Genomic DNA, 144179 nt, shown 5'->3' on the forward strand with positions numbered 1-144179 from the left:
CTGCAGCAGCTTTAGTGGACGCTACTGGAGCTGGAATTACGCGGCTGCTGGCATGAGACTTGCCCTTCAATAGATCCTTGTAAAAGGATTTAAAGTGTATTCATTCAAATTAGAGAGACTATTTAAATTAAAAAGCTTAGAGCTGCCTCCACCACAGGGGGGTTCGCTCGACCCACCAGCGGACAGGCACCAGTATTGGGAGAGGGGGGCTGGCCGTCAGTGTCCACCACGGCTCTGGCACAAACCCGGCGACACGGAGGTGGCACGGGCAGGAACGGACTGGCCGTGTCGGCTTCTCACTTTTTGGATTTTAGAAGGGCATGACATGCCTATATCTGTGTCTCCCCCTCCTTTTACTCCTCCACCTCTTTTCTTTTCGCATTACTATATGTACTTGTCACTTTTCCATGTGTTAGTTATGTCTTCTGAGCAGTTTGTCAGCTTTTGGACACCTTTGAAGGTGTTTTCTATGTGTTTCTATGTGTTTTTGTTTGCCTGCCATTGGTTTTAACGGTGTTCGAAGGTGTTCGACGAACAGTTCGACGAACAGTTCGGCGAACACAAGGGTGTTCGACGAACCGAACCGAACTCGAACACTACGGGGGTGGCTCAACACTAGTGGTGAGTTACCCTGTGTTAGTGAGAGGGGAGTTTCTCTCATAAATGGTACAATCCCGTGAGTTCTTGGATTGATGCAGTTGAGGGTTGCTGTACAGGCGCAAGAGAGGGTCGTTTTTTTCTGTTCTATCAGTTATTGACTGACCCGGATGGAGGCCAGCACTTTAGATTACCGTTGTTGTGCTGATATTGGATGATGGCACACGGGGTGCTTGAGGCTGTGCCGTGCACACGGCAGCTTGTAAAGCGGAGCGCGTACCTTGAAGTAGCGGTTGCTGGCTGGCAGTGCTCAGAGATAGTTCCGGAGGCTTGTAGTTTACTGACCTGCGGGTGAGAGCAAGCAGTGCTCTGTGGTGTGGGTGTCTCGCCGCACACGGAGTCCCGGCCGGAGGCTCCAGTGGAGGCGGGCGCCCAGCGGAAGCGGTACCTTTTGTCCGTGCGAGGACCTGTGTGACGTCAGGTCACGTGATGCCTCGCGATGAGCTAGGTACGGGTAGCACTGAGGACCTTTCGTACGCGTTTCGGATTGCACGGAATCGTTCGTAAGGTACCCGGGTCGGATGAGAGTCTCCTCTTTTCCAGACCCGGGTACCATCCGCGCATTGAACCGCATAACATCCGCATGCATACATGTATACATGCGGATGTTATGCAGTTCAATGGAAGTCAATGGCGGCGATTTCGCTGCGATTACGCACAACAAATGGTTGTGCTGCGGATTATTCCGCAATGATAATCCGCAGCGGAAATTTCCGCAGCATGTGCACGGCACATGCGGATTGTTATTGGGAAACATGGTAGACAACTTAACAAGCATTTTTAATGCGTTTTCGCGGCGGAAATGCAGCCATGGAAAAGCATTAAATCTGCATCGTGGGCCCATAGCCTTATAGGTGTTATGTCTGACAGAGAATCACGGTTTTAAATAGCAGGCCTGATATTTGTTAACACTATCCTTCACAGACACCTAGTGTGAATAGCTTGACCAACACACTGCAACGGAATGAAAATGGAAGAAAGGTCTGATTTTGGAACACTCTTATAGGTGTTATATCTGACAGAGAACCACGGTTTTAAATAGCAGGCCTGTATTTGCTAATACTATCCTTCACAGACATCTAGTGTGAATAGCTTGACCGACACACTGCAACAGAATGGAAAAGGAGGCCAATATTTTCCACATTCAGTTTAAATTTCTGGATTTTTATCGCTGAAATATGGAACAGCTCTGGCTTTATTCTGCAGTGAGAACAAGCAAATGGAGCAGAAAAACTGTGTACTCTGGATTGCTTTTTAAGCAAATAACCAGTATTAAGATAAAAAAATTTCCCTGGCCCCTGATATCTGGGGCCATGTCTACAAATATCTGTAAGAACAGCAGCAGCAGGAACGTTCAATGGACCCTCTTGCACTATATGCACTGCAGTCTGCCACATACACTACCTGCCTGCCTAATTCCTGCTATCACCACTGAATATATGCAGCTGGATTAGTCCTCAGAAGGACTGTCAGTTCAGATGGATATATACATATATATATATATATATATATATATATATATATATATATATATATACTGCTCAAAAAAATAAAGGGAACACTCAAATAACACATCCTAGATCTGAATGAATGAAATATTCTCATTGAATACTTTGTTCTGTACAAAGTTGAATGTGCTGACAACAAAATCACACAAAAATCATAAATGGAAATCAAATTTATTAACCAATGGAGGTCTGGATTTGGAGTCACCCCCAAAATTAAAGTGGAAAAACACACTACAGGCTGATCCAACTTTGATGTAATGTCCTTAAAACAAGTCAAAATGAGGCTCAGTATTGTGTGTGGCCTCCACATGCCCGTATGACCTCCCTACAACGCCTGGGCATGCTCCTGATGAGGTTGCGGATGGTCTACTGTGGGATCTCCTCCCAGACCTGGACTAAAGCATCCGCCAACTCCTGAACAGTCTGTGGTGCAACATGACGTTGGTGGATGAAGCGAGACATGATGTCCCAGATGTGCTCAATCGGATTCAGGTCTGGGGAATGGGTGGGCCAATCCATAGCTTCAATGCCTTCATCTTGCAGGAACTGCTGACACACTCTAGCCACATGAGGTCTGGCATTGTCCTGCATTAGGAGGAACCCAGGGCCAACCGCACCAGCATATGGTCTCACAAGGGGTCTGAGGATCTCATCTCGCTACCTAATGGTAATCAGGCTACCTCTGGCGAGCACATGGAGGGCTGTGCGGCCCTCCAAAGAAATGCCACCCCACACCATTACTGACCCACTGCCAAACCGATCATGCTGAAGGATGTTGCAGGAAGCAGATCGTTCTCCACGGCGTCTCCAGACTCTGTCACGTCTGTCACATGTGCTCAGTGTGAACCTGCTTTCATCTGTGAAGAGAACAGGGCGCCAGTGGCGACTTTGCCAATCCTGGTGTTCTGTGGTAAATGCCAAGCGTCCTGCAAGGTGTTGGGCTGTGAGCACAACCCCCATTTGTGGATGTCGGGCCCTCATACCACCCTCATGGAGTCGTTTCTAACCGTTTGTGCAGACACAGGCACATTTGTGGCCTGCTGGAGGTCATTTTGCAGGGCTCTGGCAGTGCTCCTCCTGTTCCTGCTTGCACAAAGGCGGAGGTAGCGGTCCTGATGCTGGGTTGTTGCCCTCCTACAGCCCCCTCCATGTCTCCTGGTGTACTGGCCTGTCTCCTGGTAGCGCCTCCCGCCTCTGGACACTGTGCTGACAGACACGGCAAACCTTCTTGCCACAGCTCGCATTGATGTGCCATCCTGGATGAGCTGCACTACCTGAGCAACTTCTGTGGGTTGTAGAGTCCGTCTCATGCTACCATGAGTGTGAAAGCACAACCAACATTCAAAAGTGACCAAAACATCAGCCAGAAAGCATTGGTACTGAGATGTGGTCTGTGGTCTCCACCTGCAGAACCACTCCTTTATTGAGTGTGTCTTGATAATTGCCAATAATTTCCACCTATTGTCTATTCCATTTGCACAACAGCATGTGAAATTGATTGTCAATCAGTGTTGCTTCCTAAGTGGACAGTTTGATTTCACAGAAGTTTGATTTACTTGGAGTTATATTCTGTTGTTTAAGTGTTCTCTTTTTTTTGAGCAGTGTATGTTGTGGAATACCTATAATAACTATGAAGAAGCAAATCTCTCCCTGACACAGCAGCAGCTCTCCCTACTCTGCCTGAATCCGGGGTAGACTATGATGAGCCCGGTCTTATATACACCTGATGATGCTGTGCGGCCAGTCAATCACTGTAATGGCCACAACAACCATGACTACAGCATTACAGTGCATGGCAGGCAGTGCATGTTCATGCTGTAACGGGTCTGGGAGGTGGAACCTCTGAGCAACTATACAAGGGGGCGGTCCTTGTAAGGAAGCGGGTGGTGACCAGGGCAGACGGGCAGGTAGTCACAGCAGGTGACCGGGACAGTCTCTGGGTAAATGGGCAGGAGGTCACGGCAAGTGACCGGGACAGTCTCTGGGTAAACGGGCAGGAGGTCACGGCAAGTGACCGGGACAGTCTCTGGGTAAACGGGCAGGTGGTCACAGCAAGTGACCGGGGCAGTCTCTGGGTAAACGGGCAGGAGGTCACAGCAAGTGACCGGGACAGTCTCTGGGTATAGGGTAGGTACGACCTGTGATGGCTGAGCCTCCAGGTAGGCTAGCAGGCGGATGGCAGATGAGTGCTCCCAGGTGAGCAAGCGAGAGTCTCTGGGTAAGCGGGTGGTCACAGCATGTGACGACGGAGCCTCCAGGTAGGCTAACGGGCGGATGCAGATGAGGGCTCCCAGGTGAGCAGGCGAGAGTCTCTGGGTAAGCGGGTGGTCACAGCATGTGACGGCGGAGCCTCCAGGTAGGCTAACAGGCGGATGCAGATGAGTGCTCCCAGGTGAGCAGGCGAGAGTCTCTGGATAAGCAGGTGGTCACAGCATGTGACGGCGGAGCCTCCAGGTAGGTTAACTGGCAGGTAGCAGATGAGCGCTCCCAGGTGAGCGGGCAAGCTGGTCCATAGACAGACTGACAGGTGTTGGAAGGCAGACCGTCGGACCTCAGGCTAGCAAGCGGATAACAGACAGCAATCAGGCAGCAACACTGGCAGGAAACTGGCAGGTAACTGGCAGGTAACTGGATACGGGACCTGAGGGCTGAAGCAGAGTAGTGAACAGTGCAACAACATTGCTCGGGCACCTCCATTTTGGAGGAGGTGCCTTATATATGGTGAAGTCCTCCGGCCATTGGCCGGGGACTCCTTAGGCCGGCGCGCGCGGCCCCTTTAAGAGGGAGGGAGCGCGCGCGCGCCCTAAGCGCCGTGGCCGGGAAGGAGCGCGCGCTGCCAGCAGAGCGGGAGGAGGACGCCGGACCCGGAGCGGAGAGGTGAGGGGAACAGCGTCCCTGCCTAGCAGAGGTCAGGGACGCCGACGCTACACATGCAGGGGGGGACCCGAGTTCCCGCCTCAGCAACCCGGAAATACTCGCCAAGCTCGTCGAGCACAGTGATGCTCGGGCGAGTACCGAGCAGTGGCGAGCACATTCGCTCATCACTAATGTCCATCCCTTCCGTTTATTTGAGGATCCAGACTACAGCCACCACGAAGCTGTTCTCGCTATCTAAATCGCCTGAGTGATCTTTTATTATTTTAAGTTATCTTTTATCTCTATTTTGCTTTCTAGTTAAATCATGTGCCCATTCACATATACTTTTTGTTCCTGTTTAACCAGCAAGTATTTATCCACTTTAATGAAAAAATCACACCACCTAAGATTTGACAAAGACAGCCCATTTTTCCTATAGGAGTAAGTAGTAACATTTTGACCTGAAGTGTACCTCTGTTAGACAATCAGATTGTTGGAGAAACCAGGTTGCATATTGAAGGAGGTATAAGCTGTGTGGAAAGCCATAAGTATCACTCTAGAGAGTCTTACATACAAGATCCTAAATAACTAAACACTTCCACCTGATCACAGAAACTCTGAGCAGTGGGTCACCCTGTGATCAGCCTTTCAGCACTTTTATTTTATTTTTTAAAAAATGCCCAAAACTGGAGAGCAATACAACATTTTTACCCAATTTGAGACATTGTCTCAACTCAATATCAACTGTGATGAAAAGTTCTAGTAATGTGTCTAATAATAAACTAGTGGATGCAGGAGGTCATTATATAAGTGGACCCGACTCCACTATAAATGTGCACCTCTGACAGGCTTATTGCTATAGAGAGAAGGGATAAGTATAAACGAGACACCTCTCTCCCAGAGACCAAATCCTTGTTTCCCTCTACAGCAGACACGGTGGGATAGTCAGAGTCTCCCGTTAGGCTATGTGCCCACGATGCAGAAATGCTCAGGATTTTTTCCTGAGCGTTTCTGCATCTCCCTGGCAGAAAAAATGCATGCGGATTGTACATGCGGATTGTACATGCGGATTGTACATGCGGTTTCCTGCCGGGGACATGGGGATGTGAAGCGTTCTTCACATGCATTTCCGTATGCGGGTTGACAAGCGCTTTCCAAGCGATTTTAGCATCACTTGGAAAGTGCTTGACAACTTGGTCACACTATATAAATCCATGCAATCAGCATGGATTTATATACTGTGACTGAAAGAATAGTAAAAAATAAAAAATAAACCTATACTTACCTTCCGATGGCCCCTGCAGTCTTGCTGCGCTCCTGTGCTGGCTGCCGGCAGATCCCGGTACGCTGTACTGAAGGACCTGCCGTCACATGACTGTGACGTCACCGCAGGTCCTTCAGTCCTGCGCGATCTGCAGGCAAGCACAGGGAAGGAGTCCGGGGGCCGTCGGAAGGTGAATATAATCTTTATTTTTTATTTTATTCTTTTTTTTACAGCTTTTTAATGGTACCTGGGTCCGGAGGAGAGTCTCCTGTCCTCCACACCCGGGTACCATCCGCACATTAGAACGCGCCAATTACGCAAGTACAGATGCAGTCTTGCAGAATTGGCGCGTTCTAATGCAAGTCAATGGCGGCGAAAACGCAGCACTTCCGCAAAATAATTGGTAGTGCTGCGTTTTTTTCCGCAATGATAATCCGCAGCGGAAATTTCCGCAGCATGTGTACAGCACATGCGGATTATCATTGGGGGACATGGCAGACCTTCTACCATGCGTTTTTTAAGAATTTCTGCAGCGTTTTTGCCGCTGCGGAAACGCTTAAAAAACGCATCGTGGGCACACAGCCTTAGGCTAGATAGTGAATGGCAGACGCTGACAATGTAAGGTACTATTACCTTTCTAAAAAAAATAATTGTGTATTCAGATTAAATCCTCATCAATATGTAAATCCAAAGCTGGATGGACCATCTCATATCTATGGGGTCTCCCGACTCTTAACCCAACAGATGACACATGCCTTATGTTTGGATGTGGGAACTTGGTGGTGGGATTGTTCCTATTACCTAGAAAAACTTCTTGAAAAGTTCAGGATAAAAACAAGTAAAATGTAAAAGTTCCTTCTGTCACTACTATTGAGGGCTCCCCTGATATAGATTTAATATTGTATTTAATAGCAACCTTAAGGTGCGCACACAGATTAGACTAAAGTTGACTAAAATGGATGAATTTGACCATTTTCTCTCAACTTCCCCATAAACTGGAAAGCTCAGGATGGCCAATCGCTCCTGTTTTCTCCATGAAAGAGCTGCTGCCAGACTCCCCTGGCTGAGGCTTATCTTCCTGTTGAACAAAAGAATCAGCTGTTGAAATTCTAATAACCGGAACCTTCTCTCCCCTGACATCATATGAGGAGAGTCAGGAGGCCCCCATACATATTAGATGGTCAGCCAATCCCACCAAAATTAGCGTGTTTGCCCAACTTTTATCTAATGTGTATGAGGGCTATAACACATAATGATGCTTGAAGACCATTGATATTAAATATCAATATTCAATACTCCTTCATCATCTCTGACTACCAGACATATAAAATTAGAGAGGGACTGTAACCTGCTGAAATTTCTCATTGTGTAATATACTTACTGTTAGGATTCCGTCGTATCACAGTCAGGGCACTCAACACGTGACCCTCACATGCTATTTGCATACTTGTGTAGGGTGTGCAGGGCGGTAGTCAACGGCAAGGGGCTGCTGTGTTCCCACACCCTGACACCCTACAAATAAAAAGTGTCCCAGTCCTTTAGTTTCATGCTGTGTGCAATGCGGTGTACTCACATTGAGGTCGGAGGCCTTTGCTGCATCCACATCCTTTGGTCCAGGAATAGCCTCACATAAATCAGGGGACATTTACTTCATATGAACCAGTCCACCTTTACTTAACAGTCTCAGTTCAGCAGATGGCATCATGCAGTATTGGGCACAACCTTCAATTCCGTTACTAAGGTTCCTGGCACAGTACACAATCACATTTTCCGTTATTTCAGCCTGTTCTATCCCTCTGCTTATTAGACCCTTCAGCCCCAGGGATTTTCTGCAAGGCTCCATAGTACTCACAGGATCTTTCATGTCCATCTCACGCGTTTCCGTCCATCTTTCACATTATGGAAGTAATGTCAGCGCTTTCTATAGCCACTGACTCGAGCCCGAGGCTCCGGACATTCCAGGAATATCCACAGGGAGTTATACAGGATCTCATACCACCCGAACGATAGGTACTTCTCGTGCATCAGTCCACTGGCCTTGAACTTCACTTTTCTTCTTGCTAACACTGAACTCTCTCACTAACTAACTTATCAGGAAGTGTTTAGCCTTTTTAACCAAGTCTTGATCCTCCAAAATTGGGGCCGCTCCCTAACACTTTAACTTTTCCTATCCTAAACCTGTCTACTTCCTGAAATTATTGTGCCCACCAGTGTACTATACCCAAATTTATCTTATAGCTAAATATTTATCTTATACCTATGTCCTAATTTCCTATCCTTATACTGTCCCTATAGTCAATATAATACCAGAACACATCATTATTAAGGATGAGCGAACGTGCTCGATGATATTCGGATATCACTCAAGTACCTGGGCGCTTGGATGTGCTCGTTATTTGTCGAGTATTAGCTGGTGCTTGATTTCAAACTTAAATCCTCACCCCGCATGTTTGGCACCTGTTACACAGCCAAAAGGCATGCGGGAATAGTGTTGAGCCACCCCCATAGTGTTCGAGTTCGGTTCGGTTCGTCGAACACCCGTGTGTTCGCCGAACTGTTCGTCGAACTGTTCGTCGAACACCTTCGAACACTGTTAAAACCAATGGCAGGCAAACAAAAACACATAGAAACACATAGAAAACACTTTCAAAGGTGTCCAAAAGCTGACAAACTGCTCAGAAGACACAACTAACACATGGAAAAGTGACAAGTACATATAGTCATGCGAAAAGAAAAGAGGTGGAGGAGTAAAAGGAGGGGGAGACACAGATATAGGCATGTCATGCCCTTCTAAAATCCAAAAAGTGAGAAGCCGACACGTTCAGTCCGCTCCTGCCCGTGCCACCTCCGTGTCGCCGGGTTTGTGCCAGAGCCGCGGTGAACCCTGACGGCCAGCCCCCCTCTCCCAATACTGGTGCCTGTCCGCTGGTGGGTCGAGCGAGCCACCCTGTGGTGGAGGCAGCTCTAAGCTTTTAAATTTAAATTGTCTCTCTAATTTGAATGAATACACTTTAAATCCATTTACAAGGATCTATTGGAGGGCAAGTCTCATGCCAGCAGCCGCGTAATTCCAGCTCCAGTAGCGTCCACTAAAGCTGCTGCAGTTAAAAAGCTTTTATAAGGATCGAGCTCGGCTGTCCACCGCAAGGCATCCTACTGCCAGTCCCAGCCCCTATGCCTTGGGGTGCCTCCTGATGCTCTTCACTGAGTATCCCGTGGTCCCGAAGCATTTCCTTTGAAAAAATTAAGTGTCCAAACTACAGGTGGTGTAGCTTGCTTAACAGCCGGGATAATCCGCTGACTAGCAGACACTGCTACTAGGCACAAAGTATTTCCTGGGCTAGATGCAGTTAAAAATTTGTAATTAGATACTCTCGTTGGATGCTGAGAAAGCATTCCATAGAGTCTCCTGGCACGCCATATATGATTCTCTTAAAAAGCTTGGGGTAGGGGTCTAGGGGACCCTTTTATAGCCAAAATCACGGCCCTGTATCACAATACGTCACCTAGGCTGAAGATAAATGGAACTGTAGCACCCTGAGGGCTCGGTTGCTACAGAGGTATTGCACCTCACCCAGAGGTGTGATATCTCACTCTCAGGTAAGGATGGAGTGTGGATCAGGACCCGACACCTGAATGCATTACACCACATTGCCGTGGGGCAGGGCGACCAATATGCCTCTGAGATGGGCACGACAGTCCCTGTCCCTGGCTGGAGTGGGGGGAGGGAACACTGAGGAAGGGGAACCCTGTAGTGCAGGAGCAGGGAGGAAGCAGTTCCTGGGTGCATTGAGAAGGGAGTATAACAGGTGGGCACCATCTTAGTTCAGTGCAGAGAAGTCTGAGCAGAAGTGGCAGGGAGCAGGGGCTCTGCATGAGCTCTGCTCCGGAGGCGGGCCTAGTAACAGAGGCCCAGTCCTGGAAGAGGGAGAAGGAAGGAAGAGGAGCGGAGAAGGCTCCAGGAACGAGGAATGAAGGGATCCCAGGGGTGCGGACGGGCGAGTCGCCACCGCACGCCCGAATCCACCTGCGTGGAGGGGTCAGGCCAAAGGGGGAGACCGGTCCCCGAAACTAGTGGAGGCAGGAAACGACCCTCAGCTAGAAAAGGGAGGCTGTGACATTTTATGTGGCGCAGCCCCTCGCTACACCCGCTAGGAAGGCACCACATAGGGTCAGGGAAACTGGCGCCAAGTTTACCAAGAGGAGGCCCGAGGCAGCCGGACAGAAGGGTTGGTAAGAAAGGCCAGACAAAGGACACACAAAGGGGGTCCTGTGAAGCGCTCCAAAGTTATCTGGGAGTTGTCTGAGCCCCTCACCTGGTGAGCACAGTACGACGTGGGCAGCCGTTACCTGCAGACGTGGTCTGGATAATAAGAACTGTGAGTAAAGGCCCTGGACTGCATCACTGACTCCGTGTCGTTACTGCTGCTGCCCTGCACCATCACCCCCATCCTCCGCATACACTGCCCTGAGGCTATACTCCTCCCGTGGGGAGTTATGCTACGCTCTGCTGCACCCACAACACCAGCCTCAGCGGTCTGCCCTGCAGCGGCGGTTCACTCTGACCGCAATCCACGGGTGGCGTAGTCGGACATTTAAACATCAAAACCACATAAATAGTTCCGCCACTGGTTTGACCACCCTGAGCCACTGAACCGGGTCGCCGCCACGAAGACTACAACCAACAGCATCCACCAAAAAGGGTCCGGCTCCGGATGTCCCAAGGCCCAGGGGGTGCATCAGAACATTTTCATCACCTTTCACAATCACCAATGGGACAAGGCAGGGATGTCCTCTGTCCCCTCTCTTATACATCCTGCTCTCATCAATTCACCATAACCCCAATATTAGGTGGATTGAGGTGGGAGGCACCGAGTACAAGTGCTCTCTATTTGCTGATGATGTCCTAGTATATATCACTCAATCACATATATCCATCCATGCTGTTATGGCTGAAATAGATCACTTTGTTACATGGTCAAATTTTAAAATCAATGCAGCGAAGTCTGAGGCCCTCGATGTCTCCCTCCCCAAATCCATATAGGATTCCATCCAGTCCAACTTTCCCTTTGCCTGGCCCTCACAGGGTATCAAATACTTAGGAATTCCTATTCATAGAGACCTCTCCCATCTATGTTATCTTAATTTTGGGCCCTTTATTGAACAACTCCATACAGACCACGGTTGGCAAGTTAGAACTGTAAGATTCACTACGTGAACCACTGGTGTTTTGTGGAAAAGCACATGTACACTGTGTTCCAAATTATTATGCAAAAAGTGTTTAGGAGTGATAAGGGAAGAATTTGTTTGTTTGTCAGTTAAACTCATTGATGGTGATGTGTGTCAGGGCTCTTTATATCACTGTAAGCAATTGCAGACACCTGTGCTAATTAGTTTGGCAGGTGTGTCCAATGAAAGGCAAGACTACTTAAGAAGGCTGTCTCACATTATTAAGCAGCCTACATTTTCTGCCAAAATGGGAAAGAAAAAGGATGTGTCGGCTGCTGAGAAGCAACAAATTGTGGAGTGTTTAGGTCAAGGCATGACTACAATCAACATTGTGCGATGATCAGGATGAAGTGTCTTGGCAATCAAGAAGTATGTAGCTGATTCACAGTACACACGTGTACGTGCTGATAAGGGCAAATTGAGGACTCTTTCCTACAGGCAATTACGTCAGGTTAAAAGAGCAGCGGCATAAAAGCCTTGTAATAGCAGCAGACAAGTTTTTGAAGCTGCTGGTGCCTCCAACGTCCCCAGAACAACAAGATGCAGGGTCCTTCAGAGGTTTGCAGCTGTGCATATGCCATCCTGTCGACCTCCTCTATCCACTTCACACAAGCAGAAACGGCTCCAGTGGGCCAAACATTACATGAAGACTGATTTCAAAACTGTTTTGTTCACGGATGAGTGCCGTGCAGCGCTCGATGGTCCAGATGGATGGAGTGGAGGATGGCTGGTTGATGGACACCCCATGCAAACACGGCTACAGCGCCAACAAGGAGGAGGTGGAGTAATGTTTTGGGCTGGAATCATGGGGAGAGAGATTGTCGGCCGCTTTAGGATCCCTGAAGGCGCTAAAGATGAACTCCATAATGTATGTGGATTTTCTCAAACAGCACTTCCTGCCATGGTTCAAGAAGAAGAACCGTGTATTTCACAGCAAGATCATTTTTTTGCATGATAATGCACCATCTCATGCTGCACATAAAACATCTGCATCTCTGGCTGATATGGGCATAAAAGGGGACAAACTTATGGTGTGACCCCCATGCTCCCCTGACCTCTACCCCATTCAGAACCTCTGGAGCATCATCAAAAGGAGTGTCTATGATGGCGGGAGGCAGTTCACATCTAAGCAACAGCTCTGGGAGGGTATTCTGTCCTCATGCAAAACAATTGAAGCAGAAACCATCCAAAACCTGACAAATTCAATGGACGAGAGAGTTCAGAAGCTCCTTTCGAACAAGGGGTCCTATGTGAAAATGTAACATCACCTAGAATAAAGTTTTGAGTTGAAAACTGTTTGATTTTAGTTTCTAATAACCTGCTAATGCTTATAATTTCAAAAATGACCATTTTTTTTGTCTTTATTAAAATGAAAAGGTTGATCGAAAAGTTTGGGGGATCTAAGAGTGTGGCAACCCAGTAGTCATGATTACTTCGAAATTCTGACAATATGAGGGTCATGTTGCAGGTAGTGCAGCAAGAAGGCACTTATGTGTCTTGCGCATCTCGGAGCCCCAAAATTATTTTCCGGGCTAGATGCAGCTAAAAATTATTATTAATTTTAAATCTGGTGGAGCTTAGTATAGATGGCCTAATAGGATCAGTGCTGCACACTGCTACAAAGCCCAAATTATTTTCCAGTCAAGATACAGATAAACATGATTAGTAATTTTAAATCTGGTGGAGCTTATTATAGATGGCCTAATAGAATCAGTGCTGCACACTGCTACAAAGCCCAAATTATTTTCCAGCCAAGATACAGATAAACATGATTAGTAATTTGAAAGCTTAAAATGGTTGGTAGGGTGATTTTAACCAATCATCAAGCTTTTACTCTCCCCAGGATGACACAGGGGTAGAAAAGTCGTTTCGGATCCATGATTTGTTCATCTTTATGAACGTGAGTCTGTCTACATTATCAGTGGAGAGCCGCGTGCGCTTATCTGTCAGCACACCACCAGCAGCGCTGAACACACGTTCAGACAGAACGCTGGCTGCGGGGCATGACAAGATCTCCAAGTCGTAAGTGGCTAGCTCCGGCCATTTATCCAGATTGGAAGCCCAAAAAGAGCAAGGGTCCAGTAACACAGTCATGGCTTCAATGTTTACTTGGAGATACTCCTGTACCATCGTCTCTAGGCGTTGACTATGTGTCAGACTTCTTGTCTCCTTTGGCCTTGCAAAGGATGGGCTAAAAAAGTGGTGAAATGATTCCGCAAAATTGATGTTACCAGCAGATACTGTGGTTCTGTTACGGTTTGAGTGCTGAACACTTGACGGTCCCACGGTTGGCAAGTTGGAACTGTGAGATTCACTACGTGCACCACTGGTGTTTTGTGGAAAAGCACATGTAAGATTCTGCAACAGTCTCTGCTGATACTCCTGCATGCGTGCATCCCTTTCTATGGCAGGAATAATTTCTGCAAATTTACTTTTGTACCGGGGATCTAACAGTGTGGCAACCCAGTAGTCAGGATTATTTCTAATTCTCACAATTCGAGGGTCATGTTGCAGGTAGTGCAGCAAGAAGGCACTCATGTGTGTTGCGCATCCAGGAGCACCAAGTCCCTGTTGTGTTGGTGGCGAGGTAACAATCATGCTTCCTTCCTCTGTCCTCTCCCCCCAACCTCGCACAACAGAAATGTGATCAAGGTCTCCCTCATCTGATGAGTCTTCCATCAGTTTGTCCTCCACTTCTTCCTGGGCTCCTGCACCTTCCTCACTAGTTTGGCTGCTACCATGCGCCCTGGTAAAACCATCTCCCCCACCCTCACATGCCTGCCGCCTTGGTGCTGCCGACCGTCTGGACCTTGCAGATGTTAGCCCTTCCGCATACAACTCCTCCTCTTCTACTTCCTCCAACTCCTCTTGTGCCACCACCTGACTCCGAATTCTGTTTAACATGTGCTCCAGCATGTAAATCACCGGAATAGTCATGCTGATAATGGCATCGTCAGCACTAAACATCTTCGTCGCCATTTCAAAACTGTGCAGAAGGGTGCATAGGTCCCTGATCTGAGACCACTCCTCCAGCGTGATTTGCCCCACCTCTGGATCTCGTTGGCCCAGGCTATACATCAGAACGTATTGCACCAGGGCTTGTCGGTGCTGCCACAGTCGCTGCAACATGTGCAGAGTTGAATTCCACCGGGTAGGCACATCGCATTTTAGCCGGTGAAGTGGCAGGCCCAATGACTTCTGTAGAGATGTAAGTCGCTGAGCTGCGGGATGCGAACGGCGGAAGTGAGCACACAGCGACCGTGCCCTCTGCAGAAGGCCATCTAGTCCGGGATAGTGGGCTAAAAATTGCTGGACAACCAGGTTCAACACGTGAGCCATACAAGGCACGTGTGTGACATTGCCCCGGCGAAGGGCCGCACCCAGGTTTGCAGCATTGTCGCACACGGCCCTCCCTGGTTTCAGGTCCAGTGGAGACAACCATTCATGAAATTGGTTCTCCAGAGCTGACCACAACTCCTCAGCTGTGTGACTCACATTTCCCAGACATTTCAAAGTAAAAACCGCCTGATGACGTTGAGCCCTACTGCCAGCATAGTAAGGAGGTGTGCAGGATCCCTTCTGCGCAGTTAGAAAGCATGTGGCATGACCAGACAGGCTTTGGGTGCAGGTGGAAGACCGAGAGGAGGTTGAGGAGGCAGAAGCAGTGGAGGAACTTTGACATAAAGAGGATTGACGCACAACTCGTGGGGACGGCAAGACTTGGACAGCAGCCCCTTGTCCTGCTGTCACCATAGTTACCCAGTGCCCAGTCAGCAACATGTAACGCCCCTATCCATGCCTACTCGTCCAAGTGTCTGTGGTGAAATGCACCCTGTCACACACAGTTTCTCAAAGAAGCGGTGATGTTGTGTGCGACATGCTGGTGGAGCGCAGGCACACCTTTCTTTGAGAAGTAGTGCCGACTGGGCATCTGGTACTGGGGCACTGCGACGGACATAAGGTCTCGAAAATCCTCTGTGTCCACCAGGCGGAAAGGCAGCATTTCTGTAGCCAAGAGCTTGCAGATGGTGAAATTCAACCTCTTAGCTTTCTCATGGCTAGGAGGAAATGGTCTTTTACTTGTCCACAGCTGAGGGACCGAGGGCTGGCTATTGTGCTTAGACGGGGTTGATAAGGGTGTCCCCGGCAAACTGCCAGTCTGTGAGGAAGATGCAGGCGGACATGTTAGGTTGCCTTGATCCAAAGGTGGTGCTATCGATGTCGGACAGCGCTCAACACCAGCTGGTGTTACCACCTCCAAAGAAAATGATGACCTGCCAATCACGCTGGCTGTTGCGGGTAAAGAGGTGGCAGGTCTGCGCCCCAAAACAGGTGTGACTGCTGTCCCCCCAGTCACAGAGGATGAAGAGGCCGCGGATGCACAAGATATGGCAGACGGTGGTTGGCCCGGCCGGCTAGGCCGCATTGTAGCACACTGAGCTTCCCACTGCAACTTATGCTTCATGTCCATGTGCCGGTTCACGCATGAAGTACTCAAACTATGTATTTTTTGGCCTCTACTTAGCTTTTGCTGACAAATGTTACAGATAACACGAGTTGGGTCATCTTTATCGATCTGAAAAAATGCCCAGGCTATGCAAGGCTTAGCACCCATGCGACCTGAAGACTCACCACGACTTGTGGTGAGAGGCAGAGTTGTGTTTGAGGATGCAGTTGTTGACGTGCTTCCAGTACTACGTCTCTGTCCAGGAAGGCGCAACCTGACCTCGTCGTCACTAGCATCTTCCTCCACCTCCTCTGCTGACCTCATCTCTTGGCTGACTGTGGGTTGACAGTAAGTGGGATCTCCAACCTCATCATCATCACCCTGTGCGTTATCACACCCGTCGTCCTCAGAGCCAACCTGTTCCTGCCCTGACAAAAAACTAAAGTTGTCGCTCCAATCAGGTATTTGAGTCTCATCATCGTCTTCCTCATTGTCTCCACCAACAGGAGTTACAGTTTGGGAATGAGGGTCTACATTATGGTCAGAACCTTCTGCGTCTGGTCCTGGATCCGACTCATAAAGATTCTGGGCATCAGTGCAGATCATTTCCTCGTCTGAATTCACAGAAGCGCTGGAGTCGACCTCTGATTCCCAGGCTATAGTATGAGTAAACAGCTCTGCAGACTCAACCATCTGTTCTACCTCATACTCAGACGGGCAGCTGGAGATTTGGGAGCTGTGAGGAAGCAAGTGCGATTGGGGTGACACCTTTGAGGACTGGAGTATTTGTGATGTTGAAGTTGATGTGGAGGAGAGCCCACTTAAAGGAGCACCTGATATCCGTTGAAGCACCTGCTGTTTTTGTGCCTCATCTGGAATTTGTAGCGATTGGCGTGGCCGTAAGAAAGGGATCTTATCACATTGTCCGCTAAAAGAAGTAGACATTTTAGTTTGGCTGGAAGATGGTCTTTCTTCTGCAGATGTTACTGTTGCTTTAACACCTACCCCACGGACACAACCTTTTTTCCCCTTCCCAACACGCCTATTCCCCTTTCCACCAGCAGCAGGCCTTTTTCCACTCATTTTGGTGGTTAACTAATTCACAACTCTGGAGTTGTTTGCACAAAAAAACAATGGATGGGAACCGAGCAGAGCTGAGTGGCCAAACTGTGGTATTAGGCCAAAACTATTGGCTGGGTTGGATGCAGAAAAAAATTATATTCAATTTGCAACCTGATGGAGGTCAGTATAGATGGACTAATAGAACAAGTCCCACACACAGCTAGAAGCCCAAATATTTTTTCAGAGGTAGATGCAGAAAAAATTTGTATTCAGTTTGCAACCTGATGGAGGTCAGTATAGATGGACTAATAGAACAAGTCCTACACACAGCTAGAAGCCCAAATAATTTTTCAGAGGTAGATGCAGAAAAAAAATATATTCAGTTTGCAACCTGATGGAGGTCAGTATAGATGGATTAATAGAGAAAGTCCCACACACTGCTAGAAGCCCAAATATTTTTTCAGAGCTAGATGCAGACAAAAAATTATTTTTAATTTGCAGCCTGATGGAGGTCAGTATAGATGGACTAATAGAGAAAGTCCAACACACTGCTAGAAGGCCAAATATTTTTTCAGAGCTAGATGCAGACAAAAAATTATTTTGAATTTGCAACCTGATGGAGGTCAGTATAGGTGGACTAATAGAACAAGTCCCACACACTGCTAGAAGGCCAAATATTTTTTCAGAGCTAGATGCAGAAAAAAATTATATTCAGTTTGCAACCTGATGGAGGTCAGTATAGATGGACTAATAGAACAAGTCCCACACACTGCTAGAAGGCCAAATATTTTTTCAGAGGTAGATGCAGAAAAAAATTATATTCAGTTTGCAACCTGATGGAGGTCTGTATAGATGGACTAATAGAACAAGTCCCACACACTGCTAGAAGGCCAAATATTTTTTCAGAGGTAGATGCAGAAAAAAATTATATTCAGTTTGCAACCTGATGGAGGTCTGTATAGATGGATTAATAGAACAAGTCCCACACACAGCTAGAAGCCCAATATTTTTTCAGAGGTAGATGCAGAAAAAAAAGATATTCAGTTTGCAACCTGATGGAGGTCAGTATAGATGGACTAATAGAGAAAGTCCCACACACTGCTAGAAGGCCAAATATTTTTTCAGAGCTAGATGCAGACAAAAAATTATTTTGAATTTGCAGCGTGATGGAGGTCAGTATAGATGGACTAATAGAACAAGTCCCACACACTGCTAGAAGGCCAAATATTTTTTCAGAGCTAGATGCAGAAAAAAATTATATTCAGTTTGCAACCTGATGGAGGTCAGTATAGAAGGACTAATAGAACAAGTCCCACACACTGCTAGAAGCCCAAATATTTTTTCAGAGCTAGATGCAGAAAAAAATTAGATTCAATTTGCAAACTGATGGAGGTCAGTATAGATGGACTAATAGAATGATGCTATGCCCAAAAGATTTTACTTCACTAGGTGCAGTAAAAAAATTGGTATTCTATTCACAGGTGGTATATCTTGCAACACAGATAGGCTACTCCACTGACTAACACACTCTACAATAGGCCAAAAAGGATTAGCTTTTCTAGATTCAGCCAAATGCTGTGAAAAAACTTGCACAGCACTGGCACAGACCTGCCTGGCAAAAACTGATAGGAACTGATGTAACCTAGTCCTGAAAAGGACTGCAATTACAATTAGTCTTTACTCCCACAATCTATCTATTTAAGAGCACAGACCTGCCTGATAAAAGTCGTAGGAAATGCTGTAACCTAGTCCTTAAAAGGACTGCAATCACAACTATTCCCTACTCCCAAGCTATCTGTAGATTTGTGCGAAAATTGGCTTGAAATTAACAAGGTATAGCGCACACAGCAACAGCGGTGCCGTCTAACACGCAGCTGCAGCAGTGAGAAAATGGTGGCGACGGGGAAAATGGCTTGGTCTTATAGGGCAAGGACATGTGACATACACTGCCAATGACACATGCCCTTGCTTGTGTGAAAAAAAGCACTTCGCTCCGTGTGTGCGCTGCTGATAGGCTGACAGATTGCACCTCCCCACTGTAAATGCGGGAAAGAGAAAAAAAAATGGAGATCTTCATTGTTCCTGCAGAGATCCATCCCCTGCCCCTCCCCCCACCCCGCTGTACACTCAAACTGCGTATTAACATTAATTTTCATCATTACTGAGAAAAAATCCAGTTATGATTTTGGTTCACGAACAGTTATCGAACATAACCTTGAACAGCCGAATTTTTCTCAAATCGTTCGTGTTCGCCGAACGGCTCGAACACCGCCCAAAACAGCTCGAATTTGAGATTGGCGAACAGTTCGAGTCGAACAACGCTCATCTCTATGCGGGAATTGCCTACGAGTCACTATACTGCCGTAACTATCTTACTAGTGGCATTACTGTGATTGGCTGGCCATATGACATCATCAGGGGTTATAAAAGGCAGGCACCGCCAGGCTCGGCATACTGACATCATTGCACAGCTCTGTGACAGTTGTTATTGGAGGGAGAGAGTGGTTGACCAGGCTTGTGTGTGCACAGTATAACGAATCCGAGTCCTCTATTGTTGATACTGGTGCTGATGCTAAACCATCAAATTAACAGTCCTTGTAAGGGCCAATCCTTTGCTTTGCTGTCAGTATCACATACATTCTGCATTAAGCCTAGAGAGGGAGAGAGAGTTCCAGGAGCAGGTAGAGTTGCTGAATATAGTCTGTAGGCAGGGATTAGGGCTTTGCAGTCCATTGGTAAATATAAAGCTGCGGCAGTTGATTTTTTTTGTGTGAAAATTTTTTATATATCCATAGATTATTAGGTGCTTTGTGGTATATTTTGGTGTTATAGAACACTCCAAAAAAGTGTTGAAAAAATGCTATGTATTAACTTACTCATGCATAGAGTATTTTGGGGATTAAATTACTCACCCATAGAGAATCCTGTCCTCTGGGGTACATTTCTGTGATATATAACACTCCAAAAAAGCATTAAAAAAATATCTGTATTCACTTACTCATCCATAGAGTATTCCATGCTCTAGGGTACATTTCTGTGCCATATAACACTCCAAAAAAAGCATTGAAATTTTTTTCTGAATTAAATTACTCACCCATAGAGTATTCTGTGCTCTGGGGTACATTTCTGTGGCATATATCACTCCAAAAAAAGCATTAAAAAATTTTGCTGGATTAAATTACTTACTCATAGACAAAATACAGCAATGGGGTTTCCAGGATAACCACACAATAGAGTAGGTATTAAAGCAAGTATAGTGGTGCTACAGAAAGTTAAAACTTAACATTTATTACAAATGAATAAAAAGTGTTACACAAGTCGCAAGGACCTAAAAACAAATATATGCCTGCCTGTGGTGGTGAATAACCATACTAATCAATAACTCATTATGTCCAGGAATACGAAGATATGTTATACAGACATAGTCTACCCGTAACATAACACAGATAAAGTGGCAAAAAATATTGGAGCTCTCAAGACAATGTCTCAGCATATAAGAACCTTAGTACATTTAAACTGGTTATGGTGAGCATTTAGACCTTATATATTCTAGTGGAACGACCTCACCAAATAAAATGTCGGTTCTTGCTCTCTGGCTTTAAGACAGCTCCATGTGGTGGGGCATCCAAACCTTTTCAGCCTCCAGCAACACACAGCACACCGCTCCCAACGCGTGTCATTGCCTCAGCTAATCATCAGGGGAGAAGAGGGTGTCACACAGTATAGAAGCTGGCATCAATCGCTCAGCCTATCCATTAGACAGCGCAAATAACAAACAAATGAGTCCTCCTTTTGTATATGCCCGCGCTGACACGCGAGCGCGTCACTTCCGGTTCCGGCGAACTCACGTCCGGTATGTGGAACGCAAGTGCCGGCCGTGACGCACAAACGTCACATCCGGGGCGCGCGTCCTGAAGAAAGCTGACGCGCTGACCAGGTGACGACGAGCAGGGGGAGTGAACGCAATGTGCCCACACGTAACACACTGCAGTGGGTGCTAACAAACTCCCACCCAAAATCACCCCAGCCAGGAGGAGTGTCCAAAAAGAAACAGTACAGGACACTGCTTCGGCTACATACCATATGCCGCGCAGTATACAGTAACCACGCGCAGCACACCCCAATGGTCAACAGACCGGAAAAACTTCACAGGTCAGGTCAAACCAGTGGTACTGGGGCAGAGGCAAAAAGAGCACACATAATACCCAAAAAGGAGCAAAAGTGCAAAAAATTAATCAAAGGCAAGAATTTGAAGGACAAAACTGGGGAGGAAACTGGGGAGGACCGCACCTCCAAAGAAGGGGGAAAGAAGAGGGGGAGGAGAATGGATGATAAGGCGTAGATTGCAGGAATTGATATTAATCATGAACATATATATTATAAATATATACAGGGGAGGAAAAATACACAGCGGGGGACTACAGAGCCCTATTAATGAACTAATTAGGACTATCCCTACCTGCCAGTGGAGGTTGGCACCCTAAAACCTGCGCAAGTGGCGCCCCCACTCCGCGGCGGCTGTCCCTACTCTCCTCACCCTATCTCACCCTGCACTCATAGAAAGGACCTATAAGACAGCTGTTCATTTAGGCCGTGAGGGGCCATTGTCTGCAACCTAAAAATCCACTTTGTCTCCCTTTGGAGAATCAAATTATCCCAATCACCCCCTCTTGGCGGGGCAATCACTTTATCGATTCCCATAAACCGTATCACATCCGTGCCATTAAGATGCACGCTGTTCACATGCCTCGCTAGGGGGGTGTCCTTTTTCAGGGCAATATCACGTTGATGTTCCCCCACTCTTCTTCTTAGTTCTCTTTTGGTTTTCCCCACATACTCCACACACATGTGGCCATATAGATTATCCCATTGGGGTGTGCTGCGCGTGGTTACTGTATACTGCGCGGCATATGGTATGTAGCCGGAGCAGTGTCCTGTACTGTTTCTTTTAGGACACTCCTCCTGGCTAGGGTGATTTTGGGTGGGAGTTTGTTACCACCCACTGCAGTGTGTTACGTGTGGGCACATTGCGTTCACTCCCCCTGCTCGTCGTCACCTGGTCAGCACGTCAGCTTTCTTCAGGACGCGCGCATCGGATGTGACGTTTGCGCGTCACGGCCGGCACTTGCGTTCCACATACCGGACGTGAGTTCGCCGGAACCGGAAGTGACGCACTTGTGTATCACTTTTTATGCATTTGTAATAAATGTTAAGTTTTAACTTTCTGTAGCACCACTATACTTGCTTTAATACCTACTTACTCATAGAGCATTCCGTGCAGTGAAACGTGCTTAGTGGGCGACAAGGTGACAAAGATGGCAAATTCCCACGAGACTCTCGAGCGAGCGACCGGAGGAATATTGGAGCCAGAGGAAGCTAGTGCGACAGCAGAGGTGGCGGGAGCTGTATTCAGTTAGTCATTCATACAGTGTAACGTGCTTAGTGGGCGACAAAGATGGCAGAATCACGCGAGACTCATGAGGAAGTTACCAGAGGAAGCTGGTGCAACAGCAGAAGTGGCAGGAGCCTGTGGTCCGGATCGGGCCGTTTTCCCGGAACCATCAAGGCCCGAACCCAGGCCACAGCCTTCACCGCTGGGGTTCTTGCGGACTGCGGATGGGAGAACCAGGATCCAGGAATTGGCATGTGGACTGCGGGGCCTAAGCTGGTTGTAGGATAGAAGGAGGCAAGCCAGGACCAGGGCTGGAGAAATGCTATCAGGCCCGCTAGCTGCAAAGTACTGACAGTTGGCATCCCGGGAAGTGGTCGTTACGTATGACCGTCAGTGGGAGTTTGGGTCCCGTCATCACATCTCATTCAACCATCGGGCAGTAGAGATGGAACACTTGCCTCGAAGGCTGCAAGAGCTGACGGCTGAAACGAGAGTCACGTTCCTCGAAATAAAGGGTAAACTTTGCTGGTATGTGGTGGGTGTGATCCTAAAAGGAAGGGAGCAGGATGAACCCTTCTTGAGGAGACTCGAGAGAGAGAGAGAGAGCAACTGGAGGAATACTGGAGCCAGACCAAGCTGGTGCAACAGCAGAAGTGGCAGTAGCCTGGGGTCTGAAACCGGCTATTTTCCCAGAACCACCAGTGCCTGAACCCAGGACGCAGCTATCACTGCTGGGGTTCTTGCGGACTGCAGATAGGAGAGCCAGCAACCACCAACTAGTGAGCGGATTGCAGGGACTAGGCTGGTCGGAAAAGAGAAGGAGGCGAGCCTGGATCAGGGCTGGAGAAATGCTAGAGGGCCCGCTAGCCGCAAGGTACCGATAGTTGACATCACGAGGGAAGGTCGTTACATAGGTCTGGCAACGGAGAAGGGGGTCCATCAAAGAGTTTGGGACCTGTCACCACATCTCGTTTAACCAGCGGGCAGTAGAGACGGAACACTTGCCTCGAAGCTGCAAGAGCTGACGGCTGGAACCAGAGTCACGCTCCTCAAAATAGAGGGTCAACTTTGCTGGTATGTGGTAGGTGTAATCCCAAAAGGAAAGGAAGAGGGAGCAGGATGAACCCTTCTTGAGGAATGAATGGGCCTGGGAGACGCTCCTTGAGGCAGCTCGAGACGGGGCTACTACCACCCCCGAGAAATCATACTGTCCTTGGGGTTCCACACTTCTTATGTGGGAGGAGGAGATGGTGCAGGTGACACAGGAAGATGTCGCCAATTTCTATATGTCGGGGGATTCGGCACTACCAGAAGCCGGGTTACTTACAGCCCAGTCGCCTGTGCATTGGGATCAAGGAAGCAGGTGGAGGCAGTCTACCCAGCCTTCCGAGGAAGAAGAAGAAAAATTGAACACCTGAAGAGGATTAATGTATTATCCTCGTTATAAATTTTTTCCTGGCTTTGCACTTTGTGTAAAGCCTCTATGAGTGTAGGAGTACAGCAAATACAGTTTAAAAATATATGAATGAGGCCGGCCAGTTGAATGTATGACCATTCTTATAATTTTTTCCTGGCTTAGCTTTTTGTGCAAAGCCGTTATCAGTGTAGGAGTACAGCAACTACACTATACAAATATTTGAATGAGGCCCACCAGTTGTTGCCTTTCAGTGGTATATGGATGACCCTCCTTCTAATTTTTTCCTTGCTTTGCTCTTTCTGCAAAGCCTTTATGAGTATTTACCACACAAAGCTCGGGCTCCATGGGCCCGGCTTAAAGGAAGATTAAGTACAAGTTCATTAAAATCAATTGTTTTTATTTCAAAAAAAGTTTTTTAAAAGAATTCCCTTAAGATTAAAAAACAGGTGCCTTCAGATTTCATCAATACAAACCTCAATGCTGGCTACAATTTCATGGCACAATACATAATACAGACAAGCCTACAAATCCATAGTGCCTATATTGCACTCCCCCCATGGCCATAAAGTGCTGTAAATAATTAGATACAATCCTACTCTAATCCAAACGTAAAGTGCAAGTGCATAAGAGAAACTTTTTTCCTCTATTTAAGCAAGCTAACTATACTTGTAAGTATGAATGCATTAATACAGTTACCCAGTAGTATGTGAGAGACACAAACAGCACCTAGTCAAATTATCAATGGAGAGCTATGTGTATCGAAACATGTTAGCCATAAGCATGAACTGAAAAATAGTACTTACGGTACATGTGGATTATTGATGACAAGATTTCTTCAAACACCTCCACTGTTTGTATCTTGTCATCAATAGAGTATTCCGTGTTTTGGGGTACATTTCCATGGTTTACAACCCTTAAAAAAAGTATAAAAATGTTTTGGTATTCTATTGCTCATCCATAGACTTTACATGTTCTAGGGTACATTTCAGTAGTATATAACCCTCAAAAAAAGCATTCAAAATTTTTTAGATATTATATTGCTTATCCATAGAGTATTATGTGTTCTGGGGTACATTTCAAAGATACACAACCCTAAAAAATGTGTTCAAAATTTTTTCAGTATTATGTTGTTCATCCATAGAGTATTACATGTTCTGGGCTACATTTCGATGATATATGACCCTCAATAAAAGCATTCAAAATTTTTTCGGTATTATATTGCTCATCCATAGAGTATTACGTGTTCTGGGGTAGTTTTCAGTGGCAGATAACCTTTAAAAAAAGTTCAAAATTTTTTTGGGATTCAATTACTCATTCATACAGTATTACGTACTTTCTGTTACATTTCGTTGCTATAAAAAAGTGTTCAAAAATTGCTCTGGATTCAAGTAGTCATCTATACACTATTACGTGCTCTGGTGTTAGATTACGGTGGTATGTAAACCTCCAAAAAAAGGGTTGAAAAAAATTTCTGGATTCATTTAGTCTTCCATATAGTACAGGTACATCTCACTAAATTAGAATATCATCAAAAAGTTGAATTATTTCAGTTCTTCAATACAAAAAGTGAAACTCCTATATTATATAGAGTCATTACAAAGTGATCTATTTCAAGTGTTTATTTCTGTAAATTGATGATTATGGCTTACAGCCAATGAAAACACAAAAGTCATTATCTCAGTAAATTAGAATACTTTATAACAATAGCTTATAAAATGTTTTTAAAATCCGAAATGTTGGCCTACTGAAATGTATGTTCAGTAAATGCACTCAATACTTGGTCGGGGCTCCTTTTGCATCAATTACTGCATCAATGTGGTGTGGCAGGGAGGCGATCAGCCTGTGGCACTACTGAGGTGTTATGGAAGCCCAGGTTGCTTTGATAGCAGCCTTCAGCTCGTCTGAATTGTTGGGTCTGGTGTCTCTCATCTTCCTCTTGACAATACCCCATAGATTCTCTATGGGGTTAAGGTCAGGCGAGTTTGTTGGTCAATCAAGCACACTGATACTGTTGTTTGTAAACCAGGTATTGATACTTTTGGCAGTGTGGACAGGTGCCAAGTCAGGCTGGAGAATGAAATTTCCATCTCCAAAAAGCTTATCGGCAGAGGGAAGCATGAAGTGCTCTAAAATGTCCTGGTAGACGGCTGCGCTGACTTTGGTCTTGATAAAACACAGTGGACCTACTCCTGCAGATGACAAGGCTCCCCAAACCATCACTGATTGTGGAAACTTCACATTAGACCTCAAGCAGCTTGGATTGTGGCCTCTCCACTCTTCCTTCAGACTCTGGGACCTTGATTTCCAAATGAAAATTGGAACTCTGGGACCTTGTGGAGTGTGTCAATGACTGCCTTCTGGACATCTGTCAAGTCAGCAGTCTTCCCCATGATTGTGGAGCCTACTGAAACAAACAAAGGGACCTTTTTAAAGGCTTAGGAAGCCTTTGCAGGTGTTTTTCGTTAATTATTTTAATTTACAATGATTTTCATTGGCTGTAAGCCATAATCATCAACATTATCAGAAATAAATACTTTAAATAGATCACTGTTTATAATGACTCTATATAATATATGAGTTTCACTTTTTGTATTGAAGAACTGAAATAAATTAACTTTTTGATGATATACTAAATCAGTGAGATGTACCTGTATTATGTGCTTTCTGATACATTTTGTTGGTATATAACACTCCATAAAGTCATCCATACCGTATTACGTGCTTTCTGTTACATTTCGCTGGTATATAACACTCCTAAAAAGCATTGAAAATGTTTTCTTTATTCAATTAATTATCCATAGATTATTCTGTTCTCTGGGGTATATTTCTTTGGCATATAATACTCCAAAAATATGTTTAAAAATGTTTCTGTATTCAATTAGTCATCTATATATTATTACGTGCTTTGAGGTACATTTCTGTGGTATATTCAATTAGTCATCTGTAGAGTATTAGGTGCCTTTTGTTACATTTCGGAGGTATATAACACTACAAAAACGTTGAAAATTTTTTTGTATTAAGTGCATCATCCATAGAGTATTAAGTCCTCTGTGGTACATTTCTGTGGTATCTATCACTCCAAAGAAGCATTCAAAAAATTATCTGGATTCAATTACTCATCCATAGAGTACTACGTGCTTTCTGTTATATTTCGTTGGTATATCACACTCCAAAAAAGCATTCAAAATGTTATTTTGTATTCCATTATTCATCCAGAGAGCATTACATGGTACATTTCGGTGGTATATAACACTCCAAAAATGCAATCAAAAAATTTTCTGGATTGAACTAGTTATCCATACAGTGTAACGTGCTTAGTGGGTGACAAGGCGACAAAGATGGCAGAATCCCGCAAGACTCTCGAGGAAGCAACTGGAGGAATATTGGAGCCAGACCAAGCTGGTGCAACAGCAAAGGTGTCAGTAGCCTGGAGTCCGAAACCGGCTATTTTTCCCAGAACCACCAATGCCTGAAGCCAGGCCGCAGCCTTCACTGCTGAGGTTCTTGCGGACTGCAGACAGGAGAGCCAGCAACCACCAACTAGTGAGCGGATTGCAGGGACTAGGCTGGTCAGAAAAGAGAAGGAGGCGAGCCTGGAACAGGGCGGGAGAAATGCTAGTGGGCCCGGTAGCCACAAGGTACTGACATTTGACATCGTGAGGGAAGGTCGTTACATAGGTCTGGCAATGGAGAAGGGGGTCTATCAAAGAGTTTGGGACCCGTCATCACATCTCGTTTAATCAGCGGGCAGTAGAGACAGAACACTTGTCCCTACCTCCTGAAAACCAGTCTGGGAGGACAACCTTGGGTTCAGGCTAGACAGGCCTACATGCAGAGACCCCCACATTGGCGACCTGTAGACGCTGATTCTGCTGCTGAACCTCACAGCGGAGGTCATTCACCTCCAGAGACAGACAGCGGAACTGCTGTGCGAGCTCTGCAACTGCACCCATACCAAGGAGAAAGGAAAAAAAGGTGCACGCCCAAAAACACACAGAGAAAAAAAAAACAAAGTGTCAGGTTTTGTTTGTTTTTTCCTTTTCAAAATGTGCACGGCCAGAGATAATGTCATGCAAGGTGTAGAAAAGACTTAGTGCAACACAAAGGGAAGAGGGAAAGGGAGCCCAGTCTCTAGGGAAAGGGGAGAGTAGAGACCCTCATAGGTAGATCTAGTGTCACCCTGTCTCGACTAACATCCCTATATTGGTTCTTCACCAATCGCTACACACATACCTCGCCCTGTCTTTCCCTGGCGTTAGGCTCAGGCTAGGGAAGGGAAGGGATTAGTCGATCCCCACTGAACACTAAAGACAACAAGGAGGAACAAACAAGGGAAAATCGTTTTTACTTTTAGTCGACTCCAGACAAATGCGCACACATCCTCTAGCACCAGAGAGCAAGAAGTACTGCTCTTGGTCAAGCCTTTACAAGTGGTAATGAATATTGCTGGCACCTCCCTCTGGCACACAGCAGGTATTTATACACCCAGGCCAGGGTGTTAATTAACCAGAGGAAGGTAGCCGCCAGGTCCTAGAGATACAGCTTCTAAGAAGTTGTCTGTAATGCCAAACGAAGAGATCTCCTGCAACCAACTGCAGGGTGACATCCCCCTACTCCGGAACTCTCTATCCCAACGCATCAAACTCTTGCCTACCATGGAATCTTCAAAAGGAACCTGAAGACCTACCTCTTCCAACAAGCCTACAACCTGCAGTAACCATCACTCCACCACACTGCTGCACGACCAGCTCTATCCTTACCTACTGTATCCTCACCCATTCCTTGTAGATCGTAAGAGGGCAGGGTCCTCTCTCCTCCTGTACGTTTTTGTCATTTATTGGCACTCATTAATATATACTATATCCATCTTCGCCAGTGTGATTCGTGTCGTGGTGAAACCCCTTCCTAAGTCCGCAGTCAGACGGCTGTTTAACACGGAAAAGGATCACATCACAATGCTCGGACTGACCGGTGGCTCTCCTGACCTGAGTGTGACAGCTGCATAGAAATACATACTGTGAAGCTCAGGTCAGGGGAGCCGCCGGCCAGTCTGAGCAGTGCGATGTGGTGCAATCGTCGCCCATGTTATACGGCCGGCTGACTGCACCCTGAAGTTAAGATCTATAACAAATCCCTATATTCGTACAGATAACCCCTCACTTATGCTGCTGGGGAACCACACAGAATTTTAAAGGAAAAAAACAATGGTGGAATTACTGTTTTTTAGATTAGTCTTTACCAGAATGTGGAAGAAGAGAAATCAATGCAAATAGATTTTTTGGTTTGCCATTTATTTTGAATTACACAGGTGGCTGCTCCTGTAGGTTTACGCAGGGATGTCAAACTCAAATACACAGAGGGCCAAAATTAAAAACTTGGACAAAGTCACGGGCCAACCTTGATATTTATTAAAATAAATAAAAAATCTTAATATTCAGCGGGGTCACATAAGACCATATCTCACAACTTTGCAGCCCTTACAGAGTAATTTTCCTCCCATTGAAGCCCCTATATTGCCCTTTCATTGCCCCCATAAAGTATGCCAACAAAAGTGCCCCCCAAAACACAGTAAGATACTATGTGTGGAAGAATTCATTGTGGGGTATGATGATCCTACTGCCCCTCCCCCTCAAGTCCCCTGACAAAGTATGGTGACCCCAACACATTATGATGCCCCAATTGTGACCCTCATACAGCTCTCCATGCAGTATATTGGACCTACATACAGTATAATGGCCCCACACGGCATAATGGCCCACACTAGCCCACCAAACAGTATAATGGCACTCATACTGCTCTCTACACAGTAAATTGGGCCCCCACATAGCCCTCCGCACAGAATAATGGGCCCCCACATAGCCCTCCGCACAGTATAATGGGCCCCCCACATAGCCCTCCGCACAGTATAATGGGCCCCCCACATAGCCCTAAGCACAGAATAATGGGCCCCCCACATAGCCCTCCGCACAGTATAATGGGCCCCCACATAGCCCTCCGCAGTGTAATGGGCCCCCACATAGTCCTCCGTACAGAATAATGGCCTCCACATAGTCCTCCGTACAGAATAATGGGTCCCACATAGTCCTCCGTACAGAATAATGGGTCCCACATAGTCCTCCATACAGTATAATGGCCCCACATAGTCCTCCATAAAGAATAATGGGTCCCACATAGTTCTCCATACAGAATAATGGGCTCCACATAGTCCTCCATACAGAATAATGGGTCCCACATAGTCCTCCGTACAGAATAATGGGCCCCACATAGTCCTCCATACAGAATAATGGCCCCACATAGTTCCTCCGTACAGAGTAATGGGCCCCACATAGTCCTCCATACAGAATGGCCCCACATAGTCCTCCATACAGAATAATGGCCCCACATAGTCCTCCGTACAGAGTAATGGGTCCCACATAGTCCTCCGTACAGGATAATGGGCGCCACATAGTCCTCCGTACAGAGTAATGGGCCCCCACATAGCCCTCCGCACAGAATAATGGGCCCCCCACAAAGCCCTCTGCACAGTATAATGGGCCCCCCACATAGCCCTCCGCACAGTATAATGGGCCCACACATAGCCCTAAGCACAGAATAATGGGCCCCCCACATAGCCCTCCGCACAGAATAAAGGGCCCCCCACATAGCCCTCCGCACAGAATAATGGGCCCCCCACATAGCCCTCCGTACAGAATAATGGGCCCCCCACATAGCCCTCCGCACAGAATAATGGGCCCCCCACATAGCCCTCCGCACAGAATAATGGGCCCCCCACATAGTCCTCCATACAGTATAATGGGTCCCACATAGTCCTCCATACAGAATCATGGGCCCCACATAGCCCTCCATACAGAATAATGGCCCCACATAGTCCTCCATACAGAATAATGGGTCCCACATAGTCCTCCATACAGAATAATGGCCCCACATAGTCCTTCATACAGAATAATAGGACCCACATAGACCTCCATACAGAATAATAGGTCCCACATAGTCCTCCGTACAGAGTAATGGGTCCAACATAGTCCTCCATACAGAATAATGGGCTCCACATAGCCCTCCATACAGAATAATGGGCCCCACATAGCCCTCCATACAGAATAATGGCCCCACATAGTCCTCCATATAGAATAATGGGCTCCACATAGTCCTCCATACAGAATAATGGGTCCCACATAGTCCTCCATACAGAATAATGGGCTCCACATAGCCCTCCGTACAGTATAAAGGGCCCCACATAGTCCTCCATACAGAATAATGGGCTCCACATACTCCTCCATACAGAATAATGGCCCCACATAATCCTCCATACAGAATAATGGGCTCCACATAGTCCTCCATACAGTATAATGAGCCCCATATAATGATCCATACAGAATAATGGCCCCACATAGTCCTCCATACAGAATAATGGGCTCCACATAGTCCTCCATATAGAATAATGGGCCCCACATAGCCCTCCATACAGAATAATGAGCTCCACATAGTGCTCCATACAGTATAATGGCCCCACATAGTCCTCCATACAGAATAATGGGCTCCACATACTCCTCCATACAGTATAATGGGCCCCACATAGTCCTCCATACAGTATAATGGGCCCCACATAGCCCTCTGTACAGAGTAATGGGTCCAACATAGTCCTCCATACAGAATAATGGGCTCCACATAGTCCTCCATACAGAATAATGCGCCCCACATAGCTTTCCATACAGTATAATGGGTCCCACATAGTCCTCCATACAGAATAATGGGTCCAACATAGTCCTCCATACAGAATAATGGGCTGGCTCCACATAGTCCTCCATACAGAATAATGCGCCCCACATAGCTTTCCATACAGTATAATGGGCCCCACATAGTCCTCCATACAGAATAATGGGCCCCACATAGTCCTCCATACAGAATAATGGGCCCCACATAGCCCTCCATACAGAATAATGGGCTCCACATAGCCCTCCATACAGAATAATGGGCTCCACATAGTCCTCCATACAGTATAATGGGCCCCACATAGCCCTCCATACAGAATAATGGGCTCCACATAGTCCTCCATACAGAATAATGGGCTCCACATAGTCCTCCATACGGTATAATGGGACCCACATAGTCCTCCATACAGAATAATGGCCCCACATAGTCCTCCATAGAGAATAATGGCCCCACATAGTCCTCCATAGAGAATAATGGGCTCCACATAGTCCTCCATACAGAATAATGGGCTCCACATAGTCCTCCATACAGAATAATGGGCTCCACATAGTCCTCCATACAGAATAATGGGCTCCACATAGTCCTCCATACGGTATAATGGGACCCACATAGTCCTCCATACAGAATAATGGCCCCACATAGTCCTCCATACAGAATAATGGACCCCACATAGTCCTCCATACAGAATAATGGACCCCACATAGTCCTCCATACAGTATAATGGGCGCCACATAGCCCTCCATACAGAATAATGGGCTCCACATAGCCCTCCATACAGAATAATGGGCTCCACATAGCCCTCCATACAGAATAATGGGCTCCACATAGTCCTCCATACGGTATAATGGGACCCACATAGTCCTCCATACAGAATAATGGCCCCACATAGCCCTCCATAGAGAATAATGGGCTCCACATAGTCCTCCATACAGAATAATGGGCTCCACATAGTCCTCCATACAGAATAATGGGCTCCACATAGTCCTCCATACGGTATAATGGGACCCACATAGTCCTCCATACAGAATAATGGCCCCACATAGTCCTCCATACAGAATAATGGACCCCACATAGTCCTCCATACAGAATAATGGACCCCACATAGTCCTCCATACAGTATAATGGGCCCCACATAGCCCTCCATACAGAATAATGGGCTCCACATAGCCCTCCATACAGAATAATGGGCTCCACATAGTCCTCCATACAGTATAATGGGCCCCACATAGCCCTCCATACAGAATAATGGTCTCCACATAGCCCTCCATACAGAATAATGGCTCCACATTGTCCTCCATACAGAATAATAGGCCCCACATAGTCCTCCATACAGTATAATGGGCCCCACATAGCCCTCCATACAGAATAATGGGCTCCACATAGTCCTCCATACAGAATAATGGCTCCACATAGTCCTCCATACGGTATAATGGGACCCACATAGTCCTCCATACAGTATAATGGGCCCCACATAGTCCTCCATACAGTATAATGGGCCCCACATAGTCCTCCATACAGTATAATGGGCCCCACATAGTCCTCCATACAGAATAATGGGACCCACATAGTCCTCCATACAGTATAATGGGCCCCACATAGTCCTCCATACAGAATAATGGGACCCACATAGTCCTCCATACAGTATAATGGACCCCACATAGTCCTCCATACAGTATAATGGACCCCACATAGTCCTCCATACAGTATAATGGACCCCACATAGCCCTCAATACAGTATAATGGGCCCACATAGTCCTCTATATGGCGTAGCCGCCCAGAGTGTGACATGTGAGGTTTAGAAGATACAACTAGCTCTCCACGGGCCACAATCAGATAACAGGCCATCACAGGCACAACCGCTTGTCAGAGCTGAGCCCCAACAAAGAACCACGTGGTGACAGGGAGCAGTCACACAATAAGGGTAAAAGTAACATAACCGCTAACGAATCCCAGCCGCTCACATACAGCGCATGAAACCGGCAGGAGAAGCCACCCAGGGATAGTAACAGTTGTCCAGCAAAGGAAACCTCGCCCGCATTCTGTTTCCAAGCTCTGATTGGTCACAGCAGTTACTGGGAGCACGTGGACACTGCTGCGTGGGAGCGTTCATCTAGTGCAGAGCGGCAGGACCAGGCAGCCGGACACTTGCGGGGACATCGGCTGCGTCACATGTAGGTGTCGTGTAGCGATAGGGGGCGCATGCGACTCGGTTGTTTCTGGTAACCACGTGTACTGTTAACCCTTTCTGCTCCCCGCAGATTGTTATGCAACTTTCCCAAGCTCCTGCATGGACGATTCCCAGAGTGGCGGCTGTAGAGCGCGTCACCCGACCATCAAGGTGTTTGCAGCAGAATTCTTGCGCAAAACTTGTTGGCGCAGCTCAGTCTGCGCTCACATTGTGCGACTTTTCGTGTTTCCGCCAGCTCGAGCTGTGACGGAATCTGACGCTGCACAGCGCTCCTGGGAAATGCAATAAACTTCTGCCTGCTCCAGAGTTGTCTCCACCGCTGCACCAGTGACAGCATGGCAACAGCGCTGCAGACAATCACTGAGCCGGTGACTGCTGCCGACGGCACAGGACGGTGAGACCAGCGCTGGACCTGGGGAGGGCATGTGCTGCGGATTCATTAGTTTTAAAGGGAACCTGTCATGTCCTGTCTACTATGTAAACTGCCCCCATAGCGTTGTTAGTGATGCAATGTGCATCACTAACAGTTTTTTCATTAAAATGGTGGTTATAATGAGTATATAACATTTTCTATACTTATATCCTAGCTGCTCATTTTAGTCATAGGGGTGTGATCCTCGTATTCAGTCAGTGCCGGTGCAGCCTACGCATTTGAAAGTTTGCTCCTGGTTAGCGCTGATGTAAAACTGCACAAGCACCCCACTCACATGGCCAGCCGCACCTCCCCGCACGTGCGTATTGGGGCTGTGTAGTTCCCAGCTTCACTGTGTGCACATTGCATCACTAACAACGCTATGGTGGCAGTTTACATAGTAGATAGGACATGATAGGTTCCCTTTAAGGCAGAGGGAGAAGTTTGGGCAAAGTTTAAAAGGGGAAAACCCTATAAAACATATAAAATACAGCTCCAATTACTTTGTGTCTTAGACCCTGCTGCGTGCGGAGGGACCATGTCACTGATTAACACAGAAACTATAATGTATCCAAGGGATAGACCATGAAATATTTCCTAAACTCCGGCTTTACCTCAGGCCCCTGTGATGGAGCGCCCACCTGCATGTCTGGCTCCCTGTTCACGTCCTCCTATTGTCACTCCTTTATAATTGAACATATTTTTTTTTTGTGGAACGTCTATTACGGGAAGTACGTGATCCATCTGTCCTGTTCACACCTTTTGCAAAGCCTGATGTATCACAAGTCCTAAATGAATGGTCTTCCTCTGTTACATAGTGTTCAGCGCTATTTCATAGTCGCTTATCTGAATAATGACCGCTTGATTCCTCCGCTATACCATAACCACCAATATTCCCTTCCGCCATAATTTCTGTTTTTATGCCCCGATTCTCTTTCAGAATGGCGGTGTTTGTAGACTTGAACATTACAAATTGTATGGAAGTAAAGAAGATGCAAAGCATTATAGAAATGGCGGCACATCGTAAGTACAATGGTTTATAGATCATTTCCAAGGGCTTTTTAATATGTCGTTTGAGTTTTTAATGGGGTATTTCTATATTAGACATTTAGGTCATAACCACAGGAGATGACTTAAATGTTTGATCGATGCGGTCCCACATTTGGGAACTGGATCTTTATTTGGCTCTGGGTCCCTCAGCCCCATCCCCTCCTGATAATGTGGAGAATGAATTACCTGGTGATTGCACATATAAATGGTTCCCTCTGTTCACTTCTATGCGCGTCACTGAAATACTCAGCCAACTCTCAAGGAAGTCCGTGAGCACCTCTCCATTTATTCTCTGCCTGAATGTGCTCCCAGCTGGGACATGAATTTATCCTGTTGATATGCCTTAGATTTTTTTTCAAATTAGTAAGACGTTTGAAAGATGTGACGACTTGAAGTTGCTTTCTGGCAAAGCCCCATCATAGTTTAGGCAGAGACAAGGGGCCTGGCTTGGCTAATGGACTTAGCCGGACAGGCATCCGACCCACCGCAGGAGGTCAGAACGTCACATTTTACAGAGAAGAAACCCTTCTGGGACATGTGGGGCAAGGGCTGATTTGGGGCCATTTGTACAATTTTCAGAATTATAGTACATATGTATATTTCATTAGAGGTGGCCCACTACATTGTTTACTGCCCTCATCAATTTACACCTTGTAAATAAGTCTTTTTTTTTGGAAATCCCTTCCTTTTGCTTTTCCTCTCTCCCTCTGCTTTCATGAGCCGCAAGCGCGCGCTGCATACTGGGCTGTGACGTGCAGAAAAACGCCTCCCACAGGCCAGTCACTCAGGGGTCACGCCTGGGGGAGTCCAAGAAATCTGGAAGTTGATGTGACCTCAGCGGATGTCAGTGCTGCTGCAGCCGGGGTCGCGTGATGCAGACTGAGCGAGCAGCGATGGCGCCGTTCACGTGCAGCAGTACGTACTTGCAAAAATACTTCTTTACAAGGTTTAAATCGATGGGCGCATTATACACTGTGTGCAGAATTATTAAGCAAGCTGTATTTTAGAGGATTATTTTTATTATTGATCAACAACTATGTTCTCAATCAACCCAAAAGACTCATAAATATCCAAGCTTAATATTTTTGGAAGTTGGATTGGTTTTTTTTTTAGATTTGGCTATCTTAGGAGGATATCTGTTTGTGCAGGTAACTATTACTGTGCAGAATTATTAAGCAACTTAATAAAAACCAAATATAATCCCATCTCACTTGTTTATTTTCACCGGGTAAACCAATATCAGTGCACAAAATTTAGAAATAAACATTTCTGACATGCAAAAACCAAAACCCAAAAAATTAGTGATCAGTATAGCCACCTTTCTTTATGATGACTCTCAGCTGCCTTCCATCCATAGATTGTCAGTTGCTTGATCTGTTTTCGATCAACATTGCGTGCAGCAGCCACCACAGCCTCCCAGACACTGTTCCGAGAGGTGTACTGTTTTCCCTCCCTGTAGATCTCACATTTTATGATGGACCACAGGTTCTCTATGGGGTTCAGATCAGGTGAACAAGGGGGCCATGTCATTATTTCTTCTTCTTTTAGACCTTTACTGGCCAGCCACGCTGTGGAGTAGTTGGATGCATGTGATGGAGCATTGTCCTGCATGAAAATCATGTTTTTCTTGAACGATACCGACTTTTTCCTGTAGCACTGCTTGAAGAAGTTGTCTTCCAGAAACTGGCAGTAGGTCTGGGAGTTGAGCTTCACTCCATCCTCAACCCGAAAAGGTTCCACAAGTTCATCTTTGATGATACCAGCCCATACCAGTACCCCACCTCCACCTTGCTGGCGTCTGAGTCGGAGTGGAGCTCTCTGCCCTTTACTGATCCAGCCTCTGGCCCATCCATCTGGCCCATCAAGAGTCACTCTCATTTCATCAGTCCATAAAACCTTTAAAAAATCAGTCTTAAGATATTTCTTGGCCCATTCTTGATGTTTTATCTTATGTTTCTTGTTCAAAGGTGGTTGTTTTTCAGCCTTCCTTACCTTGGCCATGTCCCTGAGTATCGCACACCTTGTGCTTTTTGATACTCCAGTAACATTGCAGCTCTGAAATATGGCAAAACTGGTGGCGAATGGCATCTTGGCATCTTCACGCTTGATTTTCCTCAATTCATGGGCAGTTATTTTGCATCTTTTTTGGCCAACACGCTTCTTGCGACCCTGTTGGCTATTTGCCATGAAAAGCTTGATTGTTCGGTGATCATACTTCAAAAGTTTGGACATTTTAAGACTGCTGCATCCCTCTGCAAGACATCTCACAAGTTTGGACTTTTCAGAGCCCGTCAAATCTTTCTTCTGACCCATTTTGCCAAAGGAAAGGAAGTTGCCTAATAATTAAGCACACCTTATATAGGGTGTTGATGTCATTAGTCAACACCCCTCCTCATTACAGAGATGCACATCACCAGATTTACTTAATTGGTAGTTCGCTCTCAAGCCTATGCAGCTTGGAGGAGGACAACATGTAGAAAAAGTATCATGTGATCAAAATATTAATTTTCCTAATAATTCTGCACATAGTGTACAATGTAGTGGACCACCTTCTTTAATTTACAATTTTAAACCACTGGAGGCCTGTTTGTGTTGTCAGACGACCCCTTTAAATTACGGTTCATTTTAATATTCAACAAAAAAAGAAAAAAAAATGCTTTGTAAAATGGAAACCGTCAACAAGCTGCTATTTACTGATCTGTGCCTTTTATTTAGTGTGCAGTGTACAAGTCCTGCTGTGATTTGTTTGTGGGTCTCATTTACTATCTTTTTGTATCTACGTGTGTAAAAGAACCTGTTGGCTTTGACTAGTCACAATGGCCATTATGAGAATATAAATCAAGACTGGACAAGATCCATCAACAGCTGATGGCCGGATTGTTGATGCGCTACAATTGGCAACAGCAAAACTCCAGTCTATACCGCAGTGCTCCCACCTAGTATCCCTTTAACCGCTTCCCAACCGCCCACAGTAGATAAACGTCGGCGCTGCCTGGGCTCTGTGCAGCGCGGACGTTTAAAAACAGTGGGTGGTCCTGCAAGTGCTGCGGGTGCGGTGCAGAGCGTTGGCTCTGGCAGGGAACATCATCGGGACCTGATTGGATCAGGTCCCAGTGATGTTAACCCTTTGCTGTCTTCTATATGCCATGATCTATAGTGATCGCGGCATATAGAAGACAGCAGGAGGAGAGGGGGTCGTCCACTTACCTCTCCGACGGCCCCCTTATACCTTCCAGGACCTGATGTTGCTATGGCAGCTGGAGGTCACATGACCGCCTCCAGATCTGCCATATATGGTGTCCTGCCAGGCTCAGCCTGCAGCTGAAGCCTGGCAGGAGACACTGACTGTGAAACAGTCAGCAAAGATCTCATGTAATGTAATACATCTCTATTACATTACATGAGATCAGTGATCAGAAAAATAAAAATTAATGTCCCATACAGGGACTAAGTAAAAATGTAAAAAAAATGTTTTGAAACTGTTAAAAAAAAAATTACAAAATAAATAAATATTAAACCGATAAATCCGTATATTTATGCAAAAATAAAAAAAGTACACATATTTGGCATCGCCGCGTCCGAAACAACCCGAGCTATAAAACTGTCACACTAATTAACTCCTTCTGTGCACACCGTAATAAAAATAAATAAAAAACCGAGCAAAAAACTATGCTTTTTCCTCATATCGCCAAACAAAAAGTGGAAAAAAATGCGAGCAAAAAGCAAAATGGAAATAAAAATGGTACTGCTGAAAACGTCATCTTGTTCCGCAAAAAACAAGCCGCCGTACAGCTCCATCAGCCGAAAAATAAAAAAGTTATACCTCTCGGAATAAAGCAATGCAAAAAAAATATTTTTTCTATAAAATTGTTTTATTGTGTAAAAGCTCCAAAACATAAAAAAATATACAGTAAGTGTAGTATCACTGTAAATGTACTAACCCGAAGAATAATGCTGCCTTATCACTTTTACCACACGCAGAACGGCATAAAAAAAAAACTCAAAAAAACAATTCCTGAATTGTTGGTTTTTGTTAATTTTACCTCCCAAAAAACGGAATAGAAAGCGATCAAAAAATATCACGTACCCAAAAATGGTACCAATAAAAATGTCAACTCGTCCCGCAAAAAACAAGCCGTCACATGACTGTCGGCCAAAATATGGAAAAATTATAGCTCTCAAAATATGGCGATGCAAAAACTAGGTTTTGCAAAAAAAAAAAAAAAAAAAAACGTCTTTTAGTGTGTGACAGCTGTCAATCATAAAAGCCCGATATAAATCTGGTATCTCTGTAATCGCACCGATCCGAAGAACAAAGTAATCTCATCACTTATACCGCACGAGGAACGGCGTAAAAAATAAATAAAACCAATTCTTCACCTGCTACTGATTTGTTTATTATGTCTCCCAATGTGCTCACCACACATCTAGATAAGTTCCCTAAGGGGTCTAGTTTCCAAAATGGTGTCACTTGTGGGGGGTTTCCACTGTTTAGGCATATCAGGGGCTCCCCAAATGCAACATGGCGTCTGTTAATTATTCAAGCAAATTTTACATTCAAAAAGTCAAACGGCGCTCCTTCCCTTCCGAGCCCTGCCGTGCGCCCAAGCAGTGGTTTTCCCTCACATATGGGGTATCGGCGTGTTTAGGAGAAATTGCACAAAAAATTTTGGGGTCCATTTTTTCCTGTTACCCCTGCGAAAATTAAAAAAAAATGGGTCTAAAGTAACATTTTTGTGAAAAAAGTTAAATGTTAATTTTTTTTCTTCCACATTCCAAAAATTCCTGTGAAGCACCCGAAGGGTTAATAAAGTTCTTGAATGTGGGTTTGAGCACCTTGAGGGCTGCAGTTTTTAGAATGGTGTCACTTTTGGGTATTTTCTGTCATAAAGACCCCTCAAAGTGACTTCAAATATGATGTGGTCCTTAAAAAAAAATGTTTTTGTAAATTTTGTTGTAAAAATGAGAAATCGCTGGTCAACTTTTAACCCTTATAGCTTCCTAACAAAAAAAAAATTTTGGTTCCAAAATTGTGCTGATGTAAAGTAGACATGTGGGAAATGTTATTTATTAACTATTTTGTGTGACATATCTCTCTGATTTAAGGGCATGAAAATTCAAAATTTGAAAATTGCAAAATTTTCAAAATTTTCGCCAAATTTCTGATTTTTTTCCCAAATAAACGCAAGTGATATTGAAGAAATTTTACCATTATCATGAAGTACAATATGTCACGAAAAAACAATCTCAGAATCAGGGGGATCCGTTGAAGCGTTCCAGAGTAATTACCTCATAAAGTGACAGTGGTCAGAATTGAAAAATTTGGCCCGCTCACGAAGGCAAAAACAGGCTCTGGTGCGAAGTGGTTAAGGCCACAGCCCCACTATAAGTATTCGGTCAGTATTTTTTCTCAGGCGTGGGTGATAGAAACACTTTACCAATTCTGCATTTATTATACCTTTTCTCTGATTGTTCCTCACCTGAGAAAAAATACTGACTGAATACTGATAGTGGGGCTGTGGCCTTAGACTGGCTTTACATATCCTTAATGTTGGCTTATGATACCATATATATTCTAGTCTAACATACAGACCCCATAGAGATCTATGGATTGTCTAGGTGAGTGCAGGCCCCAAGTTTTTTCAGACCAATCTTAATCCAGACTTTTTTTCTTAACGCTCTTTTTTTTTTTTTTTACTCCCTTGTAGTCGGTTACTCCGCTGTTGCCATCAACCATGTAGCAGAGTTTGAAAAGAAGAAAGTGGTAAGATTGATGTAGTGATAACTGTGCTTGGTGCTGTTATATTCTGAGAAAGGGTCAACTGTTCGTGCAGATGGCGACATAACGCAGGAAAAATAATTTCTTCCATGACAAAAATAGTCACAAAAAATAAGACTTGGCACTACCTTGGATCCCGTCAACTTCTCTAATGAAGATGATCTGTGATCTGGTTGCACTACTTTTTTTCCATGAGGATGATCCCAGCTGTTGAGAAAATATTCCAAACATTCATTTCGAGGGTGAAGAATTTCCAGAGGCGATCTCCATATATGATAAAAAGTCTTTATTACGTCATGTTAAAAGCGAAAGGTACAGAGGAAAATGCACCTCTTCATGGAATAAGGTAGCGCAACCTGATCACAGAGAGCATGATATTTATTAGATAATAGAAGTCAACGGGGTCAAAAGTAGTGGCAAGTCGTAATTTTTTTTTTTTTTTTTTTTTTTTTTGTGACTGTTTCCAGCTGATAATTCTTTGAGTACACCTTTACTATACCGTATCTTTAAGACTATAAGACGCACCCCAGGTTTAGACAGCGGAGAATAGGAAAAACATTTTTCCTATTAATTAAAACTTACTTAGTGATGTGGAGTGGAGAGGTCATTATTGCTAATTTTAATATACTAAGGTAGAATAGGGAAGTAATAAATCTATTGTTAGTGTTTCTCTGCAGTACGTGTATTACACGCACAGCTCTGCTGCGTGCACATAGAGACCCAGGCGCACAGCTTTGCTGCGTGCACATAGAGACCCAGGCGCACAGCTTTGCTGCGTGCACATAGAGACCCAGGCGCACAGCTTTGCTGCGTGCACATAGAGACCCAGGCGCACAGCTTTGCTGCGTGCACATAGAGACCCAGGCGCACAGCTTTGCTGCGTGCACATAGAGACCCAGGCGCACAGCTTTGCTGCGTGCACATAGAGACCCAGGCGCACAGCTTTGCTGCGTGCACATAGAGACCCAGGCGCACAGCTTTGCTGCATGCACATAGAGACCCAGGAGCACACTATACATTAGCACATCTTGAAGTTCCTTCTAGGCATTTGACTGATCACATGCCCTGAAAGGTTCTTGAGTTAATCAGGTGGCAAGTCCTTCAACTGTTCAGCTCATGCAGCCTCCATGTAGGTCCCGGCAGCTTCCTCTCCTGCTCTGTGCCAATCACATAGATCAGTGTGGGGCAGGAGGAGAGGACAGCTCTCTCTCTGATCAGGAAGGAACACTGTGTCTTCTCCATCACAAGAAGCTGCCTCCAGACCAGACCTGGGCAAACTGCGGCCCGCGGGCCACATCCGGCCCTTTGACCGCTTCTGTGTGGCCCGCTGACACAGTCAGCCAGACGCAGGAGAAAGCCTGAGCTATTATCTTACTCAGACTCAGCATTCTGATTGTAGCTCCGCCCCCCTGTGGATGCCATCTTCTCATTGGTGGATGTGGGGATGCTCAGTTCCTTGCTTGCAGAGCAGAGCTACTGTAATGTCTTCAGGTCAGGAGTGTTCAAGAAGAGGGAAACTTGGACTACTACACCCATCTGCTGCACATAGTGGGCAAGTGACATCTAAGTTGAGCCCCATGGTGTAAAATAACAGCTAGGAGCTGACATTGTGTCTACTGTGCTGATCAGTTCACAGCACAGCACTGCCTCCTTTCTCAGACCGCAGTTTACACTCAGTGAGAGCAGCTAATTATCTGCAGCTTACTGAGTCTTCCCCTGGCAGCTCAGACTGATCGGAGAGAACATTTGCATTCCTAGTGAATGACTCCAACAGTGAAGTGCCCATCCTCACCTGGGATATTCTATGTGCTCCCCAAACTGCACCCCACATACTCTGCTGCCTCTCCACCTTTGAGTGAGGGTTAACCCTTACCTCACCCTTTACACTGAGCTTTTGAGTTATTGCGCTGTGTTCTATGTCCTGTGCAGGTGAGGTAAGTGTTAAGCTCCTCACAATGCTCCCTGCTGTGATCTGTGACTTATCACAGCCATAGACTTTAATAAAGATCCCCCCCACCTGCCTGTTACCTCCTGCCCCACATGTGATGTGGATCTATGCATGTGGAACAGGGGTGGGCAAACAACTTTTTTTTTCCACATGCTCCCAATTTATGTATTGATCAATTGCCAATGCTTGCTATGATAAACTTTATTGTAGCAAGTATTATCAGGGTGTGTTCACACAACTGTATTTTCGGTCCTAGTGCTTTTCGTGAAAAAAATAAAATAAACCTGACTTCACACGGACAGGACTAGTAGCAATGCTTTGCAATTGAGCTATTCAGATTACAGTTTAAGGCCACGGCCCCACTATCAGTATTTGGCAGAATTTTTTTCTCAGGAGTGGGAGCCAAAACCAGGTGAGGAACAATCAGAGAATAATAGAAGATATAATAGAAACAAGTCACCAGTTCTGCATTTATCACCCACTCCTGAGAAAAAATACTGACTGAATACTGATAGTGGGGCCGTGGCCTAACACAGACCAAATATCCGTGTGAAAAAGATCACAGCACACACCAGTTTCTTCTGTGTATCGGATAACACTCACTTATTGAAGTCAGAGTTTGCAAAAAAAAAAATTGAATCACATATTAATCATCTGTATGGCATCTGATTTTTACAGATACATTTCGATTACAATCATACGAAACTGTATTTGTTTTTGTACATTTTATTCACTTCTGATATATAAAAATGGATCACAATACAGATGATAAAAATAGTCTGCCTTTCTGGATGACAATCATGACATCGCTCGTGTAAACGTAATCATATAATCACCTTCTTTTTATAAAGCGATAAAATTTAATATTGAGCAGAATTAAAGGGGCGGCCTAAAACAGAAGGTAAATTTCATACTAAATGTCTATTTAATTCAATCCAATCACTTATCTAGTACAGTTCAATTAAAAATTCCCTACCGTTTCCTCTCTACTCTAACTTCTTGTTTGTTTTTTCTCATCCAATGATGTTTTGTTGAGAATTCCAGTGCATTTTGGGATACTCACATGGGACGTCATCAAGGGGAAAAGGATGCGATCACTGACGCTGCTTTCCTCACATTTAAACGAAGCACCATCAGTGACCTCTGTTTCGGAGTCTGGGTTAGTCCCTGCTTGCTGCGTGGTGTCCTTACAATTTCCACTGACAGCGCACTCTCTTGCTGGCTCATCACTTCTCTTTAGAGCCAGCAAGGGAGTGCACTGTCACTGTTCATTCAAAGGAATATAGTGCCGGGAGCTCATACTGTCCATAGGTCATAATTTATAACCGATGCATTATCAGTAGAGCAGGGACTAGCCCAACCTCTGAAACAGACATAATTGATGCCACTTCATTTCATGGAGGGGGCAGAAGCTGCGGAAGTGACCACAGCTTCTACCACCTTATGACGTCCTGTGTGAGTATTCCAAACAAAATGCCATTGGAGGTTAAAAAAAAAAAGACTGGAAGTCAGACTGGAGAGGGTATATTAGGGAATTTTCAATTGAAGTATATAAAAAAAGGAGATTAGAAAATTACATTATTTAGATAAATGTTTAGTATGAAATTCACCTTTGGTTTCAGACCACCCCTTTAAGTTCAGCCGACTGGTTCAGCCCTCAAAAGCAGTGCCAGTTTCTCATGTGGCCCCTTGGGAAAATTAATTGCCCACCCCTGCTCCAGACTATAAGACGCACACACTTTTTAATAAGAAAATCTCTTGATAATAATTACGTCTTGGGGCTACATTACCACAGTGATCTTTTGGTGAGTTTTTGATGTTGCAGATTTTCTGCACCCTTTAAGTAAAATAGGTTACTTGCATTGCATTTAAAAAAAAAAAAAAAAAAAAAAAAAAAACAACAAGAAAAGCTCATTGGGGGAACGTAGCCTTATAGTCCCACACCAATATGAGGGCAGATATGGTAATGATTTTTACTGCACAAGGTACCAAAAGCACAGGCGTTCATGCAGGAAGGGAAAATGCAAACATGTTTTTTTACGGCATGTAACTTAAAAGAACATCAAATTATTAGTACTAAAGCCCTCAAATTCAAATTAACCACATTGATGGGAAAAAAGAGATATAATGAATTCACTGAAAGCGCCTGCACTTGTTTGCATTTTTTTTCCCCTTACCTGTACCCTCACTTTTAATATGACATAGTAAAGAAGAGTGTTATCTTATTTGGAGAGTGCCATTGGAAGTTCTTTACCCTCAACATGATAAAAAAATAAAATCCTTTTTTATAATGTTTTTCATTTTTATATCTGGTTTGTTTTAGGAGATTGTGAAACCTATATCAATTAAAGATTTGTTTCCATCACCGCCTACAGTACAGGTATTACATTGCAGCATAATACACCACTGGATTGTAACAAGATGGTACATACATAGTTAAAAAAAAAAAAAATTCAGTACTGCTGTGCATAGCGAAAATTACAATCTCTTATTAACGCTGGCCACTTGCCGGCGTTCACAGGAGGAACGTGATGATGGGCACGGGGGTCTTCAGCAGACCCCTGGCTGTCACATCAACCCATCAGAACCTCGCGATCACATGACAGGCACGCCGATGGTTAAGATCAGTGACGCGCTTCCTGTTTGCACATGGCAAATGCCGCTGTCAGTGATTGACAGTGGCATTTAATTTATAGCAGCCATAGGTGGATCTCCGATCCACCCGCAGCTGTTTAAAGGCACTTGTTGGCTGATTAAATCAGCCTTCAAGTCTGGGGAAAGATGCGGGCTCTGTGTGTGAGCCTGCATCAAAGACAGCGACACGTACGTCATGAAGTAGTTAATGTCAACCATAATCTGTACAAATCCATTGAGAAACAAATGGAGATTATTTTGAGGGGAAAGGTAAAAATAAAAAATCTAAAATAATGTGGTTGCATAAGGCTGAGTTCACACGATGCGTATTTCATGCGTTTCCGCGGCGTTTTTGCAGTTGCGTAAACGCCGCGGAAACGCATGAAAAACGCATGGTAGAAGGGAAGCAATGTTCCCCAATGGAAATCCGCATGTACTGTGCCCATGATGCGGATTTTTCCGCAGCGTGAACGCTGCGGTCAAAAATCCGCAGCATGTCAATTAATTTTGCGGAAACGCAGCGATTTCGCCGCCATTGACTTGCATTAGAACTCGTCAATTCCGCAAGACAGCATCTGTACTTGCGCTATTGGCGCGTTCTAATATGCGGATGGTACCCGAGTGTGGAGGAGAGGAGAGTCTCATCCACACCCAGGTACCATTAAAAAAGCTGTAAATAAAAGAATAAAATAAAAAATAAATGTATTCTTACCTTCTGTCGGCCCGCGCAGCGCTCCCGCTTGGTTCCCGGCACTTGCAGTGAGTTGTAGGACCTGCGCTGACGTCGGTCATGTGACGGGTCACGTGACGCTGACGTCGGCAGGTCTTTCAATTCAAAGTTGCCGGCAGCCGGGAACTTTGTAAAGCAGGACAGCGCGGGCCATCGGAGGTAAGTATATACACTCTCTCGGGTCACACTATATAAATCCATGCTGTTTGCATGGATTTATATAGTGTGACCTAGTTGTCAAGCACTTTCCAGGTGATGCTAAAATCGCCTGGAAAGCGCTTGTCAATCTGCATGCGGAAACGCATGTGGATCCGCATGTATTCTGCAGGAAAAACGCATGCACAATCTGCATGCGTTTTTTCTGCCAGGGAGATGCAGAAATGATGCAGAAATTTTCTGCATCGTGTGCACATACCCTAAGTGTGAATACTCTCTTGTAATTAGGGATGTGATTGTGTTCAGAATTGGCCAATCACAGTTTAACCCATGTTAAATAGTAGTTGATGCACAGTTGCCATAATTTGCAGTGATTGTATTAACCCCATATACAGTTAACCTCTTCCAGTAGGGTTTTCCTAACGTTTCCTTAGTTGTATTTTACAGCAAAAGCCATGGTCTATAAACAGCTTACAACACAGCAAAGGGATCTCATTGTTGAAAGATATCAGTCAGGAGAAGGGTACAATATAATTTCAAAAGCATTAGATTATACCATAGAACACTGTAAAGATTGCCATCAAAAAGTGGCTTAAATTTGGTACAACAGGGACATTATCTAGAACTGGATGTGCTTCAAAAATTGATGAAAAAACAAGAAGAAAATGGATCAGAGAGGCTTCCAAGAGGTCTACAGTAACACTTAAGGAAGCTTAAGAAATTTCTAGCATGTACAGGTTGTGTACTGCATGAGACAACAATCTCCCTATGAGGTAGGGTGGCGAGACTGAGGCCTTTTCTCATAAAGAAAAACATCCAAGCTTGGCTATGTATTGCCAAAACTTACATCAAGTCTGACAAAAGTACATGGGAAAATGTGTTATGGTCTCATGTGATTAAGGTTGAACTTTTTGTCTATAATTCCAAAAGAGCCTGTTGGTGCAAAGCCAACACTACACATCAAGAAAAGACCACCATGCCCAGAGTGAAGCATGGTGGAGGCAACATTATTCTTTGAGGCTTCCTTTTGGGGAGGAAATTATGAATAGTTCCAAATATCCGTTAATTTTGCAACAAAACCTGCTGAAGATGAGGAGGAATTTCACCTTTCAGCATGACAACGAACCTAAGCTTATCTCCAAATCAACAAAATCTTCGCCAGAAGATGATCAAAGTTTTGGAATGGCCCACCCAGAGCCCAGACCTGAATCCAATTGAAAATCTGTGGATGACCGGAAGAGGGCGCTGTACCCAGGAGATGCAGTAGCAATCTGACAGATCTGGAGCGCTATTGCAAGAAAGTGTGTGCAAAGATTGCCAATTCTAGATGTGCCATGCTGATGTACCTAAAAAGACCGAGTGCTGTCATAAATTCAAAGGGTACGTCAACAAAGTATTATTTTAAGGATGTGCATATTTATGCAGCCACATTATTTTAGATCTTATTCTTTTTCCACCTGAATAGTTTAATGTAATCTATCATTTGTACACATCCATTGCAAAATAAAGGTGGAGAAAAAAAATAAAATTCTGAAATTAGTTTTGGATATATTTTTTTACATTACAAAAACCTGTCAATTTATGTGTGATGGCACAATGAGTGCTTTTTCTGATTGTAAAAGGGTTGTTTAATACTAAGACATTGAAGACAAAATAGGATAGGAAATCGATATGAGATTGGTGGGGGTCTGCCCCCCTCCATCAATTAGCCAGATCTGCAGTAGCCTCCAGCTACCTCTGGCCACTGGCCGCTATGCAATTTGGGGGGGTGGATAAAATATAATAATTGGTGGAGGTGTTGGGTGATGGACCACTACTTGTTTAGGTTATCAATATCAGTTGTAGACAATTTGTCAATACACTGTGGCCAACGTTCATAGCAGATGATCATTTCTGCTGCACATAGCCGACCTGAAGCCCTGCTATATGTAGCACAAGCGATCAGATGATCGCAGCTTCAAGTCTCCTAAGGACAAGTATAAAAAAAATTCAAATCACCCCATGCAAGATAAAACAATTATAAAATTCACATATTTGGTGTTGCCGCGTTCAGAAACGCCCGATCTATCAAAATATAAAAAGAATTAATGTAATCAGTAAACGGCGTAATGAGAAAAAAATCAAAACGCCAGAATAAATTTTTTTGGTCTCCACAATATTGCAATCAAAACATTGTATCTACCCCAAAATGTTATCAATAAAAACGTCAGCTCAGCACTCAAAAAATTAAGCTCTCACCCAGGCCCAGATCCCAAAAAATGGAGACGCTATGAGTCTTGGAAAATGGCAACTTTTTTTGCAATTTCACCGCACTTGAAATATCTTTTTCCAGTACATTACTTGACAAAATCAATTGTCATTCACAAGTACAACTCGTCCTGCAAAAAACAAACCCTCACATGGCCATATTGCCGAAAAAATTATGACTCTGGGAAGAAAGGGAGAAAAAACGAAAGCGTTAAAATGGTCTAGGGGAGAAGGGGTTAAATTTGTCAGCTGATCCAGTCTAAGGCTGCGTGCCCACTATGCGTTTTTGCCGCGGAATTTCTGCAGCGAAAACGCTTGGTGCGGGTTACTGCTGAAAAATCCGCAGCATGTCCATTAATTTTGCGGACACGCAGCTTAATTGCCACCATTGACAATTTAATATCCGCATGACTACATGTGCACATGCGGATATTAAGCGATTCAATGTGCGGATGGTACCCGGGTCTGGAGAAGAGGAGACTCCTCCAGACCCGGGTACCATAGAACCTGTAAAAAAAAAGAAAGAATTTAAAATAAAAAATATACATACCTTCCGATGTCCCCCGGTCTCCTGGACGACTAAATGACGTCATGCAAGGTCCTTTTACACCACCGCGAGCTGCCGGGGAGCCAGGACGCATCGTACAGACTGGGGGACATTGGAAGGTGAGTATAATGTTTTTGTTTTTTTAAACTATTTACTTGGCCGATTGCATGGATTTATATAGTGTGACCAAGTTGTCAAGCACTTTTCCAAGTGATGCTAAAATCGCTTGTAAAAGCACTTGTCACCCGCATGCAGAAATGCATGTGAAGAACTCTTGACAAACGCTTCTACCTGGCAGGAAAAACGCATGTACAATCCGCATGTACAATCCGCATGCTTTTTTCCTTCCAGGGAGAAGCAGAAAAAATCTGCAGCATTTCTGCATCATGGGCACTTAGCTTTACTTGAATGTGGACCTTTCGACCATCGTTCATCCAAACATGTTGGAGGAGGGGGATGAGTATATTCATCTGTGTTGTATTCTATCATGCCACATTCTGCCATGATGTAGTGGATAGAAGTCTGGTCGACACTTCTCTTGTGTATAGTCGCTTTTCCATTTACATGGACCATATTATGATAATTGTTTTTTTTCCTCGTTTTGTTTAACCTGCAGGGTAAATCAACACCAATAAATATTCTTTCAAGGCTAACGATTAAAGCATCTGATCCATCCCATTACAATGTACTGGTATGTAGTTTTTGTTTTTTGTTCCCCATGTCTAATGTGTTTGAGGAAATAATAGAACATTTGAAGAATTTTGCTGGTTAGAGCATCTGTCAGCTCTTCTGATATACTGTTGTAGTAAAAAAACATATATCTTACAAAAAACAATGTTATAACTGTAGATTATAGCCTTCCTCTGTTATTCCGTCTAGAATATTCGAAGTAAATTGACATCTGGGCGTCACCAGTTTGGGGTGTCCATAAACATTCACACTATCCTTTCAGCACAAACACTATCTTATTGTGTGGGGTCACAACCCTTTGATAACTGTATTACCAATACCTTACCAATTTATTTTTAAATTTCCAGGTGGAATATCAGAGGAATAGCACAGAGCACAATTTAAAGAAAACATGCTCTAAAATTGTTATTTTATGGGGGATACAATTATTTACTGAAACAGACATGTCAGTAGTGATGGGTATTTTTCAGAAGGACCCATCATCAGGCTGGGGTGGCCCTTTGATTTAATAAATCTGTGTGCAACCCCAGTTTGGTGATTTTTATAAATATAATCTCCAGGAAAACAACCCTTAGAAGTTCTCCTAATGTGCACTAATTTACTAGCCAATTCGGGTCAGACATTCCGGGTTGTGGGATTCCACAACCCTCCGTATTCGCTCTTGCAGTTAAAAAGCAAAATCACTAACAAAGCGCTTCCGTGCAGGTAAGATTATTCCAGTGGTTACCATTTGGTAACGGCTCAGTAAAGAATGGAGCAGTGCTTGATTAGTGCAAAGAGCAGCATCTCGCTCTTTTACTGCAAGTGTGAACGCCGAGGGTTATGGGATCCCACAAGCGGGAGAGCATGTAGGTAAAGCAATGAAGAGGTTTTCACAAGGAAACAGAAGTGTCCTAGGAGTAATTTTTTAACACTACAACGCTAGTCCACATCTTGCTCGTGATACCGTGAGCAGCCTGAATTGCTTAAACTTGCTACCATGACCTTCAGGGTTTCCTGACTTGTCTCCCATCAAGCACATTGGGGACTTCATTGGTTGGCCATTGCAAAAGTAGCTGCCAGCAGCGGACCTTGATGATTTGCCCAAGTGCATACAGCATGGCAGAACATTATTCAGATGACCATTAATATCCTCATTGATAGCAGCCGAGGCCTGTAAGTGAGGGAGTTTCTGTTCATGACACTTATACTTGATACAGACTTTTAAAATGTTTTCATTATTTCTATATTAAAAAGTCTACCTATCCTGTGATTTTCATAATTCCATGACGATTACGTCTTGGTATTGCAATTTCCTTGTTGAGTTTATATAGGATTTGTGCAGCTTTTGTAGGCTTGTACACACAGCAATATACTATATATTCACTCGCTACTTTACCCGGAAAAATTCTGTAACTTTGGACCATACGTACTTTGGCTCATGAGAAGTGAGAGTGTAATGAACCCATTGCACTCCTGCTGAATTCCTCCTTCATTTGTTAACAATGTACAGATACAGTTTTGAAGAATGTGTTTTCAAACTTATTGAAAACGGAGTCCTTAACTCCTTCACGCCATCGCCATTTTCCATTCTTGTTTTTTCCTCCCCTTCTTCCAAGAGCCATAACTTTTTTTTATATATATTTCCGTATATATGGCCGTATGAGAGCTTGTTTTTGCGGGACGCTTTTGTACTTTTGAATCACACCATTGATTTTACCATATCGTGTACTGGAAAACTAGAAAGAAATTCCAAAAAAAGTGCAATTCCACAATTGTGTGGGGTTTTTTTTTTGGTTTTTTGTTTTTGTTTTGTTTTTATTTACCATGTTCAATATATGGTAAAACTGATCCCGCAATATGATTACACAGATACCAAACACGTATAGTTTCTTTAAGTGGTGAAAAACAATACAAAATTTGTATGGAAAAAAATTTGTGTTTGTCACCATTTTCTGAGACCCATAATGTCTCCATTTCTCGGGATATGGGGCTGTGTGAGGGCTTTTTTGTTCCATGAGCTGACGCTTTTGATACCACTTTGGGGTAGATACGATGTTTTGATCGCTTCTTATTGCATTTTATTGCAATGTTGTTGCGGCCAAAAAGCCACAATTTGTCTTTTCAATTTTATTTATTTATTTTTTCTCATTAAGCTTTTTTACAAATTTTGATTTCTTATTTTGATCGGACATCTCTGAACGCAGTGATACCAAATGTGTGAGGTTTTGTTTTATTTTCAATGAGTCTAAGGCTGTGTGCTGTAATGCAGCAGCTTGCTAGCATTACTGTATATGGTCCAGGATGTGTTTACCTGACCATGTACCTTCCCCTTTAACTGACTGGTCACATGACCGTGACATCACACAGGTCCTTATGCACACAGTTAAGGTCCTGTCAGTATGTGTGTGTGTGTACACAGGATATATAAACCCTGGTGATTTGAGACAGGTGTGAGGCGTGAGGCCTGTGCTCCGTGTGTGTGGGACACCGTTTGTGAGAGGCCTAGTGAGGCCGAGTGAAGCCTGGCAGCCTGAAAGGCAAAGACTGGATCCTGTGCGGATGCTAGTGGCCTTGGAAGGCAGCGGCTTTGGAGTGAAGCCTGGTACCTGAAAGGTCGAGCCTGGATCCTGTGTGGATGCTAGTGGCCTTGGAAGGCAGAGGCTTGAGGAATAGTCCTGAAAGGCAGAGCCTGGATCCTGTGTGGATGTCAGTGGCCTTTGAGGGAACAACGGCTGGAGACCCCTACCTGGGAAGCCACAAAGCCACAGTGGTGGCGGATTAAATGGACTGCAGCAACTAAACCCGGCAAAGGTAATACACTTTGTTACATGGACTGTGTTATGGTCATTGATAGTATTACCTTGCTGAAGGCTGTGTCCTGGGCCAATTGGGCCTGTCTGCTATTTGAGAGACTCCCGGATGTTAAGTGTGTAAACATGCCGGTGACAAACTAAGATGGACATTGTGTGTGAACAGCGGTTTATGAAGTGCCATAATAAACTGCTGTATTGTGAAAATACCGGAAGGACATTGCACGTGTGCTTAATTGACCCGGTGCAGCGAGTATCCCCCAGTATGATGACTAGTGCTGCCTTACATATGGTTCGAGGATGCGGGCAACGACAGCCCGGTTGCTAGCGTCAACGGCACAGGACGACGAGTGTGGATAAAGCATCTTGCGGCAACTCGGCGGGGTTGCGAAGATTGGCATCGCACTCAAACCTGGTTTGCTGTGGCTCGGCCTGGCTCACGAAGATTAAAGCATCTTGCGGCAACTCGGCGGGGTTGCGAAGATTATCGTCGCACTCAAACCTGGTTTGCGGTGGCTCGGCGGGGCCACGAATATTTTTTCCCAGAAGTAGCGGTGAAGTTCTAGTGTGAACAGCGTACCGCGATGGCTGTGAGCAAAGCAGCAGATCTGTCTGGAGCTATTGAGCGGTTGAAGGGCCGGTTGGGACCGGAGAGGTCTGAGAGAGCTCTGCTGCTGGAAGAGCAGTTGAAGCAGGAAGAGCTTCAGAGACGGGCCGCTGAGAGGCGAGTAACTGAGCTGGTTGATCGTCTGGAAACCACTGGTGAGACCGAAACGTCTTGGTACAAGTGCCTCGTAGAGGTACCCGAGGACTTGAGGGAAGAATGCACCCGTGAGTTCGTGCATGAAGAGTTTAAGAAGGCTGTGGGAGCCTGTGTACTTGACCTCTGAAGCTAAACAGCTGGTGGTTCTGTCCATGACCGAAGTCACAGTGAAGAGGGTGGCGATCCTAAGTGATATGCATTGGCGATGTATTCGCACAAAGCGGTTTCTCCGGTTGAAGACGGAACAAGCCGTTAGACAACTGGAGCTGATGAGGAAAGCTCACAGTATGCGTGAAGAGGTCATCCGGGTGCCTCATGTTCTGGTGAGAAAGCTCATTGGGAGAAGCGGTCGAGCCATGCAGATGATGGTCAAGAAGTCTGGTGTGGTGTGGTGAAAGTAAGCAGTCCACGTGATCATCAGGACTGGATACCAGACGAAGACGGCATGGTGTCCTTCTCCGCTGTAGGAACAGAAGAAAGCCTAGAATATATACGCATGCTTATTGAGTACCGAGTGACCTACCTGCGAGAGGTAGAATAGTTGAATCTCGCTAGACTGCGAGTGGATAGACCGCATCATCTGAGTAACAGAAGATGGCAGCCGTCTAGAAATTACGAGACCAGACAGAGAAAGGGCCCCCTACATAACAGAACTGCTATAGCTGGAGTTAGGGACCTTTCAAGATGTCCTGAGAGTAGTGGGCGTGGGTTTAGAGGTAGTGAGACCTCCAGTAACTCAGGTTTGAGCAGCCCATACAAACGACCCAATAGAGGACGGGACATTACGGAGTCGAACCGGACCTTAGATACCAGGGCATGTGAGTCACACTGCTGTATGACTGACCGCTGGGAGCGGGGGAGGTCTGACAAGATTATGACTGACCGCTGGGGGCGGGGAAGACCTGGCAAGGTTACGACCCGGAAAGGTGACCTGATGAAGTCAGTGACAATGACAAATGGTAGGTCCCTAAGGAATGGGCTAATGTCGTTGACTAAGGTTCCAGGGGCTGAGTAGCACAATTGTAAAGTACATGGTCTCTATGTGAGCAGGGGGTTATAATGTTATTGTGTATATTATGTGTTCAACCCCACAAGTTTGAACAGAGGGGGGGATATGTAATGCAGCAGCTTGCTAGCATTACTGTATATGGTCCAGGATGTGTTTACCTGACCATGTACCTTCCCCTTTAACTGACTGGTCACATGACCGTGACATCACACAGGTCCTTATGCACACAGTTAAGGTCCTGTCAGTATGTGTGTGTGTGTGTGTGCACAGGATATATAAACCCTGGTGATTTGAGACAGGTGTTCGGTGTGAGGCGTGAGGCCTGTGCTCCGTATGTGTGGGAGACCGTTTGTGAGAGGCCTAGTGAGGCCGAGTGAAGCCTGACAGCCTGAAAGGCAAAGACTGGATCCTGTGCGGATGCTAGTGGCCTTGGAAGGCAGTGGCTTTGGAGTGAAGCCTGGTACCTGAAAGGTCGAGCCTGGATCCTGTGTGGATGCTAGTGGCCTTGGAAGGCAGAGGCTTGAGGAAGAGTCCTGAAAGGCAGAGCCTGGATCCTTTGTGGATGTCAGTGGCCTTTGAGGGAACGACGGCTGGAGACCCCTACCTGGGAAGCCACAAAGCCACAGTGGTGGCGGATTAAATGGACTGCAGCAACTAAACCCGGCAAAGGTAATACACTTTGTTACATGGACTGTGTTATGGTCATTGATAGTATTACCTTGCTGAAGGCTGTGTCCTGGGCCAATTGGGCCTGTCTGCTATTTGAGAGACTCCCGGATGTTAAGTGTGTAAACATGCCGGTGACAAACTAAGATGGACATTGTGTGTGAACAGCGGTTTATGAAGTGCCATAATAAACTGCTGCATTGTGAAAATACCGGAAGGACATTGCACGTGTGCTTAATTGACCCGGTGCAGCGATTATCCCCCAGTATGATGACTAGCGATGCCTTACAGTGCCCACTATGCATTTATTAAGCATTTCCGCAGTGGCAATTCCGCTGCAGAAACGCTTAAAAAAACTCTTGGTAGAAGGTCTGGAATGTTCCCCAATGTTGTGAAGGGAATAAAAAGGTGCCAACGTGACTTTCTAAAGAAGTTTGGAGGTCGAAACCTGCTGTCCAAACCGTATAATCTGGAATGTACAGGAACATTACTGGATAGGCATGATGGAGCACGTCCGAAACTGTCTAAGGAAACAATTCAAGATGTGAAACAGCGACTTCTGGCATCTCAACGTAAATCAGTGCTCAGACTTTCCCAGGAGACAGGCATGTCATATTCCACATGTCACCGAGCGGCCAAGGAAGGTCCTGTTCGGCCGTACGGAGTCATGGTACTGATTTAACACCTGGATTTTTTCCTTTGGGGCCATTTGAAGGGTCGGGTGTACAGTAACAAGCCACGAACATTACAGGCCTCCGAGAGAACATACAGCGAGAATTCAGGCTATGACCCCAGACTTCCTGCGGAAAACATTCAACAATATGGATCGACGCATGTTGGATGCGAACGGTGGATATTTTTAAAACCTGCTTTAAAACATCAGTTTCTCAGGAACAAACGTATGTACAGTCAAAATATCAGTACGACAGATCATCTCTTTTAGAAGTTACAGCAATTTTCCGGGTAAAGTAGCGAGTGAATCGCCCTGTATAATGTAACTTTTCTGAGAGCAAATGAGAGAAAACTGACACCGATGCGTGTGGAGTCTATTACATTGGGGGAGATGTAGAAAAACCAATGCAGAGGAAAAGAGCAGCAGTTGCCCTTTTCTACCACTTAGTTTCTAGCTCCCATTCTGCTAAAGCCATTTTTTTTTTTTTTTTTAGTTATTCGCTTTTGACGTTTGCTGCAAGTGTAGATACATTTTCCTCATCCCTGCATGTGAAGGAGATGCACAGCTGTCATTGTATGGAGGCTATTCTCCCCTCCATGCCCCCAGTACATGCGGGATCTGGCAGGCATCTGTGCCGTTATGCCATGTGAGCACTGCAACCAATCGGCCTCTGCTTCACTCACTTACTTTGCACATAACTTATGTCCGGAGGAGGTTGGAGAGCAGCGGCAGCAGCTCTCTTCTTATGGGTGTCCATTTCGTCCAAAGGAAGTGAGTGAAGCTGCTGCTGATTGACTGACTGCAGGGCTCACTTGGCGTAACATTACCCGATCCTCGGGAGACCTGGCAGCCACATCACAGGAATGGAATCGGCACCAGAGGGGAGTATATGCTGTTCTTATTTTATACAGAGTGTGCAAGTAGTGGGCAATCCATTAAGTTTGTACATCTGCATGTGTATGATGTCTCATTAAACGTGTGTGTCAACCTTCCTTTGACAGAGATCCACCTCCCCTGTAACCAGACTGTATGATATTGTGGCCGTCTATCCTACAACAGAAAAGCTGTTCCATGTACGTATTTTTGCTGTAGGGTCTTTACTCCTCTTTCACAGACTTAAGTACCGTAACTGAATTACGGGCATGTTATGATTTTGGCATGTCTTTTCACTAACTATATATGCAATTCCTTGAAGGGTCAATCCCATATAGGACCTTTGTAGCCTTTCCACAAACTTATCATAACTGTTTGACCTCTGTTCTTCTGATGTTCAACATCTGCATCATAATGACTGGAGATACTTTAACCCGTATAGTTAAACGAGACACCTTCACATTCCACCTCCAGAAGCTTACATCCTATTCTACCACTTTAGACATTAATATGGTCCTGCAACGGGCACGCCGATGTCTCTGATAGGCCAGTAGGTTTTATAGCTATTATGGTGCAGGGAACCAGTGGCTCTCTGCCCCACAATACATTTCATCTGAATATGCGTCCCAGAATGCACATCCAACTGAAAAAAGCTCTAGCCTTGGCGGGCCCTCTTTCTCCAGGTAGGGGACCTGGTTGCAGATACATTTCTCTGACTGCAAACCTTACTCCCCCGGCCTCATTGACTCCATTTTTACACTGTGTTAAATCGTTAGTTAACTGCTAAAAAGCCACAAAGGGGACGGCTATCAGAAAGGCATGATTGCATCTATTATTGCATAGACTGCAGTAGCATGGTGCCAGCTTGATAGGCAACAATCTGATGACCATTTCCCTTTCAACTCTATAATGTGAGAAATCCGTTATTGCTATACTGCTATTTAATGATGTGTAGTGGACATCGGACATTTTTGCCAGCATTAAAATGTCTTCTATCTTCTTGTGACAGGCCGCATGTACCAACATAGACGTGGATATGATCTGCATCAATGTAACGGAAAAGTCACCATTTTTCTTCAAGAGGCCGTCTATAAATTCTGTAAGAAAAGTGTTCTATTGTATCAGGTTTTTTTTCCTCCTTCTGCTTTTTCTGTCTCACGTTTTTCAATAGAATAGAATCTATACCTGGATACTTGGTGGGTTATTTGGTTGTACATTTTTATAATTTGTATAATAATGCAGAAAGTCTTCTAAGGAGTTCAGTGTCCTGCAATCTGGTGCTTATAGAATATGACTATAGATTAATATTACACACTGTAAAGGTTCCCCTATGCAAAATGAAGTATTTTTATTTGTGCATTTTATTACAATGTGTTATATTCCAGGCCATCGAGCGAGGCATCTTTTTTGAGCTGATTTATTCACCTGCAATCAAAGATTCCACTATAAGACGCTATACGATTTCTAATGCAATCAACTTGATGGAAATCTGCAAAGGGAAAGTAAGTAATGATCTAGTATCATAGTGCACATAGGTTTCAGTGTGCGCTTTCTCAATGTGTATTGCAGTGTCTGTTTACTATAGGGTTTCTCAATGGTATACGTCATATGCTGTGCATAAGGCAGAATTCAGACAATGCGTGCTGTGAGGCGTCAACCAACCTGTGGTCGGACTGTGCATTGTAGTCGAGCAGTCTTTCTACGTATTAATTTTTTTCTTTTTTTAATGTTGCAACTTATGGGTGAAAATGCCATGTACCAATATCATGGCATTTGTGAATACGGTGGGGAATCCCCCCTGCTGTATACCTTGAGAACTCAGCCTATAAAGCTATGTATGTGTGTATGTATGTGTGTATGTATGTGTGTGTGTGTGTGTGTGTGTGTGTTCTTCTAGTTGCTAAAATTAGAAAAGTAAATTTGCACAGCAGATACTTATTTAATATTGACTAGCCGATGAAACCCCTTTTTAGATGTTATTAAAATGCATTTCGGCACTAGGCACTTTGTTCATACGACCATGCTGATGTTTCCAGCAGCAGGTGAGAACCTCAGGCTCGCAGTAATGGATTGCCAGGGCTAGAAGAATGTTCAACTGTTGGATCCAATTACAGGATTTGAGACCCCCTGATGCTCCTTTGGGATAACAACCTGCTGATTTTTATCTATTTGGCCACTTTGAAGGTTTCTACCTATAGCAATTCATTGTTGTCATAATGGCCTTTATGGGCAAAACCGTGTAAATAAATCACAGTAACCTCAGGACAACCTGAGGGGTGTACACAAAAACAGCACATAAGCCATAGTGCCCATAAATGCCAGTTGTAGTGGGCATGGTTTTGGGATTTCCTCCCTGTCAGCTATGGAAGTATTTTAATAATCCTATATATGCAAACATTGGAGCCATTATCATACCACAAGGCACAATCTTTATATGGAGCAATCACTGTACATAAAGATTAAAAGTCCATTTACACCACCCGACTTGTCATTAATTACCTATTGACTGTCATTAAGTAGCTTGTTTAACACGGGCAGATCACATTTAATATTACATCTGTCATTATTCTCGGCGGTTCAAGTCATGATTACACAGGACAGTGTGCTGCCGACAATGGTTTTTCGTGTTGCATTTCTGCTGATAAATGAGTGTTTTGCTTGTTCACCAACCTGTTTTACCCTCAAGATTATCATGAAACGTGCATTCCTAAGAACTGGCACTTTTAAAGATTATTCTCAAGCTGTCTCCCGAGCAGCTCATACCTCTCCAGTTTCCTTACTTTCTGGTAGGGCAGGTGCTCCTTCAGTGACTGTTCTGGTGAGCAGCAGAGCTGTAGAGTTAGTAGAAGTATAAAGCTCGGCACAAGGTCTGTTTAACAAATTCAGCTTTCTGTGGATTGTTCTGTCACTGTATTTACATATAGAGATAATACTGCATTTAAACAAGCACATAGCTCCAGACAGTGAGAGCCTTTTTCCTGAGCTGTGCTTTTACTGCCAGGATTGTGATCTACAGGATTAAGAATAGCACAGTCAGGAGCTGAGCAAGAGGAGAAGGGAGATGAGCAGCTAACTGTTGTATGGAAATCAATAGGCTGTAGAGAGCTGACTGGGATGTTAGGAGTTAACTCTTCTCCTTGAATGTAACTCCTGATCACACTTGGCCTTGGTCTGGCCAGGCATTTTGTAGCCAAGCTCCATTCAAACAAACTGTACACTATGTAAGATATAAGCTCTCACAGCAGGAGAATGACAGCAGATTGCAATTGACTTGCTTTTTCTAAGCTACTTTCTTACTTTCATGCTAATTAAAGCAATTTAATATCTTGAAAATACTCCTTTAAGGACCCTAACCGCTAACATATGGCCATGTATAATGTTGAGTAGAAACACTAGTGTATAAGAGTCTTAATTTATATTTATTTTATTTTTTTTTTAAAAAAACCTTCCACTGTTCCAAGTCCTAGAACATTTTTTTACATATTCTGACCAATAACCTATCCAAATGTGTCATGAATGTGTGAAAGATGGGGATCTTTTTTCCATAAATCTCATAGACTTTAATGAGGACTAAGTGTATCACACAAGCTTGGAATATTTTAGTGCTTCATTTAAAAGGGTTTTCTGTGTCCATATTTTTTTTAGCTCTATGTAAACACAATAAATCTGCGTTCCTTGCTCCACAACCGACTTTCTACCGCTGCTCCTGGTGATTGCTTACAAGCTGCAGCAGTGACATCATGACTACAACAGAAGTGACCGCTGCAACCAATTACTGAGCTCAGCAGTTTGTTCAGTCTAGATCGGCTTCCCCTACTCTGAGCCGGCGTTGGGGCAAGGAAAAGGGAGTTCAGCTGATTTTATTATAGTGCATGCTGAAGGGGTGAAACAAATTTAAAATTGAAAACTCTTTAAATGAGCTCTTCTAAAGGGGAACTCCAGGATCAGACTAATACTTCCAAAGTATAAAAACTATCCCCCTGATTATTCAGCGGTATGTGGCTTTGCAGTATTGTGATTCTTCTTGGCTGATGTCACAATGACTCGGCACAACGACTCGCTCAGGACTGTGACTTGTGCTATGTTGGACTATAGATCAGAAAGCGATAGGGAGGATGGAGCAGGACACAACATGGATGCTACAGCAAAGAGTACTGTGAACTACTGGCACGACGCTCTGCCGCAACCCCAGGTTCCAAACTATCAGAGAAGTGGATACTGGAATACTGTTTTTATCTGCGTTCTGTCAATTTTTATGTGGATGCACTCTTGTTGTGCCTGAGGCATCTTTCACACATCCTGATATTTCCGGTACTGGAAAAAATAGTACCGGAGATGTCCGTGTGTACCTGTGTGACAACCGTGTGCCACATCAGAATCACACGTACTGGCGCCTGGAAATCATTGGTACAGTTAGCGCTGTCCCCAGCTGATGGGTGCTAGAGGAATCTCTCATCATTGTCCCCTGCTTGTGTTGCAATCAGTGCAAGCAAGGGACAATGTTGAGAGTAGTATTCTGCTCCCGATGTCTCCAACAAGTGTAAAAATAAGAATAAAACACATTATACTCACCTTTATACCTAAGTCCCTGAAGCCATTGTCCTGTAAACAAACCAAAAATAAAGAACAATATTCCTCACCTGTCCAAAGATTAAATAATCCAGTGTCCCATGCCGTAATTCATCTGACCGACATTTATTAATCAGCATGAGCGGTGGCTTGAGGTGACCGCAGACACTGACGAAAAAATGTAGGTCAGATGGATTACTGTGTGGGACATTAAATTATCAACATTGGACGGGTGATTAATATTCTTTTTTTTACTTTTGGTTTGTTTACAGGGGACAATGGCTTCAGGGAATTGGGTGTAAAGGTGAGTATAATATGTTTATTTTATTCTTATTTTTACTCTTGTTGGAGACAGTGGGAACTGAATACTATTGTCCCTTGCTTGTGCTGATCGCAGCACAAGCAGGGGACAATGATGAGAGATTCCTATAGCACTTACTGTACCGCTGATTCCCAGGCGCCAGTACGTGTGATACTGATGACACACTGATGTCATCAGTGTGCACGTGTATGGGACGTTGTGAGGTGTGCAAAAAAAAAACCCCAAAAAAACGTTGTTTTGCCCACAGACACACGGTCCATGGAAATACACTGAATTGCGCAAACCCATTCATTTGAATGGGTCTACGTGTGTATGTGTCTGCAGTACATGTGAAAACTGTCATCACACGTACTGGAGACACTGACATGTGAAAGAGACCATAGTGCAAGTACCATAATGTCATAGCGAGGTATTTATGATGGAAAATATAAGTTGAGAAAGTGAATTGTGCACTCATGATTGTTTTCGTGAATAGGGTAGTGCCATAAGAATGAGACTGACGAACCACAGACACAATACTGCACAGTAGCGGAATATAATGTCACGTCGAGGAAGAAAGTGTTTGATTCCTGGTATAATGTTAATTTACTGATCATGTTTTTCTTTTTTTATTTTAGAATGTTATTTTATCTAGTGGAGCAGAAAAGGTAAGTTCACTGTAAGCCACGAAAGAGCGGGCATTGCCAGTGTTCACTGTCCTACATACTCACAAACCATGGGCAAATACATTACAGCATAAAGTGATAACTAAAAACCCAGTGCCTGGTGGATGGATAGAGGCCCCACTGCACCCCCCCCCCTAGTGTCTGCCATCTTTTGACCTCGTAAGAGATCTGTATTGCAGTGTGTAGTACACAATTACCAAAGTATTGTACATAGTCATGACTTGTACGTTAGTTTCTTGGGTGAGCTAAGAAAAAAAGTGAAAGAAAAATCCAAATTTCATTTTAACTTCATTATCCCATTTGTAAAAAAAAAAATCTTTATTAATTTTAAGGGTTTGCATTACTTATCCCACACCGTGAACACAATAAAAAAAAGTACAAAAATGCCAGAATAATTTTTTTTTGCTGTTTTTTTAATCATTCTGGCAAAAATTGGATTAAAAACTGCCAAAAAGTTGTGTGTAACCCAAAATAATACCAGTAAATACACCAGATCGCCCCATAAAAACAAGTTGTAACACAGCTCGGTTGATGACAAATTTAAAAAAAGTTATTTCTCAGAATATTTAATTTTTACGTTTCATTTTTTAAACTCCGTAAGACACAAAAAGACATCCAATTTTAATTGCTGGTAGGAGCTAAAGATACCAAATATGATCGTTACTGTACAAGAAATGATGTAAAAGCACAAGTCAATGAATGGTGGTTTATAGCAAAGTGTGTGAAAGACTGTGCTGTCTGTAAGAGACCTTATTTCACTGCTAGACTGCAGGTGGTCGGTAACCTAGACAACAAGCGGTAAACAATCAAAGTAAAAGCGCTCCGTTTTTGAGAATCTTTCATTGCAAAGCTGATGCACTTTGCCATGTTGCCTATTTAACAAGATGAGACAAACCCTTTGATTCTAATGAAGCTACCCCTTTTAAAAAGTAAATGGACACTGATCGGATGATGTGTTCTGTCTGCTTTTTCACTGACCCATTGGATGAGTCCCTATGATCAAAAATGATGTTTGCTTGTTTGAGGTTGTTTTTTGTTTTTTTTTACATGTGCTTTAGTCCACTAAAAAAAAAGAAAACCGCTCCAGACTACAATGGGGATGTGCTCGATCTGTAAAAAGCTGACCTCTGTATGAGGCTTAGGTGATGTTCACACACGTTGGGTTTTTCAGCTTTTATGCAAATTTTCAGGTGCATTTTGCAGTACCAGCAAAGTCTATGAGAAACCAGAAATCTGTTCACACATCTTGTTGTTCTTTTTTTTTTTTGCTTTGGGTTTTTGGACAATAGAGAATGTCACTTCTTTCAGTGTTTTTTCACCCATAGGAAGTAATGGGTGGTGAAAAAACGCAGGTAATTTTTTTTTTTTTTTTTTTTTTTTTTTTTTTCATTGTTTTTGATAGCAAAATAGAATGGGGTTCTTTTTTTTTACAGAACTTTATGTACATGCATAAATTGAAAAGGAAAAAAAAACCAGCAAGACCTGCGATTTTGACGCAGCTGATTTCCTGCCAGAGATCAGTTTTGCTGCAGATTTCTGACATAAAAAAAATACAACCTGTGGGAACATAGTCTTAAGTTTAAAAAGTATATGTGATAAGATAAAAGTTACAGAAGAAGCATAAAAGTGATAAAATTGTAAATTACCTTGCGGGCTGTTTCAGAAGCAATGCAGTAAGTCGTCCAAGGCTGACCACAACTAGCTGACTAGATCCACTGCTGGTCTTGGGCCCCTAATATCTTGTGTTTCTTTTACAAGCAATATAGTTTCAACAATTTGGACTTTCCCAAATACATCCCCGTCTACGTAATGTATGTCTCTCAGGACTGTTGATATTCTCCACATGGCTACATCCATCTAGTGATAAGAAGCACGGAGATTCCTTGGCTTTGCAGTTGCACAACTATTTGATTATGAAATGCAGCCCCGCTCTGGATATATATAGTCATGGCCGAAAGTGTTGGCACCCTTGAAATTGTTTCAGAAAATGAAGTATTTTTCCCAGACAAATTATTGCAATGACATGTGCTTTGTTATACGCATGAGTATTTCCTTTGTGTGTATTGGAACAACACAAAAACATAGATAAAAAAAGCAAATTGTACATAAACGCCAAAAATGGCCCAGACAAAATTTGTTGGCACCCTAAACTTTAATATTTGGTTGCACACCCTGTGGAATAAATAACTGTAATCAGTCGCTTCCTATAACCATCAACAAGCTTCTTACACCTCTCAGCTGGAATTTTGGACTACTCTTTTCTATTGCAAACTGCTCCAGGTTTCTCTTATTTGAAGGCGTCTTCTCTCAACAGCAGTTTTAAGATCTCTACAGATGTTCAATGGGATTTAGATCCAGACTCATTGCTGCCACTTCAGAACTCCCCAGCGCTTTGGTTCCATCCATTTCTGGGTGCTTCTTGAAATATGTTTGGGGTCATTGTCCTGCTGGGAGACCAATGACCTAGGATGCAAACCCAGCTTTCTGACACTGGGCACTACATTGCAACCCAAAATCCTTTGGTAATCTTCAGATTTCATGATTCCGTGCACACAGTCGAAGCACCCAGTGCCAGAGTCGGCAAGAGAACCCCAAAACATCTTTGAACCTCCACCATATTAGACTGTAGGTACTGTGTTCTTTTCTTTGTCTGCCTCATTGCATTTTCAGTAAACAGTAGAATCAGGTTCTTTACCAAAACGACTCTATCTTGGTCTCCTCTGTCCACAAGACGCTTTCCCAGAAGGATTTTGGCAAACTGCAGTCTAGCTTTATGTCTCGGTGTCAGCAGTGGAGTCATCCTGGGTCTCCTGCCATAGCGTTTTGTTTCATTCAAATGCTGACTGATAGTTTGCGCTGACGCTGATGCACCTTGAGCCTGCAGGACAGCTTGAATTTCTTTGGAACTTGATTGGGACTGCTTATCCACCACCCAGACTATCCTGCATTGCCACCTTTCATCAGTTTTTCTCTTCCATCCAAATCCAGGGAGATTCACTACAGTGCCATGGGTTGTAAACTTCTTGATTTATGTTGCGCACTGTGGACAAAGGAACATCAAGATCTCTGGAGATGGACTGGTAACCTTGAGATTGTCACACAGTTCTCTTCTCCTCGTTCTGTTCTCCATGCTTAGTGTGGCACACACAATGCAAAGATTGAGTCTACTTCTTCCCTTTTTATCTGGTTTCAGGTGTGATTTTCATATTGCCAACACTTGTTACTTGCCACAGGTGAGTTTGAGTGAGCATCACATGCTTGAAACAAAGTTTTTTACCCACAATTTTGGAAAGGCACCGACAATTTTGTCCAGCCCATTTTTGGGGTTTTGTGTGAAATTATGTCCAATTTGCCCTTTTTTCAGGATTGTTGTCTTTTTTTTTTTCTTTTTTTTTTTTTTATGGTGTTACAATACGCACAAAGGAAATAAACATGTAGAACAAAGTGTGTAATTACAGTAATTTTCTAGGAGAAATACTTAATTTTCTGGAAAAATTTCAAGGGTGCCAACACTTTTGGCCATGGCTGTATACTTTTACTACACTCAATGTAAGGAGTAACAACCCAAATATAATCTGCTGTATACCTGAGACCTATTTATCAAAATAAAAATGGTCTTTGTGCCCCGTTGCAACCAGTAACAGAGCAGCTTTCATTTTACCACAGCAGTTTTTGAATATAAAAATGAGCGCTGATTGGTTGCTGTGGACAACAAAGACTAGGCCTCATTTATCAAAACTGTCTGAAGGTATATTTGCACTTTGTCTTTTTAGAGCTGAAAATTATGCTAACAAAACACTCAAAAGGGTGAACAAATTAATTTCTATGTTAAAGAATCTTCCTGTTTGTATTATGCAGTGTGTTCTGTCTTTTACATTTTTTTTTTTAAACTCTTCTGGCTTTCAAAAAACGCCAAGCATTTAAAAGTAGCATGTACACAATCGAGCCTTTTTTTTTTCTTTCCCCAGTTTTCTGCCACAAAAAAAAAAGCTGAGGGAAAAAATTTAAAGAAATTTTTAACGCTCACGAAAAGACCAAAAAAGCTAGCAAGACTCAAGTTTACAAAACTGCAGAGAACCGGAGCGTTTCCTGAAGCGTCTTGTGCTTGAAAAACAGTTGTTTTTAAATGTCAGAATCAGAAGTAGTGTGAACATGCCCTAACAGTAAAAGTTTTACTTGCCCATAGCGACCAATCGGAGATCAGCTTTCATTTTTCCAGTGCAGTTTTACAAATGGAAGCTGCAGTCTGATTGTTGCGGACAAGACTCTTATTGTAAGAATTTTAATAAATGAGGCTCTTTTATTTCTGTTAATGTTGATGATTATGGCTTACAGCCAATGTAAACACAAAAGTCATTATCTCAGTAAACTAGAATAATTAACAAAAAACACCTGCAAAGGCTTCCGATGCGTTTAAAAAGGTCCCTTAGTCTGTTTCAGTAGGCTCCACAAGCATGGGAAAGACTGCTGACTTGACAGATGTCCAGAAGGCAGTCATTGACACACTCCACAAGGAGGGTAAGCCACATAAGTGCATTGCTAAAGCAACTGGCTGTTCATAGGGTGCTGTATCCAAGTATATTAATAGAAAGTTGAGTCGAAGGAAAAAGTGTGGTAAGAAAAGGTGCACAAGCAACCGGGATAACCGCAGCCTTGAAAGGATTAAGAAAAGGCCATTCAAAAATTTGGGGAGATTCACAAGGAGTGGACTGCTGCTGAAGTCATTGCTTCAAGAGCCACCACACACAGACGTATCCAGGACATGGGCTACAAGTGTCACATTCCTTGTGTCAAGCCACTCATGACCAATAGACAACGCCAGAAGCGTCTTACCTGGGCCAAGAAGAAAAAGACCTGGACTGTTGCTCAATGATCCAAGGTGTTGTTTTCAGATGAAAGTAAATTTTGCATTTCATCTGGAAATCAAGGTCCCAAAGTCTGAAGGAAGAGTGGAGAGGCCACAATCCAAGCTGCTGGAGGTCTAGTGTGAAGTTTCCACAATCAGTGATGGTTTGGGGAGCCATGTCATCTGCTGGTGTAGGTCCACTGTGTTTTATCAAGACCAAAGTCAGCGCAGCTGTCTACCAGGAAATTTTAGAGCACTTCATGCTTCCCTCTGCCGACAGCTTTTTGGAGATGGAAATTTCATTCTCCTGCAGGACTTGGCACCTGTCTACACTGCTAAAAGTACCAATACCTGGTTTACACACAACAGTATCACTGTGCTTGATTGGCAGCAAACTCGCCTGACCTTAACCCCATAGAGAATCTATGGGGTATTGTCAAGCGGAAGATGAGACACCAGACCCAACAATGCAGACGAGCTGAAGGCTGCTGTCAAAGCAACCTGGGCTTCCATAACACCTCAGCAGTGCCACAGGCTGATCGCCTCCATGCCACGCCGCATTAATGGAGCCCCGACCAAGTATTGAGTGCATTTGCTGAACATACATTTCAGTAGGCCAACAGTTTGGATTTTAAAAACATTTTTCAAGCTGTTGTTATAAAGTATTCTAATTTACTGAGATAACGACTTTTGTGTTTTCATTGGCTGTAAGCCATAATCATCATTTACAGAAATAAACACTTGAAATAGATCACTCTGTATGTAATGACTCTATATAATATGAGTTTCACTTTTTGTATTGAAGAACTGAAATAAATTAACTTTTTGATGATATTCTAATTTTGTTAGAAGCACCTGTATATGTTCTACCAGAAAATAGAGCTGAATCAAGTATACTGTATGCGGAAAATCACCGTACACGGAGGACGTGGTATTACGAACTTCATTTTCCATTATCTGCTGTATGGTACGGCGTCCGCTCAAGGTTTCCCTGATCGCTGTCTGGATCTACTACTAAAACTTAATTTAGACGTCCACGCTGACTGCAATACCTGGGAAAAGTAATAGGCATTTGAGGCTGAGTGGTCTGAACACTGACTTTTAAATTCATTCTAGGGGCTTGTGCACACAACCGTATTTTGAGTCCAAGTGCTGTCTTGGACTCAAAATAAAATAAAAATAAAAAAATTTAAAAAAAAAAGGATCGCACCTCTACCAATGTAATTCAATGGGGCAGTGCCGATGAACGATTTTTTTTTTCCCCTTGACTGATTTGGGGTGAAAAAGAAAAAAAATCACAGCACGCCTGAGTTTCCTTCTTGAATCAGATGAGACTCGCCCATTCACGTCTAAGGCACAAAAAATCGGATGCCTCAAATCCTCGGATTTTTATGGATACATTTGCAATTCTGTAACATAGGAAACTAAATGATTAATAACTACTATAAAAATAACAGCTTGTATACGGATTGCATATGGATGACAAGTGGATAAAAATCGTCCCGCTTCTCTGAAGCTCTGAATGATTTTTTTTATACAGTCGTGTGAACCTACCCTGACAGTAGTATATGCTCCAATAGCTGAGAAATCTATTTAGACATTAATGTCTTTCCTTGAATGTAAATATTTATTATTAGTAGTATTATCTTTATTATATCCTTGTGAACATAGTGATTTCATGATTATTTTTTTGTTTTTTAGCCGTTGGACTTGAGAGGTCCCTATGACGTTGCCACCTTGTATCCTTATTAATTAGATATACATGGAACTGATTTGTTCTCAGCATAACGTCTGCAGGGCTTCATGTGCAGAGCCACTTATAATAGATGAGTTACATGGTACATAGTGGGGTACTGTACTCGCCTTCTCGGGTTGTGCTGGACCACAACACTATTTATGGTGTAATGTGGGAGCAGCTAGATCCAGGTTTGCCGACTAGAAAATAATGCAAAATGATGAAAAGTTTTCATGGGCACTAGAAGTATTTACCCACTGATAATGCTTGTTGCGTATACAAGAAATGTTTTGCGGTGTCCAAAGAACACCGGTTTTGAATCTGAACCAAATTCGTCATCTATCCACAGTATTATCAGGACAGTCCCCATCTGTGTATGTACCAATAAACTTTCTGGAGCGGATTCGGAAATGCGTTCCTTGGACACAATAAACCGGATGGGGGCGGTTGAAGGTACCCTGCCTACCACCACCTCTTTTGTGTCTCGTTTTTTTTTTTTTGTTTGAACAATTTTTGCACCAATTTTGGTGCATATTAAAGGGACCTTGTCGTAAGTTTTAAATCTCAAACAAATGCCATGCAAGTACAGGGATTTTCATTCTGATTAAATGCATACCTTGATTTGTAGGAATCCATCTTGCAATTTCTGAGAGCCAGCATTGAAATTGTATGCAAATGAGCAGCAAGTGCTTTAGGGTGGGACGATGCGCTTCCAGTGCTCCTGCCCTCCAGCCTTATTCCCCACCCGCTGCTTATGTCTGACTGACAGGTCACTCTTGTTTCGGTGATCTGCCTTACTCAATAAGATCTCTCATCCGTGCTTGGGGCGGTACATGCCCAGGCTGATGCACTGGGTCTTGCAGCGCCATGAGGACCTTTATTGCCCATGCACTGCCCCAGGCACTGATGCCACTTGCAATCTTGGTAGGAAAAGTAGATCACTGAAGTGAGATACAGTTAAAGAGGAATACCCTTGACCATCTTGTTGTTTTATGACCTGTCAGTCCTGGCCAAGTCTCTATGTGGCCAGCTGATCTGTGAAGTATGATCTGGTGTCTTTATCTCCATGCTGTAGGTAAATCGTATTACATGGCAGCTCTGGTCAGAGAAGCAGGGATATAAGCAATAATATCCTGATACTGTCCTTATAATTGGCTAAATCAGCAAGTAGATGATAGTAGCGCTTGTCTTATAAATGCCCGATCACGGGGAGAGCTGAAATATGGCCGCTCTTGTCTCCAGTATATGTGGCTCGAATTTTGATTTTGCTTCTAATGACTGGTTTTCTTTTTAAATTGTCACATTAAGAAACTTTTTCTGTGTAAAATCCTGAATCTAATACTAGAGGTTTGCTGTTTGGCTTGCCCGAAAGATCTTCCAAGGCTGCGCTGTCTACCAACTGTCGGGCGGCCCTATTACATGGTGGTAAGTTCACGTAATACAATATCCAGTTAACATCATGTCATATCCAAGACACCTCTAAGAACAGCGCATTGGTGACCACCACTGATTTCCAGAATGAAGGGGTTCTGCAGAGCACTCAACACTCTGGAGTTCAGCAGTGGAAACCGATCAGATGAGCCAAAGCATTACAATATATTCTTTAGTGAAAGGAATTAAAGGGAACCTTTTGCTACTTAATGCAGAGTTGTACAGTTGCTTGGTTATTAAAAAAAAAAAGAAAAAACTACATTGCCAACTGGACGTTGGCAGAAGCAGATGGGTGCGCCCCTGCACAATCAGTACTGATGTTGGGGAAGACTCCCCCCTTTCGTTCCAGTATCACTCTGTAGGATATTATAGCTGCTGTGCTAAGTCTACACCCATACAGTCTTCCTGTGCTACCATCACCAGCCCCGATTTCTTCCTTTCTATGCTTTGTGTACACTTGCCCATATATGTTTCAGGTTTTCCACTTAAAAAAAAATAAATAAAAAATCTGTCATCCTTTGACTTGGACACTGGGTGATATGTAGTTAATTTTCACACTACGTTTGAAGCTAGTGATGTCCGCAAGGCTGTGATGTTTTTCCTTTTCACATTGTGCCTTGTACGTATTTTCACATAATCCTTTTATGCAAAATTTCCATGAAAACGTTCCAAGTCGGTAAGCAGATGGCACAGCGTTATTTAATCGTGTGTTTTCAACTTCAGAAACAAGAAAGACGGCCTTCGGCGTCACTTATACTGTTAAGAAACCACAGGCTAAAGAAGATGAAGGGGAAGCGTCAGAGCCGGCGTTCAAGAAAGCAAAGAAGGAGTAAAGCCTGTCTACACCGTGCAGCGTGCTAGATGACTGTGATGAGACCTGACCGGATCGATGATCTGTGAAGGGATTTGCAGTCTGTCCAGTATTAGGATACTGCACCAAAACTGTTATTGGTCGTTTTATTTCTTCAAAAATTTGGTTGACTAATGAATTTGTCTTAACTTTGTAGGCCGGCACAGTGAATGAGTCCGTCTCATCAATGTCTGTATACAGTGTTTGGAACTGAATAAAAGACTCACACATAAAAGTTTAACATTTATTGCGAAACTGAATTTTTATTTTGATGAAACCCTAAAACGAAAATGGAATTGTTGAAATTTCTTTATTTCTGGTTAAATACCGAACTCAAAATCCCATCTGGGCACTGCCTGCGTTTTGTGGCTTCGATCTGTCAAGAACCTGCATTGAAAGGTTTCCGGTCTGAAAACATTGCTGCTTTTTTCCTAAATCAGCACCACTTTTGTCCGTGCATTGCACGTACAGCAACTCATGTCCATGGAAGTGAAAGGGGGTTTACCTGCAACATAGACAAATCCTTTGCACAGGTGTGGTGCCGTTTTTGGAAGAAATTAACTATATTTTTCTTACCCTAAAAACCGCTTTAAAAGGAATCTCAATAGGTTTTTGCTTCTTCCTCTCTGAGCCACATGATGTAGGGGCAGAGATCCTGATTCTAGTGATGCATCATTTACTGGCCTGCTATCTGTAGTTTTGATTAAAAAGTGTTTTCTCTATTGTAGACCTAGCAGTTTTCTTAATGCTGAGCTCTGTATAACCCCACAAGAACCACAGATTGGCAGCTTTCTGTGTATACTGTGCATAGGCAGAAAACTACCAATCAGTGGTATGGTTATACAGCAGGAGAACGACCTAGCACGAGACGCCTAGTCCTGCAGTGATAATCTCCTGGTGATAAACCACTGATGTTTGTATTGACACTACAACAAGCAGCACAGTAAGTGACACAAAGATGGAATCGGGCTCTCTGCCCCTGCATTATGCTGCTCTCAGATTAAATGGTAAACCCCTGCTGACAGATTCTCTTTAAGGGTTGAGAATTAAGCAGTCTTAACATGTTTGTGCATTGTTACCAAGGGCACAAAATATGTCTGTCAGTGACTGGCAAGCAGCGAGTGCATTATAAGCTATAGTAGCTTTGCACATTATATAAGTTTTTAATGCCATTATTAAACACTGAAATTCCATAGTCTTCTACAGTACAGGAGAGCAACATATTTCAAGGTAGTCGCCACTAGGTGGCGCACATTGATCATCCTTGACCATTCTGCTCATCCTCTATACCATTATACACATTATAGTTTTGGCCTTTAAAACAAATAATCTCCACTATTTAGGATCATTGCACAAGATCACGGGCTCACTAAGTGCATTGTGACCACTAGTCAAGCACTGGAGGCACTACATGGTACTTGTAGATCCTTGTTTGATTAATTATAAGACCTTGTAGAATATGATTTTAGTTCTGCATTAGAAAGAATCAGTATGACTCCTTTCCTTGTTCCATTACTTGTCATTATTTGGTACAGTAGATAAAGTCAAGACCTTAATCATCCATCATATCATACATACAGGGAATCAATACAAAATGTACAGAAAATACAATACCGATATACAAAAGATCTTCCAAGTACAAACTCTTCCATTTGCAATCAATTGCATTTCTTTCTAGTCTTATCTGGTGTCTCAACCAACCATACTGTGACCCTCATTAGGGCCTAGAATCCTGATGTCTCTTAGGACATTTTGAGGTTCTAGACTGTTTCTTTCGCACAATCGCTTGCAGAGCATTCTACAAGTGTGCACTAAAGCCATAGGTGTGCTTTTTACAATGTGTACCTGATATCATTGCATGTGATGTGTGAAAATGTCAAATTCCTTGTCCATTTTGTTATAGGAGAAAATGTACACCAAGGTAAAATTGCCTGATTTTGACAAAGTGACACTCTTGGTGAAACACACACACACTGTCTTATACAAGATGCATTGAGTAATTCAAAGAAAATCCAAAGGATTACAAAGGATACATGAGTTATTGAACAGGTTTTCTGGTTTCAGAAAACTCTTCTCCCTCGGCTGTAGTTTGTTTAAACTGACTGCCATCACAGAATGACTGTTCAAACAGAGCACAGGCGCGGGGCCAATCATTGGGGCAGCACATTGGATCAGTGGTTAGCACTGAAGCCTGGCAGCGCTGGGGTCCTGGTTCAAATCCCACCAAGGACAACATCTGCAAGGAGTTTGTATGTTCTTCCCGTGTTTGTGTGTGTTTCCTCCGGGTTCTCCATTTTACTCCCACCCTCCAAAGACCTATGATAGGGGCTTACAATCTAGATTCCCAATGGGGACAGTGATGATGATGTCTGTAAAGCTCTGTGGAATTAATGGCGCTATATAAGTGAGTAAAATAATAAATCATTTCTATACATCTTCCCACCTGCTTAGTGTCCATCTAGCTCCACACTCCTCTGGCCAGGGCTGTCAATCAAAGAAGAGGGGGGGGGATGGAAAACAAGCATGTGTGTAAATTATTGACCCCGCTGTGAAGCACTGAGTGGTGGAACGTTGTCAACACAGAATGACTGTTCAAACTGACTCCCGCTGAAGTAAAAAAAAAATATATATATATATCATTTTATTTATATATATTTTTTAATACTCTTCCTCGCCAGGTCCAGCGCGAAGTCTGTCACTGCTCCCAGTGTCTATTATTATCTGTAGTACTGGTGTGCTGCAGCCACTCAATGAACTTGGCTGCTCCGAATGCCTCGGGCCATCAACTCCTCCCGAGCAGCTGATCTCATTGATTGGTTGCAGTGCTGCTAATGTAACGTCAGCGCTGCTGACAATAATTGACATTGTGAGCAGCGTCAGAGACTTGGCTCTGGACCGGAGTGGGGTGGGATGGGTGTGAGTAAAAACAAACTATAGTCAGGGGATAGACTTTTCCCATGACCAGAAAAACCCTATTAAGTCTACGCTAATAGGGGCTACCTAATGTGCAGCTTGGAAACTAGAGAAAAGGCATTTTCTTTGATATATCCTTTAAACTACATTGTCCCCATGATGAAAAGCACAATAATGACTTTTGTGACACAGATACCCTCCTTGCAAGCTACAGAAAGGGGTAATAAGACCAGAAAATATAGGGCTGCTTTTGTAAATACCGGTTCATCAATAAATGTCTCTATTGTCCATAGCAACCAATCACAGTGTAGCTTTTATTTTTCCACACCAGTTTGAAAAGTGAATGCTTAGCTCTGATTGGTTGCTATGGGCAGCAAAAACAATATGACCATTTTAAGGCCCAGTGTCTGTTTCTGTCTTATTCCAGCTCGGTGTTCTCCTGGACACATCTGGTGCTTCTACTCAACCTCTAAAATTTATGTTATGAGTGAGACTGAAACAACACAAAGATGTTATCCATGTCTTAAGACCACCGACTCAGTGGATAAAACCCCCTTCGCTTACTGACATTACGTTTGTCTCCATTATAGGTTAGGTAGCTTCGCTGGGGTAGGAAGCCGCAAATACATTGGGCCTGACCCATAGCAGAAGCTTCTCATTTCTGAACATGCAGCCTGGAACTCGTCCTGGCTTCACCCGCTGTAATTGTGTCTATATAGTCCACCGCCATAGAGTGGAGCATCTACTCCTACACATAACTTGTGCGTATTCTATCAATCAGGCAGTAATGGTGTCCTTTTGTGTTATAGTAGACACAAGAATTTTTGCCGTCATGGAATTTGTATAAAGCGCAATAATAATGCAGACCTAAAAAATATATAAATAAGTACATGAATAAAAATACACAAACATTGAAAAGTGCAAGAAGATTCAAATAAATAATATGGAATAGTCCTATCTCAAAGCATGTAGCAAAAAAAAAAAAGTGCCTGGCGCCGTCCATGTCCGAGTGATGCTGTCAGAAGCTCTGGATGTCATAGCTCTTGTAGGACTTTTCCTGAAGTCCGCTGAATATCTCCTTTACTCCGTTCTGCCACTGGAGGACAAGTTCCATCGGTGTCTTTCCCGCCTGTCAGCACAATATGAGAATGATTCAGTTAGACAGGAAAATATAAAAATCCTTGAAGTGTTTCAGATCAAGTGAAATATTTAGATTTGAGAGTCCTCAGTGGTTGATACCTTTTAATGGCTAACTGAAAAGATGGTAACAAATTGCAAGCTTTCGAGACTACTTAGGTCTCTTCATCAGGCATAGTATACCACAAAATCTGAAGAGTCACATATTTATACACAATAAGACACACAAGAAAAAAAAATGCAATAGGTAAGACAGGTGATGAAAAGCAGAGTTATTATGGAAGAAATAAACAGTTCTGGCTATAAATATTTTAGCAGTTAATAGATAAGGAGTGTGAAGGTTTTATTGTCCTGTGACCAGGTCCAGTGTTGTGATGGCCTCACAATTCTGAGGAGCACATTCCTTAGTTGATGTAGAATGACATAAATCCATGCGACACATTTATTCATGCTCTGAAAGTGTTAAAGGTCATCATCAGTTTATATTCTGAGACTCTTCTTTCTCTTTGAGATTTGAAGTTACCTTTTAATACTAGTAATTTCATATATTTTATGCTGTGATCAGGGGAATAAAAATGCTTGGTTACAGGCAGATCTATTCTTTTTTCTTTTATTGTGTGGCGATGATGATTCATCCTTGTTCTAAGTTTTTGCCCTGTCTCCCCTACATAAAGACCCCCAGCTGGACAGTTGGTACGTATAATTAAGTACACTACATTAGATGTGATACAGCTGAAAGTACCAAGTGTAAAAGCGAGAAGGATGTAGCCATGATCTGTTCACACGGACAGGCTGATACATTGCACAGGAACTACATACTGCTCTGAGGCTGAATCATGCCAGCAGCTTTTGGGGCATTTCTCGATATTGTTTTTTGATCATAGAGTTGGCACAAATTCCAAATGTTGTTCACTGTCTTTTTTTATTTTGCATAAATCTGTCCAAAAAGCTTTGTTGCCAGTATTTTAACACAAAGGATGCCAAAAAACAGGCACAAGCATCTTATTAAACATGACAACAATGTCTTTAAAGGGTTGCTCCACTACTTTTATATTGATGACCTATTCTATGGGTTTCAATATTAGATAGGTGGGGGTCTTACCTCTTGATCCCTCACAGATCAGCTGTTCTCAGTGCTGGCAGTAGCAGAATGTTAGCAGTTGTGGTGCTGAACAGCACAACTCCATCAAAGCTGTAGTAGCCGCTGCCGAGTACTGCAGTTTAGGCCCTATTCAAGTAATTATCAATGGATCTTCAGTTCCCGGCAGTGGCCACCAAACCGTTGACAGAGCTGTGCTGTTTAGCCCCACAATTGCTAACATCCGGTAGGCACCTATAACAGCTGATTGTAGTGATGCCAGGTGTTGGACCTCCACAGATATAGATAGTTAATATAAAAGTAGAAGTGCAACCCCTTAACTTGCCCCCAACGCCAAGACCTAAGTAAACAGCTGATCTTTCCCCTAAGTTGTCATTGTTTTCTCATTTCCTCTACTTAGGTTGCTTCACAGATTTTGGGAGTTTTTTGTACTACATTCAGCCGCTAAAATTAATGGTCATCAATGTAATACAAGTACTGACAGCATCTAACATTGAAAGCTGAAGTGTATTAGTTGTCTTCTCTGGTTGTTTGGGTCCTTTGTGAGGGATTTACTATTATGATGCACAAATGCAATAGTAGAGCAGGAAATTTTAAGATGCAACCACGCGTGGTAAAGAGATGTGGCCTGCAAAAGAAAACTGATCCAAAAAGATAAGGATCACTTGTTTTCCTAAAGTCATAACATGATGGGTGGCAATAGCAAATTACTGCCATTACACTGCCCAGAGGAGTTGTCCCCCAAGTTTGCACAGACCCCCAATGTTGTGCTTGTAAGTTTACATGTGGGGTGCATACTAGTAGTAGGGTGTTAAAAATTGAGAGAAAGTTTTAGGAAAGGCTTACTTAACGGCTCTTGACAGTATTTAAAGGGGTTATCTGGGACCTAGTTTTTTTTTTACACAGTTAAAAAAAGAACAGGCAGGCAGTTGCTAACAGAAGCACCTACCTGCCTGTTGTGCTCGGCCACCACAGAGTGGTCATTGATGGTGATTCAGCTGCTCCCTGTCTACAGAGCAGCTCTTCTTTTTCCGGGCTGCTCTGTCGACACTGGCTGTAACCGCGCCCCTGGTACTGACTGACAGCTCGCTCATCATTAGGCTGGCTGTCAGTCAGTGTCGGGGACGCAGTTAAAACCACTGCTCTCTATACACAGAACGACAACAACCTGCGGTGGCACCACCCGTGACTGAAACCCAAATGCTGCCAGCAGGAATAAAGTCCATTTCCTCCCAGGAGCGGGGCGCAAAGTGCAGGCGCCGGACAGGTTCAGAACGCTATTAACCTGCAGATCAACCTCATATCTAGCGGATAATAGCGTTTTCTTTTGATGTGACAGGTTCCCTTTGTGTTCTTTGGACTGATCTATCATTTTATACATATATCACTGAGGCTACATAATCACATATGGATATATAACAGGCACACATAGATAATAGGTAATAGATAAACATTTCATTTGAAGAACTTACAGCATTTTTGACAGTTAAATTGACTCCATACAGGATCAAGAGTCTCATCATTTTGTAGCGATTTAGTCTCACTCCGTCATGCATTGGTGTGTCTCCTTCCTGCAGAATCCATAATAATGGTGTTACTTGTGGATTAATAAACAAAAATCATATTTTTTTTGTAGAAAATATCGTATGTTAAAAGAGTCAGTGCAGGCATAATAGTTACTCTGTTATGCTTAATCCACAGCTTGATGAGACTTTCCATGACACATTGATTCAAAGAACCAAAAAGAGAAGTCCAGAGTCATGTAATGGCCCCGCTGGCCCTCCAGTACACATAAGGAAAATATTTCCTAATAATTGGCACTATTAAGTAAAAGGTGATTTCATAAAAAAAGTAATTAAATCAACCTATGGGCAAGAAAAAAAAATTGTTTTTTTTTATATGTGGTGTCTGGTGTTGCAGCCTAGTGTAATTTATGTGCATACGTTTGTCACCGCCTTTGGGCAAGAGTAGTACTGCTTTTTATAAAAAAAGAAAAATTTAAGAAAAAACATTTGTTTTCTAAGTATGGATCGTTTCAAAATAACTAGCGGAGGCTGTCACCTTCCAGCACTCCCATGGATCCATCACAGATTGCGGAATATTAGAGGGCCGCTGAAGACTGCACCATCAGTGCTCTTCTAGTCACTTGACCGCTGCAGCCAATCACATGCTTAAGCGCTCTTGTAACATCTGGATAGTGCAGGCCTGTGCTGGATCCATGACGGAAGGTGAGTATACCTCTGTTTGTTATTTTGAAAAAAAATCCATGCCTAGGAAAAAAAAACATTTTTCAGCATCAAACAACCTCTTCAAAGAGCAAAAGATGATCAAAGAAGACCAAAATATGTTCAGCCATTTACTTCATCGCTCAGGGATGTACTATAACTGTGTTTTTACGAGTCAGTGCAGGTATGTTCTCACTAAAACAGATCAAAATGTACAATCATGAGATTAGAAAATGAAAATCTCACCCGATCTTTAGCATTTAAGTCTGCTTCACACGCAATGAGATGTTCTGCACAATCATACTGTCCTGTCCTCACTGCAACATGTAGGGGAGAACTTAGTAACTAAAAAGAAGGAAAGAACACACAGACATGACCGAACTGTACCTAGGTCTATGCACCATTAAGTAAAAAATAGATGTCCTGGGATATCCATAGCACATGAGTTTGCAAATATATAAATAACCAGTATGAAAACTAATGAGCCTTCATTTTGAGAGTTCTACCTTTTCAACTGTATCACCATCTGGCTGAGTAAGGCAAATGATTTTAGAAATATATTTGTACTGTATGTTCACACACATGGCAGATCCAGCTAAAAAAATCTATTCAATACATGTGGATAGGATGCCATAAGTCAGTGTTGGGGGAGGATGGGGGGGATCATTTTTACTTGTTATGGACCACTCTCTATATCCTAAACCAGGATTTCGAGATACAGTTGAGGTCTTATCTCACTAGAACATTTAACCTAGATCGTCTTCAACCATTGAAAGGAACTTGTCACTAAGGAAGGCCTCTTAAGGTATAACATTAAACTAGAAAGCACAATTGTGGTCAAGAATAGAGATGAGCGGTGTTCGACTAGAACTGTTTGCCAATCTCAAATTCGAGCTGTTTTGGGCGGTGTTCGAGTTGTTCGACAAACCCGAACGATTTGCAAAAAATTCGGCTGTTTGAGGTTATGTTCGATAACTGTTCGTGCACCAAAAGCGTGTCCTGCATGTCTGGCGCTATTTAGAGCACCAATCATGCAGGGATTGTCTGCCACTCACTGTAATGCCACAGCCATGGTGGTTGTGGCATTACAGTGATTGCCCAAATCGATGGGAACAGTGCCAACAGTGAAACATGAAAAGCCGGCAATTCAGCAGCGGCATACACCTGTACCCGACAATTTAGAACCGAAAGAATAGAGCTTCACACATAGATTAGATAGATAGAAACATGTCAGCCACATATATACGAAGTACAGTGAAAGTGCTGCTTACTGTACTTGTCATTTAGCGTAAAGGATTTATCAAAAAAAATAATAGTATTTTCATGCACCGTCTCTTTAAAAAAGCCAGCCGGCAATTCAGCATCTGTACCCGACAATTTATAACAGACAGAATAGAGCTTCACACATAGATTAGATAGATAGAAACATGTCAGTCACATATATATGAAGTACAGTGATAGTGTTGGTTACTGTACTTGTCATTTAGTATTAAAATAAAGGATTTATTATTAAAAAAATTGGCGTGGGGTTCCCCTTAATTTTAGGCTCTAGCGGAGGTTAAGCAGACGGCTGGGGCAGATGTTTGAAGCCTGGGAAGGGGGTAATACCCACGGAGCTTCCCAGGCTACTAATATCAGCCCCCAGCTGAATACATAGCCTTTACTAGCTATTAAAATGGGGGACCCCCCAAAAAAAATGATGTGGGGTCCCCCCTAATTTAATAGCTAGCAAAGGCTAGGCAGACAGCTGGGGGCTGATATTAATAGCCCAGGAAGGGAGCCATGAATATTGGCCCCCTCCCAGGCTAGAAACACCAGCCGTCAGCCGCCCCAGAAATGGCGCATTCATAGGATGCGCCAATTCTGGCACTTAGCCTCGCTCTTCCACGCTGCCCTGGTGCGGTGGCAGGGGGTAATAGGGTTGGGGTTGATGTCAGCTTATAATGCCAGCTGACATCAAGCCCAGGTTAGTAATGGAGAGGCGTCTATAAGACACCCCCATTACTAACCCCATAGTCAAAGTTAAAAAAAACACAAACACCCAGAATAAAGTCCTTTAATTGAAATAAAGACACAATCCTTTATTGTTCTAAATTAAACCATACTTACCGTCACGCCCATTCCAGCTGAAGCCAACGATCTCCTGCAATAAAAGAAAAATAATAAAGCAACCTCATCCTTACCTTTCCATGGTTCCCACGACAGCTTCAGCTCTGCTACATCGAGATGACAGGCTGGACCGCAGCAGAACGCTGCCATCCAGCCTCTCATCCTGCAGACACTGAGAAGCGCAGGCTTGCTTGCGCTGCTCAGCGTCTCTCCGTGACGACATCCAGATGAGCCGAGTTCATGTCCAATGAACTCGGCTCACCTCATGCACGTCACTGACAGCGTGGGAAAATTCTCACGCTGAAGCGGTGAATGCAGGAGAATTCTCCCACGCTGTCAGTGACGTGCATAAGGTGAGCTCATGTCCAATGAACTCAGCTCACCTCCTGCACGTCACTGACAGCGTGGGAGAATTCTCCTGCACTCAGCGCTTCAGTGTGAGAATTCTCCCACGCTGAAGCGCTGAGTGCAGGAGAATTTTCCCACGCTGTCAGTGACGTGCATAAGGTGAGCTCATGTCCAATGAACTCAGCTCACCTCCTGCACGTCACTGACAGCGTGGGAGAATTCTCCTGCACTCAGCGCTTCAGTGTGAGAATTCTCCCACGCTGAAGCGCTGAGTGCAGGAGAATTTTCCCACGCTGTCAGTGACGTGCATGAGGTGAGCCGAGTTCATTGGACATTAACTCGGCTCATCTGGATGCCCTCACAGAGAGACACTGTGGAGCGCAAGCAAGCCTGCGCTTCTCAGTGTCTGCGGGATGACAGGCTGGATGGCAGCGTTCTGCTGCGGTCCAGCCTGTCATCTCGATGTAGCAGAGCTGAAGCTGTCATGGGAACCATGGAAAGGTAAGGATGATGTTGCTTTATTATTTTTCTTTTATTTCAGGAGATCGTTGGCTTCAGCTGGAATGGGCGTGATGGTAAGTATGGTTTAATTTAGAACAATAAAGAATTGTGTGTTTATTTCAATTAAAGGACTTTTTTCTGGGTGTTGTGTTTTTTTTAAATACTTTACTAGAAATTCATGGTGGTCATGTCTAATATTGGCGTGACCCCATGAATTTCGGGCTTAGGGCCAGCTGATAATGCCAAGCTGGCCCTAACCCCTTTATTACCCAGTGAGCCACCGCATCAGGGCCCTGGATGAGTTGGGTACAGCGCCAGAAGATGGCGCTTCTATGAACGCGCCATTTTCCGGGGTGGCTGCGGACTGCAATTTGCAGCGGGGGTGGCCCAGAAAGCTTGGGCCTCCCTGCGCTGCGGATTCCAGCCCCCAGCTGCCTAGTTGTACCTGGCTGGACACAAAAACAGGACGAAGCCCCACGTCAATTTTCTTTAAATTATTTCATGAAATAATTAAGAAAAAAAGGGCTTCCCTATATTGTTGTGTCCGGCCAGGTACAAATAGGCAGCTGGTGGTTGGGGGCAGCCCGTTCCTGCCTGCTGTACCTGGCTGGACACAAATATAGTGCGAAGCCCCACGTCAATTTTTTTTAAATTATTTCATGAATTTCCTGAAATAATTTAAAAAAATTGAAGTGGGGCTTCGCACTATATTTGTGTCCAGCCAGGTACAGCAGGCAGGAACGGGCTGCCCCCATCCACCAGCTGCCTATTTGTACCTGGCCGGACACAACAATATAGGGAAGGCCTTTTTTTCTTAATTATTTCATGAATTTCATGAAATAATTAAAAAAAAATACGTGGGGCTTCGCCCTATTTTTGTGTCCAGCCAGGTACAACTAGGCAGCTGGGGGCTGGAATCTGCAGCGCAGGGAGGCCCAAGCTTTCTGGGCCCCCCCCCGCTACAAATTGCAGTCCGCAGCCACCCCGGAAAATGGCGCGTTCATAGAAGCGCCATCTTCTGGCGCTGTACCCAACTCATCCAGGGCCCTGGTGCGGTGGCTCACTGGGTAATAAAGGGGTTAGGGCCAGCTTGGTATTATCAGCTGGCCCCAAGCCCAAAATTCATGGGGTCACGCCAGTATTAGACATGACCGCCATGAATTTCTAGTAAAGTATTTAAAAAAAACACAACACCCAGAATAAAGTCCTTTAATTGAAATAAAGACACAATTCTTTATTGTTCTAAATTAAACCATACTTACCATCACACCCATTCCAGCTGAAGCCAACGATCTCCTGCAATAAAAGAAAAATAATAAACCAACCTCATCCTTACCTTTCCATGGTTCCCACGACAGCTTCAGCTCTGCTACATCGAGATGACTGGCTGGACCGCAGCAGAACGCTGCCATCCAGTCTGTCATCCCGCAGACACTGAGAAGCGCAGGCATGCTTGCGCTCCTCACTGTCTCGCTGTGACGGCATCCAGATGAGCCGAGGTCATGTCCAATGAACTCGGCTCACCTCATGCACGTCACTGACAGCGTGGGAAAATTCTCACGCTGAAGTGCTGAGTGCAGGAGAATTCTCCCACGCTGTCAGTGATGTGCATGAGGTGAGCTCATGTCCAATGAACTCAGCTCACCTCCTGCACGTCACTGACAGCGTGGGAAAATTCTCCTGCAATCAGCGCTTCAGCGTGAGAATTTTCCCACGCTGTCAGTGACGTGCATGAGGTGAGCCGAGTTCATTGGACATGAACTCGGCTCATCTGGATGTCGTCACAGAGAGACGCTGAGCAGCGCAAGCAAGCCTGCGCTTCTCAGTGTCTGCGGGATGACAGGCTGGATGGCAGCGTTCTGCTGCGGTCCAGCCTGTCATCTCGATGTAGCAGAGCTGAAGCTGTCGTGGGAACCTTGGAAAGGTAAGGATGAGGTTGCTTTATTATTTTTCTTTTATTGCAGGAGATCGTTGGCTTCAGCTGGAATGGGTGTGATGGTAAGTAGAGTTTAATTTAGAACAATAAAGGATTGTGTCTTTATTTCAATTAAAGGACTTTATTCTGGGTGTTTGTGTTTTTTTTAACTTTGACTATGGGGTTAGTAATGGGGGTGTCTTATAGACGCCTCTCCATTACTAACCTGGGCTTGATGTCAGCTGGCATTATAAGCTGACATCAACCCCAACCCTATTACCCCCTGCCACCGCACCAGGGCAGCGTGGAAGAGCGAGGCTAAGTGCCAGAATTGGCGCATCCTATGAATGCGCCATTTCTGGGGCGGCTGACGGCTGGTGTTTCTAGCCTGGGAGGGGGCCAATATTCATGGCTCCCTTCCTGGGCTATTAATATCAGCCCCCAGCTGTCTGCCTAGCCTTTGCTAGCTATTAAATTAGGGGGGACCCCACGTCATTTTTTTGGGGGGGTCCCCCATTTTAATAGCTAGTAAAGGCTATGTATTCAGCTGGGGGCTGATATTAGTAGCCTGGGAAGCTCCGTGGGTATTACCCCCTTCCCAGGCTTCAAACATCTGCCCCAGCCGTCTGCTTAACCTCCGCTAGAGCTTAAAATTAAGGGGAACCCCACGCCAATTTTTTTAATAATAAATCCTTTATTTTAATACTAAATGACAAGTACAGTAACCAACACTATCACTGTACTTCATATATATGTGACTGACATGTTTCTATCTATCTAATCTATGTGTGATGCTCTATCTTTCTGTTCTAAATTGTCGGGTACAGATGCTGAATTGCCGGCCGGCTTTTTTAAAGAGACAGTGCATGAAAACACTATTATTTTTTTTAATAAATCCTTTACACTAAATGACAAGTATAGTAAGCAACACTATCACTGTACTTATTATATATGTGACTGACATGTTTCTATCTATCTAATCTATGTGTGAAGCTCTATTCTTTCTGTTCTAAATTGTCGAGTACCGATGCTGAATTGCCGGCCGGCTTTTTTAAAGAGACGGTGCATGAAAACACTAATATTTTTTTTAATAAATCCTTTACACTAAATGACAAGTGCAGTAACCAACACTGTCACTGTGCTTCTTATATGTGTGACTGACATGTTTCTATCTATCTAATCTATGTGTGATGCTCTATTCCTTCTTGTCTAAATTGTCGGGTACCGGTGTATGCCGCTGCTGAATTTGCCGGCCGGCTTTTTTAAAGAGAGTGTCTTCTGAGCAGTTTGTCAGCTTTTGGACACCTTTGCAGGTGTTTTCTATGTGTTTCTATGTGTTTTTGATTGCCTGCCATTGGTTTTAACGGTGTTCGACGGTGTTCTAAGGTGTTCGACGAACAGTTCAACGAACAGTTCCTCGAACATCCCGGTGTTCGACGAACCGAATCGAACCCGAACACTATGGGGGTGGCTCAACACTAGTCAAGAACCTTACACAAAGTTTTGAACATCAGCTGAAGAATAGCTTGCTACATATGGCCCTTGGTGCTGAGGCTTAGGTTTGGGGGTCAACAAAAGGTCCATCTTCTTGATGGAAAAAAAGTAAATCTGTAACAGAGAAACCAAGTCTCCAAAGTAGGTGTTAACATAGCCTAAGGAGTTCAGGCATGGTGCTCACTCCTGACCCATGGTTGGGTCATTGTGGGGCGATACATTTGACCAGTAAATAAACCGGGTTTTCCAAGTATTCTCTTGAATAAAGAGAATATTAAATTTAGTAAAGATAAATAAGTAAAAAAAATTCTAACTTCTTAGAGTGCTGTCGGACTCCACATTTTAAGTTTAATATTTTAGACATAAAGGGAAACTGGGACATACAAGAGTTCTATGAACTTAATGTGAAGCAATTGAATGTTAAAGGGAATCTGTCACTAGTTTTTTTGCTGTGTAATCTGAGAGCACCATAATATAGGGACAGCGACCCTGATTCCAGTGATGTAACACTGTACTGGACTGTGTTTTGCTGTTTCAATATAATCAGTGTTTTATCAGCAGAAGATTATCACTACAGGACAACTGACCTTGAGCATCCTAGTCCAGCCCTGCCCTCAGTATTGATTAGCAGCTCTTTGTCACTATGCATTGTACACAGAAGGGTGTGGTGTGGACGGGTTATACACAACTGAGCTCTGCTGGATCTGCAGCAGAGAAAACTGTGATTCTATCACAGCTGCAACTTATGCATCACTTGAATCAGGATCTCTGTCCCTACATCAAGGTGCTGTCAGATTACATAGCAAAAACCTACTGACTGATTCCCTTTAATACCCCTGGATGAGATAAGTGTGCATACAACTGACCATCATCAACATACCTTGTCTTTCGCATTGATTTTTGCTCCTTTGTTAAGCAGTAATTTTAGAACATCAACACTACCTCCACGACATGTCCAGTGGATGGCTGTGGATTCAAGCTGTGAATGAATCAAATTATATTATATGAAATGTGCCTAGACGCTTACATTTACATACACACACAAGCTTCATGGATCTAACCAAAAAATGCTGGGATGAGTCTGTATCTTGTACACGCATTGTTTAAAGGGGATTTTGAGGGACTTTTGCAGCCTCTCATTAAGATAGACCACCATTGTTTAATCAGAGGGTATCTAACCTCCGAGACCATAGCCGATCACTATAGTAAAGCTGCGGACTTCACGTGAGTGATGCACCCCCTACAACTATTACTTAAAGGGGTTTTCCCATGAAGAAAAGTTTACTTTAATCAATAGATGTTGGAATAATAATAATTTCCACAAATGCTCCTGTGCTGAGATAATCTTATAAATGTTCCCCTGCTGTGTACCGTGTAATGGCTGTGTCTGACTGTACAGGAACATGGTCTGATCATACCACATCTCCTGGGCAGGGAGGAAGCAAAAGAGAGTAAAGAGAGTATACAGGCAGAACAGCAAGGGATCACAGCTGAATCTTTTTGTGAGTAAAAAAATACAGTGAAATGTTTTACAACAACATTTTACTTTAAAGAAAGAATTATTTGCGATCCCTTGCTGTAATGTCTGTACACTCTTTTGTGTCGTTCCCTGCCCAGGAGCTGTGGTATGATCAGACCATGTCCCTGTACTGTCAGACACAGCCATTACACAGTACACAGCAGGGGCACATTTATAAGATTATCTCGGCACAGGAGCATTTTATTTAAACACATCCAATTCTGGAAATTATTGTTATTCCAAGATCTATTGATTAAAATTAACTTTTGTTTGTGGAAAACCCCTTTAAGCATAGCAGATCAAGCCATTCTATTTTTTAACCCCAATCACTTTAAACCAAATTTATTATTTGCACATTTCTCCAAGCTACACTTGTGCTATTGGGCTCTATATATTTAAAAATAGGAAGGTAGATACCATGGTTTATCAGATAATAAGAACTCTACTTTCCATATGCATAATGTTTTATCTATGAGAAATATATGTTTACCCAAGGTTAAAAAATCCCCAAAGCATTTCCCTGAAAATTCCCTATCTGTACATGTAAATTTAGAGCATAAGAGATAAGTCACATATTTTATATCATCCTTGCCAAAAAATATGCGAGAACGTAATATTGAAAGTGACAGACTCTCCTGTGGTTTGAAGTTACTACTTTGATTTCAAGTCTCTTGTTTCCATCACTGATTGAACAGACAAAGTGATTGTACCCTGGTTCAATGTGATCTCAGTGTCAGTGCTATCTACTGAGCCATCATATCCGCCAATCCAGACAGTAGATGATTATTGACCACTCCAGATCTCTAGGTGGTGCTGTTGCTGTTTTGGGAATTTTGGAACTAATTTGACAGCCTAGAAAAAGATACCAGTCTTTGTTCTAAAGTAGCAGGGAATTAAATGCCACCCAGGTTATATTTTCCCTAATGAAAATGCATTAAATAAAATTCTAATTTGATCTTTTTGTGACTACATTTGATCTCGTTCTTTCTGTAGATAATTGCAGGGCAAAGGAAGTTGCGTTCTATATACTTTCCATGTAGGTGTTCACAGAAGTAACTGTCCATTATTTGGTATTTTGCCTTTTCAGCTCTATACCATTCTGCAGATTTGTGTCAATACAATTATTGTTTGTAATCTAGTAACATTTTCCAGTGAGATCTCCAGCATTACTCTATTCGCTCGGTTGTGGTTGTTTTCATTGTGTGTTTTGGAAAAATTCACATACCATGTCGCGGAATTCAAGATCTGCTCCAGCTTCAATTAACTTCTCGACAATGGCAAGGTGCCCTTCTGAGCATGCTCTGTGCAGGGCCGTACGTCTGTACTGTAGAGATGATAATAAACACGAGATGATTACTGCTGTGAACAGTCTTCCTAATTCCGGCTCACTTAATGGGATGGACAACTGCTAATGATTTATCATTTCCTTACAATTATGCCTCAGCACTACTTTATGCGTAAGGCTAAGTTCCCTGGCAGGAAAAATGCATGCGGATTTTACATGCATTTTTCCCACCAGGTAGAAGCGTTTGTCAAGCGTTCTTCACATGCATTTCTGCATGCGGGTTATCAAGCGCTTTTCCAAGCGATTTTAGCATCACTTGGAAAGTGCTTGACAACTTGGTCAAACTATATAAATCCATGCAACCGGCATAGATTTATATAGTGTGACCAAGTTAAAAAAAAGAATAAAAATGGTAAAAAAAAAAACATTATACTCACCTTCCGATGGCCCCCGGCCTTCTCTCCAGTGCGGCCGGTGTCTTGGGCGGCTCGCGGTGGTGTAAAAGGACCTTCCATGACGTAATTTAGTCATGTGACAGGTGAAGCGAGCACGGACGTCAGAGACGGACGGAGAGAGGACGGTGGGCCATCAGAAGGTGAGTATAATGTATATTTTTTATTTTAAATTCTTTTTTTTACAGGTTCTATGGTACCCGGGTCTGGAGGAGTCTCCTCTTCTCCAGACCCGGGTACCATCCGCACATTGAATCGCTTAATATCCGCATGTGCACATGTAGTCATGTGGATATTATGCGATTCAATGCAAGTCAATGGCGGCAATTACGCTGCGTTTTCGCAAAAATAATGGACATGCTGCGGATTTTTTTGCAATGATAATCCGCAGCGGAAATTTCCCCAGCATGTGCACAGCACATGCGGATTATCATTGGGGACCATGGGCCGCGTATTACCAAGCGTTTTTTAAGCGTTTTCGCTGCGGAAATTGCGCGGCAAAAACGCTTGAAAAACGCATAGTGGGCACGCAGCCTAAGGGTTTAAAAAGTGTACAGGGAACCACCTAAATGCACTGGTACTTGTAAATTGCTGTGTTTGGGCTCCAGAAGCACCCATAGAAGTCTAAAGAGCCATACTAAATCTCCATATGCCTCCTATCACATATACAGGCAGTGGGTAGGTGCGCACGACCATTTTCTCTCCATCCGAAAAAAAAGGTACAATTATTCTGGTCAGACGCTGATCACAGTTTAATCAGGGTGGTGGAGAGAAAAAAAAAGTTTCTCCATTCTGTCAGTATGTGAAAATCGGACGACACTCACATGTCATCCAAGTGCGGTCCAATATTTTTCACGCCCCCTCAGACTTGCATTGCAGAGTTTGATCAGACATCAAAATCGGACGTGTCTCCGATTTTTCCCTCGGACTACTCAATCCAAGGAAAAGAATTGGCCATGTGCACAGCCCCATAGAATATCATGGGTACAAGTGCTATCGGTGAGAACCATGGATAGACCTTTTCCGATATAATTGGTCGCGTGCACTAGCCCATACAGAGATTTTTTTTCTGTCGTGTTAATGAAAGGATAGAGCACTGTGTCCTAGCACTATACATCTACTAATTATTAGGTTATCCCCGTCATACTTTATATTGTGAACTTCACTTATAACCTTTCCCAGAAGTAGACGTTATATCTATCTGAAATGGTTTTCCAGAATCATTACTTTACTCCGATTCGTGGGATAGGTATTAGTGTCTGATCACTAGAGGTTCCACATCGCTGGGATCTGCGCCAATCGTGTAAACTGGAATCCATTGTCCACCATTTGAATGGAGACACACTAAATTCAAAATCTATGGGACTGATGTAGGTAACACAGAACTGTACGGGTGGTTATCTCCATCAGTAGCATAGGCTCTAAAAGGAGCGACAGCAAACATGTCCCGTTCTCTTGATTGGTGGGCATACCTGCAGAAAGACCCTTTGTAATCAGACTCTTTTCTCCAACTCATTAGAGGGTTAAGTGAAAAGTGATAATTCTGGAAAAATCCATTTAATCTGTTAATTTTATGCACTCACTATATAGATTACATAACTGGAAATTGTGAGGAATAATATTGACCACATCTGTTGGGATGTGGTAAATTCTGTCGGAGCTTTTTCTTCCTGAGGTCTGATAATCTGTTAGAACATTAATCTGTCAAAGTGGATTCTCTTACTTTCAATCTCAGCCCATTATCTTAATACCCTGGCCATAGCACAGTAGCTTGTTAAAGAGGACCCGTCACCAGGTCAGAAGTGTACTTATTTTTTTCCTGCTACTCCATTGGGTATTGTTTTCTTCTCTAACTCTGCCATACGGTTCCAGAGATATGGCCTTTTTTTTATCTAGTACAAATTTTTTATGGTCAAGAGGGTATGGCTCACAGGATAATAACGCAGAGCTGCCTACCATGTGAGCCACCGTAAAGGCCATAAAAATGATCACTAAATTTAAAGGCCAATATCTCCAGAACAGTATAGAGGATTAAAAAAAAAAAATAGAACACTCAGGGGAGCAGCAGGAATGAAATAAGAGCAAAAACTGGTCTGTTTGACCTGGTGATAGGTCATCTTTAATGCTCCCATGCCACTTGTACTTAAGAATATGTGCTACAAGACTTTACACTTCCAGCTACACCCCTAGATTTCAAATAGGAATATTAAACAGTTAAGCTATATACATGTGTTTGCAATACTGTAATGACTTGTAAAAAGTTTTACTTACAGTATATCTAAATATAAAATAGCAGAAAAACAGCAGACCAAAGTTTAGATGCACTTTTTGGTCCAATACACCTTGATTAAAGTGGACACTTAATTTACCAAAATATTGTGTATGCGAAATAGTTATGTTTTTTATATATTTTCTATGTTTTTTGTTATATATTTTTAAAACATTTTTGATACTTATTAAATATTTGGGTACGTATAATTAGAGTTCATGCTGTTGTCAGGCATGGTATAATGCCCAGCCGTCATCTGGACTTCAGCTGTTGCTGAACTGCAACTTCCATGAAGCTGGACTGATGTCAGGCATGCCGAGCATGATGTAAATTGCAGCCTAGTGCCAACTGGGATGCTGCGCCTTGCCAGCTTCTATTTCAAAACTGTATTTAGTTTAACAAAAGAGAAAACAAAGCATAATACCTCATCACAGACATTTGGATCACCACCATCAGCCAAGTATTTCTCGACTGTTGGAAGCTTGTTTTCCAGGGCAGCTTTCAAGAATATCACGTCATCCACATGTTCAATCTAAATGACAGATTTGACATTGAGATTTTACATTACTTTTCTAGTGTGAAGTTGATATGATTTGTATATGACTTCTCTTTTTCGTGCTCACATACTTACCACTGGTTCAGGTTCTGGTTCCTTCACCACAAGTACTTTTACTTTCTTACATCGTTTTCGTTTTCTTAGCGTTATTATAGTTTGCAAATCTTCCAAGCTATCAAGCTTTGGACGTTCATCTAGTTTCTTCTTAAGGATCTAAATACAAAATAGTGAATCAGGTTTTAGGTTTTGAAAAAAAAAAATTAAAAAAATAAACAATAGAAGAACGAAATTCTTTTGTGTTGCTACCAGCCACAGGCACTGGTTTCATTCATTTAAGTGTTGCTAATTAAAATTGGGTCATGTAATCCATGTATAAAGAGATGTTGCTTTTGAAGTATGAGGGCCACATCTGAGTAATAAGATGACTACTGTGCAATATCATCATTTTATTCTTAGAAAAACATGAAAGTCCAACAGGGTCACCAGTAATTGAACATAAAAAAACTGAGAAAATCATTGTTAATCCTATGGCATGCATGTTGGTGAAAGAAAAGAGGGCATTGTCCTGAAAAGGCTGCCAAGCGGACGTTGTCCCATTTCTCAAGTTTATTGATTATGTGCAAGATGAGACCTATGCAAGTTTGGAAGTAGAATTTAAAAAAGTACATATTTGCCAACTTTACTGACGATATGAATAATTTCAAGTAAGGAGATATCTATTTCTTGAGTGGCTATAAGTAAAGATGCTGATAAGGAGGATACATTAGATGTTCTTAATTACTATAAAGTCATTACCTCTGCCTTAAGCTGTTTCTGTCTTGCTTGTTTTTCCTCTTCTTGGTCAACCAGTGATTTTGAAGTTGTCCTCAAGTCATCTTGTTTTTCTAGGGTTATGTCCGTTTCATACACTCCGTGTTCTCCAGACACAAAATCTCCAGTGTCTTTGTTTTCACTTTTTCTTCCAGTCACCTGTTGATGAAACCATTAATAAACTTTCAACTTCCTTACTAAAAAGTAGTAAGATGTCTTGTCCATGTCTCGTAGTGTTCTAAATATCTTAAAAACAAAGTCTAAAAGTAAAAATGCGACATCAAGTGTCAATATAGATAATCTTAACAAATACAAAGACTCTAAAAGAAGAGACTCTACTAAAGACTTTATTTAGATTTGGGCAGCTATAAATTCTATACAAAATCAGGCTGGAGTTTTTAATAAACTTTTTCAGTTTCATAGAATCATAGAATGTTAGAGTTGGAAGGGACCTCTAGGATCATCGTGTCCAAGAAGGATTCAGTAAATCATCTCATTTTCATTTTCTCATTTTATCAAAAACTATTTACTAAAGTCCTATAAATTCCATTGTATCTTATATGTTCTCATGTAGAGCAAACATCACCTAAAAGACCTCAACTTTAGAACTATAGGTGTCCTTTTTTATTTGAAGGCACCAACTTCCACTGAAGATCTGAAGTAGTCCATCTGGCAATTCATCTGTAGCCATGCATTACAGTTAAAACGTCCAAGGAACACGCTAATAAGTAAGGATCAAACTAGTAACTATTTTTTTTATGAAAAACCAAATCAAATGTAATAATTAATAATATATATATATATATATATATATATATATATATATATATAAATTATATGAACACAACAAAAATTCATGATTATTAATAATAAACATATTTATTATAGGTTAGAAAGTTTTTGTCCTACCACGATCTATTGTGGTTGTATCAAATGATACTTTTTTTTATAAAAAATGTAATAAATAATATTTGATAATTACTAATATAATAAATAAACTATAAATAAATTCACAAACGTAGTATAAAAATAAAACATACCAATTCTTCTACTTTCAGCAACATTTTGTCTGCTCTGAAGTTTTCAAATATCCTTTCCTGATGTTAACCTTAATGGAGACAAGTTAGCTCCCTCTTCTCCAAGTTCAGTGCGATCTTGCTTTATATACTATGTCTCTGGCAAGGTTGGATGAGGTAATGTTCCAACCTGGGAACCAACATCTATGGACCTAGCTCAGACTCGGAGATAGGTGCTCGCTCATTCCAGACATGCTAACTAGCCAGATCTTGTGTCATGTGAGACTGTACGAGGGGAGGGCAAGAGTAGCAATGGGCCTTATGTTGAAAAAAAAAATCTCATACACTAACCACATTGCATTTTCCCCTTGGAATGAAATGTAAGATGACCATTTCACTGGCAATGACTAAAGGGCTCAGCAATGCGAGTCATTCTATCTGTACCAATGTGACAGCTGTCTGTTGGTCTTGCACTAGATTTATCCCTTGACAGCGCAGTGACTAAAAGATGCTGGAAAGGAACTTGTATGATAAATTGTATTGGATAAATAGGGTAACCGGCTCTTGAGGCGGAGCATTTGATTTGATTTCACACTTTAACAATAAAGTTGGGGCTGGAGAGAAGAATTCCAACCATATTCTATATTTGTTCTCCTGAGGTCCCGTGAGGATTATGGAGTAAGACCCGTGTCTCCTAAACTAAAAATGAGATTGATATAATTGTAAACAACCTGCTTTGTGAATCATTCACACATTGAGGTAGTAAACAAGTATGGCATATAAATATACATATGTTTTCAGGGCAAGAACAGAAGCAGGGATTTAGTTTCAAATGAAAATATAAATAATTTCAGGGTTTTTAAAGTCTAACAACTTGCAAATAGTAAGGCTAAGTTCACATGTCCGTTTCTGCATTCTGTTTGTCTGTATGTTTTCAATGCAAATATATTAAAAAATCTGAATTTATTTCCTTTTTAATGGTCTTGTCACTTTTGGTGGCCCAGTGAACCACATACACTTGCTTATACTTCCTTTTTGGGTGGTAGAGAATCAAGGGTAGATAATATTTAAAACTAGGATACCTCCCCAAAAATCATTGGCTGCCTCCCAGTGATCTTTAAAGTTGTTTAAGCTAGGTATCTGCAGACTATTGCATGCTTATCTCCTGCATAGCATCACATCATTAGCTTTTTAAAGGTATCCATGTGTCTCATGCTGGTACCTCTCCCCAGAGAGAGCAAGACTAGTTAACCTCAAAGATTTCTGCATCATAGAGATTTCATTACGATTGATTTTGGAAGGGTATTGCCAAGATCATTCTTGAAAAGTGGAAAATTTGATTTGCCAGTTTTTGGCAAATCTGACACTTTTACACCTCATGTACATAGCCATACACCCCCATATAACCATAAAATCACATGTGGAGACATAAAGGGCCCGAATCATCAAGACTGGAGATTTTCTTACCAGTGTTAATTGTGTGTTGGAGTTTCTTAATGAATCAGATCGTCTGACGATTGGCATACGACTCAATATTTACAATGTTGGCCCTTATTTTTCAAGACTTCTGCCCTTCACCCTGGCTGCTGGATATCACCTTCTGGGCCAAATCCTGATTGATAACAACCCATTCTTGTCTAATCAGTACTTTGAGTTTATCACAATTTCTATGTTTTTGTTTGTCCACCCGCTTTTTGAGGATTGACCACAATTCTCAATGGGATTGAGATCTGGAGAGTTTTCTGGCCATAGACCCAAAATGGGAATGTTTTATTCGCCGAGCCACTTAGTTATCACTTTTTCCTTGTGACATGATGCTCCATCATGCCGGAGAATCCATTGTTCATCACCAAATTGATACTGAATTGTGGTGAGAAGTTGTTCTTGGAGGATATTTAGATATCATTCGTTATTCAGGGTATGTGCACACGATGCAGAAATGAAGCAGAAAATTTCTGCATCATTTCTGCATCTCCCTGGCAGAAAAAACGCATGCAGATTGTACATGTGTTTTTCCTGCAGAATACATGCGGATCCACATGCGTTTCCACATGCGTTTCCACATGTGGATTGACAAGCGCTTTCCAGGCGATTTTAGCATCACTTGGAAAGTGCTTGACAACTAGGTCACACTATATAAATCCATGCAACCGGCATGGATTTATATAGTGTGACCCGAGAGAGTGGCAAAAATAAAAAATAAATGTATACTTTACCCTCTGATGGCCCGCGCTGTCCTGCTCAATCCGTTCTCCCTCGCCGGCAACTTTGAATTGAAAGACCTGCCGACGTCAGCGTCACGTGACCCGTCACATGACTCTGACGTCAGCGCAGGTCCTTCAACTCACTGCAAAGTGCCGGGAACCAAGCAGGAGCGGTGCGCGAGCCGACAGAAGGTAAATATACATTTATTTTTTATTTTATTCTTTTTTTACAGCTTTTTTAATGGTACCTGGGTGTGGATGAGACTCTCCTCTCCTCCACACCCGGGTACCATCCACACATTAGAACGCGCCAATTACGCAAGTACAGATGCAGTCTTGCGGAATTGGCGCGTTCTAATGCAAGTCAATGGCGGCGAAAACGCCACGTTTACGTAAAATTAATTGACATGCTGCGGAATTTTGAAAAATCCGCATCATGGGCACAGCACATGCGGATTTCAATTGGGGAACATTGCTGCCCTTCTACCATGCGTTTTTAATGCGTTTCCGCGGCATTTACGCAACTGCAAAAATGCCGCGGAAACGCATTAAAAACGCATCATGTGAACTCAGCCTCATGGCAGTGTTCTTAAGCAAAATTGTATAAGAAAAACAACCCCACACGTGAATGGTCTCAGGATGCTTTACTGTCGGCATGACACAGGACTCATGCTAGTGGTCACCTTTTCTTCTCTGGACATTCTCTCCTAAAAAGACTGAAGGGGGCTTCATCAAAGAAAATAACTTCACCCCCAGTTTATTGATTTATTTTACTCATTTATATAGCACAGTTCTCTGTGGTCCATTCCATGTACCTCCTGCAAAGTTATTTGTTCTGTGTTTGTAGCAGAGCTGTGTGAGCGTGTACTGTGCATGCAGCAGTGTTGTGTATATATGTGTGCACTGCAGAGAGTGTACGTAATGTGTGTGCTGTAAATCTATACATGTATAATACACATGCTGCAAAGAATCTCTAACAATAGATCTAAACTTCCCATTGGCGGACACAGCCAGAAAAGTGCCCCTGAGCAAGAACAATATCTGGCCTTTTGCAGCACAAAAGCTCCTAAAAATGCAAAATTGCACCTGCTTTGGAGGTAGAAATGGGCCCCCTTACCTCTTGGGCCCCTGTGTGGCCACATAGGTTGCACCAATGATATGTCCACCCCTGAAACCTTCCTATTCCATTACAATTGGTGATATTGATCCTTCCACTTCATTGAACACCGCTAGGTAAGTTTTAATTAGGTGGAAAAAATGTTTTTCCTATTTTCTGCTGTCTAAACCTGGGGTGTGTCCATGTAGTCCCAAAAATATGGTAATTCCTGTTCTGTAACATCATGAGATCATGTATGTGCTTTATGAAGTTTGTTTTATTGCACGTTTTGCCCTGAAGACCCAAGGTTACCTGTCCTACAAGTGGTAAATAACATGAACCTTGTTCGGTGTGCCCTTTAATAAGTATTTAATTCCTTTTCAAACTTAAAGCTTATATGCCACGCTTAACTACCAGCTCTGATCGACGTGGCTCTTACAATAGCCTTATTTAGGATCAGCGTGTTGGGGCTTGGCAGGACTGGTCATTCTTACCCTGTTGCATCATATCTGGTATGTTGATCATTACTCATTCATGGTCTACTAGGTCACTGGTATGAGTAAGATCTACCTGCTGGGAACCTAGTAAAACGATTGAACATATATAGATGAGCCACTATGCTTCCCGTTCCAGGTGTCATGTTTTTACTGATTTCTAAAGTTACATAGTTTAATATGGACTGTATGGCCACAGCTGCTGCTTTTGGGATTGAGCCAATATTTGAAGCAGCCAGGACATGTGATTGGAGAGCAGCTGGAATGTAAAGAACCACCTACCGTCTCATCACATGCCCCATGCCCTGTAAATGACATTCCCTATTACCGAATAGTGAGTGGATTCTCAGGGCACCGTGGTGTAGGGTAACAGAACAAGTTCAACGACTGTGCTACTGTCCCATTTCCAAAAAAAGAAAACACTAGCTCGTCCTAATATAACATATGTTTCATATTTGTGAAATGAATATGTATTTTTTTATGAATAGTATATCAGGTTATTACAAATGCAACATGTGCATATGTGGTTATACACTCACCTGTGAGTCATCATGTTGTATTCCCTGGCACCCAGGCTCGGACTGGCCCACAGGAGAACAGGAAAATCCTCAGGTGGGCCCCTTTGCAGGAGTGGACCACCACCCTCTTATATGAGCAGTACTTGGCACTATAAGCTGGAATCACTATGTACAGACGAAGGCAGCATTCATTTACCAATCTACCCAGTTCATTGTTATATAAATTTGTGATTGAGGATAATGTCACATTTGCATGTAGCTGAAATTTGGGCACTGGAATTGGTTACTCGTGGGCCCTTGACACCCCAGTCCGACACTGCTGGTACCTATAGTATGTGTTGCATATAACCCCCCTTCCCCAATATCTAGTGGCTGTATTTTCCCCATGTTTGCCCATCATTAAAAGAGTGACCACATTATACACACCGAGAGCGTTCCAAACGACATTTTTTGTGCGAGATTTTAAATTCATTTATATCTTATGTATATTGGCCTTTTCCTTGACATGACCAACCCTCTAGAACAGAGGTCCCCAACCGCCGGTCCGCGGACCAGGACCGGGCCGTTGGGGTTTTTCAGCCGGTCCGCGGGGAGAGGGGGCCCCTCCAGCCTCCAGCAGGGCCGCCATCAGGGCATGACTGCCCTGACTCCAGTATGGGGCCCGGCCGGTAGGAGCCCCCTCGGAGCCCCCCTCTTGTGCGTCTCTCTCCTCATGGGGCCCCCGGCCGCATGCTAAGCGCCGGGTCCGGGACATCTTAGCGCTGCGCTGCTGCGGCAGCACCTTCATGATTCCCCTGACTTCCGGTCATGTGACGGCGCCGTCACATGGCCGGAAGTCAGGAAAACCTGGTGTCAGCGATTTGGACGAGCGCCAGGATTCTGCAGGGATCGCATGGGGGTAAGTATAACAAGTTTTATTTTTTTTTAAATACAATTAACTAGGAGTGGGGGGAATGGGAGATGCACATGGGGGGAGGTGAGAGATGAGAGATGCACATGGGGGAGGGGAGAGATCCACATGGGGGGGAGGGGAGAGATGAGAGATGCACATGGGGGAGGGGAGAGATGAGAGATCCACATGGGGGGGAGGGGAGAGATGAGAGATGCACATGGGGGAGGGGAGAGATGAGAGATGCACATGGGGGAGGGGAGAGATGAGAGATCCACATGGGGGGGAGGGGAGAGATGAGAGATGCACATGGGGGAGGGGAGAGATGAGAGATCCACATGGGGGGGAGGGGAGAGATGAGAGATGCACATGGGGGAGGGGAGAGATGAGAGATCCACATGGGGGGGAGGGGAGAGATGAGAGATGCACATGGGGGGAGGGGAGAGATGAGAGATGCACATGGGGGGGAGGGGAGAGATGAGAGATGCACATGGGGGAGGGGAGAGATGAGAGATGCACATGGGGGGAGGGGAGAGATGAGAGATGCACGGGGGGGTGAGAGATGCACAGAGGGGGATGAGAGATGCACGGAGGGGGATGAGAGATGCACGGGGGTGAGCTGCACATGGGGGGGTGAGAGATGCACATGGGGGGGTTATGTTTACATAACTTTGTTGCCTTATGAAGGGCGGGGGGGGGCCCCCAAAAATTTCTTTCACAGGGGCCCACTACAGTCTGTGTCCGCCCCTGGGATGAAGTAAATGCAGCTGAACAGCAGCTGTCAGGACAGCTGCCCTGTCCTGCTGCAGGGCGTGATGGGGCCTCAGTGATGCGGCTCCTGGCACAGCACATTATGTGGGGCTCCTGGCATAGCTCCTGGCGGGGACCTGGTCTACACTATATGATAAGTATGCACTAAACTCCAAATCCCTCCATTACCCCGCCCCCATATGACCAAAGCCCCGCCCACCCCACCCCCTCCTTGCTGGGCCATGGAAAAATGATCTTGCTTCAAGCCGGTCCCTGGTGCAAAAAAGGTTGGGGACCACTGCTCTAGAAGACTTTTGAAATTCCAAATTGAGTGGTTATCTTAGGTTAAATTCATATTTATACAGTACTAAACTCTGGGCACTGCATTGTGGTTTTTATCTGAACCCCCAAAAAAGGGATTCAGACAATACCCCCGACGGAACTATTTAATATGAAGAGGCAGACATGTTTAAAAAAGACAGACACCGCAGGAGTAGAGGCCAGAGCGACTCTGCTTCGTTATATTGAATGGCTCCCCCGTGGGTTCTATCTCAATCCGCTGTACTGAAGAATGAGTTCTCAGCGAAGAGCATGGGATAAATGTGAACATGGCCTAAAAGAGGTTAAATTGTACTTTTATATTGGGGGAATTTATACTGATAGTAGGGCAAGAACAGGACAGGTCAATTAGTGATGGAGAAACTGGGCACCACGTGTTTGGTCCACCTAATTACTTGGACAATAGGGAAGCTTTATTAATGGGAACCTATCATGAGGATTTTACACCCCAAACTAATGACATGTATGTACAGGTGCTTTCATGCTAATTAAATCCATACCTTGATTTTAGAATTCTATATTGTAGTTTCTGAGAAATGCAGCATTGAAACTGTATGCAAAAGAGCTGCAAGTGCTTAGGGGTGGAACCTGTCCTGCCTCCCTATTCCCCACTTTCTGCCTGACTCCTGTGTCGTCTGACAGGTCACTCGTGTTTCAATCATACACAGGTGGCAGGTGGCGGTTGGGGATTAGGGAGGGCAGAAATGCTGCATTATCCCACCCCAAAGCATTTCTGGTTCATTTGCATATCATTTCCATTGATCTCTCAAACTACAAAAAGATTTCTACAATCAAGGTATGGATGTAATCAGCATAAAATTGCCTGTACATACATGGATTGTGAAATATTCATGACAGCTTCCCTTTAAATGGTATGGAGCAAATTTATCAATGTACACTACCTTTCAAAAGTTTGGAGTCATTTAGAAATTTCACTATTTTTGAAAGAAAAGCACATTTTTTCCAATGAAGCTAACATTAAATGAATCAGAAATACACTCTATACATTGTTAATGTGGTAAATGACTATTCTAGCTGCAAACATCTTGTTTTTATTACAATATCTACATAGGTGTATAGAGGCCCATTTCCAACAACCACCACTCCAGTGTTTTAATGGTACATTGTGTTTGCTAACTGTGTAAGAAGGCTAATGGATGTTTAGAAATCCCTAGAAAACCCTTGCACAAGTATGTTAGCCCAGCTGAAAACGGTTTGGCTGATTTGAGAAGCTATAAAATTGACCTTCCTTTGAACTAGTTGAGAATCTGGAGCATTACATTTGTTTGTTCTATGAAACTCTCAAAATGGCCAGAAAAAGAGAACTTTCATGTGAAACTCGACAGTCTATTCTTGTTCTTAGAAATGAAGGCTATTCCATGAGAGAAATTGCCAAGAAACTGAAGATTTCCTACAACGGTGTGTACTACTCCCTTCAGAGTCTCTAGTTTGAGAAATCGATGCCTCACAGCTCCTCAACTGGCAGCTTCATTAAATAGTACACGCAAAACGCCAGTGTCAACGTCTATAGTGAAGAGGCAACTTTGGGATGCTGGCCTTCAGGGCAAAGTGGCAAAGAAAAAGCCATATCTGAGACTGGCTAATAAAAGGAAAAGATTAATATGGGCAAAAGAACACAGACATTGGACAGAGGAAGATTGGAAAAAATGTTTATGGACAGACGAATCAAAGTTTGAGGTGTTTGGATCACACAGAAGAACATTTGTGAGACGCAGAACAACTGAAAAGATGCTGGAAGAGTGCCTGACGCCATCTGTCAAGCATGGTGGAGGTAATGTGATGGTCTGGGGTTGCTTTGGTGCTGGTAAAGTGGGAGATTTGTACAAGCTAAATGGGATTTTGAATAAGGAAGGCTATCACTCCATTTTGCAATGCTATGCCATACCCTGTGGACAGCGCTTGATTGGAGCCAATTTCATCCTACAACAGGACAATGACCCAAAGCACACCTCCAAATTATGCATGAACTATTTAGGGAAGAAGCAGGCAGCTGGTATTCTCTCTGTAATGGAGCGGCCAGCGCAGTCACCAGATCTTAACCCCATTGAGCTGTTGTGGGAGCAGCTTGACCATATTGTACGCAAAAAGTGCCCATCAAGCCAATACAACTTGTGGGAAGGGCTTCAGGAAGCATGGGGTGAAATTTCTCAAGATTACCTCAGCAAAGTAACAGCTAGAATGCCAAAGGTCTGCAATGCTGAAATTGCTGCAAAGGGAGCATTCTTTGACGAAAGCAAAGTTTGAAGGAGAAAATTATACTTTCTAATAAAAATCATTATTTCTAACCTTGTCAATGTCTGGACTATATTTTCTAATCATTTTGCAACTCATTTGAGAAATAAAAAGTATGAAAACACAAAATTGCCTGGGTGACCCCAAACTTTTGAACGGTAGTGTATGTATGCTTGCTTTTCGGGCCAAGCCTAGTTTTGGCCAAATGCCATGTTTATGAAGTCCTTGCTTTCCTTCTTACCTGTGTGCTTGTGTCAAGAAAAATAGTTGTAGTCATGAAACACATATATAAGAATTTAGAGAAATAAAAAAAGTTGAAGAAATAATGCCAACCTGTTTTCACTTACTACAAATTTATTAACAGTTGATAATCCCACTATGATTTAGGCCCCAACCCGCTGACTTTGGTGAGATTGGTTGACCATCTGATGTATATGGGGGCCTCCCGAATCTCTAGTGACAGATCCCTGATCCTTCTTTTCTCCAGCTAGGTAAACCAAAACCAGAAGTGTTTAGCTGTGTGTTAGGGCTCTTTCACACGCCAGTGTCTCAGGTACGAGTGGTGAAAGTTTCCACACGTACCGGAGACACTGACACACGCAGACCCATTCAAATGAATGGGTCTGTGCACATCTCAGTGAGTTTTCACAGACCGTGTGTCCGTCTGCTCTGTTTTTTGCAGATACATGATCCGCAAAACGTACCACATGGATGACATCCGTGTGTCATCTTTGTGACACCTACCGGCGCCTGGGAATCAGCGGTACAGTTAACGCTGATCCCAAACGCTGGTGCTGAACGCTGCCCTCATTATGGTTCCCTGCCAGCGCTGCGTTCAGCACCAGCAGGGACAGTGATGAGGGTACTGGTAGTGTCTTCTCCTGCAGTGTCCCTACCTGTGAAAATAAGAATAAAATAATAAAATCCATATACTCACCTCTCCTAGGTGTCCCCTGCTGTAATCCTCTGACCGCTGACGCCGAGGAGAATGAGTTGGAGCTGCGCTCAGTGAGTGACAGGACACCGCTCCTGAGCTGCAGCCCTGGAGCCGCTCATTCTCCCCGGCTCCTCTGCAGCAGCGGTCGCATGGATTACAGTGGGGGACACCTAGGACAGGTGAATATATGGATTTTATTATTTTATTCTTATTTTTACAAGTGGGACACTGCGAGAGCAGACACTACTACCCTCATCCCTGTCCCTGCTGGTGCTGATCATAGCGCCGGCAGGGAACCATGATGAGGGCAGTGTTCAGCACCGGCGCTTGGGAACAGCGCTAACTGTAGTGCTGACTCCCAGGTGCCGTCACATGTGTGACACACTCGGACACACGGGACATGGATATCTCCGGTACCGGTTTTTCCGGTTCCGGAGAAATGCAGACGTGTGACACCAGCCTTACACTCCGCACATTATAGAGAACACATGAACACCAGGCCAAGCCAAGAGCTCGTGTATGGAAGAGTCTTGAGACATGCAGTGGTTGTTGGCTGATATCTAAGGTTTTTGGGCACTTTAGGATCTCATCTTTGATTCTGTACGTGCCAGCATGTTCATGTGTGATTGTGGATTGACCTGGAACACAACCCTTTATTGTAATGGTGATGCATCATCTCTAGTGTCATCACTACAGCGGTCAGCAGCTGATGTGATCCCTATGAATAGCACATCCTCACTCCAATGAATGAGCACATCATGACCACCAGAAAAGCAACACAGCAATGGTGTGGAAACTGTAAGGGGAAAACTTTCTTACCTTAAGGTATGTGCACACGTTACATTTTTGTCACTGTTTTTCCATGCAGTTTTGTCCCAACACCTGAAGTACTTTCTAGTACCAGCAAAGTGAATGAGATTCCTGAAGTGTCATGCACGTTGCTTATTTTTTCCTTGCAAATTTGCAGCAATTTTAAATTTGCAGCATGTCAATTCTTTTTGTGTTTTCGCTGCAGATTTTACCCATTCGAATGAGTGAGAAAAAATCAGCAACAAAAACACATGTAAAAAATGCAACTAAACATGTGTGTTTTATTCAGCGTTTTTCCTGCCAACGTATCTATTGCAAATTTTGAACGTGTGCACATAACCTTACTATTTTCTTTTTTATAAGGCGATTTTTCTACTACGCAAAAAAATAAGCCAATTTTCATAATTTTATTTGGAACAGAGTTTCATCAGAATTTGGTCAGTGTGTTCATATTTACCATCAGTATTTTATCAGTGATTTTCTAATATGCTAAAAACAATAAAAGCTTCTAGTACCTCTTAGGGCTCGTGCACACGATCGATCTTCTCGTACGAGTGCTATGTATTGTTTTCACGGATGGCACTTGTACCTATGATATTCTATGGGCTGTGCTCTTGTCCAGTTTTATCCTCGGACCGAGTCATCAGGGGAAAAAAATCAGAGAACATGTCCGATATTTATACGAGTGTTAGATCAAAATCGGCCATGCAAGTCTATGGGTTCGTGAAAAAAATTGGACCGCACTCAGATGACATCCGAATGCAACCCCCAGGGCAATGGGGTACTCGGAGTCTGGGCCGATAGATGCTGGTGGGGGATATGTCACAGTGGCTGGCCCGGTCCATGGCCCAGGGCGGTCAACCAAAAAGGGGGATTGTAACTTGAATATAAAATAAAGATAAAGCAAATAGTTTGTGACGCCACCTGTGGTACCTGGTAAGGTTTACCAGCGCTGCTGCAGACCTCCGGGGGGTGATGGGATGGCAGCTGAGGTGTTTCTGCTCCCCACAGGTGGAGCGGGCCCCCGGGGCAGTGTGGAGTTTGGTGGGTAGTGATGCTGGGACTTGTAGTGCAGGTGGTAGTGATGGCGCAGCTGAAATAATGGATGGAGGCAGTGCGGTGCAGTCATCCGAGTCTTTACTCACAGTTCTCATGCACGTTCCACTGATACACTGCGCGGGTGCCAGCCTCCCACGTCGCGCTGCGTTCACCAGACCGGGGGTTCAGCTCTTCCTCCGGTAGGTTAGGAGCACCTGACGGAACCTCGCTTTCTTATGTTCCTCTCTAGACCGACTTCACGCTGGGTCTTCTCCCTCCTGCCCTGCGCTTCCCCACTCACAGTCCCGCTCGGGTGCTCTGAAGCCCCTCTGGGCAACTTGGAGTTCCCGAACCTGCTTGACCCTCACGGTGACTAGGATGAGGCTTTGGCAACTGCACTATAAAAGCCAGAAGCCTCCGGTTTTTCCAGCCGAGACCTGGAGTAACACGGCTGATCCAGGGGCCGGTCCCCTTCTTGCAGCCTGATCCCTCTGTCTCCTGACAGATTCGGGGTGTACAGGTGCTGTCCAGCACTTGCCGTACCCCCTGGGATCCCTTCAATAGAACGGAGCCTTTCTCCTCTGCTCCCCTCCTGGGCCTCTAGCACTAGGCCCCACTTGCGGGATAGAGCTCCTAAGGAGACTCTGCTCCCAAACTGACTGTCCTCACTGTTCGATCGAACTGTTCTGCTAACCTAAGATGGCTTCCCTTTATATACCTCCTACTATGGTGCTCCCCTACTCTACTTCCCCCACCCACACCCACTACTGGTTCCCCCTACCTTTGGTTCCCCCCACTCCAGCCAGGGACAGGGCTCAGCAGGAACACAGTGCATCTTGCCCTTCCTGCCGGCCTGGAGCAGTGTAGTGTTGGATGCAGGTGTTGGGGTTCCGGGCAGCACACTCCCTCCTTACCTGAGAGAAGGAGATACCACACCTCTGGGTGAGGTGCAGTACCTCTGTGGCGACTGAACCCTCAGGGGCGCCACAGTTGCATCTGTGAAAAACACTGATAGGACATGTACATGAAACACGGATGTCTGAATGAGGCCTTACCAATGTGTGGTAGCAACTATAGGACCTGATTGGTTGTTCAATTTGTGCATTATATTTCGGGCATTATAGACATAAAGACAGCAGAAAGGCTCTAGACTTCTAGAGAAAGGTCTCACACAATTGCACAGCTGAGAATGGTAACAATGTAACAGATGAAATAAACAATGTGTAATAGATCTTGTCCACAGTGATTCTCACACTGCTCAGGGTCACAACCAAACAATGTGATAAATGGCTGCTTCACTCAGTCCTTGGAAGGTCATAAATGAGATTTCACCTAATTTAGTGACGGATAAACAATAGTTTTGACTATGAAATAACTCTGGATGTGGTGCTCATTTAAAGAGACCTGTAACAGCAAAAAAAAATTGCATTAAATACAGTACCTTGTAAAAATCTAGGCGCTCCCTAATTTTGCCGCTCTTCTTTTTTGCGCTGCGCCGTTCTGTTGCATAGATATTCCCATTTGTTGCTTTGCTTTTGGAGTGCTGTAAGTGAAATTTCTGCTTGTACACCAACTGGACGTTTCTTCAGAGTACTCTCTAGTGGCATGCTCTTTCACCCCTCCATCCCAGACGCTGCCAATCACAACTCTGCAGCATTTGAGACTGCTAGTGCTCTGATTGATAGCATCTAGAAATAAATAAAATCTAGGAGGTAGAGGTAAAAGAACACACCAGAGCGAAAACTCCAAAAAAATACTCAGTTGTACTAACCAGCTTTTGCTGGTTAGTAATAATAGAGCGGATCCCACGTCTTTCTTTTGGAGGGGGGGGGGTCTCCCCTTTACAATCCAGTAAAGGCTAAGCAAACAGCTGTGAGCTATTATTAATAGGCTAAGAACCTTTATGGCTTCCCAGAATATTAACACCAGCCCCCAGCTGTCGGCTTTCCCTCAGCTGGTTAGGAAAATGAATGGGGACCCAACGCTGTTTTTTTATTTATTTAATACGCACCATACACAGACTGCGGGTGCAACTCTCATCATTGTCGCCGGGTCACGCTGCTCGCAGGGAGACCAGGCGACAATGATGAGAGCTGTATTCAGCACCCAGCATCTGGGAACAGCGCTAATTATACTGCTTTTTACCAGGGGTCGATAGGTGGATGTCAAACGTGTGTCATCAGTGTGCACGTGTTCGGGACGTATTGTGGACCATGCTGCCGGCAAAAAACGGACATGTCAACGTGTTTTGCACACAGATTCTCGGTCCGTCAAGACTCATACATTTGAATGGGTCTACGTGTGTATGTGTCTCCAGTACATGTGAAAAACTGTCACCACACATACTGGAGACACTGATGTGTGAAGGAGACCTTAGTTGGTGTCTGGGTACTGAGACCCCGCCGATCGAAGACTGAGACTTATAGGCCAATTCATCAAGGCCAGTGTGGATGATGTTGCAGACATGATTCATTAAGAGGCACCTCACCAGAAATATTACTCCATTTGGCGCCTGGAGCAAGATTTCTGGTGTAAAGAACGCTGCACCTGCCGATTTTTGCGGAGCTGGGAGAAACTGGTAATCGGTTCGGTGAGTCAGGGCCATAGACTTTCTATTAGGTCTCGCTCACACTAGCGTAGATTCTCTCATGCAAGAGAATTGAGACAATTATACTAATGACACTCGGCTCAAACTCTGTCAGACTTTGATCCGAGTGTCATCTTAATGTGATTCAATTCTCTCCCATGAGAAAACCGCAGCACAGGTGCGGCGAAGATGGAGCATGTAATTTCTCCATCTTCTAAATTGCTTCTGTGTGTGTATATCAAATGACATCCGAGTGCAGTCTGATGTTTCACACGCACCCATAGACTTGTATGGGTGCGTGTGATCCGATTATCTTATGCACTCGCAGCGTGCTTCGATTGTTTTCTCATGACAAATCAGCATGAGAAAAAAATCACTGATCTGCACTGCCCCATAGTATAACATTGGGCCGAGCGCTATCCGATAAAACATCGCATACCACTCGTCCGAGTTATACACTAGTGTGAGCGAGCCCTAAAGCTCATATTCAGTCTGAGAGAAGATCAGTGCTCAGCTAACTACTTCTGCTGTGTTATGTTAGTGAGCGTAGGAGTTTCAGTACCTAGACCCTCACCAATGAAATGTCTTTATGACAATGAAGCAGATGTGGGCAAAGTGCAGCTCATGGGTCACATGCGGCCCTTTGGCTGTTTTGGTGTGGACCGGGACAGCTAAATGCCTTTATGCAATGCCATCCCACACCATGCAATAGCTCTCCACCCGGCGTCTCACTTTCACAATTATCTGTATCCTCGGGATATGGATATCGGTAAATTCAATGATGGAACAGGGAGCAGGTGGCTCCATCTACTATCATTGAGATTGTGCGTCAAAGCGCAGCAGGCATGATGACGTCAATACATTGCACCAGCTATGTTAGTACACAGTACACAGCTCTGACAGGAGATATGGGGGAACGGGGATTCGCTGGTGTCACTCGGCCGTAGGGAATGTATGTAATTTACATTCTCCCGGCCAGTGGGCGCAGCCTCGCTTCCATACACTTGTATTGAGCGAGGCCGGGACTATGTATAACACATGCTTAATGGACAATGTCCAGGTGGCACCAATATAATGTAATGAATCTTGTGCTCTGACCCTGCACCTTGGAACATTGTACAGGTCTATATTACTCTGAGTGCCGCCATATGGTTCATCCCTGATGTACTGTATGCACCTAAAGTAGCCAGGAGCCCAATTCCAATTACAACTTCCTATAAAACACAGCCATAATAGTGCTGTATGCAGGAGCCCTTAAAGGGGTCGGCCTTTTTATTTCATATAGAAATAACAACAATAAATGTGTTTGTGCCACTTACTAATATATAAGTATTACAGGTTCTCCTCCTGCATTTGTTAGTACAGCCTTCGCCATAGTCTGTACCGCTCTCCTGTGAGGGAGGAGAACCTGTAATACTTAAATATTAGTAAGTGGCACAAAATCATGACCCAAATGCATTTATTACAATAAAACTAAAGTGATTCTCCAGTTGTTTGCAAAATTTCTGGGTGCCAAAAAGAAATTTCGCTGATGGAAACACTCAACTTCAAACCCTATAGCCCTTTACTGCTTGATTCATAACCTGATCATAGGCCTTGGCTGGATTTTGGCCAGAATGTAGTTGCCATGTTAAAAATATGTGCCCTCTGCTTAATTTAAAGGGAATCTGTCAACAGGTTTTTGCTATGTAAACTAAGAACAGCATGAGGTAGGTTTTAAAACACAGAATTCAATGATATGTCATATGTCAGGCTGTGTGCTGTTGTTTAATTAGACTGAAGCTTTAATCACCTTGTGATTAACATTGCTGTGACTAGCTGGCCATGTGCTTGCAAGTCTGACTCCGCCCCCTCCTGTGATAAGCACCTCACTGTCTATAAACTGTGTACACTGAGAGCCTGATGTGGGCGGGGTTAGCTATGCTGTGGGCCGGGTTAGCTTTCTCAGCTCTGCTGCATTGCTAAAGCTAAAAACTCTGATTGTGTGAGAATGGCTGCCCCCAGTAATCTAAGTGATACATCATTGGATTCAGCTTCTCTTTGCCTACAACAGGCTACTCTTGGATGAGGTAGCAACACCCTGCTGACAGATTCCCTTTAAACTTACAGATCAATAAATAACATTGTGACCAGTGAGGACAGATTTTGCTGCTTCTCAGTATCTATAATAGATTTATCATAATTTGTTTTGTCTGAGGCTCCTAAACTTACAGTATGTACCTCGTTGTCAGACTGGATGACTCTGCTAGACATTCTCCATACCTTGCTAAACCACTAAGTATTTTATTAATGTGCACCTGTGAATTCTGTCTGATGAGTCAGGACCTGCAGGTCTACATGACTGTCACTTGTCAGAACAGCGTGCAGCTCTCATCGGGAAGACGTCTGCCCACAGCCAGACACACGACTTTCAACTGTTCACTGATAGCAATGTACAAATGGCAAGAGTCATATTGGGATCTCATAATGAGAAGGTTAATGCTCTTGACTGGTAGTAGGAAAAAAAAACCTTAGAGAATGCAAATGTTGACTGATATCACAAGAAGTTTTTTATTTTAATAGAATTATTGCAAAGTGGCCCGTTAACTGTTCTTAGCTCTAGATTATATAGTATCCAACCTAAAAAAATAGGAATATTCTCATAATAATTACATAAATTTGGGTTCAGATGCTTGGTCAGCAACAGGTCGCCTGAATGAATGGGTTCTAGTGTTTCCTATAAATCGCAAGACTTCTCCGAAGACATCTCAGCCACCCACCAAATCTAGGTCTTGCTGTTACATACTTGTTGTGGCACTCTATGGTGTTCTTCTGATTCCTTCTCAGAAAATCAGCCTAATGTTTCCAGTACTGTGGTAAAACATTTACTCAGAATCTCAGACATGGGCGTACCCAACGTGGGGCAGGGGGGGCAGCTGCCCCCCCCCTAGAAGCAGGGACGCATGCCGCACACCAGGGCCGGCGTCAGCACCCGGGCAAATGCCGGGGCCCTGAGCAGGCGGGGGGGCCCCTCACCGTCAGCGCCCACTCCCCCCGCTTGCTCAGGGTCCCGGCACCCGGCAGAATACTTACCCCTCCCCGTGCCTCCGCAGCAGGTCCTGTCTCTTCCGCGGCTGCTGCACTGTGACGTCTCAGGTCAGAGGGCGTGGTGACGTCTTTACACCGCGCTCTCTCCTGAGCAGTCACAGCGCAGAGCGGGATGAGGCCGGCGACGCTAAGGAGTCCGGAGCAGTGGCAGCAGGTGTGAAGTGAGGTATTTTATTTTTATTTTTTCTTATTGTATGGAGGCCTGTGGCAGTATAAGGTAGGGGGGTGAGGTGGGGGTGTGTGACACCCTGCATGGGGCATTATAAGGGGGGGGTGACATCCTGCATGGGGCATTATAAGGGGGGGGTGACATCCTGCATGGGGCATTATAAGGGAGGGGGGGGTGACATCCTGCATGGGGCATTATAAGGGAGGGGGGGGTGTGACATCCTGCATGGGGCATTATAAGGGGGGGTGACATCCTGCATGGGGCATTATAAGGGAGGGGGGGGTGACATCCTGCATGGGGCATTATAAGGGAGGGGGGGTGTGACATCCTGCATGGGGCATTATAAGGGAGGGGGGTGTGTGACATCCTGCATGGGGCATTATAAGGGGGGGTGACATCCTGCATGGGGCATTATAAGGGGGGGGGGTGACATCCTGCATGGGGCATTATAAGGGAGGGGGGGTGTGACATCCTGCATGGGGCATTATAAGGGAGGGGGGGTGTGACATCCTGCATGGGGCATTATAAGGGGGGGGGTGACATCCTGCATGGGGCATTATAAGGGAGGGGGGGTGTGACATCCTGCATGGGGCATTATAAGGGGGGGGTGACATCCTGCATGGGGCATTATAAGGGGGGGGTGACATCCTGCATGGGGCATTATAAGGGAGGGGGGGTGACATCCTGCATGGGGCATTATAAGGGAGGGGGGGTGACATCCTGCATGGGGCATTATAAGGGAGGGGGGTGACATCCTGCATGAGGCATTATCCTGTATGGAGCGTTATATGGTGGCCAGTATTCCGTAAGGAGCGTTATATGGGGGCCAGTATCCTGTATGGAACATTATATGGCGACCAGTATCCTGTATGGAGCATATTATGGGGGCCAGTATACTGTGTGGAGCGATTCACCGGTTTCTGAACTATTGTAGAATTTACAATAGATATCACTCGTGTAATGTAACAAGTAAAATCTTTGCATTGTACTATATATATATTTATCTTCGGTATCTGTGACCATGGCTTCCCCCCCCCCTAGTTTTGATCCTGAGTATGCCCATGATCTCAGACCCACCAACCTTAGCCTATTGTACAGAAGGACAGTCATTAATAATCTACACACTGGAAGCCGCTTCTCATCATCACTGCACATGTTATGTTGATGCTCTGAGAAGAAATCAGAAGGGGGGCACCATATAATGTTAGTGATCTATCTAGATACAGGACCAGTGAATATTTAATTGTGAGGCAACCCCTTTAATACTTTCAAACCTCCATGACAAACTATAATGTCATAGAGTGTGTCAGGGATTTTAGAGCGGGCTCAGAAGCAGAGCCCTTACCACAGGGCAGATGGCAGCTGTATAACATAGCTTACATCTGCCTCTAACAGCAGCCAATTGCTGCTATAACCTCTTAAATATTGGTATCAATCACTGACAGCAAAATTTAAGTGCAGTGATCCATACGGGATGTTAGTTCGGGCGCCCATTGACCCTCCCTCGAAGAGTTGTTCTGATAGCTAGATCATACTTGTCAAGTGATCTCTTCTGTGATGTCTGGCTTGTGGCTAGGCGTCATAGGAGAATATCACAAGTTCAAATCCCCTATGGGGACAAAAAAAATAAAGTAAAAGGTAGAAATTTCCCCAGTTAACGATAAATAAACGTAAAAAAAATATATATATAATTGATATCGCTGCGTTTAGAAAATTCCGATCTATCAAAATATAAAATTTTAATTTAATTAAGCCTATCGGAAAACAGTGAAAAAAAGAGAAAACACTACAATTGTGGTTTTGGGTCTGTGCAGTAATGCAAAAAAATTGCAATTAAAACCGATTAACCCCTTCATGCCATATGATGTAAACTTATGTCATATGTCGTGTCCTTGCCTTTGATACGGGCTCACACGCTGAACCCGCATATTTCCCTGCCTCTAACAACCACGGGAGGAGTGGAGCTCTGCCTGGGGCTGTTAACCTGTCAAATCTACCGACAGGAGCGTGTATCATTCCACGCTCCCATCAGCAAGCCATGATGTGATCGCGAGACGCGGATGGGTTTTCATGACAGCCAGGGTCTGCTGAAGACCCCCATGAAAGACTCCAGTGAAAGTCAGCCCATGGCTGGTATTCATAGGAGACCGTGATTTTAGATATACATAGCAGTGCTGATGCACTGATGCAAGTGAAAAAAAGTTTTTAAAAATATGAAGACTATTTAAAAAAATACAAAAGTTCAAATCACCCCATTTTTGCCCAAATAAAAATAAAACAATTAAGAAAAAAATAAAAAGTATACAAATTCAGCAATACCAAATATATATACGTGGCACCCCAGGGGTCTGGTTGCCACAGTGGTAGAAATACCATGTCTGAGAGCGAGCATGGGTCTTCCTGGTCAGGAGCATTATTGCATACCACACCTCCTGCCCCAGTCCAGGGAGGGGAGGAACCTGCCCTTTATAAACTGGATCTGGGGCGGGGTTAGTGAGAAGAGTTAGTTCCAGAGGAAGGGACAGAGCAGCAGCAAGGAGCTCTGTAGGAGCCAGGAGCTGAAGACCAGGGACTGGAGCAGCAGAGCTCGTCCTGGCAGAAGACGCAGAGAACCGGACACTGGAGTCCGAGGCTGTGAGGATATTTACATCCAGCAGCAGGGTAGCCAGGAAGAGTGCAGTCAGACGGGAAGGCCTATACCTCCACCTGGCCATGGGGACTCTTGTTCGCTCACAGACTGACCAGGCCTCTAATGTTAGCCAGTACTCCCGGCAGGGCCTTCTTCATTACCAACAGTAATGACCCTGAACTGCACTGCACGGACTCTTGAGTCATTTCTGCTGTGCCCACGCACCACGACCCTCACCATCTATAGACGCTGCCCTGAGGCTATACTCCTCCCATGGGGAGTTATACTACCCTCTGCTGCGCACACAACATCAGCCTCAGCGGTCTGCCCCGCAGCGGCGGTTCTCAGTGACCGCAATCCACGGGTGGCGTTGTCGGACATTTAAACATTGCAAAACCAAATAAACAGGTCCGCCACTGGTTTGACCACCCTGAGCCATGGGACCGGGGCGCCCCCATGGAGACTACAACCCCCAGCATTACACAGAGACCCGGCTCCGGGTATGCCCCCACACACGGCCCTGGGGGCGCGTCAACTTTGGCGTAGTCGGCAGGATTTCGTGCCTGCAACCACCGGGTACTGCGTGCCTGAAGAAGGACTGTGATATTTACCGTGGTGAAGTTTCCCGCCATCCGCAGCCGTTTTCCCGCCTTCCGCCGCCATTTTCCCGCCATTGGGCGCCATTTCTGGGACGCGCGGGAAGAAGAGGGGCGTGGACACCAAAAGCGCGCGAGAGCTGAAGCTCCGCCTTACACATTGACGCTGCGCAAGGTCCTGGAAGGAGCCCAGCGGACGCCGACATCACCGGCGCGCGAAGCAAGGTCCTCGACCCCGATGATTGCCTGCGGAGCCGGGGCCTATGGAGAAGAAGCAACGGAGAAGAAGCAACGGAAGGTAGGCCACGGTTAACTAGGGGGGAGGAAGATACCAGGAATGGAGGGAGCTCCCACCGCCAGCGCGGCTGCTGCCGCAGTGATGCCGTTCACGATGCCGTATATCCCCGGTGCGGCATGGTTACCCCAGTACTCAGGGGAGTCACATACCCTGAGCGACTTTAAAGAAAGACTGTATAGCCTATTCAAAGTATCTCCCCTGTCCGAGGAACAAAAAGTGAGCATCCTGACAGGCCAGTTAATCGGAGCAGCCCAAAGAGAAGTGAAGTCATGGTCAGCCAGGGAAAAGGGGACCGTAAAGGAAATACTGGCCTGTCTGAAGGACACTTTTGATACCCGCACCTCAGCAGAGATTAAACTAAAATTTTATGGATGCAAGCAGCGGGCACAAGACAGTATACAGGACTATGCTTTGAATTTGCAGGAGGCCCTGAGAGCCATTAAGCAGGCAGACCCTGACAGCGTGCGGAATGAGGATAAGCTGTTGACTGAACAGTTCATTGAGGGTCTACAGTCCAGCGCCCACCGAACCCAGTTGCGTGTAATGGCCCTGCAGAACCCTGATTTGGACTTTGCGCAGTTTAAAGACAGGGCCATCCGGGTGCTCCGAGAACCGGCACCAGGTGGAGCTGTAACCCACAGGCGCCCTGCTATCACCTATCACCAGGAGGTGGCGCCCTTATCTGCAGAGCCTGTGGGAGCTGATGCACAGGCTTTGGACAAAGCCCCGGCTGCAGACCTGCACCATCAGGTCCAAGAACTGACCGAAAGCGTTGCCGCGCTAACCAGAACTGTGCAGTCATTACACGTGTCTTCCCCAGGAAAGATCCAGCTGGCTTCCAGTCCGGAGGACGTCCCTTGGAGTCGACAGAGGAGGATCCCATCGTCCAGAGGAAGGCCCAGCGACCGCTACAACCAGGACGGACAACCCATCTGCCGCCACTGCAACCAACCAGGACATATGGCAAGTTACTGTCATTTAAACGGGCCCAACCTGGGGCAGAGGGCCGACCCCCAGGCATAAGACCATCAGGCCCATCGAGCTGGCGTGATAAGTACGTAGGGGGACGACCGGTTTTGCCTGTGGTGCTGGACGGCATTCCTATGAGTGCACTACTGGACACCGGGTCACAGGTAACCACCATCCCCTATGTGCTTTTTAAGCGGTACTGGAATGACTTGGATATTACCCGCTACCCAGATGACGATTTGAGCATCATTGCCAGCAATGGTCAGCCCGTATCGCAGGTGGGATTCAAAGAGGTGACCATCAAAATTGGTAAACTTGAACTGCCAGAGCAAGGACTGATTATTGTGGACATTGACCGTCGTGAAAGCCACCCTAAGATAACCTTGGGTACTAATGTTATTGAAAATTGTCTTGCAGAGATAATTCTCATATTACAGCAGGTTGCGGTGAACGCCAGCTCCAGCCAGCAGCGTGTCCTACAAGAAGAGATCAGAGCCCTGATGAAAAGGCAACAGGCAGAGCTGTCTGGTGGTGAGATTGGTAGTGTTAGGATGAGTGACCCGTTCCCTATCGCCATGCCCCCAAAGAGTGAGATGATGATCTGGTGCCGGACTGCAATCGGGTTAAGAGGAAGGGACTACCAAGCTATGGTAGAACCCATCTACTCAGACAGTAGGCCCACCATTTTGACAGCACGGGGGGTGGTCGATGTACGCCATGGGAGGGTACCCGTCCGTATCCTAAACATTGGGGAAAGAGAAGTATACTTGCCCCGGTATGCCACTCTAGCCAAATTGTTCACCGTTAACCAAAACTCTGTAAAGGCCGTGGAACCCTTGCCTCCATCTCAACGAGAGGAGGGTAACGGTTCCAAGAAACAAATGGAGGACTGGTGTCAGAAGCTGCATGTGGGCACCGACTCCACTCCCTCACACCAAAAACAGGGAGTCTACCGGGTGGTGCAGGAGTACGAAAGAGTCTTTAGCAAACACCCGCTAGACTTTGGGCAAGTGAAGGGGATAGAACACCATATCCCCACAGGAGACCATCCACCCATAAAGGAAAGATACTGACCTGTACCCCCTGCACACTATCAGAATGCCAAGGGAATGTTGCGAGAAATGAGGGAGGCTGGAGTAATCAGGAACAGCTGTAGCCCCTGGGCAGCTCCTCTAGTTCGTGTGAAAAAGAAAGATGGCACTATGAGAATGTGTGTAGATTACAGAAAGGTCAACCGTATCACACACAAAGATGCGTACCCGTTACCTAGGATAGAGGAATCTTTAGCTGCATTAAAGTCTGCTAACTTCTTCTCCACTTTGGATCTTACTAGCGGGTACTGGCAGGTTCCTGTAGCAGAGGCAGACTAGGAGAAGACCGCGTTCACCACCCCGATGGGTCTCAGCGAATTCAACTGTATGCCGTTCGGGCTCTGCAACGCACCAGGAACCTTCCAACGGTTGATGGAGTGCTGCCTGGGGCACAGGAATTTCGAGACGGTCCTGCTATACCTGGACGATGTCATTGTGTATTCCAAAACATATGAGGACCATCTGAAACACCTGGCAGAGGTGTTTGATGCCCTGGCAGGCTACGGCCTAAAGGTGAAACCCTCCAAGTGTCACCTACTGAAGCCAAAGGTACAGTACCTGGGACACGTGGTGAGTGCTGATGGAGTAGCTCCAGACCCTGATAAGATCACAGTGATTAAGGACTGGCCAAGACCCTTCAGCATAAAGGAAGTGCGGCAGTTCCTCAGGTTGGTAGGCTACTACTGAAGATTCATCTCTGGGTTCACCAAAATGGCAGCCCCTATGCAAAACCTCCTGTTAGGTCAGTCAAAGACAAAGAATCAGAAGCCGCCCTTCAGGTGGGACAAGCTGGAAGAGGAGTCTTTCCGCCAGCTGAAGATGGCCCTCACGGGGGACGAGATCCTGGCTTACCAGGATTACGGCCAGCCCTTCATCCTCCACACAGACGCCAGTAACGTGGGGCTGGGAGCCGTACTATCCCAGATCCAACAGGGCAGAGAACGGGTAATCGCTTATGCCAGCAGGAAGCTCCGGCCCACAGAAAGGAATCCTGAAAATTACAGCTCCTTCAAGCTAGAGTTCCTCGCGGTGGTATGGGCAGTGATCGAGCGCTTTAAACATTACCTTGCCTCTTCCAAGTTCACCGTGTACACGGACAACAACCCGTTGACACACCTGGACACTGCAAAACTTGGTGCCCTGGAGCAGAGATGGATGGCCCCCCTATCCAACTATGAGTTCACAATCAAATACCGGGCGGGACGCCCAAATACCAACGCAGATGCCCTGTCCAGGATGCCGAACTTGCCGGACGGAGGGAAAGATCCAGAAGAACTGGAAGAGATTGAACTCCCTGCGTTCCACCGTCGTGGGATTACCCAGTGTTCCCACCGTGTAAGGGACAGGCACTCTGACACGTTCAATCCCTTACCCCACCACAGCTGGGCGGAGACGCAAGACAGTGACCCTGCCGTCCACCTGGTAAAAGAGATGCTGACACAGGCTGATGCCCGCCTTGACCCAGACGCTCCGGAAGAAACTAAACAGCTGTGGAAGGAGAAGAGTAAACTGTTTCTCTACAAGGGGAAGCTGTGCCAGAGAATTGTCAACTCCCGGACACATGAGCTCACCTGGCAGGTAGTGGTCCCGAGACGAGACGCGGCTATGGTCCTGGAGGCATACCACGACAGAGCAGGGCACTTTGGATGGAAGAAATTGGAGTTCCTGTTGCGTGAACGGTTCTTCTGGGTAGGCATGAGAGGGGCCATTGAGAGATGGTGCAGAGACTGCGGCCCGTGCAACCTGAGAAGAAAGTACCGTGCCAGCCAGAAGACTCCCCTGCAGTCCATCATCACCAAGCAGCCACTAGAACTGGTAGCCCTGGACCATGTGAAGCTGGCTCCAAGTAGGTCCGGGTACGTCTACGCCCTCACCATCGTAGACCACTACTCCCGGTTCCTGGTGGTGGTCCCTGTCAAGGACTTAACGGCTCAGACAGCAGTTAGAGCCTTCCAGCAGCACTTCTGCCGTCCACACGGGTATCTGGAGCAAGTGTTGACTGACCAAGGTCCAGCCTTCGAAGCGGAGGTCTTCCAGGAGTTCTGCAACCTGTATGGCTGCAAGAAGATAAGGACAACGCCCTATCACCCCCAAACCAACGGATTGTGCGAGAAGATGAACCAGGTGGTGATAAACTTGCTGAAAACGTTGCCCCTGGAAGAACGCAGTCTGTGGCCTGAAAAACTGTAGCCACCCCAGGGCCTACGTGGAGGGTTTGGGATGGGTCCCTCAAAATACATCTTGGGTGACATGGACACCTGGTTACGGAAGCTCTGTGACCTATGAAGACTGAACTCCTTGTACATATGTTGATGTGTTATTGCTTATATTCTGTTATATATGTTGTCATAAAATGTGTTTAGTCCCGGAGTACTAAAATTTTCTAGGGGGGAATGTGGCACCCCAGGGGTCTGGTTGCCACAGTGGTAGAAATACCATGTCTGAGAGCGAGCATGGGTCTTCTTGGTCAGGAGCATTATTGCATGCCACACCTCCTGCCCCAGTCCAGGGAGGGGAGGAACCTGCCCTTTATAAACTGGATCTGTGGCGGGGGTAGTGAGAAGAGTTAGTTCCAGAGGAAGGGACAGAGCAGCAGCAAGGAGCTCTGTAGGAGCCAGGAGCTGAAGACCAGGGACTGGAGCAGCAGAGCTCGTCCTGGCAGAAGACACAGAGAACCAGACACTTGAGTCCGAGGCTGTGAGGATATTTACATCCAGCAGCAGAAATCACCTGGCAGGGGATTTCAGGTCCTCTGGCCATAGAAAGCCCGGAGGCTCAGTCACACGCAATGGTCCGGCACCGCCATCGAGGAGCGGAAGGAACCAAAGGTCCCAAGTCACCAGCCATACGGGTGAGCACCACACGGTACACTCAGGGACGTGGGCTACTACACGACTACAGCAGGGTAGCCAGGAAGAGTGCAGTCAGACGGGAAGGCCTATACCTCCACCTGGCCAGGGGGACTCTTGTTCGCTCACAGACTGACCAGGCCTCTAATGTTAGCCAGTACTCCCGGCAGGGGCTTCATCATTACCAACAGTAAAGACCCTGAACTGCACTGCACGGACTCTGAGTCATTTCTGCTGCGCCCACGCACCACGACCCTCACCATCTATAGACGCTGCCCTGAGGCTGTACTCCACCCGTGGGGAGTTATACTACCCTCTGCTGCGCACACAACATCAGGCTCAGCGGTCTGCCCCGCAGTGGTGGCTCTAAGTGACCGCAATCCATGGGTGGCGTAGTCGGACATCTAAACATTGCAAAACCAAATAAACAGGTCCGCCACTGGTTTGACCACCCTGAGCCACGGGACCGGGTCGCCGCCATGGAGACTACAACCCCCAGCATTACACAGAGACCCGGCTCCGGGTATTCCCCCACACATGGCCCAGGGGGCGCGTCATATATAAGTTTGATCTATCAAAGTATAAAATAAATTAATCCGATTGGTAAACGGCATAAGGTATAGCAAAAATCAAAATGCCAGAATTACGTTTTTTTGGCCACTGCAACATTGCAATAAAAGGCGATCAAAACATCCTATCTACCCCAACATGGCATCAATAAAAATGTCAGCTCAGGGCACAAAAATTAAGCCTTCATCTAGCCACATATCCCAAAAAATGAAAACATTATGTTGTTTTTTTTTCTTACAAATTTCCTCAAAAAAGTCACCACTTACCGTATTTTTCAGACTATAAGACACACTGGACAATAAGACGCACCCCAAATTTTGAGGTGGAAAATAAGAAAAAAAATATTTTTTATAACATGGGGGTCAGTCTTATAGTCTGAATAGGTTTGGTATCTTACCTGGGGGGCGGTGGAATGGGGGTCACAGGAGGCAGGGTCCTTCAGGAAGCCAGTGCTCCAGCAGCGGGGAGTTGCAGTGGTGGTGGAGCAGGATCGCATGGACCTCCGTTCCCTCCCTCAGGAACCTGGCGGCAACAACAGAAGAGGTGAGATGACTGAGGCCCGGTGTCTGGCTGTGAGCAGCGTGCACAGCTTTCCGATGGCCACGGCTATCTTCCTGAAGCTGTGATCTACAGGAAAATGGCCGCTCGAGCTCCCAGTCTGCGCATGTGCCGGCTCGTGCAGCCATTTTCCTGTAGATCACAGCTTCAGGAAGATGGTCATGGTCACCGGAAAGCCGTGCACACCACTCTGCCTCACCACCAACAGCCAGACACCGGCCCGCAGCATCTCACCTCTTCTGCTGCCTCTGGGTTCCTGCAGGAGGGAAGGAACAGAGGGCCCTGCGATCCCGCTCCAACACCACTGCAACTATCCAGTAAGCTCTATGTTTGGACTATAAGACGCACCCCCCATTTTCCTCCCAAATTTAGGGGGGAAAAAAGTGCACCTTGTGGTTCGAAAAATACGGTAAATAAATAATAAACTATACATGTTTGATATCTGTGTACTCGTACTGACCTGGAGAAACATATTGGCAGATCACTTTTAGCATTTACTGAACATGGTAAATAAAAAAAAACAAAAATAATGGTGAAATTGCACTATTTTTTGCAATTTTAACACACTTAGTTTACGGGAAAACGGAAAAAAAAATTCTATGTGGTAGAATGAATGGTGTCATTAAAAAGTACAATTCGTCCTGCAAACAACAGGCCCTCAAACGGTTATATGGATGGAAGAATAAAAAAAGTTATGGCTCTTGGAAGAAGTGAAGGAAAAAACGAAAACAGAAAAACAGAAAATGGTCATGGCGTGAAAGGGTTAAAACACAGTCTGAACTCAAAAATTGCTATTTTTTTAAGTGTTTCATTCTTAATGGTTCACATACATTTATGTTTCATATTTTGTGACCAGGGACAGCCCCTCAGTGCCCAATGTAGTGTCTCCAAGCATCTGGCTCAATCACCATATTGATGCTGAGTAAACCCCTGATCCATATAACCAAGGATGGACCAGACCTGCCAAGCACAAGTGATCCAACAGCCCAAGCCTCCCAAATTAGCTAGGATTACAGGTGCACACTACAAAACCCCGCTAATTGGACCCAAAAATTGCAAGTCTCCACACAGTTCCATTGATGGGAATATAAAAAGTTATAGGTCTTGGAAAATGGCAACACAAACCATTTTTTTTTTACAAAATTCCAAATTTTTCCTAAAAGCCAATAAAATACTTAAAAAACTATACATGTTTGGTATTTTCATCAGCATACTGGCATGAAGAATGGTGTTTCCTGATCATATTTATTGCACAATTAAAACTGACGGAATTGCGTTATTTTTCAACATTTCACTGAATTTGGATTTTTTTTGCCATATTCTTTTATTCTATATTGTAAAATGAATGATATCATTCAAAACTACAATTCTTCCTGCAAAAAAATTCAAGACTTTATATATCTATGTCAGAGCAAAAATAAAAAAATATATAGTTATTTGTAAAAGGAGAGAAAAAAATGAAATCACAAAAAGGAAAATTGTCTGTGTTGGAAAAGGAATAAGGGCCATGAGCTATAGTGAGACTTATTTTGGGTTAATTTAATTATTCATACACTAAGTGAACCACAGTGAAAATCATAGACATTATCATAGACTTTGTCCCTCACTTTGCTTCAACATCAATTTCTATTTTTTTGCAAATGGTTTCAGAATGTGGCACAAATTAGGTTCAAAACAACCTGCGTTTTGCTAATTGTGACTCGCCCCCTGGGCTGTGGGACACTCGGATCCGGGCAACAGGGCAATAATGGGGGTAGTAGTGGCAACCCGGTCCGTGGCTCAGGGTGGTCAGACCAGTGGCAGTCTTCTATATGTTTTGCAATGTCCGACTACGCCACCCGTGGATTGCGGTCAGGGAGGACCGCCGCTGCAAGGCAGACCGCTGAGGCTGATGTAGATATGCAGCACAGGGATAGGATAACTCCCCACGGGAAGAGTGTAACCTCAGGGCAGTGTAGGTGAATGCTGGGGGTGGTGGTGCAGGGCGTCCCAATACCGTTAGTGCTGGCGCGGTAAGAAACACAAAGACAACATGTTGCAGTCCATGGTCTTTTACTCACAGTTCGTATACTCCAAGCCACTTCTGTACAGGTAGTGACTGCCCAAGCCGTGCTGAGTCTACCAGGTGAGGGGCTCGGTCAACCCCCAGGCAATTCAGGAGCATGGCACAGAACTCCCTTCTATCCTTCCTCTGACCGTGCCCCACCAGTGACCAAACTTCTGTCCGGCTGCCTCAGGCCTTCTCTGGGAGAACTTGGCGCCAGCTTCCCTGGCCCTATGTGGTGCCTTCCTAGTAGGTTTAGCGAGGGGTCGCACCAATAGTTGATCACGACCTCCGGTTCTTGGCTAAGGATTATTTGCCTCCACCAACTTGGGATCCGGTACCCTTTTCTTGCGTGACCCGTCACCCGTAATCTCCTGGGTCCTTAGGGTCCCTTCTACCTTCGTGTTTCTGGGCCTTTCTATTCTTTTGGTTCCTTCTCTTTCTGTTCTGTTCCTTTCTCTTTTCTCCCTCTCGCCCTGCCCGTGTCCCTAGGCCTGGCTCTGGAGCAGAACTCCAGCGGAGCCTCTGCTCCCCTTCTCCTCCACTCTCACTTCCTCCTCACAGACTCGACTTCTCCCAGAACTAAGATGGTGCCCACCTTTTATACCTCCTCCTCCGTGTCTGAGCCCAGGTGACCTGCATCCAATGAGCTCCTTCCTATGCCCAGAAACCAGCCCCTATCTGCTCCCACATCACTAGGGTCCCCCCCCTCCCCACTCCAGTCAGGGACATAGTCAGTTGTGCCTGCATACTAAAGGGAGTACCGTAGAGCTGTCCCCCGGAAATGAGGAGTGTATATGTGTGCAGCTAACTGAGCCCTGGTCCATACTCCATCCTTACCCAGGAGTGGAATACCACCCCTCTGGTTGAGGTGCAATACCCCTGTAGTGGCCGAACCCTCGGGGCGCTACATTCCCCCCTGGTAAACCACAGCATGTCCTCGGGCTGGAAAAGAGTAAAGACATTTGATTACAAGACATGCAAAACTTTTTAAATAACTTTTTACATTAGAAAACGGACGACATTGTTCAATTCCCTCTAGGGGAAACACTTTTCTCTTTTTCAACATTTTTCTTTCACTGGATATCGTTAATACTACCGGAACTCTTTTGTCATATAAAGCATTCTCATTATCATGTAGCAGCATATAAAACTCTTCATATAAAACATTTTCAAGTAAAACATTTTCTTGTGCACTGGCCGCGGTGCAACTTGCGACCAGGTGTTCATTCTTCTTAAAGGTGCAACACTCTAGCAAACTTGTCTTGAGGTAGACGTTGCAGTTCTTTTATAAAACCAATAGGGGGCGCTTTAGGAAGCGCAACTATTTACAGGGACGGCCGCTCTCAGTCCAAGTAGGGAAGGGGATGGCTGTTCTCAGTCCCCAGCCAGATTAGGAGAGGGGAGTGGCTGCTCTCAGTCCTCAGCCAGGTAAGGAAAGGGGCAACTTTTAACAATTCCATATTAGTCCCAACGGGGACCACGCTCTAATCTGGAAACAGTCCCAAAACAGTTTCTGTACCCTGACGGGTAACTATGTACACTGGCGCTTCTCCACTTTACTGTGAATGCTGACCTCCATATGCGCCTTGCTCCTGGTAATCTTCAGGCCCTTCCGGGCCCTCTTGATATCCTTGGGCAGAGTGGCGCTGTTCCTCCTCTTCTACCACTCTGTGGATGTGTAGGGCGTACCACCCCTTTACGCCTTGATGTCTGGTGTAGGTCACCACGTCCCCAGGATACAGGTCTCACCCTCGGTGACCCTCCGGCAGGTGGCTCTCAACATCCCACCAGGTCACGAACACGTCGCTGATGGTGTTCGGGTCTCTGATGAAACCCCAGCCGTGCTCCATTTGAAACTTGACGACAGTCCCGGTGGCTCGGGGACCGTGGGCAGCTCGGGGGTCTCGCCGGGTTCGCATTTTCTGTTCCGCACTCTGAACCTGTAGCTGTTCCTGCCTGATGCGCCGCTCCCGCTGCTCCCTCTCGAATAGCGCCAACTGCTGGCGGCAGGACTCCCGTCGGCGGGCTGCGTCCGCCCGTGTCTCCTGGGTGATCCCCATTAGATTTTCTCCGGTCGGGTCCCACTCAAACTGGGCGTCCTCGAGAGGGGGTTGGGAGACTTCCATGGGCTCCGGAGCAGGTATCAGGGGTTCAGGTGGGGCTCCGGCCTCCGCGGACAGGCTTCTCTGGAGGCGGGGGTTTACATATCCGGGGGGCCAGATGAAAGGGAGCCCATCCGGACCGGTGTGCTGGGCGAACAGATCCGCGCCCAGGGGTGGTACAGCAGAGGCAGGGGGCGCTGACGGAGCAGCGGCGCCCGGAGGCACTAGGCCTTGCGACCAGGCCTGCAGTGATCGTCTTCTGGTCGCACTCGGGGGTGGCACAGCAGAGTCAGGGGGCGCTGGCGGGGCAGCGGCGCCCGGGGGCACTAGGCCTTGCGACCAGGCCTGCGGTGGTCGTCTTCCGGTCGCGCCCGGGGTTAAAGGGCACGGTGTGGGGCGGGGCTCAATGGCAGCGCCTATGGCCCGGGGCCCAGTTGGTAGCGGGGGAGGCGTGGCGGCAGCTACAGCTCCCGGGGCTTCGGGTGCCGTGACGGGAGACAGGGACAGGGTTGCAGCCCCTGGACTCGGGGTAAGGACTTCCCCGTTACCTGCCTCCGCGGCGTCGTCCTCGGTCTCCGGTCCACTCTCACCGCCCTCGGAGGCAGGCGTGTTGCTGTGTGGTGGCAGTGCCTCCTGCTGCTGGGTCACGGCCCGCCGGGCCATCTCTTCCTTCCACCCGGCAATCACGTCCCATGCGCCCGGACCATCCTCCGGTCCAGCTCCTCCAGCGCAACCCGCACATACTCCAGGTCTTCCTTGGGGAGTTGTGCTAGCAGCTCCGTGAAGCTGCATGGTGGTTCGGCCTGCAGCAGGCCCCTCGCCAGAGTGCTGGAGCTGGCTCCTCTCTCCATCTCCGGGTGTGGTCTGGTGAGACTGATCCAAACCACACCCGGCCCCACAGTTTTCTTCTCTTTCCGCCCCCATCGGGGGTGGTCTTGGGGCAATCTGCTGACAATCACTTTCAGGGGCAGCCCCCCCCACCTTGATGGACATCTCCACAGCCGCATTCATGGCTGTTGGGGGTGAGCTCCTCCTTTGGCGCCATTCTGGGACCATGGGAGGCGGCTTCCTGTTATCTTTTGGCGCGCACATTATGGCGTCCGTTCTTCTGGGGCCGGCGCCATCTTTAATACAGTGAAACAGTCTCTTTTCAGGCACACAATACCCATTTGTGGCGGGTTGGTCACAATCCTGCCGACTACGCCAAAGCTGACTCGCCCCCTGGGCCGTGGGACACTCGGATCCGGGCAACAGGGTAATAATGGGGGTAGTAGTGGCAACCCGGTCCGTGGCTCAGGGTGGTCAGACCAGTGGCAGTCTTCTATATGTTTTGCAATGTTCGACTAAGCCACCCGTTGATTGCGGTCAGGGAGGACCGCCGCTGCAAGGCAGACCGCTGAGGCTGATGTAGATATGCAGCACAGGGATAGAATAACTCCCCACGGGAAGAGTGTAGCCTCAGGGCAATGTAAGTGAATGCTGGGGGTGGTGGTGCAGGGCGTCCCAATACCGTTAGTGCTGGCGCAGTAAGAAACACAAAGACAACGTGTTGCAGTTCAGGGTCTTTTACTCACAGTTCGTATACTCCAAGCCACTTCTGTACAGGTAGTGACTGCCCAAGCCGTGTTGCGTCCACCAGGTGAGGGGCTCGGTCAACCCCTAGGCAATTCAGGAGCATGGCACAGAACTCCCTTCTATCCTTCCTCTGACCGTGCCCCACCAGTGACCAAACTTCTGTCCGGCTGCCTCGGGCCTTCTCTGGGAGAACTTGGCGCCAGCTTCCCTGGCCCTATGTGGTGCCTTCCTAGTAGGTTTAGCGAGGGGTCGCACCAATAGATGATCACGACCTCCGGTTCTTGGCTAAGGATTATTTGCCTCCACCAACTTGGGATCCGGTACCCTTTTCTTGCCTGACCCATCACCCGTAATCTCCTGGGTTCTTAGGGTCCCTTCTACCTTCGTGTTTCTGGGCCTTTCTATTCTTTTGGTTCCTTCTCTTTCTGTTCTGTTCCTTTCTCTTTTCTCCCTCTCGCCCTGCCCGTGTCCCTAGGCCTGGCTCTGGAGCAGAACTCCAGCGGAGCCTCTGCTCCCCTTCTCCTCCACTCTAACTTCCTCCTCACAGACTCGACTTCTCCCAGAACTAAGATGGTGCCCACCTTTTATACCTCCTCCTCCGTGTCTGAGCCCAGGTGACCTGCATCCAATGAGCTCCTTCCTATGCCCAGTAACAAGCCCCTATCTGCTCCCATATCACTAGGATCCTTCCCCTCCCCACTCCAGCAAGGGACATAGTCAGTTGTGCCTGCATACTAATTTGGAGCACCGTAGAGCTGTCCCCCGGAAATGAGGAGTGTATATGTGTGCAGCTAACTGAGCCCTGGTCCATACTCCATCCTTACCCGGGAGTGGAATACCACACCTCTGGTTGAGGTGCAATACCCCTGTAGCGGCCGAACCCTCGGGGTGCTACAACTGCAACAGGAAAATGGTCAGGCATGGATTCCAAATTCTTTCATATGGTTCCCTAATATCAAGATTGCTATTTTTTGTAAAACATTGACAATTTTAGGCTTATGTTCCACTTAACACAGCATCTTCAAAAAAATAAGTTTTTACACAATACTAGATTTTTATCTTGGAAACTTTTAGTCACAAAATACACAGAATCTTTGCCTCAATCATTTAATAAAGCCAGAATTTTTAGTCAAACATGTACCTGATTAAATTTATATTTTGTACTAAGCATAATAAAAAGTCATGAGGGAGATTTAATTAGGCTTGTGTTTTCCAAAGATGAAGAGTGAAAAGAGCATCTGAAGAAAGTACCGTATATATAAATATATTAAAGGAGTTCTATAGGAAATGTATTAATGAAAAAATACTTGACTATGAATTAATAGACAAAACGCTTTAATTATTTATATACACACCTTACTTAACGGTAGTTATTAGGTTTAATACAATGTCCACACTGGTAAGTTGTCCTATAGTAAACACACAGCAGGATGGGTATGGCATTTTGAGGGCTTTTTTCTCCATATCCTTCCCAATACAATTGAAAAAATTGGTAAAACTGATTTTTGCAGTAACAGATCACAATTTGAGGCTGTTCAAATGACATTTACTGTAAGATCAGAAATGTAAAACTATTGACTGTGGGAAACATTCTGTCATAGTCTATGAGGCCCATTTCCAGTCATAGTCTATGAGGCCCATATGACTAATGGCTCATGCAGACGGCCATAGTTTCAGTCCTAGTGTTATCCGACAACACATCAGATTGCACTTGGAACAGTGTTATTAAATGAGGCTATGCACGTGTCCGATTTTGCACGATTTGCCTTCGATATTTGGATTGCACTCAGTCATTCAAGTCTATGATTCTGTGAGAACAATAGGACCGCAATCCCATGACATCCAAGTGCGGTCCGACAGAATGGAGAAGATGGAAAAACTTTTTTTTTTACTTTCCATATCCGAGAAAAAATTGATCGCACTCTGATTACTGTAATTAGCATAATTAGATTGCTTTTCTCGGATTTGGAGAATAAGGTCATGTGATCCTAGCCTAAGAGAAACATATCAATTATAACTTCATTGATTTCCTCTGATAAAAGAAAAGCATAGGGATTACAGAATAAGGTCACCGTTCACACGTTCAGTATTTTACATCAGCCAAAACCAGGAGTGGAACAATCAGAGGAAAAGTATAATAGAAACATCATGTCACCACTTCTGTATTTATCACCCACTCCTGGTTTTCGCTTATAAATACTGAACATATACTGACCAAATACTGAATGTGTGAACGTGGCTAAAAGTAAGAAACATTCAAGATGCAGTGTCAATCTGCCCATCTTTTCCTTAATATCTATTTTTATAGGATAAAAATTAGGGATCAATGAATGGTCCAATTCTGACCTGCAAAGTGTTTTTGGTGTGTAAATCTGCATGTTTTTGTCTATCATGTTATTAAAATGGTTACTTCAGTGATGGGTAATGGTGTATATACCAGTATGGATGTGTTCACACATAGGAGTTCAATTTCTTTTAAATTTCAAATTTTTTTGCAGCAATTTTTTTAATTTTTCAACAAATCACAGTTGGCCGGGGTAATTAACTCCAGGGCTAGGGCAGCTTTTGGAATCTTTGGTCCTGGGAAAGGAAAGTCATGTTAAAAAGACTTATTTACTGTAATTGCATTAAAACCATGCAAGTCTGTTATATGATTTATTATGACTTTTTTTATGTTTGTTCTGTAAACTTTGACTTGTAGAGTTTGTGCCTTCTTCTGGATAAACACTGTCGATAACAGGTTTAAATAGATGGACTTGTCTTTTTTTTACAAGCTATGTTGCTATAACCCAACTTCACACAAAACAATTTGTGAAGGTTTAGGTAAAAGTATGTCTTTTTTTTTTAAATGAAAAAGTTCATAACAAAAGAAAGGTGAAAGTAGCTGCGCAATCTACCATAAAGAACTGCGTTACTTTGTGATGAATTGAATGATGCATTCAGGCTGTGTCACGGACCTGCAGAAAATGTCACTTTTGTTCTGGAAGCCTGCGTTCAGAGGCGGCGTGCACCTGTGCCGTACTCCAATAAAGCACAAGAACGGCACAGGCTATTCATGTAATGGATGTGAGTCACACAATGGATGAGGGGCAGAACATCTGATTACTGATAATAACATGACGACTGCGAAAGTAAACTGAATATACCTGTGTGCCATAAAATAGATTACAAGTGTCCCTCTTGTTTCCTGGCTCTATGGGGAATAAAGCAGCTCCAGAAGATACTATTAGTAATAGAACAGCGAGGAGCACTGACCTAGAATTGTCGATCACATTTGCTGTATTTATGTAGCTATATATCATTGATTTGCTTTAAAGGGAATGTGTCAGCTCATGTTTCTACATCCCGAAACCAATTCACGTGCCTGTATGTTACAAGAACACAAGGAAATCCATACCTTTAATATACACAAGCACTGCTCTGTTGCAAAAAAGTTATCTTTAGAGATAAGTAAATGGGGACGTCCATTGCCTTGGCTCCCAGCTCAATCTTCAGCCTAAATCCACCCTCCACTCGGTGATTGACATGCTACAGCCATGCTATCTGTCAATCACCTAGTAGAGGGCAGAGTTAGGCTGAGGAAGAAGCTGGGAGCCGAGACAGTGAAAGTGCTTTGTCCCGCCGAGAGCTTTTCAGCCTCATTTGCATATCACTTTTAAGCCACGGCCCTATCAGTATTTGGTCAGTATTCGGTCAATATTTTTTCTCAGGAGTGGGAGCCAAAACCAGGTGACGAACAATCAGAGAAAAGGTATAATAGAAACAAGTCACCAATTCTGCATTTATCACCCACTCCTGGTTTTTCCACCATTGCGTTTTGGGTTTTGTTTTTTACAGTGTTCATTGTGATCAGAAAATTACAACTGTGATAGTAGTGCTAGGGTCATCCAAGTTATTAAATCATAAAAAACATAATATACACTACCGTTCAAAAGTTTGGGGTCATTTAGAAATGTCACTATTTTTGAAAGAAAAGCACATTTTTTTCATTGAAGCTAACATTAAATGAATCAGAAATACACTGTATACATTGTTAATGTGGTAAATGACTATTCTAGCTGCAAACGTCTTGTTTTTATTGCAATATCTACATAGGTGTATAGAGGCCCATTTCCAACAACCACCACTCCAGTGTTTTAATGGTACATTGTGTTTGCTAACTGTGTAAGAAGGCTAATGGATGTTTAGAAAACCCTAGAAAACCCTTGCACAAGTATGTTAGCCCAGCTGAAAATGGTTTGGCTGATTTGAGAAGCTATAAAACTGACCTTCCTTTGAGCTAGTTGAGAATCTGGAGCATTGCATTTGTTTGTTCTATGAAACTCTCAAAATGGCCAGAAAAAGAGAACTTTCATGTGAAACTCGACAGTCTATTCTCGTTCTTAGAAATGAAGGCTGTTCCATGCGAGAAGTTGCCAAGAAACTGAAGATTTCCTACAACGGTGTGTACTACTCCCTTCAGAGGAGAGCACAAACAGGCTCTAACCAGAGTAGAAAGAGAAGTGGGAGGCCCCGCTGCACAACTGAGCAACAACACAAGTACATTAGAGTCTCTAGTTTGAGAAATCGACGCCTAACAGCTCCTCAACTGGCAGCTTCATTAAATAGTACAAGCAAAACGCCAGTGTCAACGTCTACAGTGAAGAGGCTACTCCGGGATGCTGGCCTTCAGGGCAAAGTGGCAAAGAAAAAGCCATATCTGAGACGGCCAATGAAAGGAACAGATTAATATGGGCAAAAGAACACAGACATTGGACAGAGGAAGATTGGAAAAAAGTTTTATGGACAGATGAATCAAAGTTTGAGGTGTTTGAATCATACAGAAGAACATTTGTAGACGCAGAACAACGGAAAAGATGCTGGAAGAGTGCCTGACGCCATCTGTCAACCATGGTGGAGGTAATGTGATGGTCTGGGGTTGCTTTGGTGCTGGTAAAGTGGGAGATTTGTACAAGGTAAATGAGATTTTGAATAAGGAAGGCTATCACTCTATTTTGCAACGCCATGCCATACCCTGTGGACAGCGCTTGATTGGAGCCCATTTCATCCTACAACAGGACAATGACCCAAAGCACACCTACAAATTATGCATAAACTATTTAGGGAAGAAGCAGGCAGCTGGTATTCTATCTGTAATGGAGCGGCCAGCGCAGTCACCAGATCTCAACCCCATTGAGCTGTTGTGGGAGCAGCTTGACCGTATGGTACGCAAAAAGTGCCCATCAAGCCAATCCAACTTGTGGGAGGGTTTTCAGGAAGCATGGGGGGAAATTTCTCAAGATTACCTCAGCAAATTAACAGCTAGAATGCCAAAGGTCTGCAATGCTGGAATTGCTGCAAAGGGAGCATTATTTGACGATAGGAAAGTTTGAAGGAGAAAATTATTCTTTCAAATAAAAATCATTATTTCTAACCTTGTCAATGTCTGCACTATATTTTCTATTCATTTTGCAACTCATTTGATAAATAAAAGTATGAGTTTTCATGGAAAACACAAAATTGTCTGGGTGACTCCAAACTTTTGAACGGTAGTGTATATAGATTGTAGCTTGCGAGCAGGGCCCTCACTCTTTTTGGTATCTGAGTTATGTACTATTCTGTAATGTCTTTATTGTCTGTACAAGTCCCCTATAAAAAGTAAAGTACTGCGGAATATGTTGACTCCATAGAAATATAAATTATTATTATATGTTTTATGTGTTCAATGTGTTATTAAGGCTGTGTGCCCACGTAGCATTTTTCAAGCGTTTTTGATGCGGAATTTCCGCAGCGTAAACGCTTGAAAAACGCTTGGTAACACGCACCCCATGGTCCCCAATGGGATTCCGCAAGTTCTATGCACATGCTGCGGATTTTTCCGCAGCGTTTATGCTGCGTTCAAAAATCCGCAGCATGTCATTTAATTTTGCGTTTCCGCAAGCAGAATTGCCTTTGTTCAATGCATAAAAAACGCAAGGCAATTCCGCATGTGGAAAACGCGTGATAAACGCGCGAAAAAAGCGCGATAAACGCGTGCGGAATTCCGCATGCGTTTTTCCGGGAGAGGACTTGCATTTATGCAGCAGAAATTTTCTGCTTCATAAATGCAACGTGGGCACATAGCCTAAAACGTCCTGATGGCATGATTCTCCAGATCAGTACAATTATAGTGAGAAAACAGCTTTTTTAAAATTAAGATGTAAATAAAATTCTTCAATTTATATATGTGAAAAAAATTGGTTTGTGTCTCTATTTACTGAGAACTGTAACTTTTCCATTGATGGTCCTGGCTGAGGACTTGATTTTTTGTGTGGTGAGCTGTAGTTTTTATTAGAATCTTTTCTGGATACACATTATGTATTGATCACTTTAAATTGCCTTAGGGGGGGATTCAGCAGGCCCCAGGCTGCCATGGAAACCCATTGGCACCTTGCGTCATGGGGGAGCAATCGCTTCCTGAATTAGCGTGCCACCGGGATGGTGTTATTTAAATGCTGCTGTCTGTGATTGACAGTGGCATTTAAGGGATGAAACAGCAGCAATCAGATCTAGCTCTGGTTGCTGCTGTTGGGGGTAACTGCTAGATACATACCACCCACACCTGACATGAGTCACACATGTGCAGCGGATAATGGAAAGGGGTCAATATATTTTTATAGCAGTAGAAGCTCAATTCTTCTAAAACATAGTTGTCAACAGGCCAAAATTTGGCAGGACTATGTTTTCACAAATCCCAACAAAATCGATGTTATAGTCCATGGAAATTTGTCAAATGTGGATGGCTCAATGGTTAGCACTGTTTCTTTGCAATGCTGGTCCCACCAAGGACAACATCTGAATTTCTTTGAAAGTTAAGATTAGTTAGGACATGTTAAACGCAAACTACCTTGAGTTACCACTTTCACCATCTGATCTTCATCTTTTTTTTTCAAAGCTATAGAAACAATTCTGTATTTTACAGACTAATGATGATGTAAAAAGATACAAGTCTCATAGAAATAATCAGCCATTAGATCTGCCGTGAGAACCAAACAACCAGACATAACAAAGTTGCCGATGCTTGGAAAATTAAACCAAGTTTTGTTAGGATGCCTGCATATGTGTTGTATATTGGGCAGGTATTTTGATATTTTTTAATAAAGGGCTAATATAAACAATTTTCAACTGGAACAGGGATATTGAATTCGGATTCCAGCTAGTCTCGGCCATGCCTGCCTTGGCTAGGCCTGTAATGTTAATGATTCTGGCCGGTAGGGAGTGTGCTCCTAAGCTTGGATATGTTCTCCAGCTGACACACAGAAGAATTATAAGCAGCTTCTGAACATGTTATTTTGTCAAGTGAAAATATTTCTTGCAGCTGCTGAGCAGATTTTGCAGTTTGGGCAGTAGCCGCCTCTGTAACTTGTCCTCATATGGATATCTGTAAAAGTGATAGATTGTACTGACCGGGAGGAGAAGATTTTGAGTAGGTGTGAAGAATACTGCTTATGTTTGGACAAATGTAGAAAAATTGTAAACTTATGAGCACGCTGTTAATATGGCCTCACTGTATGTGCATAACGCTAATCAAATATTTGCTACTTTTTACAGCATAGTAATAGACATGTGTCCCATGAACTTAAAGGGGTTTTCCAGGCAAAATTAAAATTTTACCAGTGGCTAGGTAAATGAAAAATTAAATGAAGGAAGCCATAACCATTTAAAGCGGTAGCAGAACCTCGGGAACTTGTGATTGGCTGCCATGGTCAGGTGTCTTCAGCGGCACGTCTTCGCTGACTTCAACGATGACATGCTGCTGAAGGCATCAGACCACGCCAGCTAATCACAGTTCCCAGAGTTCTGCTGCCACTTTGGACGATTTTGGGATGACTTTCTGCTGGTGTAGATGTAGACCAAGGAGGAAGCTGTGCTGGATCAAGACGAGTGTCAGAAAGTATAGCTTTGTTTGTTAGTTTTTAATGTACCAAATTTTAATTTTGCCCGAACAAACCATTTAAAGGGGTTGTCCAGTACTTTTTATTACCCCCCCAATGTATCCCCCCGGGTATCACTGGCGCTATCACTGGCCACTCACAGGCATCACGTGACCCCCGGCTGCAGCCGGCTCTGACATCCGCTTTGCCTCTCCCCATTCGTTGGGAAAGTGTGCGGTGGATGCTGGGTGTGATGCGGGGGGTAACCCCGCCCACAACCCAGCAGCCACCGCGGGGACCCCAGCGCTGAGTCACGCCTCATTTGTCGTGACGTCAGTGCGGAGTCACGTGATGCCTGTGAGCGGCCAAGGATAGCGCCACTCACAGGCAGTATCTGCAACGTAAGCTAATTACAAAAATCCTTAAGGGCCCTGGGGGGATACATTGGGGGGGGGTAATATAAAGTACTGGACAACTTCTTTAGCAATGGAAAATTATCCTAAAAAAAAATCAAGAGCAAAAAGACATAATACCAAATGTACAGTAATATAAAAACTAGTTTGTGTTATCACTACAGTAAAACAAAAAAAGAAGATGCTATCATAATAGCAAAAAGGCAGCACAGCAAATCAGCCATCATAGCAATAAAATATATTACCATAGCAATGTGTGACAGTACAGCAACTTTCTCCACAAAGTAGCACCCACATGGCATAATTGGCTCCACTATACAAAAGGATGAGGAGCACAACAGTACATAACATAATAATGCCCAAAAATTGTGATTAAATACCACTGAAGGTGTAGCACCAAGCTAAAAATATTTGGCTTTACACTGTGTTCCAAATTATTAAGCAAATAATATTTTCTCAGATTTTCCCAAATTACCTATATGAATTGCAGTCATTGTAATTTTCCAGTCAAATAACTATTAGAGTACAATTGAAAGGTTTTTGTACAAACTGCCTATGATAACAGTATATTTAAAAAAAAATAAAAAACTCAAACTGCACTCAAAATGCATGTTCCAAATTATTATGCACAGCAGAGTTTTCAACCTTTTCATTTTAATAAAGAACAAAAAATGGTCATTTTTGAAATTATAAGCATTAGCAGGTTATTACAAACTGAAATCAAACCGTTTTCAACTCAAAACTTTATTCTAGGTGATGTTACATTTGCACATAGGACCCCTTGTTCAAAAGGAGCTTCTGAACTCTCTCGTCCATTGAATTTGTCAGGTTTTGGATGGTTTCTGCTTCAATTGTTTTGCATGAGGACAGAATACCCTCCCAGAGCTGTTGCTTAGATGTGAACTGCCTCCCGCCATCATAGACACTCCTTTTGATGATGCTCCAGAGGTTCTCAATGGGGTTGAGGTCAGGGGAGCATGGGTGCCACACCATAAGTTTGTCCCCTTTTATGCCCATAGCAGCCAGAGATGCAGATGTGTTATGTGCAGCATGAGACGGGGCATTATCATGCATGAAAAGATCTCGATGGTCCAGATGGATGGAGTGGAGGATGGCTGGTTGATGGACACCCCATGCAAACATGGCTACGGCGCTAACAAGGAGGAGGTGGACTAATGTTTTGGGCTGGAATCATGGGGAGAGAGATTGTCGGCCCTTTTAGGATCCCTGAAGGGGTAAAGATGAACTCCATAATGTATGTTGAGTTTCTCAAACAGCACTTCCTTCCATGGTTCAAGAAGAAGAACCGTGCATTCCGCAGCAAGATCATTTTCATGCAGGAGCCTATTATTAGTTAGGACTCTTAAAAACTGAGATTTGTTTAAACATAGAGTACCGGGGATGATGGTCATGCAGATAGCATAACTGAGAAATACATGTTGTGTCATCAGTGGCACAATCATAATTGCTTAAGAGCAGGCCTTTTCGTTTGCAGTGTTCAAGGCTCTCCGCACTGGACACTCCCTAGTCTCTCCCATCTGCTCTGAGTGATGGATTTAGTGGTTTCTTGATTAAACAGTAGAGCTGTCACTCAGAGCAAGAACAAGGAAGGGCTGGAGAGAGTCCAGTGCAAAGTGTGCAGGACACTACAAATGACGGGGGCACATGGCACTTGTAAATGTGGAGCCAGGAGAATTAAAAAGATGATTACTTGATCATGCAAACTACATGAACATAACCCAAAGTATGTTTACACTGTTCTTCCTGTCACGCATACAGTTATGGATGAAAGTGTTGGCACCATTGAAACAGTTCCAGTAAATGAAGTATTTCTCCCAGAAATTTCAATTACACATGTTTTGTTATGCACCTGTTTATTTCCTTTTAGTGTATTGGAGCAACACAAAAAAAACAGAGGGAAAAAAGGCAAATTGGATATAATTTCACACAAAACCCCAAAAATGGGCCGGACAAAATTGTTGGCACCCTCAACTTAATAGTTGGTTGCACACCCTTTGGAATAATTAACTGTAATCAATCGCTTCCTACAACCATCAACAAGCTTCTTACACCTCTCCACTGGAATTTTGGACCACTCTTCTTCTGCAAACTGCTCCAGGTCTCTCATATATGAAGGCGCCTTCTCCCAACAGCAATTTTAAGATCTCTTCGCAGGTGTTCAATGGGATTTAGATCCGAACTGATTGCTGTTCACTTCAGAACTCTCCATCCAATTATGGGTGCTTCTAGAAGTATGTCATTGTCCTTCTGGAAGACCCATGACCTAGGATGCAAACCCAGCTTTCTGACACTGGGCACTACATTGAGACCCAAAATCCTTTGGTAATCTTCAGATTTCATGATGCCTTGCACACAGTTAAGGCAACCAGTGCCAAAGGCAGCAAAACAACCCCAAAACATCTTTGAACCTCCACCATATTTAATTGCAGGTACTGTGTTCTTTTCTTTGTAGGCCTCATTCACATTCAGTTTTCAGTAAACAGAAGAATGATGTGCTTTACCAAAAAGCTCTATCTCGGTCTAGTCTGTCCACAAGACACTTTCCCAGAAAGATTTTGGCATACTCAAGTACATTTTGGCAAACTGCAGTCTAGCTTTTTTATGTCTCTTTGTGAGCAGTGGAGTTCTCCTGGGTCTCCTGCCATAGCGTTTCATTTCATTCAGATGTCGACGGATTGTGTGCGCTGACACTGATGCACCCTGAGCCTGTAGGATTGCTTGAATTTCTTTGAAACTTGATTTGGGCTGCTTATCCACCATCCAGACTATCTTGCGTTGCACCCTTTCATCAATTTTTCTCTTCTGTCCATGTCCAAGGAGATTAGATACATTGCCATGGGTTGTAAACTTCTTGATTATGTTGCGTACCATGGACAAAGGAACATCAAGATCTCTGGAGGTGGATGTGTAACATTGAGATTGTTTATATTTTTCAACAATTTTAGTTCTCAAGTCCTCAGACAGTTCTTTTCTCCTCTCTGTGTTCTCCATGCTTAGTGTAGCACACAGAGACACACAATGCAAAGATTGAATCAACTTCTCCCTGTAACACTGGTGGGTGTGGACCCACTGCACCACGGGCCGGGCTTACTCTGGAGGGGTGTGACTAAGCGACTACCTGGTGTTCACTAGAGCCTCTGGTAGTGAGGTTAGGCTTGGCCGCAGGTAGTCGCCATGTGCTACCATGCTGTAGCAGTGGTGCAGGGGAGATTATGAAGAAACATACTTTAGCAAATGGCCTGCCACCGAGGAGAAACTGCATGGTAAGTGGGATGGCCCTGAGGAGCCATGAAAGTTGCCGCCGTGACACTCCTGTTTTTATCTGGTTTCAGGTGTGATTTTCATATTGCCCACACCTGTTACTTGCCACAGGGTGAGTTTGAACCCTGCTTACCCACATTTTTGGAAAGGTGCAACGATTCTGTCCAACTCATTTTTGGATTTAAAGACAACCTGTCATGTCCTATCTACTATGTAAACTGCCCTCATTGCGTTGTTAGTGATGCAATGTGCATCACTAACATGCTTTTTTCATTTAAATTGGTGCTAATATAATGAGTATACAGCACTTTATGTACTTATATCCTACCTGCTCGCTCAGTCACAGGGGTGTGATCCTCGCATTCAGTCAGGGCTGGCGCCGACCACGCATTTGAGTTCTGCTCCCGACTCCCGCTGTAAGTATGGGGCGCTTGTGCAGTATGACATGGCCAGCCAGCAAAGCTTGCAGCACTGGGAACCGCGCATGCGCTATGACGAGAGGCTCTCCGCACATGTGCAGTGAGGCTGTCTAGTTCCGGCCATACACAGTTAAGCTGGGAACTACACAGCTTCACTGTGCACGTGCGGGGAGCCGCTCATCACAGCGCATGTGCAGTGAAGCTGGGAACTACACATGAAAAAAGCATGTTGGTGATGCACATTGCATCACTAACAACGCAATGGGGGCAGTTTACATAGTAGATAGGACATGACAGGTTCCCTTTAATGTGAAATTATGTCCAATTTGCCTTCTGTTCTCTGTCATTTTTGTGTTGTTTCAATATACACAAAGGACAAAGGAAATAAACATGTATAACAAAACCAGTGTAATTGCAATAATTTTCTGGGAGAAATACTTCATTTTCTGTAACAATTTCAAGGGTGCCAACACTTTTGTCCATGAGTGTATAATGTTACCAGCAGTCCTGAATGAGCAAAACTGCTGAAAAACTCCCTTAAAGGGGAATTAGAGATCGGTAAGGCATCTCATGGTAAGGAAAGAGACATTTCTAAGCCATTGAACCATATAAACAGCTACTAAAAGGAGACAGGAAGTATATAAAATATCAGAGACAAAAATATTAATATTTGCCAGGAAAAAGAAATAGATTTTTTTTAAAGAGTCTTATATGAAATTTATTTGATTTACCTTTCAAACCTTTAGCATTAATTTGTTAGTTGTAGTCACACAGAATACATTATTTCATACATGATGTAGAACAGATGCACAGAGTAGTGACTTATGAGCCGAAAATTTATATTTATTCAGATCTGCTGTTGTATCCTTTCCCATTTTGGTTTCATTTAGAAGCTCTGGACTTCCCCAGACTGAAAGCTTCTATACATCCAGTTTCCGTTATGTAATGTATAATGCCTGTTCAGTATCGTAAATATGCCATAAAGCTTTGTGTTGCTTCTGCGGGTCTGGAAGTGACTATCAAATGCTTTGCCAGCTCCTTTAAACACTGTATTTTTTTTGTACTGGCGAAGTGGTTCCTAAATCTTGAATTCTCTTTTTCAGTCGAGGCCACCAAGAAGTTGAAAGTTACACTTCGTCATCTGGTATAAGTTTTCAGTTCTTGACTCTCCCTTATAAAAGTCAAGCTTGTGATGAGTCCTAATTCTCCTTCCAGACAAAATTTCCGAGGGCCTCACTTTTTGGAAGCTTTAAATGAGTCTCTGTTTTTCAGGAACTTTTTTTTTTTTTTTTACAGACCAAATAACTGGAGCAGGAAAACAAACTAAGCCAAAGTATCACATTTCACTTGATTGTGGCTCTGGCAAGTATTTGACTAATACCAATGTTTGTCTAACTGTCATGATATAGCAGAAGACAGTCATTTCCAGAAAATGATGTCATGATGTACTCTATAGGAGTTACCGCATGGAAAGCATTTGTTCTTTTAAAGAAGTTCAAATGCCCAGACAAAAGTTTATTTCATTTTGCTTACGGTGATTAAAACCTGATTTATTTCAGGATCTTTGCAGGACATTCACAAAAATTACATTTTTTAATATACAAGTTATTTTTCTGCCAGTAAATATATGTTGTCCTCTTTCATTTCTTAGTTTTGTCTATTTCTGATAAAACTGAATGGGAGTCAGTTTGGCCCCCCATTGCTAAGGTTGAGTCAAGGTTGGTGAACAGCGCTTGACAAAAAATTGCCATTAGGGTAGGTTCACACCAGAGCACATTAAATCCATTGTTACTTCTGTTGAGTACATAGTATTTATTAATTGTACATAAACTGCCACTTTATTAGAGTCTCTACCCTTTCACAACTGTAGCTTTTCTGTATGGACATTATGTGACCCCAGTATGCAGCATAAAATAAAGTTTTCTATGGATCAGTTTTGGAATGAATATATATTAGATTAGCCATGGTTGCTAGACTTACTGGGGTCAGTATTTTCAAAACTATCAACCTTATAGGATTTTCTCATTCAACAGTGTTCCAAATATTCTGAAAATGGTGTTATTGAGGAATAACATCCAGAGAAAGGAGATCCGGTGGACTTAAACAACTTGTCGACAAAAGTCAGAAGAGGAGAATGTCAAGAAACTTTCTGTCAAACTGATGGTCAAGCAAATTGCACCCAAGTACAACACTGGTGCTTCAACTAACATGTCAAAACTAGGGATGAGCGGACCTGTGGAAGTTCAGGTTCTGGTACCCGACCTGAACTTTAGTCTAAAGTTCTGTTTCGGGTATCAAAACTTTACCTGGACTTGAACCTGAACCCGAACCCCATTGAAATGTATGGGGACCCGAACTTTGGAGCTGAAAAATTCTCTCTCTCTCTTTCTCTCCCCGGAACTTCAAACATTAAAACGGACTTCTGGGAGAAGTTCGTGTTCGGCGGACACTTACCTTCTGATATGAATCCTGAACTTTAAAGTTCGGGTTCTCACATCTCTAGTGAAAACCTTTGTTTCCTATCATAGATGTGCTACAGTATATAACCATGTAACGAATCCAAGTGCCATTGTTGTCCAAGAGAAATAAAAACACCAGATTCCAATGGGCAAAAGAGGGCAAAATAGGATCACTGATCAGTAGAAACCATTGCCTGGTAAGATGAGTCCAGATTTCTGTTGCATTATGCTGATGGGAGGGTCAGAATTTCATGCAAGCAGCATTAATTAATGAACCCTTCCTGTCAGCAGTTTAGGCTGGAGGAGCTGGAGTAATAATGTGATGCTTTCTTGGCACAACATGGACCCTCCAATAACTGTGGATGGAGAGTTAGACAGTGTGGCTTACTTACTCTCCAGGCAGCTGTTTACTCTATAGCAGAAGGATACTTTCAGCAGGACAATGCACCACGCTACACTTGTATAGTCATGCATTGATCTCAGGAACATGACAACGAGTTTTCCTTTCTTCCCTGGGCTTCACAGTCTCGAAATCATTATCGTTTGGAGCATCCCTGAGACAAGGTAGAATGGGCAGTTCGAAGGATTTCAGTATCCCGTGTAGTCTATGCCATGACCAGTTGCTGCAGTTCTGAAGGCTAAAACAGGTGCAATGCTCTACTAGATGGATGTCTCTAATACAGCAGTCATTCAGTGTATATAATTGGTAATCTTAGTGCAAGTACTGTATACTTGTATAGTATGGAGGGTATTAACATCTCTAGTGCTATTAACTGTTAAGTAATCTATTTATGGCTGCATTTACACATCAATGGAATGCTTGTATCTGGAGACATCTGGCTTGTATCCCATTTTCATACAAGCCCTTTCTGATGGTTGTGTAGACACTCCTTGACATCCTAGGCCTGGTATGTGATATCTAATTTCCTTTACAACACAGAATAGATCAATTGTGGAAGCAGTTGGATGGTCATTTCTAAAAAAGTGTCCCAGCAGGAGTTTTTCAACATAACCTCAGGCCACATATTGCTCGTGCTACTGTGAGCAACCTGTGTGGTTGATCTACCATGGTCTGCAGCTTCTCCGGACTTGTCTCCCATCGAGCACATCTGTTATGTTAATGGTCAGCAATTGCAATGGGAGCTTGATAATTTGTGAGCCCAAGTACAATCAGCGCGGTAGAACATTCCTCATTAATTATCTCATTGATAGAATGCTGAGGCATGTAAGTGTGTGCGGTGCTCATACTCAACACTGAATAATTCGATAAAGATGTTTTGAAAATATTGTTTTAATTCTTTTCATCATTTCAGTATCATTAACATGTCTATCAATCCTGTGATTTCCATAATTTCTCCTTATTAGTGTTGCAATTTTAATGTCGAGGAGTGTGATTTATAATGGATAAATGGTCATCTTTTAGGCATTGTAGTATCTTATGTTGGGTGCTCCCTCTTGTGGTTTTATTCGTAAAATAGTATGAGATTTGGTTATTTGATTACCTTTCTCCCTGCTCTTGTATGTTGCCTATAGACAATACATATGATAGTGTACTGTGATATAACAGTATATGAAATAACTGACAAAGAACATCCTCTAAGTGTCTATCCTCTTGTGTATATTACTAGACACATGAAACTTGCATGTAGAGGAATTTTGTAAATATTTTGCAAATTATGATAATATTATAACTAGTGTTGAGCGATACCTTCCGATATCGGGAAATATCGGATCGGATTGGATCGGACCGATACCGAAAAAGTATCGGATATCGCCGATTCCGATACCGGAAACCAATGCAAGTCAATGGGACAGAAATATCGGAATGAAAATAAACCCTTTCTTTCCTTGTAGGTTAATTCTACATGAAGGAAAACAACTAAAAATAATGTAGAATGTATTGGGGGAGGTGGGGGAGACAATAAAGGCATAGAGGTTTAGCCCAATCAAATGGAATAGCAGGAATTAATATTTTTTTTTAAGACGTTCTGAGTTACGGAAATATTGACTATGTTAAGTATTTTTATATTTTGTCAGATATTTATGTTTCACTACTTCCATGCTCTTCACCTTCTTTTTTACTTCTCCCACACTTTCTCCTTCATCATCCTCAGCATCTTTTTCATCCACTTCTTCTTCACCTTCTTCATCTTCTTCTTCTTCACCTTCTTCGTATTATTCTTTTTTTTTACATTCTTCATATTCTACTTCTTCATCTTCTTCATCTTCTTCTTCTTCATCATATTCTTATTTGTAGCAGGCATTCCTGTAGTTGTTATCTATAAAAGGTTGGACATTACACCTTTCGTTCTGCCCGTCACAAAAGATTTACAACAGGATTTGTCCGCGTTCAGTTTGGCCTACAGCAGCAGGTCTTTTCCAGGGGCACCACGAGGAGGAACGGACTCACCCCCATACACTGCTTAGTCATCTTCTGCTTATAATTTAGATATTATCTTTTGCTCTGATTTTTAGTCTTATGCTTAATGTTCTTCAGCTTTTTGTTCTGCGGCTTCTTGTATTTCTGCTTCTTGGTTTTCTGACTCTTGTTCTTCTGTATCTTGGTGCTTGTCTTCTCTTCTTTGTCCTCTTGGTCAACTTCTACAGGGTCATCTTCTTGGTCTTCTTCGGGGTGGTCTTCAGGGTCGTCGTCTTCGGGGGTCCTCGTCTTCGGGGTCCTCGTCTTCTTCGGGTTGGTCTTCTGGGTCCTCGTCTTCGGGGTCCTCGTCTTCTTCGGGGTGGTCTTCAGGGTCCTCGTCTTCTTCGGGGTGGTCTTCAGGGTCCTTGTCTTCAGGGTCGTCATCTTCGAGGTCCTCGTCTTCTTAGAGTTGGTCTTCAGGGTCCTCGTCTTCAGGGTCCTCGTCAGGGAGATCTAGAGTGATTACCAAGAACCATTTCAAAAAGCTTGAACTTGGAAATGTAGCAGAAGGTACAAGAAAGCTGAGGAACTACCGAGGACCAGCTGACGGTACTGGAACCCGGATGGGTAGCAGAAGGTACAAGAGCCAATGGAACTGCCGAAGACCAGCTGACGGTACTGGAACTCGGTTACTAAGCAGGAGGTACCTGTGCCAGAAAGCACTACCAAGGACCAGCAGACGTTGGTGGAACTTGGATACCGAGAAGGAGGCACCTAATCCAAAGGCACTGCCGAGAACCAGCTGACGGTACTGGAACCCGGATGGGTAGCAGAAGGTACCCATGTAAAAAAAAGTTCAAGGCCGCGAGCCGGCCGCAGTTACCAAAACCCACAGTCCTACAGGGGGTGCTTGTCCTATTGGCACTATGGAACCAGCCTTCATTGCCAGATCCCGCAGCCCACATAGGAGTCACCTAAACTGCAGGCACCATAGAGTCGGCTAACCCGACCGCAACACGACAAGACAACGCATTGGAGGCAAAGTGACGTTGACACTACCCGGAAACAGCTGGCGTGCTGGAACCAGGCTGGGCAGGAGGGAGTACCCGTGCCAAAGTCACTGCCGAGAACCAGCTGACGGTACTGGAACCCGGATGGGTAGTAGAAGGTACAAGAGCAAATGGAACTACCGAGGACCAGCTGACGGTACTGGAACCCGGATGGGTAACAGAAGGTACAAGAGCCAATGGAACTGCCGAAGACCAGCTGACGGTACTGGAACTCGGTTACTAAGCAGGAGGTACCTGTGCCAGAAAGCACTACCAAGGACCAGCAGATGTTGGTGGAACTTGGATACCGAGAAGGAGGCACCTAATCCAAAGGCACTGCCGAGAACCAGCTGACGGTACTGGAACCCGGATGGGTAGCAGAAGGTACCCATGTAAAAAAAAGTTCAAGGCCGCGAGCCGGCCGCAGTTACCAAAACCCACAGTCCTACAGGGGGTGCTTGTCCTATTGGCACTATGGAACCAGCCTTCATTGCCAGATCCCGCAGCCCACATAGGAGTCACCTAAACTGCAGGCACCATAGAGTCGGCTAACCCGACCGCAACACGACAGGACAACGCATTGGAGGCAAAGTGACGTTGACAGTACCCGGAAACAGCTGGCGTGATGGAACCAGGCTGGGCAGGAGGGAGTACCCGTGCCAAAGTCACTGCCGAGAACCAGCTGACGGTACTGGAACCCGGATGGGTAGTAGAAGGTACAAGAGCAAATGGAACTACCGAGGACCAGCTGACGGTACTGGAACCCGGATGGGTAGCAGAAGGTACAAGAACCAATGGAACTGCCGAAGACCAGCTGACGGTACTGGAACTCGGTTACTAAGCAGGAGGTACCTGTGCCAGAAAGCACTACCAAGGACCAGCAGATGTTGGTGGAACTTGGATACCGAGAAGGAGGCATCTAATCCAAAGGCACTGCCGAGAACCAGCTGACGGTACTGGAACCCGGATGGGTAGCAGAAGGTACCCATGTAAAAAAAAGTTCAAGGCCGCGAGCCGGCCGCAGTTACCAAAACCCACAGTCCTACAGGGGGTGCTTGTCCTATTGGCACTATGGAACCAGCCTTC

At 44.4% G+C, this 144179-nt stretch overlaps 2 protein-coding genes across 5 annotated transcripts; one reads left to right on the top strand and one right to left on the bottom strand.

The window, feature by feature from the left end:
• The first annotated feature begins 33559 nt into the window (after positions 1–33559).
• Positions 33560–71358, top strand: RPP30 (ribonuclease P/MRP subunit p30). 4 transcript variants are annotated; one of them, XM_073685547.1, is made up of 12 exons: positions 33560–33713; positions 35083–35165; positions 40901–40956; positions 45243–45299; positions 49850–49924; positions 56828–56899; positions 57709–57798; positions 58085–58201; positions 62208–62237; positions 68803–68840; positions 70182–70261; positions 70991–71358. In XM_073685547.1, exons 2-12 carry the CDS (start codon positions 35084–35086, stop codon positions 71098–71100), a joined length of 807 nt encoding a protein of 268 aa, XP_073541648.1. In that variant the 5' UTR covers positions 33560–33713; position 35083; the 3' UTR covers positions 71101–71358. The 4 variants fall into 4 exon arrangements, with proteins under 4 accessions (XP_073541648.1, XP_073541649.1, XP_073541647.1 ...); XM_073685545.1 differs by lacking the exon at positions 33560–33713 and adding an exon at positions 33983–34124; XM_073685548.1 differs by lacking the exons at positions 33560–33713; positions 49850–49924 and adding an exon at positions 33978–34124.
• On the bottom strand, positions 71348–93031 carry ANKRD1 (ankyrin repeat domain 1). Its single transcript, XM_073685544.1, has 9 exons — positions 92790–93031; positions 91735–91908; positions 91015–91152; positions 90808–90915; positions 87603–87701; positions 85739–85837; positions 78738–78836; positions 77739–77837; positions 71348–75159 (listed from the first exon to the last, which is right to left on the bottom strand). Exons 1-9 carry the CDS (start codon positions 92811–92813, stop codon positions 75049–75051), a joined length of 951 nt encoding a protein of 316 aa, XP_073541645.1. The 5' UTR covers positions 92814–93031; the 3' UTR covers positions 71348–75048.
• Between the last annotated feature and the right edge of the window lie 51148 nt (positions 93032–144179).

The sequence above is a fragment of the Phyllobates terribilis genome, unplaced genomic scaffold (genome assembly GCF_046119375.1).
Source record: "Phyllobates terribilis strain yellow unplaced genomic scaffold, ASM4611937v1 Scaffold_5__5_contigs__length_657084704, whole genome shotgun sequence".
Lineage (NCBI taxonomy): Eukaryota > Metazoa > Chordata > Amphibia > Anura > Dendrobatidae > Phyllobates > Phyllobates terribilis.

Bases quoted from the DNA above. Each gene is read 5' to 3' on its own strand.
- ANKRD1 (XM_073685544.1), bottom strand. From the start codon at position 92,813: ATGTTGCTGAAAGTAGAAGAATTG. The intron at 90,916-91,014 runs GTAAGTATGTGA...TCTGTCATTTAG, and splicing joins AACCAGAACCTGAACCAGTG to ATTGAACATGTGGATGACGT. The intron at 78,837-85,738 runs GTATGTTGATGA...CCTTCTTTTTAG, and splicing joins AAATCAATGCGAAAGACAAG to TTACTAAGTTCTCCCCTACA.
- RPP30 (XM_073685545.1), top strand. From the start codon at position 34,066: ATGGCAACAGCGCTGCAGACAATCACTGAGCCGGTGACTGCTGCCGAC. The intron at 40,957-45,242 runs GTAAGATTGATG...GGTTTGTTTTAG, and splicing joins AGTTTGAAAAGAAGAAAGTG to GAGATTGTGAAACCTATATC. The intron at 58,202-62,207 runs GTAAGTAATGAT...TTTTTATTTTAG, and splicing joins TGGAAATCTGCAAAGGGAAA to AATGTTATTTTATCTAGTGG.